The 127,005-nt window shown below is 43.6% G+C and overlaps 3 protein-coding genes across 8 annotated transcripts; 2 read left to right on the forward strand and 1 right to left on the reverse strand.

The window, feature by feature from the left end:
- The first annotated feature begins 11,375 nt into the window (after positions 1-11,375).
- Positions 11,376-15,570, forward strand: LOC111961962 (ADP-ribosylation factor-related protein 1). 3 transcript variants are annotated; one of them, XM_023984683.2, is made up of 8 exons: positions 11,376-11,476; positions 11,912-12,004; positions 12,134-12,221; positions 12,338-12,420; positions 12,556-12,637; positions 13,307-13,377; positions 14,244-14,344; positions 14,500-15,570. In XM_023984683.2, the coding sequence occupies exons 2-8, from the start codon at positions 11,912-11,914 to the stop codon at positions 14,585-14,587; spliced, it is 606 nt and encodes a 201-aa protein (XP_023840451.1). In that variant the 5' UTR covers positions 11,376-11,476; the 3' UTR covers positions 14,588-15,570. The 3 variants fall into 3 exon arrangements, with proteins under 3 accessions (XP_023840451.1, XP_023840443.1, XP_023840458.1); XM_023984690.2 differs by having other exon boundaries at positions 11,400-11,476; positions 11,954-12,004; XM_023984675.2 differs by having other exon boundaries at positions 11,380-12,004.
- Positions 15,571-47,992: 32,422 nt separating this feature from the next.
- On the reverse strand, positions 47,993-74,038 carry LOC111961978 (stathmin-3). Its single transcript, XM_023984702.2, has 5 exons — positions 73,840-74,038; positions 50,677-50,772; positions 49,249-49,424; positions 48,884-49,075; positions 47,993-48,213 (listed from the first exon to the last, which is right to left on the reverse strand). Exons 1-5 carry the CDS (start codon positions 73,856-73,858, stop codon positions 48,154-48,156), a joined length of 543 nt encoding a protein of 180 aa, XP_023840470.1. The 5' UTR covers positions 73,859-74,038; the 3' UTR covers positions 47,993-48,153.
- Positions 74,039-80,316: 6,278 nt separating this feature from the next.
- On the forward strand, positions 80,317-121,162 carry LOC111961988 (3'-5' exoribonuclease HELZ2-like). Of its 4 annotated transcripts, none has more exons than XM_023984723.2 (20): positions 80,343-80,443; positions 85,764-86,819; positions 87,053-87,236; positions 87,502-87,609; positions 95,485-95,999; positions 99,188-99,823; positions 108,486-109,284; positions 109,442-109,517; positions 109,812-113,316; positions 113,645-113,730; positions 113,831-113,971; positions 114,071-114,226; positions 114,358-114,502; positions 114,690-114,821; positions 114,931-115,123; positions 116,490-116,633; positions 118,452-118,661; positions 118,810-118,966; positions 119,108-119,275; positions 119,378-121,162. In XM_023984723.2, the coding sequence occupies exons 2-20, from the start codon at positions 85,816-85,818 to the stop codon at positions 119,506-119,508; spliced, it is 8,490 nt and encodes a 2,829-aa protein (XP_023840491.1). In that variant the 5' UTR covers positions 80,343-80,443; positions 85,764-85,815; the 3' UTR covers positions 119,509-121,162. The 4 variants fall into 4 exon arrangements, with proteins under 4 accessions (XP_070296541.1, XP_023840481.1, XP_023840491.1 ...); XM_070440397.1 differs by having other exon boundaries at positions 114,931-115,102; XM_070440440.1 differs by lacking the exons at positions 85,764-86,819; positions 87,053-87,236 and having other exon boundaries at positions 80,317-80,443.
- The last annotated feature ends 5,843 nt before the right edge of the window (positions 121,163-127,005 follow it).

Genomic DNA, 127,005 nt, shown 5'->3' on the forward strand with positions numbered 1-127,005 from the left:
TGACAGTGTCAGTGATTTATTTAGAATTCAAGGCACACTTAACCAACATGGCTACCACAGCATTCTGCAGCAATATGCCATCCCACCTGCCTTGCACTTGGACTATCATTTGTTTTTCAACAGGACAATGACCCAACACACCTCCAGGTTGTGTAAGGGCTATTTGACCAAGAAGGAAAGTGATGGAGTTCTGCATCAGATGACCTGGCCTCCACAACCACCCGACCTAAACCCAATTGTAATAGTTTGGGATGAGTTGGACCACAGAGTGAAGGAAAAGTAGCCAACAAGTGCTCAACATATGTGGGAACTCCTTCAAGACTGTTGGAAAAGTATTCCAGGTGAAGCTGGTTGAGAGAATACCAAGAGTGTACAAAGCTGTCATCAAGGCAAAGGGTGGCTATTTTGAAGAATCTCAAATATAAAATATATTTTGATTTGTTTAACACTTTTTTGACTGTACCACAAGTGCCCCTCTGTAAGACACCCCCCTTAGCCTTGTAGATTTGCTCATTTATAAGTTAAGATTTGTCTGTATCCAATGTCAGAGTCACTCCTACGCCCCTGCTGCCGACTGACTAATAGAATGTAACCCATGTAATTTCAGAGCTGAATCACAATGGGGCACTGAACACTCATTGAAATCACTGTTGACATATTTTGATATGTTTTCTTCACAGGCCTAGGTTTATTTTAATCCAATAGGTCTCAACCTTAAAATGTCAAAGCCTACTCAACCATATTTTGTATGCACTAAGTTTCATTACCATCACAAAATAAATAGTGCTTTCATAAAATAATGTTCAGTGTGGTGCGCTCTGATACAATATAGGATCTTCCGTCTCAGAATGTCATTTTGTCAGCCTCTACAGTTATGTGCTTTTATGGAGGTAAAAACAGCAATGTTGGGCTTGAGGGGCTGTTGGTGTGTGATATCAGGAGTGGGAGAGCATGCATGAGAGAGCTACATCTGTGCCCTCAAGGGTTTGATCTAACAGCCTGTGTTCTCACACTCTGGCCCCTCTCCACAAACAGCCCCTCTAAGAGAATCTGAAAGATACTTGGGGCCAGATTCACAAAACACTACTCACGAAAAAACCTAAGAAGTTTCTTAAGGAAAAAAATAAGAAGTTCATAAGATAGTTCGTAAGTGCAATTCCTCAAAATGTTCTTAGGAATTCATAATATTCTTACGAACTTCGTAAATATCTACTTATGTGGCGCTGACATTAATGACGTGCTTGAAACCAACAAATAAGCCTATGTGACAGGGATGATAGGATTTGGCTCACTATAATAAAGTGTTGATATTTCATTTTATTACATTTATTTATCTGCTTTGTCTCGAAAATATATTTTTTAGATGGGTCGCGAAGCCTTTATACACAAAAACAAATGTTATTTTTCACACATTATAGCCATCAGACTAGCTATATCAAAAACAACAATGGATAACCAACGAAAGCGGAATAAAGATTTCAGCAAACAAGAGCTTCAAGTGATGTTGGAGGAAATAGCAACCAGTAAAAGGTTGCTGTTGCGGAGACTCGATAACTGCGGGGTCACTGCAGCGACCAAAAAGAGAAGATGGGCGAGAGTGGCGGAGTCTGCCTCTGCCATCTGGGGTATGGCAAGGGACAGTGACACCGTAAAAAAAAAGTGGTCTGACATCAAGTCGGCTGCTAAGAAGAAGGGGGATGAGAGAAGCAATGAGTTGAAGAAGACGGACACAGGGGGATCAACCATTCATTTGGACCAGCTGGAGGAGAAGGTGGTTGAGGGACTGCGCGACTGGTAAGTTAGGTAGCTAGCTACCGCGTAACGACATAAGCCAACATAGCTAACGGCGTTAACGTTAGCTAAGTTAGCCAAGTTATTCTTTGCAAATTGACGAGCTGATGCTAGCTATTTAACACTTCTAGAATATTGTAATATATTGTTAAGTACATTTCCAAGAACAAATACTAAAACATTATGTTCAAGATTCACTTTTTTCTAAGGAAAAAAACGTAAGAACATTTTCCAATAAATGTATTGAGGAATAGCAACTTTTCTTAACTTTCTTCATAAGTCTGTAGTTAAGGAAAAATGGCGGTTAAGAAGACATTTCTTCTTAAGAAGGTTTTGTGAATCTGGGCCCAGGTCCTCGCTGGCTGGCTCTCTGTGCCCCTCACTGCACAGACACACACATATGCTGTAGGCACTGCACAAACACAAACAAACGGTACGCACACACACACACACACACACACACACACACACACACACACACACACACACACACACACACACACACACACACACACACACACACACACACACACACACACACACACACACACACACACACACACACACACACACACACACACATACACACTCCCCTTTTTCCAAGTAACACACACGCACACACATACACAGACAAATGTCAAGTTTTGACACACACACACAATTAGATATACAGTGCCTTCGGAAAGTATTCATACCCTTTGACTTTTTCCAAATTTTGTTACATTACTAACACGACTCAGGATAAGACCCAGATGCAGACACAGGAGGCAGACAGTTCGAATCTCAGATGTGTATTACAAAACAGGGGGCAGGCAAACGGCAGGTCAAGGGCAGGCAGAAGTCAGTAATCCAAGGCAGCGTCAATCAGGGACAGAACGGCAAGCAGGCTCAGTGTCAGGGCAGGCAGAATGGTCAGAACCGGGAAGACTGGAAACAGGAGAAAAAGGGCTGTGAGACAGAGGTTTAATCCTAGACACATGAAAAGTGGGATGTATACGGAGGGTGCGGGGCAACAGAAGATGAACAGTAGAGGGGCTAAGAATCTTAGAGATGGGGAAAGAGACGATAAAACGGGGTTAAAGTTGATGGGACTCCACCTGGAGGGGCTGATCCCTAAGTGGACAACCATACCCTCTGCATGAGACTATAGCGGGGAGCAGGGTCTGGTGCCGGTCCGCCTGTCACCAATACCTGGAGGTAGTCTTGAGAAAAGCAGACCGGGCTCTCTTCCAGGTACGGCGACAGCAGCAGACAAATATCTGGGCCGAGGGTATGCTGATCTCTTCCTATGGTTCAGGCAAGAGTGGGGGCTGATATCCCATGAAACACTCGATAGACCAGTGGCCGAGCAGGGAAGGGTGTTGCGGGCGTATTCCATCCACACTAGTTGCTGGCTCCAGGTGTTGGGGTTGGCGGAGACGAGGCAACGAAGATCCGTCTCCAGCTCCTGATTGGCTCACTCTGACTGGCTGTTAGACTGGGGGTGAAAACTGGAGGACAGGCTGGCCGACGACCCAATGAAGGTGCAGAACGCATTCCAGAACTGGGACGAGAACTGAGGACCGCGATCGGAGACCATGTCCACCGGGAGTCCATGGACCCGAAAGACATACTGCACCATGAGCTGGGCCGTCTCCTTGGCTGAGGGTAACTTGGGAAGGGGAATGAAATGGGTGGCTTTGGAAAACCTATCCACCACCGTAAGGATAGTGATGTTGCCATCTGATAGAGAGAGACCAGTGACGAAGTCCAGGGATATATTGGACCAGGGGCGGTGAGGAACAGGGAGTGGTTGAAGGAGGCCAGCCGGAGCTTGCCGCGGAGTCTTCTTCTGAGCACACAGTGCAGGCAGCGACATACGCAGAGACGTCATGAACCATGGTGGGCCACCAAAAACGTTGTTGTACAAAGGCTAGGGTCTGGAGGAATGAGCCCATTCCAGGACCGGGCGGGGAATGGGCGGAGTCCGGGACAAACATCCGGCTGGGAATGCTGCGCCTATAGCAGCAGGGCTATGGAAGCGTGAGAGCGTGTCAGGCTTCACATTCTTGGAGCCCGGGCGGTAAAAGATGGTAAAGTTGAACCAAGTGAATAGCAGGGCCCGTCGAGCTTGCCTAGAGTTGAGGCGCTTGGCAGTGCGGAGATATTCCAGAATCTTATGATCAATCCACACTAAGAATGGATGTTCCGCCCCCTCTAACCAGTGCCTCCACTCCTCCAACTCCATCTTCACCGTGAGTTGTTCTTGATTTCTCACGTCATAATTCCTCTCAGTGGTGTTAAGACGATGGGAAAGGAAAAGGAAAGGAAAGCACAGGGATGCAGCTTTTGGTCCTGGGCAGAACGCTGGGACAGGACAGAACCCACTCTGACGTCTGAGGCATTGACTTCCACCACGAACTGAAGGGATGGATTAAGATGGGAGCTGTAGTGAAAAGATGCTTGAGTTCCAAGAACGCCCGGTCAGCAGCTGGAGACCACTTGAACGGGACCTCGGGAGAGGTGAGTGCTGAAAGGGGTGCTGTAACCCTGGATGAAACGGCAGTATAGATTAGCAAAGCCCAGGAAGCGTTGCAGCTGCACTCTGGATGTGGGTTGAGGCCAATCCACCACCTCTCTCACCTTGCCAGGATCCATCTGCATATTTCCTACAGCAATAATGTATCCTGGAAAGGAGATGCTGGAGCCATGGAATTTGCATTTCTCAGCTTTAACAAATGGCTGGCTCTCCAGAAGACGCTGGAGGACCTGTCAGATGTGAAGGACATGTTCTTGAGCTGAGTGGGAAAATACGAGGATGTCATCGAGGTAGACCAACACGAACCGGTTCAACATGTCACAGAAAACATTGTTAAACAAAAAAAGAACCCTGAGCCGGCAGGGGAGGCAGATGGATGGATACACCCTGCGGCCAGGAAGTCCTCAATGTACCGTTCCATTGCCTTGGTCTCCGGACCCAAAGGGAAATAAAGCGATGTGGCACAGGCTTTGTTGAAAACCTCCCGGAGGTCCTGGTACTCTGCGGGAACGGCGGAGAGGTCCAAGGCTTTTCCCAAGCCCACAGGAAGATGTCCCAGGCAGGCTGCGCCGACTTCAGACAATGATCATGGCAGAACGGGCTCCAACCCTTGATAGAACCAACAGTCCAGTCGATAAAGGGATTGTGCCTCTGGAGCGATGAAAACCCCCAAACCACAGATACCAGAGGAGATTCGATGAGCAGAAATTACATAGACTCACTGTGGTTACCTGACACTCGCAGGTTGATAGGAACTGTATTGTGGGTGACTCTACCAATAGAGTGCCCATCCAGCACTCTGACGTCCATGGGAATGAAGAGGGGTTGAGCAGGGGTTTCCAACTCTGACACCAGGGTAGTGTCCATAAAACTCTTGTCGGTCCCAAAGTCAATGAGTGCCCGGAGAGATTTTGACCAGTCACCCCACAGCAGAATGGCATGGAGAACGGTACGAGTAATGGCCCACCAGCGTACTCGTACCTACTGATGAGCCTGGTCTTTTAATGGACAGGTAGAAATGTAATGACCAGTAGTTCCACAATACAGGCAGCTATTGGTGTTCAGTCTGTGTAAACGTTCAGCAGGAGACAATCTAGCTCTGCCAAGTTGCATGGGCTCCGGAGGAGGAGAGTCGCCAGACCTCTGTGATTCCAGGAGGAACTCGGGTAACCTCGTATTCTCTCGGTAATGTAGACGCCGGGAACTTCCAGGATTCCTCGGAGGCAAGGTGGGATCCTTGGACGAGCGAGTGTGACTGGGAACAGACCTCTTCTCCCTCCTACGTTCCCGTAGCCGCCCACCGGTCTGTATGGTCAAGGCAATGAGAGAGTCGAGATCCATAGGCAGATCCTGGGCTGTGAGTTCGTCTTTAACCTCCTCCGATAATCCATGAAGGAACGTGTCAAACAGGGATTCTGGGTTCCAGGCACTCTCAGTGGCCAACGTGCGGAAATCGACTGCATAGTCTGCCACACTACAGGAGTCTTGACATAGTAGGAGTAGCTTCCAAACAGCCTCTCCCCCCCCCGGAAAATGGAGAATTAACACCTTTTTATACCTCCGCCATGAACTCATCCAGACTGAAGCACATGGTGGATTGTTGCTCCCTCACTGCCGTAGCCCATGCGAGAGCCCTCCTGGACATCAGCGTTATAATGTACGCTATCTTCGAGCAGTCGGAGGGAAAAGAAGAGGCCTGCAGCTCGAAGATGAGGGAGCACTGGGAGAGAAACGTCCGACAGGTTCCTGAATCTCTAGAGTAGCGCTCCGGAGGGGGTTCTCGGGAAGCCGGGGTGGGCTGGGGAGACGCTCTGCTGACCTCAGCGGGGTTACTGAGAGGCTGGGAGGTTACTGTTGTGTCTGGCTGCCTAATAGACAATCCGCAGAAATGCTTCAGCAATGAATTGAAAGCGCAGTCATGGCTTTCCGCCAAGGTCTGGAATCCTTCCATAAGATTTTGAAGTAACTCTTTGGGTTTTCCAATGGTGGCTCCTTGGGAGGAGACGGCGTTGCGGAGCTGGTCCGAGTCTGCTGGATCAGTCATGGCCAGTTCGTACAAACATGACTCAGGATCAAGATGCAGACACAGGAGGCAGACAGTTCGAACCTCAGATGTTTATTACAAAACGGGGCAGGCAAACGGTAGGTCAAGGGCAGGCAGAGGTCAGCAATCTAAGGCAGCATCAATCACGGTCAGAACGGCAGGCAGGCTTGAGGTCAGGGTAGGCAGAATGGTCAGGACCGGGAAGACTACAACTATGTGTTGTGTTACATGAACAATCATTCTTAGAATGACTATACTTTAAGAAGAAAGAAATCAATGCCGGTGATGTTTGGTGAGGACCTGCCTTTCCACAGGCCTACAAGCCCTCAGTCCAGCCTTTCCCAGCCTATTGCGGACAGTCTGAGCACTGATGGAGGGATTGTGCGTTCCTGGCAGTTGTTGTTGCCATCCTGTACCTGTCCCGCAGGTGTGATGTTCGGATGTACCGATCCTGTGCAGGTGTCGTTACACACGGTCTGCCACTGCAAGGACGATCAGCTGTACATCCTGACTCCCTGTATCCTGACTCCCTGCGTCTCACAGTACGGACATAGCAATTTATTGCCCAGGCCACATCTGAAGTCCTCATGCCTCCTTGCAGCATGCCTAAGGCATGTTCACGCAGATGAGCAGGGACCCTGGGCATCTTTCTTTTGGTTTTTTAGTCAGTAGAAAGGCCTCTTTAGTGTCCTAAGTTTTCATAACTGTGACCTTAATTGCCTACCGTCTGTAAGCTGTTAGTGTCTTAACGGTGTTTAAACCCTTTACAATGAAGATCTGTGAAGTTATTTGGATTTCTACTAATTATCTTTGAAAGACAGTGTCCTGAAAAAGGGACGTTTCTTTTTTTTCTGAGTTTACATGTCGACTATTATTCAATTCTTCACAATATTTTTTTTCTGAACAAAATGCTCAAGCTTTCAGAGCAGCATACAGGTGAGTATATTACATGTTGTTTTCTAGTCCAAACCCAAACTGTGTCATCAAGGTGAAGAATCCCGGCGGCAATGGGAGGACACACTCTCGAGCTGTATTGTCACAAAATGGAGGGTTAGTCAGTCTTCCTCTTCTCTGAGAAAAACAAAAACTCCTTTCCTTATTCTCAAGCGCACTCTGTGATGTTTTCACCTATTGCTGTGAACAAAACTGTAGTATGCCACTGTTTTTGCTGATGGAAAGACTTGGTATACTATAATACTGCAAATGCATGACTCCTATCAGGACAATACAGAACATGCCTTAACAGTGACATCATTTCTTGTTAATGTACAGTATAGATGGACTGAACAATATAATTTGTGCAATGTATATTCAAATGAACAGTTTTGACCAGGGAAATACATTTGTTGAACACATGATCAAATTCTATAAATTGTATATAAAATGTTCCATCTAATTAAAAAAAGTATTATATTGTATGAAAAAATATATATATATTAAAAGGGATGCATTCTCAATAGATAATGGCAAGCATACAATACAGTACAATGTACCAACCCATTTGAAGTGATCGTGTAAGTGCCTTAGGGTTGAGTGTCCTGGGTTGAAAGAGGACAGGGACTGGCAGCATTTGTCTTGTGTTTTAGTGAAAGGCAGTCCCCTCTATAGTGTACAGAGATAGAGAGAAAGAGAGAGTGAGATAATCTGACAGCGTGGTGACACAAAGTGACAATGGATGGCAGTCATTGTCACTTTGTGCTAAAGAGGAGTTTGAATTCCAAAGGAATGTAGTCCGAATAAAATCAACATACAAAGGGAGATGACACTCATGAAGAGTGGAAAGAGAAAATGTATCAATAACAATAACTTGGATGTATCATGAAAATAAATGGCACAGAAGGTGAACATGTAAATATTTGAAGACGAGTGGATGGAAGCAAATCTGAGTAAAAAGAGAAGTTCACATAATCGAGAAAATGTCTTCGGTAAAGTGTTATCATCATGTCGGAATTTTAATGTCTCTGCTTGCACTTAAAGGAAAGTCAGTTTTAAACAAATGTGTTGTTGATATCTTTATGATAACTGTGATGCACACAGACATTGTAGAAAGTACTACATTTGAATAAATGTGGATTCCACTTTGTCTTGTGTTTAGTATACTGGTGATTTACTGTATAACAATTTAAGAAATTATACTACTGCTTATGGTTATTAGTGAGACAGACTCAGAAGGTTAAGTGGCTCTCATTACCTTTTCTCAGGTTTTTACAAATAAATTATTTCAAGCCTTGATCAAGTTGAAAATGTAACTGTCTTTTCATCATTCACTGATGATTTAGCTCAAAATTGATGAGCTGTCATCGCCACTAATAATGTTTTTAAAGTGAGGATTGCAATTAAGTTCATTGTTGAAAACCATATGGCAGGCTTAGTAAAAACAGAAACAAATTTTAGATTTTACTTCTCAACAGCAATGTTATACATTCGGAAAGTATTCAGACCCCTTCACTTTCTCCACATTTTGCTACGTTACAGCCTTATTCTAAAATGGATTAAATATATTTTTTCCCTCATCAATCTGCACATAATACCCCATAAAGTCAGCAAAATGCAAAAACAGGTTTTTAGAAAACTGAAATATCACATTTACATAAGTATTCAGACCCTTTACTCAGTACTTTGTTGAAGCAGCTTTGGCAGCGGTTACAGCCTTGTGTCTTCTTGGGTATGACGCTACAAGCTTGGCCCACCTGTATTTGGGGAGTTTCTCCCATTCTTCTCTGCAAATCCTCTCAAGCTCTGTCAGGTTGGATGGGGAGCGTCGCTGCACAGCTATTTGCAGGTCTCTCCAGAGATGTTTGATCGGGTTCAAGTCAAGGCTCTGGCTGGGCCACTCAAGGACATTCAATGACTTGTCCCGAAGCCACTCCTGCGTTTTCTTGGCTATGTGCTTAGGGTCGTTGTCCTGTTGGAAGATAAACCTTCGCCCCAGTCTGAGGTCCTGAGCGCTCAGGAGCTGTACTTTGCTCCGTTCATCTTTCCCTCGATCCTGACTAGTCTCCCAGTCCCTGCTGCTGATAAACAACCCCACCGCATTTTATTTTTATTTTTACCTTTATTTAAATATGCAAGTCAGTTAAGAACAAATTCTTATTTACAATGATGGCCTAGGAACAGTGGGTTAACTGCCTTGTTCAGGGGCAGAACAACAGATTTTTACCTTGTCAGCTCGGGATTTGATCTATCAACCTTTCGGTTACTGGCCCAATGCTCTAAATGAATGAAAACAAATGATACTGACAGGATGTGACAAAACACTCATATCTGGGGAGAAAGGAAAAAAAATATTTAATCCATTTTAGAATAAAGCTGTAACATAAAAAAAGTGTGGAACATGTGTCTAAATACTTTCCTAATGCACTGTATGATCTAGTTAGTTAGCTAGCTATAGCCAGTCAGTGAATTCCCAATCAATGTGATTAGACTGCCATTCACACAGCTAATACTAGCTAGGTAACTAGCTAACATTATTTTTGATGACACATGTATATGAATGATAGCTAACTAGTAAGCTAGCTAATAAACTTTGCAGAAATCAGAGGAAGCTGGTGGGAGGAGCTATAGTAGGACGAGCTCAGTGTAATGGCTGGAATGGATTCAATTGAACTGAGTGTTTGGTACCATTCCATTGATTCCTATCCAGCCATTACAATGAGCTTGTCCTCCTATAGCTCCCCCCACCATTCTCTTCTGGCAGAAATATTGTTGCCCAAGAAGTAAACTAGTTAGCTAGCTAGAAAGCAAGCTAGCTAGACAGCCATTGGTGCTGCTAAGTACATCATAAAATAATCTGCATATTTTGGTCAGAGTCGAATTTGTATCCAGCTGGATTAAATGTAAAATAGAGTTCGGATTGTGTTCTCAACAGTACAATATTGAGCATGTGAGCTTTGAACCTTTTCAGTTATTGTCAGGTTGATAATGACTGTCCTTACCAACAGTATGTCCTTACAAGAAAGCAATTTGCATTACATTTTCTTCTCTCTCTCTCTCTCTCTGTCTCTCTTCTTGTCTCTCTCTCTCTCTCTCTCTCTCTCTCCTCTCTCTCTCTCTCTCTCTCTCTCTCTCTCTCTCTCTCTCTCTCTCTCTCTCTCTCTCTCTCTCTCTCTCTCTCTCTCTCTCTCTCTCTCTCTCTCTCTCTCTCTCTCATGTACACACACACACAAAGAGAGAGAGAGAGAGAGTGTGTGTGTGTTGTGTGGTGTGTGGTGTGTGTTGTGTTGTGTGGTGCGTGGCGTGCGTGCGTGCGTGCAGTGCGTGAGAGAGAGAGAGAGAGAGAGAGAGATGAAGAGAGAGAGAGAGAGAGAGAGAGAGAGAGAGAGAGAGAGAGAGAGAGAGAGAGAGAGAGAGAGAGAGAGAGAAATGTAAATACAATTTTGAAGCAAATAATAAATCAAATGCTGCAGCTATGGAGGTGAACATGCGCCTGAATTTTTGGAGTGCCCTGTTAGGGTGAAGGAGAATGAAGTGGCAAGGGTAAGATGTGTCCAGCGTCTCCTATCTGGAGGCGGTGATAAAATTTGAAGTAACGAGAGGCGGGGAAGAAGCAATGGTAGTTGAGCCACCACGACGACAAGGTTTCTCATCAACCGATAGATAGTGAAGTGCTGCATGTTATAAAAGTGGACTTTGTATTATTCATTTCAATGGTCATAAACTGTACAACACAAGCGGAAAAGAAGTCTAAGAAAATTGGAATCATTGTGAATGCCGCTGAACGTTTTGGGGGTTTTTGTGATTTCACAGCCGAGACAGTGCAATAAATTCTGTCGGTGAATGTAGCCCCATCACAGGCCCATGAGCCTGTGTAGGGAAGTATTTTGGAGTGGACTGTGATTGAAGTATGATGTTTTATTTGATTTATTTAAACAATTTATAGTTAACGTGTTTTATTTTGTATGAAGTCGTTTTACGCCTTTCCCGGAATGTTTTTTTGTTTCTTGTTCAATGCCCCGTCCAGCTGCCGGCGGTAATGGACCATTAACATTGCATGCCAACCGCCGTTAAACCCCATCGAAGAAGAAGTACCACAATGCATCGCTTTACCAGCTACTTCCTAAATACGGATGGCCACCGTGTTTACACCAAAATTAGTTGAGATAAAATAAGATCCATCTGTCAAGGTAGATGACATTTTGTCGACATAGCTAATCCTTTTTAGCTTGATTTCCTTATGCAGTTTGTAAGTTGTCCGCTCGCAAATCTCGTTTTACACGCAGCAGCACTAACTTGAGCTAGACAGTTAACTAACGTTGGCTAGCATTAGCAAGCTACTGCACTGTAGCTAGCCAGGAATGTGTGCCTTGATTGGCGCATTATATTTCACTTTAGTATTTGGTGGCAGTAAGTCAGCTAGCTAGTATCGATTACGGACAGGTAATGTTAGCTTGCTTGCCTCAAACCACAGGCAAATAGCTAGTCATAACAACAGCTAGCTAACTTGACTTGCTAACGTGGCTAGCCACACAGCTGAATCTTTCCACAATGTGAGTTGTCTATTGCCTTGCGCATCATCAGCAAGTGTTTATTTTTTGTATTTATTTTTTGACAATTCGAAGATGTACACCTTATTATCTGGTCTGTACAAATACGTGTTCCAGAAGGACGAATACTGCATCTTGATCCTAGGACTTGACAATGCAGGAAAAACGGTAAGTCTGTTTCATAGCAGTTCTCTCTCGTTGGAAGAGCACGCTGAGCACCGCGCATTGTCCTTGTTTGTCTCTGTTGGATGAACTGCTGCTGCTTGTTTGATTTAGTCATGTATGTTCTACACACAGACCTTTTTGGAACAGACCAAGACCAAGTTCAGTAAGAACTACAAGGGAATGAATTTGTCCAAGATCACCACTACAGTTGGACTTAACAGTACGTATAGCCAACCAGTAAGACTGAGCTTGTTGTGTTGCATTAAATTGTAGCACATTGGTTTTCAAGAGTCCATGCCATTCTAATATGTTCTTCTGACTACTTCCTTCACGCAGTCGGCACAATCGATGTGGGCAAAGCTCGTCTAATGTTCTGGGACCTTGGTGGTCAAGAGGAGCTTCAGTCGCTATGGGACAAAGTGAGCAGCACCGATATCAAATTACACACACACACACCATATCTAGCTAGATGTCATGTCTGTTTTTGTCACTCAAGTACAATGATTTGAGGTTGACTACTGAAACATGGCTTTGTTTGCTTTGTGAATCCGCAGTACTACGCCGAGTCCCACGGTGTGATCTATGTTATAGACTCCACCGATGAGGAGCGACTAGCAGAATCAAAAGAGGCATTTGGTGAGTTCCTCACTAGCTTGCCTGAAGCATTTAGAGAAGAATGCCAAACGTCAAGAGGGCACATAGAGTGACATTTGTCATGGGCTACAGTCTGATTCACTAACTGAATGTACACTCCACATTATGGATGTAAAATGAATGGACTGGTGTGAGAAATATGGTTGGAACTCCCTAGCCCCTGCTTGCACCAATATAACGACTTTAAAGGGATAGTTAATTCAATCTTTTAGTATTTTATTCACTGCTAATACAATCAGAGAGAGAGGGTGAGTTTCACAATTGGATAATCACAAAAAACAAACATCACCATAGCTACTGGGAGTGAACTTCGAGAGAAGCGGGAATGGGGTGGGGGTGGCTATGAGCTAGTGGCTGGGGCGCCGTCGGCGGTGTAGTAGCCGATGAGGGGTGCCTGACAGGGGCAGCCAATGACCAAAATGCCGCCGTAGCCGGCTGCCAAATCTTGCCTAATCCTGCCCAATGCAATGCAACGACCCTAATTGTGCATGTCAGCAGTCTAGTTTTCAAGATCGAGCAGTACAAAGCAAAAACTGTGATGTTGTGTTTTAGCGTCTCATGAGAGGGAGTCAGCAAATCCACTCTTCCTAACAGAAGGGTCAAGTATTGAACCATAGCTTGGACTGACGGTTCCATTTTCTTTTTTTCCAGAGAAAATGATCAGCAGTGAGGTTTTGGAAGGTGTGCCTCTCCTGGTGCTCGCCAACAAGCAGGATGTGGAGGTAGGCCTATATAATCCAGTCTGGGGTTGTTTTGAAAAGAAGTCTAAACTAACCATGCCTTGTATAAACTAAAATATGACAAGGCTTGTTGCCAGCAGAAGTTGTTTGGCCTATAATATGATCACAACAAAGTAGTCCTCCATCCCTCATGCATACTTTTCATAGATGACTCGGTGTTATAATATGTTATACCATACCCGTACTATACACTGAGTGTACAAAACATGAAGAACACCTGCTCTTTCCATGACAGACTGACCAGGTGAAAGCTGTGATCCCTTATTGATGTCATTTCAATCCACTTCAATCAGAATAGATGAAATGGGAGGAAACAGATTAAAGAATGATTTTTAAGCCTTGAGACGTGGATTGTGTATGTGCCATTCAGAGGGTGAATGGGCAATACAAAAAATGTAAGTGTCTTTGAACGGAGGATGGTATTAGGTGCCAGGCGCAGCGGTTTGTGTCAAGAACTGCATCGCTGCTGGGTTTTTCACGCTCTACAGTTTCCCGTGAGTTTCAAGAATGGTCCACCACCCAAAGGACATCCAGCCAACTTGACACAACTTTGGGAAACATTGGAGTTAACATGGGCCAGCATCCCAACTTGTGGATAACCCGACAAATTGAGTCTGTTCTGAGAGCAAAAGGTGGGGGGGTGCAACTCAATATTAGGAAGATGTACCTAATGTTTGGTATACTCAGTGTTCAAGCTCACCTTAATGCGGCGTTATTGTACTCTTGAAATAAATGTGATTGACAATTTCCACCACATACAGCTATCCCTTGCTAGGTCAATTCTGTCTCTTTGAAAATCTCTAAGATCGTATCCATTTAGGCATATTTCTTTGTGTTTTTTTCGGTAGAACTGTATGTCTGTGCCGGACATCAAAACCGCTTTTAGCGACTGCGCTCCAAAGATCGGTAAACGAGATTGCCTGGTGCAGCCTTGCACAGCCCTAACAGGGTAAGAACAGAGTTTTCTATTCCACTTTACTCTCTGTTGTACATCTGGTCTGAGAGAACTCTTTGTGTGTGTGTACAGGCACGCACAAATGTACTATTTGTCATCTTTGCTTTAAGAAAAGCAGTACTCTTTGCTCATAATGAATTCCCTCTCAGGCAGGGGGTTAACGAAGGCATCGAGTGGATGGTGAAGTGCGTCATCAGAAACATTCACCGGCCACCGAGACTGAAGGACATCACATAGAGCAAGCCATGACTTCCCCACTAGGGCTCCCGAAACCGGGTCCTATTCAGTAGGCACCAAATGGTAGAAAACGTACTGAAACAAGAAGGGACTACTTACACTGCCAGTCCAATAAGAACCATTTTCAGTTGAAATATGCTTTAAAACATTTTCCTACGTTCTGCCCTGTTGAATACGACCCAGGCGCCCGTTTTGCTACAGTGTGACTTTCAGAAACCGAGATGGATTCTATCCATGCCCTGCCAATGAACTTCTCTCTCATCCTATTTGAGTGGGTGCTTTTGAACTCAAGTCTATTTTTCAGATACAGCTTAGCATCAGGGGGAAACAATTGGGAAACTATTGATTATTGTATATTATTTGGATATGTACTCTGATTTGGGTGAAATGCTTTTTGAGGGGTTCTGATCTAAGTATAACAGTGTCAAGTCGATAAAGTTTTTATCTAGCTCAAGTACCTCCATTTCCCTTCGGTAGTATAATCCGTAATCATAAAGCGTCTCAGAGTCGGGTGCTGATCTAGTATCAACTTTTCCTTTTAGATCATAATGAATCAAATTGATATGGATTGTTTTACTCTGAATACGGGGCCCTGTGTTTTCATCCCAATGCTTGAGGGTTTTTTTTAAGTCAGAGGATGAACCTTGACACAACCTTGAGTTGTTATTTATATTATGCAAAGATGCTACATGTAATGGAATTGTACAGAGTGTCAACGATATATAAATGACTTCCCTTTCAATGACAGGACCTGTTTTAAATACTAGTTTTATAGTTTGAAATTGCGTGTGTGTGTGGTGTATGTGTATAGTCGAGTCCCTAATGGAACACTATTCCCTATTTAGGGAATATGTGTGTCCCCAACGGCATCCTATCTCTTTTTACTCTGTCTAACCTGGTGATATATGCAAAGTATCTCCAATGATCAGGCTGAAAGCCTATTTGAATGACATTATGAAGATGTAATAAACAGTTGACACTTTTGTTTGACTTGTTCTTAGATGTTAGTGTGGTGAAGAAATGTAAAGAATGTCAGCTGCTTTTAAGCACATCCAAAATCCGATTCCTTTATTCATATTTTTGTTTTTACAAAACTGTAGGAAGGTAGAGTGGGATACACATGAAGAGAGGAAAACGGACATGAAAGGAGGATATTCAAACCCTCGGCACCAGGGTGGAGTATGGTAATTACGTTATCTGTGGTTTGTTTTTTCACAAAAAAATGTACTCACCTGAATGTAATACCCACCGGAAAATGTAATAAGTTACATTATCGGGAAAGAGTTATTACATTCCGTTCATTACGCTATCCGTCAATGTATTACATTAACCAGTTTGATTATATTATAAAAGTTATTACATTATGGCAAGTTATGGTATGCAGTGTTATTACATTATCTGTTCCAGGGTGTAAATCTGATTTGGCCACCAATCTCTTATTACAGACCTTACACAAATGCATGCATTTCTAAACATTGGACTGAGCAAAGGGGTGGTGGTCTCCCATCGCTTCCTAACATAGTGGCGAGAAAAAGTATACGAATCCTTTGGAATTACCTGGATTTCTGCATAAAATTGTCATACAATTTGATCGGATCTTCATCTAAGTCACAATAATAGACAAACAGTGTGCTAAAACTAAACACAAATGTTATGTTTTTCTTGTCTACATTGAATACATCATTTAAACATTCACAGTGTAGGTTGGAAAAAGTATGTGAACCCCTAGGCTAATGACTTCTCCAAAAGCTAATTGGAGTCCAATCAATGAGATGAGATTGGAAGTCAGAGTCCTGACCTCAACCCGATTGAGATGCTGTGGCATGACCTCAAGAGAGTGGTTCACACCAGACATCCCAAGGATATTGCTGAACTGAAACAGTTTTGTAAAGAGGTGGTCCAAAATTCTTCCTGACCATTGTGCAGGTCTGATCCGCAACTACAGAAAACATTTGGTTGAGGTTGTTGCTCCCAAAAGGAGGGTCAACCAGTTATTAAATCCAAGGGTTCACATACTTTTCCCACCCTGCACTGTGAATGTTTACACAGTGTGTTCAAAAAAGACATGAAAGTGTATAATTGTGTGTTATTAGTTTAAACATACTGTGTTCTTCTATTGTTGTGTAGATGAAGATCAGATCAAATGTTATGACAAATTTATGCAGAAATCCAGGTAATTCCAAAGAGTTCTCATACTTTTTCTTGCCACTGTGGATTTCACTTCACATGCTTGATTACCACAAAGTCCCTGAATCCCTTCTGTTTGACTTTGCAAATCAATATTTCACACGTATCCACCCATGCAACGATGACACCAACACACGTAAGGCATGTTATGGAACCTACAGTATAAAATGACCAAACCATTGTGGTGTGTATCACATCTAGTATGCTACACGTCAGTCACAGTGGTGTGTGGACATTTCAGGAAGTGCTGCTGCAGTATTTGTGCTGTGGATCAACAACCACTAGATCGTTACCTAGCAACAACGACACCACACTTCCTTTGTCAGTTTTTGCAGAAATTAAACCTAGAACATAGGTTTCACAAAAGGTGAAAATAGAACATAGATTTCTTAGAACATGAACTGTTGAGATACTGTCCACCACACCTGGGGGTTGGCTTTGCAGATAAATCTTGTTTCCTTTACCAGGAAGGAATGTAATCAATGTGAGGTCATTCTTTGCTCACATGCAAAACTGGCACAGTAATAAAACCATAAAGTCAGCAAAACGTATAATAAATATATATATTTTTTAAGTATTTGTAGTTGAAGCACCTTTGGGAAAATGTAATGCATTTCAACAGAATTCTCACTATTCTATAGTTACTGCTTTAAGGTCTTTTCTCATTTTCAAACCGTCATACCATTTCTTTACCATACTGGGGTTTACAGTATTACCGGAAGTGTACACAAGGGGCGCTATTTCAACAGCAAATTGACGCACAAAACAATTTAGGCAACAGGGATCTTGATCCAGGAGGGGATTGAATGTCTCTGCTGTAACCAAGAAGCTTGATCTTGACATCAGCCACTTAGCTAGCAAGTTAACAAACCAAATGCATAGCTGGAGTCCTCAGTTGGATATCATTTATTTGACACATTTTAGATTTCTTATAGTTATATGTAACTTATAGTTAAAAGCAGTGGCGTAGATCCCTGCGAGGTGGATTTGACCGAATAAAATAAAAAAGTTTTTCAAATGTATTTGTATACCTTAATTGATGACCAATAGGCTAAAATAGTCATATTTACTTAATAGTTACTTGGAAATAACTTTGACTGGCAAGTAAGAGCATGTCACTAAGGGATGACACAATACAGATAAGCCACAGGTGTGTCAGAAGGGTTAAAACATGCTTTGACAGGAAATGCCACGTCAGTGCATCTGATGATTTGATCAAATGACTTCTATAGATATAAAACTTTAGGACAGGAAAGGGTTGAAAATGTACATCATTTTAAAGCCATCTCTTTTACAATCAGCTAATTATTACAGTATATTGTGTGTGTAGACTTATTCATGCTGTGTGTAGACGTATTCATGCTATGTATGCTTACCCACTGGGCACAGACGTCAATTCAATGTTTATTCCACATTGGTTCAACTTCATTTTATTGAAATGACGTGGAAACAACGTTGATTCAACCAGTGTGGGTCCATGCGGGTAATGCTCTTACTGGGATTGATAGTTGTATTGAATTGAAGACACAACCTGTTTCAATTAATCAGAACCAGGGGCGTCATGCATGTATTATTTTAGAGGGGGCACAAAGGATACATTTTCTTAAACATCTGAAACTGTTTTTTTCCTGCAATCTAGAGCCATAATCATTTAGCCTATTTCTATGTATAAATACATAAATATAATTCTGCATAGGTCATTTTAATGACCGTGTCATTCTGACTGTTGTAAATCACACATCTCAATATAATGCACAAACATGCTTAGAATATTACATCCTAATTACAACACAGTACATGGGATAATAACACGCATCATCAATACAGGCACAGATCATGGCATCATAATTAATACACAAATGTCATGATATTATATGGTGCCAGATAACATTTAAACCAAGTATTTTTCTGCATATCTAAGCATACCTCTTGAGCTGTCTGTATCCTCCTGACTGGTGGTTCTTTTTTTAAAGAAACAAAATAGGCTTCTCTGCATCGCTGCTAAAATCGGGGTAATATATTGAAAGGAATGTGAGTCTTATTCAGTGCATTTAGTAATTGCTTGCTTTTCTAAAGTCTAGCAACCTTTCCAACAGGCATGCCGGCTAAGATAGTTAGACAAGTTACTTTAACTTGATTGATAGCCTGAAATGGCTTGGTTGCTAGTTATGAGGTTGGGAACCTATCTAGCTGGGAACCTATCTACCTACCTATCCAGTATCTAGCTTTATAAAACTGCTAGGTGGCTAGTATGACAAGGAAACAAAACATTTTCATTTGATTCGTTCATCAAGAAGGAATCAATAGGCTACATAGCTTGATCAAAACTAATGTACAAACATACCTCCTGCAAGTCCTGCCCATCACCGGATCTCCTACTCCACTCACTATACTGACTATACTGTCTGCATGCACTGGAGTATCTAGCATCCTTCCTAGCATATCTTTGCTCCATTGTGCACTTTGAACTGAACCACTTACTAGGGAGAATGGGGGGAGGGGGGTCTCTTTGCCTGGTCCAGTCAGTGTGACCCCTCCGCAAAATACTGTTGAGAGATATTTTAACTTAAGTTTAGTCATTAATTTAACATCTGGAAGAAAAACATCTGAGGGGGCACGTTCCCTTGTGCCTCCTATGGGTATGACATCTTTGATCAGAACCCCACATTAATGTATGTCAAATAAATATCTAGTCAAATGAATATTAAGAACCATATAGATGTCATGCTCCGTTTTCTCTCAAGGATTCTGTCTGTGGCAGACTTACACTGACTGGCATTAATAAAGTACAAGTAATGCAGGAAGTGATGTTGAGAAACCAGTAGAGGGCATCCTCCCTCTAGCCCAAGTACTATAGATCCCAATTCACCCATCTCGGGATGATGAGCGCTGACGTCATACATCAAACTGTAGCAGGACTAACCCTCAGAGTACTGGCCAAGGTCTAATCACACTAATAATAACGTGGCCCCTAGTCTACAATACATACAATCATAATCATTCCCCTAGCAAATTATGTGTATTTATTTAACTGGTTATATGTGGCGGCAGGTAGCCTAGTGGTTAGAGCGTTGGACTAGTAACCGTAAGGTTGCAAGATTAAATCCCTGAGCTGACAAGGTAAACATCTGTCGTTCTGCCACTGAACATCGGCAGTTAACCCACTGTTCCTAGGCCATCGTTGAAAATAAGAATTTGTTCTTAACTGACTTGCCTAGTTAAATAAAAAATATATAGAAGTGTTCTTACTCAGACGACTATATATTATTCTTTCAGTACTTTGACATGAATGGATATTATCGTCGCACCGGTCAGCACTACTATTGTTGGGATTGATTGAAGCTCAATGTTAAATTCAAATCTCCCTACCATCATATCTAAGCCAATATGATACCAATCTCGATTATAGTGCGCAAATCAACTTCATTGGAGGTATACAACACACTCCCTGATGATCCGTCCAGCCATTGCTGAGAAACACATAGCAGATTTTTGAACAGGGTTGTTACCAATTTAGTTTTCCGAGTATTTTCAGCGCCTACCTTGCTCAAATTCTAGACGTTGGATTAAAACAAGACTATAGCGTCCATAAAGTGACCATTGGACTTTAAACATTTAGGATTGACTAAGTTTGTAGGTGCAACAGTTTTTATTAAATGTATAATTTATTGCTCTCACATGCACGTTTCCGTCCAATAAGAACCAGTTCTATCGAACTGGTTTGAGCAACTCCTCTCTTGGGGAATGCTGCTTTTTGGTTAGCTTTTCAACTGTATCAAAAATAAATTAGATTGGAAGAATAGGCTGATTGAGCAGCAGTAAGGGCTCTTCGATATTGCACGGTACTGTCAAACCAAGCTAAATCAAATTTTATTGGTCACATACACATGGTTAGCAGACGTTAATGTGAGTATAGCGAAAAGCTTATGCTTCTAGTTCCAACAGTGCGGTAATATCTAACAAGTAACCTAACAATTCCCCCAAAAGTACCTAATACACACAAACCTAAAGGGGTGAATGAGAATGCGTACATATAAGTATATGGATGAGCGATGGCCGAGCGGCATAGGCAAGGTGCAGTAGATGGTATAAAATACAGTATATACATGTGATATGAGTAATGTAAGATATGTAAACAATATTAAAGTGGCAATATTTAAATTGCCGTTGTTTAAAGTGACTAGTGATCCATTTATTGAAGTGTCCAGTGATTGGGTCTCAATGTAGGCAGCAGCCTCTCTGAGTTAGTGATTGCTGTTTAGCAGTCTGATGGCTTTGAGATAGAAGCTGTTTTTCAGTCTCTCGGTCCCAGCTTTGATGCACCTGTACTGAACTCGCCTTCTGGATGATAGTGGTGTGAACAGACAGTGGCTCGGGTGGTTAATTGTCCTTGATGATCTTTTTGGCCTTCCTGTGACATCAGGTGCTGTAGGTGTCATGGAGGGCAGGTAGTTTGCCCCTGGTGACGTGTTTTGCAGACCGCACCACCCTCTGGAGAGCCTTGCGGTTAAGGGCGGTGCAGTTGCCAAACCAGGCTGTGATACAGCCAGACAGGATGCTCTCAATTGTGCACCTGTAAAAGTTTGTCAGGGTTTTAGGTGACAAGCCAAATTTCTTCAGCCTCCTGAGGTTGCAAGATAGAAACAAACTTAGCCATTATGGGTCATATCTTTTGAACAGTAAGGGCTAGAATCAAGCCGTATTCTCTGAGCAAAAGAGGGAAACTGGGCATCGTTGGCTACAGAACCTGTCTATGAAATGCAGTGAGGAAATTGGGAGGGTTGACTGAGACTACAAAGACAGACAACTTTTCTATACTCAAGTGAGATAAAAACATGGCTAGATTGTTGTTTTACTATTAAACTCAATGCTACTATTGTTTTTCATTTCGTAAAGCAGCTTGTGTTTCTTAACCAGGCAAAGGGTCGCCAACGAAAAGGCTGATGGTGACTGGTTAGCTACGGGGAAGCAAGAGTCGCTTGCGCGATGCGTAGCCAGTGTGGCTGTCTGCCCACACTCATCGCTTGCTCCCCCGCAGCTCACCAGCTGATGTAGGCTGTGTGTGGCGCGTCCTTCCTGAATGAGGGATGGGCCTTCCCCAAAGAGAGTCAGATGAAAGCCTTGGCTCAAGCAAACAAATGTCAGTTGTGTTTTCTTTGTACGCACAGAAACGGTCATGTAAATTGATTTAATCAAAATCATTCAATGGGTTGCTCCTGTCTATAACCACACTTCTGTCTGGCCTTGGTGGTGTTCTTGGTCATCATTGAAATAGTCCAGGTAATCCATTTTCCTCCATTGCTAAGGTTAACCTGGGGGCCAACATTCATTAATCTGAAGCTAAACCTGCCTCTGGCCAGGTTTAATTTAAGTCTTCAGTTAGATCTAGATTAACTCGAATCGTTCTTCTGGAAATCAGACTTTTAAATTCTAGACTAGGGCAAGTCTGAGACTATTTTAAGCCATGTCTAAAAAATGCAATTTCAGGCAGTCCGGTTTAAAAGTGAAATTGAGTCTAGGATTAGGCTTAATCTGTGTCCAAGAAACTGCCCCTATACAAAAAATAGGAGTGGATTAATTGATGATTGATTGACAGTATGTTTGAGGCGGCAGAGCCCACGGTGGATTAGCACCTCCGTTTTTATTTTGCTCAAGGATTAATCCAGGCAAAAATGACATTGTCTGTCAATTATAGATGGCTTCCAGTTTTGGTTACAATACAATCCAATTTTCATGACATGTAAAAGTGTAGTTCAACTTCTATTGAATGCGCCACCCTATGCAACTCCCGGTCACCTTCTAATGACTCTTGGACTCTTGTGTAGCTTGTGAGCGTCATAGAGTAAGACATGTTCGTGTTTGTGAGTGTCAGCTTTTCATAGATGGCTTGAGCTGCAAACTATTAAAAACTATTTGGACTCAGTAAAAAAAGACCCGGCCCCGAGCATGTCATGCCAAATAATGTCCACTTGACAAAAAGTGTCTCCCCTATTAGCGTCTGTTGCCATAACAACGGTGTGATGAGATAATGCCTCAAATTTTGGATATCATTACAGCCAAACTGATGTTCTTTTCATCCTGGGTAAGTAAATTAAGCTGATTTCAGCGACAATTTCACTGCTTAAATTAGTTTTGTTTAGTTAAAAGAGGAAAACATTACTTTGAACTACTTTTGGGCACTTTGTTAAAATTTCAACAACATGAAATCCAGGTCTTAAACATTGCTACTGTCACGACTTCCACCGAAGTCGTTTCCTCTCCTTGTTCGGGCGGTGTTCGGAGGTCGGCGTCACCGGTCTTCTAGCCATCGTCGATCCACTTTTCATTTTCCACTTGTTTTCCTACACACCTGGTTTCCATTTCCCTCATTAGGTGTTGTGTATTTAACCCTCTGTTCACCCCATGTCCTTGTGTGGAATTGTTTGTTTGTAAGTGCTTGTGCACTATGTTACTGGTGCGCGTCGGGTTTTGTACCCATGTAGGTTATTTTTTTATTGCCGTTTGTTTTGAAATTAAACTTCTCTGGCTATTACCTATTTCTGCTCTCCTGCGTCTGACTTCACTGCCACCAGTTCCGCAACCCTTACAGCTACTTTTTGGAAATAGCAAAGAAAATGTCTAATCTGCACGACACATTAAAGTTACTTACCTTACAGATCACAAAGTCGGCTCATTTCCATTCCTCCGTTTGATTCATACACAAGCTTGTCTTGCTGGCATGTTTTTATGTTGAGCTTCCCTCACCTGATCTTGTCTACATTGAAATAATATGTTTTCACAAGTCTTCTATTATGATTTTTTTGTTGTATCTTGCATATCTTATTAGTACAACCTTGTGGTTGAATATATACTGAGTTTATTAGGTACACCCATCGAGTAGCGAGTTGGACTCCCCTTTTCCTCCAGAACAGCCTGAATTGGTATCAAGGGACCTAACGTATGCCAAGAAAACATTCCCCACACCATTACACCACCTCCACCAGCCTGTACTGTTGACACCAGGCAGGATGGGGCCATGGACTCCTGCTGCTCATTCCAAATCACGACACTGCCATCAGCATGACGCGACAGGAACTGGGATTTGTCGGACCAGGCAATGTTTTTCCACTCCTCAATTGTCCAGTGTTGATGATCGCGTGCCCACTAGAGCCTACTTGTTTTTAGCTGATAGGAGTGGAACCCGGTGTAGTCATCTGCTGCAGTAGCCCATTCATGATAACGAACGAACGAGTTGTGCCTTCCGAGATGCCGTTCTGCACACCACTGTTGTACTGCGCCGTTATTTGCCTGTTTGTGGGCCACCTGTTACAGTAGCTTGCTTGTTTCTTGCCATTCTCCTTTGACCTCTCATCAATGAGCTGTTTTTGCCCAGAGGACTGCCACTGACTAAATGTTTTTTGTTTGTCGCACCATTCTCGGTAAACCCTTGACACTGTTGTACATGAAAAGCCCAGGAGGCCGTCCGTTTCTGAGATACTGGAACCGGTGCACCTGGCTGCCGCTTAGGTCACTCGTTTTGCCCATTCTAACGTTCAATAGGACAGTAACTGGATTACTGTCTGCCTGATTTATATAGCAAGCCACGTGACTCACTGTCTGTAGGAGCGAACTATTTTCGTGAGCGGATGGTGTAACTAATAAACTGGCCACGGAGTGTATATGTGCCTATTGGAGGTCCTAGGATACAACAATAACAATGGACACCTTGTGAAACAGCTGTGATAACCAACCTGGCAATATTTAAGATTTAAATACTGAATATAAACTGTGATCTTTTTGTGCTACAGGTGTGTCATTCATTTATTTTCACAGATTATTTTTTTTACACTCACATGGCAATCATAGACTCAAATACTCAATTATGGTGTGTGGAATAGAGAGGAGTAGGGTGCTGTGTGGGTGGGTGGGTGGTGCTGTGTGAGTGGGCGGGTGGGAGGTTCTGCCTGTCACTTGTTCTCAACAGGCAGCCAGTCTTGGTAGGAGGACTTGAAGAAGGAGACTGCGAAGTCCAGGCACTGCTGCTCTCTTCGTTCTGAGTGTTTGCAGTGCTAGTGTTTTTAGTGCATCTGTGTATCTCGCATACAGTATTATGTGCCCAGTATGATAAAGCAAGCAAGCGTTCTTAGCAGATAATGCCAATAAGAGTAGCTGTAGATTATACACTGCTCAAAAAAATAAAGGGAACACTAAAATAACACATCCTAGATCTGAATGAATGAAATATTCTTATTAAATACTTTTTTCGTTACATAGTTGAATGTGCTGACAACAAAATTACACAAAAATTATCAATGGAAATCAAATGTATCAACCCATGGAGGTCTGGATTTGGAGTCACACTCAAAATTAAAGTGGAAAACCACACTACAGGCTGATCCAACTTTGATGTAATGTCCTTAAAACAAGTCAAAATGAGGCTCAGTAGTGTGTGTGGCCTCCACGTGCCCTACAACGCTTGGGCATGCTCCTGATGAGGTGGCGGATGGTCTCCTCCCAGACCTGGACTAAAGCATCCGCCAACTCCTGGACAGTCTGTGGTGCAACGTGGCGTTGGTGGATGGAGCGAGACATGATGTCCCAGATGTGCTCAATTGGATTCAGGTCTGGGGAATGGGCGGGCCAGTCCGTAGCATCAATGCCTTCCTCTTGCAGGAACTGCTGACACACTCCAGCCACATGAGGTCTAGCATTGTCTTGCATTAGGAGAAACCCAGGGCCAACCGCACCAGCATATGGTCTCACAAGGGGTCTGAGGATCTCATCTCGGTACCTAATGGCAGTCAGGCTACCTCTGGCGAGCACATGGAGGGCTGTGCGGCCCCCCAAAGAAATGCCACCCCACACCGTGACTGACCCACCGCCAAACCGGTCATGCTGGAGGATGTTGCAGGCAGCAGAACGTTCTCCACGGCGTCTCCAGACTCTGTCACGTCTGTCACATGTGCTCAGTGTGAACCTGCTTTCATCTGTGAAGAGCACAGGGCGCCAGTGGCGAATTTGCCAATCTTGGTGTTCTCTGGCAAATGCCAAACGTCCTGCACGGTGTTGGGCTGTAAGCACAACCCCCACCTGTGGACGTCGGGCCCTCATACCACCCTCATGGAGTCTGTTTCTGACCATTTGAGCAGACACATGCACATTTGTGGCCTGCTGGTCATTTTGCAGGGCTCTGGCAGTGCTCCTCCTTGCACAAAGGCGGAGGTAGCGGTCCTGCTGCTGGGTTGTTGCCCTCCTACAGCCTCCTCCACGTCTCCTGATGTACTGGCCTGTCTCCTGGTAGCGCCTCCATGCTCTGGACACTACGCTGACAGACACAGCAAACCTTCTTGCCACAGCTCGCATTGATGTACCATCCTGGATGAGCTGCACTACCTGAGCCACTTGTGTGGGTTGTAGACTCCGTCACATGCTACCACTAGGTGAAAGCACCGCCAGCATTCAAAAGTGACCAAAACATCAGCCAGGAAGCATAGGAACTGAGAAGTGGTCTGTGGTCACCACCTGCAGAATCACTCCTTTATTGGGGGTGTCTTGCTAATTGCCTATAATTTCCACCTGTTGTCTATTCCATTTGCACAACAGCATGTGAAATTTATTGTCAATCAGTGTTGCTTCCTAAGTGGACAGTTTGATTTCACCAGAAGTGTGATTGACTTGGAGTTACATTGTGTTGTTTAAGTGTTCCCTTTATTTTTTTGAGCAGTGTATAATGAAAAGTTGGAGGGTGGTTGGTAATGGAGGACATCAGGTGGATCCGCATCTGGGTGTTAGGCTGAACCCCTAGCTCCTGGAGAACAGGAGCAGAGTTAAAAGGGAAGAGACAGAGACGCAAACACACAGGTTACAGGTAGATCAAGTATGTTGATTACAGTTATTGATTGATTTAATTTAAACAAAATCTTTAATTAGCCATGCAATCATTTTAATGGCATAGAAAAAAAAGAAAGGATACCTGTCTGTAATTTTTTTTACGTAAGAGGGGTTGATGAGGGCAGTAAGGAATGGGAGGAGGTTTCCAGAGATGGAGAAGTGAGTAGGGGATGGGATGAGTGGGCAGATTGTTGGGCAAACAAACGTCACTAGATGCAGAATTTTGTCTTGAGGGAGAGGAGAGAAAGAGTTAAAGAATGAGGACAGGGAAGAGGCAGAATCAAGAAACAGGAGGTGCTGCGGCTTTCTGTCACTTGTACTTGACAGGCAGCCAGTCTCGGAAGGGGGGCTTGAAATTTGGTCAATCAAGCTGGTCATCATCTTGTCTCCTCGCCTCAGTCTCGGAAAATGGCAGAACCCCTGGAGATCAAAAGCAGAGTAAAGGGAAGGAGGCAGGGGTGGTGGGATGAAAAAGCAAACACAAAAGGTTACTTAATGGGCTCTGGCACAAAATATGAATGACTAGGGGGAAGGGGTTAATTAATTAAGGACCAGTAAGAAACTTGGCAAATGAACAGAACATTCAATTGAACATTTAACTTGCAATAAATATATTAACTATGCAAATGTACAGCCAATTTGAGCAAGTTTCTAATATTTACCAGCAAGCAGACTCATTCAACTCACAGAAAAAATATGCAAATGAAAAATATACAAATATTTACATGCTTGTAAACATTGCAAGACAGTTAGTTACATGTACTATATACTTACCAACCAACTTACCAACTTTCCCACGGTCTGCAAGAAAACACATCTTTAGAAAAATTCAAAACATTACTCAAATTATTTACAATAACATACAATTTACAACAAGCTGTAATGTAGTAAAATACCTATCGTCCTGAGGTGGGGAGCCAGCCAAGTAGTGACATCAAGGGTAGCGAAAACAACATCAAACATAACAGATGATGGGCAAGATGGCCTCCCACTGCTGCATGCTGCACCTGCAAAAGAGTATGATGAATGGTAAAATTGTCTAACAAGGAGCGTGAAGGAAGGATGGCCCCACTGAAGGCCCTCTACCCGGCCACAGAGAGCAGCTGGCCTTACCTGCCCCTGAACGATAAAGAAGAGGTAACATTAGGTGAGAAGCCTGACCGCGGAGACGGGGGTGAGAAGGTGATGAAACGTACTTCATGAGCTGTAACCAAAAAACTACTGGTATTTTGAAAGTTTGAGGTGAGGGAGAAAGCGTGGTGGAACAAGTATTAGCATTGTTAAGTAACGTTATCTTGTTAGCTGGATCGAATTCTTCGTTAGCTAGCCAGAGAAATGTTGAGCAACATTAGCCAACTTATCTGATCAAATAATTGAGTTCCTGCTGCTAAAATGTGCTTGCTAATAAAGTCAGACAGCTAGCTAACGTTACAATATCAGATGAGCTAACATTAGTAACCTAACCAATTCGCTATAGTATTAACTGGTATACGACTCCTTGCCGTTCAAGTTATAACACGTTAGTTGCTTACTGGACCATGGCAATCTGTGTGAAATATTAACTAGCTAACGAACTAACTACTATCTGTGAACTAAATGTTTCCCTCTACAGTATATGGTTAATTTTCAGAATGAGAGAATTAGGTGTAAATGAGGCGTTGCTTGTTAAACAAGTGGATTCACGGATCAAGTGTAGCTGGAGCTGGGCCTGGCTTAAGCTGGATGCCACTATAGAGGGGAAAGGAACACCACACACTTTCCCTCTTTCTCACTTTTGCTGGCACATTGTAGAACAGATGTCCACAGGCAGAAAGTGTACAATGTAATAATGTGCAGTGTAGCCCAAAGATATTGCTTTTGTTGTGTTGAACTTGACAGTAACACACGTGTGTGTGTGTGTGTGTGTGTGTGTGTGTGTGTGTGTGTGTGTGTGTGTGTGTGTGTGTGTGTGTGTGTGTGTGTGTGTGTGTGTGTGTGTGTGTGTGTGTGTGTGTGTGTGTGTGTGTGTGTGTGTGTGTGTGTGAGAGTGAGGGGGATTATAATTTTTTTACTCAGTAAAACGTTATTTTTGTAGCCTTGTGCGCTTGATCGATGTCTATAGTGGCCACTATAATAGAGCAAAAATAGAATGCCTGTATGTTTCATTCTATTTCTACTTTAAGATGTTTTTTTCCAAAGTGCAATATTTGTGTGTGGTCACAAGCGTTCTATTATAAAGGCTGTCATGGCTAACCTCAATATTAGTGTATTGTTTTTTAATTTCAAGACTTGAGTGTCATTTGCAGTAAAGTCTAGGCAACAAATAACATTGGATTGTTTTCTTTAATTTTTTTTGCTGTGAGTTAGGTTCACATTAACCATTTTTTATTTTACACACAGACTGATCATGTAGATCATATTATTTGTTGTTTAATTAGTTTTAAACCAGCATTTCCCCCTTGCAGGGATTTTTTGCATGTTTCAGTGCAAGAAAAGAAAGTGTCACATTTTTGGGCCCTCACCGGTTTGCATCCCTGATAGTGGAGTCTTTTGTTTAGACATGTAGCTAGCTAGCTAAACAATGAACCAATCTCAACTCATAACGTTACTACCCTGCATGAATCTACAGGTAGCTAAAGCTAACCAACTAGGTTCAATGTTCACTAGCTAGCTAACATTAGGCTATAACTAGCAATGCAAATGGCTCTGAGATACAAATAATATTACTATACAGATCATACACATAACGTTAGCTAGCGAGCCAGCTAACGCTAGCTAGCTAACAGTACGCTTCAACTTGCAATGAAAATGACTGACAAAACTTGAAATGTATTATATCTGAAAATGTAGCTAGCTAGACTCTCTTAACCGTATACATGGATGAACGCTTCTCCCTCTCTGTCACGGATGCCATGGTTGCCCTTAGTTTGAAGATATAACTCGGGGAGACATGTGTTTTATACAACAGCCTTCAGTGTGTTCTCTTCGACTCCCTCCACATATTTACAATCAAACCCCTACATTTTCTCCATCTCATTAGCTATTATACTCTGCTTCCACCGGGCATTCCACTGATTTCACAACTCGGTCCTCCAGAAAGTGAAGAACATTAGCAAAACTTTTGCAGTTCTTTGTGATATCTTTCAAAAAAGCTGCGTTAGAAAGGATTACCTACACATACTGAGCAGCTAAGTGTGCTACATGGCATACCAATCCAAACTCATCCCTCGGCATGTCCAGCCATCCATTATGTCAGCCAATCATGGCCAGCGGGAAGGTTAAAGTCTGTTTCCGTGGCTAAACCAACTATGCTCATAATTTAACAATTTTATTCGTATTTACAGGTGGCATACAAGTTTGTTAGTAAGGCACGTGAAAGTTCACATGTTCCAGAAGCCATCTCTGCCCCCAAAAAAATGTAAGTTCAAGTTCCTCTCCTGTGAAGTAGTGACTCGTGCAGTGGTGATTTTAGCATGTAAATCTTGGTGGGGCAAAAAAATAACAAATGAATGCCAGCAAAGCCAGTACACAACACAACACTAAACAATACGTTAATTGCACTATAACAGTGACAAACGGTGCCCACAAACTGTTAGGGCCTACATAAAGCTGTCCCAATAGCAGTCCCAACATCTTACCACTGCTACACCTGGCTATCAGCGGAGCCTTGTCTGGCAGCGAAACAGTTCATTCAGCCTCATTTACTGCCTTTTAAAAAAACATAGCTGATATGGCTGACTTACTTAAACAAATGTGGTTTCTAATGACAATTGAGATATACAAACTATGGCATACGGGGACAAGTGCATAAGAGGCAATCCGAAATTTCGATTAAGACATTAATGAGCGAGCTAGGACGGGCACTTTTTAAATGTACAGCGACAGAATTCAGAACATGGGCCATTCTTACAGTGTTCGCCCTGTACACCAAGTCAGAACCGTAAGATAAATAAAGGGGGAATATAAGCAGACAATGAAAGGTATTATATTATTCAATGACTACATTTCTCTAAAACAGGTTTTAGGCTACAGTAAATGTTCACCACCAAGTTAGAACAGTAGGCGAAATTAAGATGGGTAAATATACCAAATTATTAGGGTGAGACACGTGGGCTACTAACATCTTACTACACGACATACACTTAGTATTACTTTCTTAGCTACAGTATACATACAGCTGAAGTCAGAAGTGTACATACACCTTAGCCAAATACATTTAAACACAGTTTTTCACAATTCCTGACATTGAATCCTAGTAAAAATTCTCTGTCTTAGGTCAGTTGGGATCAGCACTTTATTTTAAGAATGTGAAATAATAGTAGAGATTATGATTTATTTCAGCTTTTATTTCTTTCAGCACATTCCCAGTGGGTCAGAAGTTTACATACACTCAATTAGTATTTGGTAGCATTGCCTTTAAATTGTTTAACTTGGGTCAAATGTTTTTGGTAGCCTTCCACAAGCTCCCCACAATAAGTGGGGTGAATTTTGTCCCATTCCTCCTGACAGAGCTGGTGTAACTGAGTCAGGTTTGTAGGCCTCCTTTCTCGCACACACTTTTTCAGTTCTGCCCTCCAAATTTTCTATAGGATTGAGGTCAGGGCTTTGTGATGGCACTACCCTAAGTACACCACTATTGTTTGCGTCCTTAACCTGTGGGGCTGGAGGGGCAGAGATATATGGAAAAACTCGGGAAATAATGGCGCACATTTTCAAACGGCCTTTTAATCAATTTCTGATCTACTACATATGCATATGGTTAATAGTATTGGATAGAAAAGAGTCTCAAGTTTCTAAAAACGTTTAATTTTTTCTCTGAGTGGAACACAAGTCCTTTGGCAGCACTTTCCCCGACCAGGAAGTAAAATGCAAGAGTTTTATGCTCGCTTCAACACTCTGCCTATACATGGTCATGCCACTTATGACCCGGACACACCTTGTACGCCTTCCTCTGGGTGTCAAGAGTACGTCAGAGGAGAAATCATGCGTTTATCTTTTTTGACGTGAAATAAGACCTATTTCTTTGACATGACCGTCAATTTCAGGAAGTCAGAAGCGTGCGACTTGGGAGAGATCATGTTTTTGTTTTGCTGCCGTTTCGGATGTGAACTATCTCCAGCTCGGATTTGATTTGATAAATGAGACCATGTCATCGTAATGTATGTTTTTTCAATATAGTTTAATCAGATTATTTGAATTTTTTCTATAGTTTTGCCGTGTACCGTAATGTTTCTTTTGTTTACGTTGGAGAGTTCCGTGCCACTCGACGAGTACCCATGCTAAATGAAGATGGAAAGTTGCCATTTGAAGGGATTGAACGACTCTTTTGGACTAAGGACAACTTGATCAACATTCTGATGAAAGATCAGCCAAAGTAAGACCAAATTATAATGTTATTTCATATCTGTCGTGCATGTCAACTGGTCGCGCGCGCCCAAGTGTGTCTGTCTGGCGTGGCTATGCTAATTTAGCGCTACATTTAGTTTTCGATGTAAAACATTTAATAAATCGGAAATATTGTCTGGAATCACAAGAATCCTGTTTTTCAATTGCTGCACAGTATGTATTTCTCAGAAATGTTTTATGAGGAGTAATTAGGTATTTGATGTTGGTGTCTGTAAATGTTATGGCTGCTTTCTGATTGCAGCTGAAATGTAAATTATGATTTATACCATAAATATACACATTTTTCAAAAAAAAAAAATGCTATACAATAAATATGTTATCAGACTGTGATCTTATGAAGTTGTTTCTTGGTTAGTGGCTATATATATCTTCATTTGGTCGAATTAGTGATAGCTAGTGACGGAGTAAAACCTGATGCAGTTAGAAAAGTGCTCTCTTTTGCTGACGTGGTTAGCTAATAGATTTACATATTTTGTCTTCCCTGTAAAACATTTTACAAATCGAACATGGTGGTTAGATTCACAAGATGTCTGCCTTTCATATGCTGTATTGGGACTTGTTAATGTGTAAAAGTTAAATATTAAAAAAAAAGGTTTTTTTGAATTTGCCGCTCTGCCTTTTCAGTGGAATGTGGGAGGAGTGGCGCTAGCGGCACTCCCAGCCCCAACAGGTTTAAGATATTTTGACACAACTTTGGAAGTATGCATGGGGTCATTGTCCATTTGGAAGACCCATTTGCGACCAAGCTTTAACTTCCTGACTGATGTCTTGAGATGTTGCTTCAATATATCCACATAATTTTCCTCCCTCGTGATGCCATCTATTTTGTGACGTGCACCAGTCCCTCCTGCAGCAAAGCACCCCCACAACATGAGGCTGCCACCCCCGTGCTTCACGGTTGGGATGGTGCTCTTTGGCTTACAAGCCTCCCTTTTTTAACTCCAAACATAATGATGGTCATTATGGCCAAACAGTTCTATTTTTGTTTCATCAGACAAGAGGATATTTCTCCCAAAATTACGATCTTTGTCCCCATGTGCAGTTGCAAACCGTAGTCTGACTTTTTTATGGCGATTATGGAGCAGTGGCTTCTTCCTTGCTGAGCGGCCTTTCAGGTTATGTCGATATAGGACTCGTTTTACTGTGGATATAGATACCTTTGTACCTGTTTCCTCCAACATCTTCACAAGGTCCTTTGCTGTTGTTCTGGGATTGTTTTTCACTTTTTGCACAAAAGTATGTTCCTCTCTAGGAGACAGACCGTGTCTCCTTCCTGAGCGGTATGACGGCTGCGTGGTCCCATGGTGTTTATACTTGCATACTATTGTTTGAACAGATGAACGTGGTACCTTCAGGCATTTGGAAATTGCTCCCTAGGATGAACCAGACCTGTGGAGGTCTACAATTTTTTTTCTGAGGTCTTGGCTGATTTCTTTTGATTTTCCCATGATGTCAAGCAAAGAGGCACTGCGTTTGAAGGTAGGCCTTGAAATACATCCGCAGGTACACCTCCAATTGACTCAAATGATGACAATTAGCCTAACAGAAGCTTCTAAAGCCATGACATAATTTTCTGGAATTTTCCAAGCTGTTTAAAGGCACAGTCAACTTAGTGTTTGTAAACTTCTGACCCACTGGAATTGTGATACAGGGAATTATAAGTAAAATAATCTGTAAACAATTGTTTGAAAAATTACTTGTGGGATGCACAAAGTAGATGTCCTAACCGACTTAGCAAAACTATAGTTTGTTAACAAGAAATTTGTGGAGTGGTCGAAAGACGAGTTTTAATGACTCCAACCTAAGTGTATGTAAACTTCCGACTTCAACTGTATCTCCCTGGCATATTACATAATTTATGCAGTAGTATACAATACATTTTTGGACCCACCTTTTTGTGCTGTGCTCACTTGAACAGGAAGGTGATGTGGTGGTTCTTCGTGGGCAAATTGTGTCAATGTCTGGCATTGTCTGGATTTATGGTGCTTTCAAAACAACTGGGAACTCTGATAAAAACAAGGTCGAATCACAATGACGTCATTGATCTTCAGGTCGTAGCTCTAGAAAGAGGCCGGATATACAATTCCGATTTGGATGACTGTTCAAAACTTATTTTCCCAGTCGGAGCTTGTTTATTCAAGTTTTTGCAGTGCCGAGTTAATAGTTGTTTTGAGAGCGGCACAAATCATGCTTCATTGACAGCATGGCCAACATTGAATGTTTATCATTTTAAACTTGGAAAAGAGCCCCTTAATCCCAGATTTGGGACGACACAGCCCACATTATCAATTTCCAACTTGTTGTGTAATGTCCAATGGCCGATGAGCACCGATACGTTTTCTCTATAATTTCTCTTCATATGACAAGGATTAAAAAGGATGTGCCAGTAGATTGTGTGCTTGATTCATGATGATGACTGCTAGCTAAGATTTTGGAAGTATGATGTTGACATGATCAGTTCAATCTAAGCTACTGTACATATAACGTGATTTGGCGTCATTTTATCTGTGGCCAATGACCTTGAGCCTTCTTGGATCGGCACTTCTAATGTAACTCTATGGCAGAACACAAGGGGCTAGAATTTTCGAGGTCTAACCTTAGACTTGGCGGTGACGTAGTGTAACCATGACTGACAGAACACTGAGTCAATCACGGCGCAACGCTCTGTATTTTCTGCTGGTTTGCCCCACCACCACAGAAAGCACTGGGCTAGGCTGAAACACCTGCATTTTTGATCTGCCTTACTCAAGAAAACAAAAAAGAGACCATGTCCGTGTATGCGGCTTTATTAACTCTTGACACTACAGGGGGTGCTGTTTCAACTTGGACATTTATCGTTCCCAAATTAAACTGCCTCGTACTCAATTCTTGCTCGTACAATATGCATATTATTATTACTATTGGATAGAAAACAATCTCTAGTTTCTAAAACCGTTTGAATTATGTCTGTGGGTGAAACAGAACTCTTTCTGCAGCGAAATCCATGACAGGAACTGCGAAGGTCTGAAAACGAGGCTCTGTTCTCAGATCAGTTTAAAGCTCGGTAGGTATCCTATGGGTACATGAACTGCACCCGCCTTCCCTTGGATATCAGTAACCAATGAGAAGTGGAATGGAGTGTCTACGTAGTCTCAGAGCTTATAAAAGCCAAGGAACGAAGTGCGCTCTCTTTTCGTCGTTCGTCATTGCGCAAAGCAAGACCTCAAGATGGCATTTTGAACGCTCAGTTATCGCCCTTAGCTATATCCGTCTGTAATTTAATTCGATATAGGTGTTAGAAACATCATAACGAAGTTATTTAAACCGAGTTATATCAGTTATATCATGCTATTTTCTGAATTTCCTTAGTATTGCGTTTTGGGATTTGGGAATGTTGTGGCCACATAGCTATTGTTAGCTGCTAATTCCGAAGTTGAAGACGACGTTTTACAACCAAGCACGATTCTTTTGGACAAAGGACACCTTGCCCAAGATTCGATGGAAGCTCGTCCAAAAGTAAGAACTATTTATGATGTTATTCCGTATTTATGTGTAAAAATGTAAAAGCATTTGTCCGCCGTTATTGCGGCACTAGTCTGGCTGTAACGCACACTGTATGTAAGTAACGTTAATTTTAAAAATCTAACTCAGCGGTTGCATTAATAACTAATGCATCTTTCATTTGCTGTCCAACCTGTATTTTTTAGTCAATCTAATCGATAAATAATCGTAAACTAGGTGCCTTTCCAAGATGGCGCCGGCCAGAATGCATGACCTGTTGCAACTGATCACATTGTATAACACGATTTGTGCTGCTAAAATATGCACATTTTCGAACAAAACCTATATGCATTGTGTAATATGATGTTACAGGACTGTCATCTGACGAAGTATATCAAGGTTAGTCCACAATTATATATCTTTTGCTTGTATTGTTACGATCGCTAACTGTGCTGCTGGTAAATTGCTTGTGTTCTGGCTATTGTGCTAAGCTAATATAATGCTATATTGTGTTTTCGCTGTAAAACACTTAAAAAATCTGACATTTGGCTGGATTCACAAGATGTTGGGCTTTCATTTGCTGTACGCTGTCTATTTTTCAGAAATGTTTTAAGATGAGTAATTAGGTATTTGACGTTGGTCTCTGTAATTATTCTGGCAGCTTCGGCACTATTTCAGATTGCAGCTGCAATGTAGAACTGTGATTTATACCTGAAATATGCACATTTTTCTAAAAAAACATATGCTATACAATAAATATGTTATCAGACTGTCATCTTATGAAGTTGTTTCTTGGTTAGTGGCTATTTATATCTTTATTTGGTCGAATTAGTGATGGCTACTGATGGAGTAAAAAACTGGTGGAGTAAAAAAAGTGGTGTCTTTTGCTAACGTGGTTAGCTAATAGATTTACATATTGTGTCTTCCCTGTAAAACATTTTAAAAATCAGAAATGATGGCTGGATTCACAAAATGTGTATCTTTCATCTGGTGTATTGGACTTGTGATTTAATGATATTTAGATGCTAGTATTTACTTGTGACGCTATGCTAGGCTATGCTAGTCAGCTTTTTTACTGTGGGGGGTGCTCCCGGATCCGGGTTTGGGAGGAATTAGAGGTTAACTGAATGATATATCTTTTTTTCTTTTTACATTGTTTGCAAACTGATGTGTGACACGTATTAATGCCAAAATATCATTGAGGTTTTCAAAAAAAATTGGGTCTCAAAGCAGGTGGGGCTCACCTGCCCTGAATCCGCGTCCAGTGGTGACCCGTCAACATACACATAGTTTCCTGAAACGAGTCGATTTAGAGCTGCTGACAGATGCAGGCTTGTATCAGGCGTGCAGGGCCGTGTGCAAACGGTGATTGCACAAAACACATAAGTGTCAATCAACAGTGGGCTTTTCCACAATATGAATGTCTTTAAATCTTCAAGGTCCTTGATCTCTTGAGAACCACACCCACCGATCAAATAGACATGTTTTTCCCCTTGCGAATTCAACATTACTTTGCAATCTTTTTTTTTTTTTGAAATTTAGGGAATTGTTGTCTGTATGCCTCGGGGACCCACTCGTAATTCCGAAGGATAGCAAAGTACACTTTCTGAGCTTTTCCCATAAGAACACTTTGGAGGAGCAGTGACCAGGTATCGCACAGCCATTTTAGGAATGTTGCAATCCGCTCCAACAGAGTAAAATCTTCGCTCGCCTCCTTTTCATTGAAAGGCGGTAGAAGCTGGCTGTTCTAACCAATATTGAATTCTGTTGAGGGTGCAGGATGGCCTGACTGGTTTTGGAGCGCTTCCAAATCTCTTAATCAAAAGGCATGCTCATGTTTTTGTTCTTGTTTCGCTCTTTTTGTCTTTCCCTGTGCTCTAACTCTAATTTCTCTCCAACTCTGCCTTTAGTTCTAACTACCTCAGTTGCACATCTAAGGGAGCAACCCTTTCATCAGTCTCTCTCATTGGGAGGATTTCCACCTCCACCTATGCAGCAGCGAGCAACTCTTTGACTACTGCTTTTGACTGGGCAGTGGTTACATTGATGTCAAAATGCATGGTAATGACGATCAGATTTGCCGTAATACATTTATCTAGCATCTCCCAAGTAGTGTTTTCCACAAATGCTATTATCTTAGTACATTGTTTGTGTTTTTGCAACTTTTGCAAAAAGTGTATTTTGAATACTAAAATACAGTATCTGGGCACAGTAGCGCTTCAGAGTAGGTGATTAGAGCGACTACCATACTCAGGGGTGCAACTTTAGGTTTAGAAGTGGGGGGGGCACATAATTATTTATTTATTTTAAATTTGGAGGGGGGGATAGATCAGTATTAATTCAGATAGATTGAGGCTTTCAGCAATGTGATTGTCTGCATAATTTCCAATCGCCACATATTATTATTTTCACCTAACCCCCCCCCTCCGCCCTATTTGGAGTAGACTAATTGATAACAACATTGAGGATTCTACTTCCAGCTTATACATACTATATCAATTTTACAGACACAGAATATTTTACAATAGTTAACTTCTGTTTGTTTTTAGTCCCATCCTTCAGCTCCACTCAACCGCCCCCATCTATCTCTGAACACCACCTAGTTGATTTCTATTTGTCAGATATTTTTCAACTGTGCTGTGATGTCTCACAAAAGTTCTGAACATTTCTATTTTAATAGATCTTGTAAATTATTTTGTTTTTTTTTGTTGCTGAGAATGTTATAATATTATTGATCTATTGACTATTACTTTTTTAAATCACCCAGCAGTGCTATTTGCAGAGGGGGACATAACTTGGCCGGGGGTATGGGGTTAAGAGTTTAAATGATAAATAACCTGAACTAGATCCATGATAATTCAATATTGTGTTGCACCTTTAACCAATAGCCTAACAAATTAACCACTCTTACAAATAAAGTACAAAGACAACTTTTGATTGTCTTTAATACAGCCTATATATCAAATTTCAGCAGGACTGCCCAGACAACCCGAGCCGCCTACACACCCGACCCCCACCAGTCTAGTCAGTAACTCAACACAACTTCCTTCCCATCTTTTTTTATTGTCTCAAGGGAAAGGTTTGGAAAACAGAAGTTGAATGACACATGCACATACACATTAACTCACAGAAACAGTACACCCTCCATATAATTCACATCATAGGCCTAATAGTACTGCAGTGCTCTTTTTACTTGCGATTGACTAAATCTCTCCTGATGTTTTCAATACAGACTCCTTTTGTCACACAGTATTCCATATAAGGCATCCAGACAACAATATATCATGCAAAGCAGACAACTGACAGTAAGAAGGTCCATGACTGAGTCTTTGAATGAAGAGACTGAGATAAAACTGTCCAGTTTGAGTGTTTGTTGCAGCTCGTTCCAGTCACTAGCTGCAGCGAACTGAAAAGACGAGCAACCCAGGGATGTGTGTGCTTTGGGGACCTTTAACAGAATGTGACTGGTGTATGTGGAGGATGAGGGCTGCAGTAGATATCTCAGATAGAGGGGAGTGAGGCCTAAGAGGGTTTTATAAATAAGCATGCAACTGGTATACCGAGATGACCAGCTTACAGAGGAGTAGAGTGCAGTGATGTGTCCTATAAGGAGCATTGGTGGCAAATTTGATGACCGAATGGTAAAGAACATCTAGCCGCTCAAGAGCACCCTTACCTGCCGATCTATAAATTATGTCTCTGTAATCTAGCATGGGTAGGATGGTCATTTGAATCAGGGTTAGTTTGGCAGATGGGGTGAAATAGGAGCGATTACAATAGAGGAAACCAAGTCTAGATTTAACTTTAGCCTGAAGCTTTGATTTGTGCTGAGAGAAGGAGAGTGTACCGTCTAGCCATACTCCTAAGTACTTGTATGAGGTGACTACCTCAAGCTCTGTGGGGAAAGGGACATTCTTCTTACCAAACCACCATATGACCTTTGTTTTGAAGGTGTTCAGAACAAGGTTAAGGGCAGATAAAGCTTGTTGGACACTAAGAAAGATTTGTTGTAGAGCATTTAACACAAAATCCAGGGAGGGGCCAACTGAGTATAAGACTATCATCTGCATATAAATGGATGACAGAGTTTCCTACTACCTGAGCTATGTTGTTGATGTAAATTGAGAAGAGCATGAGGCCTAGGATTGAGCCTTGGGGTACTTCCTTGGTGACAGGCAGTGGCTGAGACAGCAAATTCTGACTTTATACACTGCACTCTTTGAGAGAGGTAGTTAGCAAACCAGGCCAAAGACACCCCAGAGACACCAATACTCCTTAGCCGTCCCACAAGAATGGAATGTTCTACCATATCAAAAACTTTGGCCAAGTCCATAAAAGAGCTTAAAAGAGCAATGGTGACATCATTGAGGACCTTTAAGGTTGCAGTGACACATCCATAACCTGAGCGGAAACCAGATTGCATACCAGAGAGAATACTATAGACATGAAGAAAGCCAGTCAGTTGATTACTGACGGGTTAAACATGTTGGAGATAGGCTAGGCGATGATAGGGGCAGCAACCTTAAAGAAGAAAGGGTCTAAACCATCTGACCCAGATGGCTTCTTGGGGTCAAGTTTCAGGAGCTCCTTTAGCACCTCGGACTCAGTGACAGTCTGCAGGGAGAAACTTTGTAGCGGGGCAGGGGAAAAAGAGGGAGAAGCATCGGGGGTAGCCGCATTAGAAGGGGTGGGAGATGAGGAAATGTTAGACGAGCAAGGAGGCATGGAGTCTATTTGGAGTCAAATAGGAATCCTGACTTAATGAAGTGGTAATTAAAGATCTCAGCCATGTGCTTCTTGTCAGTAACAACCACATCATCAACATTAAGGGACATGGGCAGCTGTGAGGAGGAGGGTTTATTCTCCAGCCCTTTAACTGTTTTCCATAATTCTTGGGGTTAGCCCCACAGAGAGAGAACTGCTCATTAAAGTAACTAACGTTGGCCTTCCGTATAGCCTCAGTGCACTTATTTCTCATTTGCCTGAATGAGAACCAGTCAGCCTGAGCATGCGTGTGCCGAGCCTGTCGCCAATGAGATTCTTGAGGTGGAGTAACTCTGCAAGATCACGGTCAAACCAGGACCTGAACCTGTTTTTAATTCTCATTTTCTTTATGGGGGCGTGTTTGTTAACAATACCACTGAAAATATCAAAAAAGAAGGTTCAAGCGTCTTCGACAGAGGGGATAAAGCTGATTCTATACCATTTTACAGAGGTCAGTTCATGAAGGAAGGCTTGCTCATTAAAGTTTTTTAGCAAGCGTCTATGACAAATCAGGACAGGTCGTTTCACTGAGCAGCCAATACGAACACAGGCTGTAAAACAGTGATCACCAAGATCATTACAAAAAACACCAGACTGGTACCTATCAGGATTATTTGTGAGGATAACATCGAGGAGAGTAGCCTTTTCTGGGTGTTTGGAGTCATACCTTGTTGGATTGGTAATACTCTGAGAAAGATTTAGGGAGTCCCATTGCTTTAGGACTTGTTCAGGTGGTTTAAGCATTTCCCAGTTTAGGTCACCTAGCTGGACAAATTCAGAATTAGTGTAAGGGGCCAGGAGAGCGCTTAGCGCAGGTAGGGTACAGGCCGGTGCAGATGGAGGAGGATAGCACCCAGCAACAGAGCTATTTGAAAGTTTAACACTTAAAACCAGCAAATCAAATTGTTTGGGGACAGACTTGGTGGAGATAACCAAGCACTGAAGGTGATCCTTGGTAAAGATTGCCACTGCCCACCTTTGGAAGATCTGTCTTGCCGAAAAAGGTTATAACCATAAAGGGTAACGTCAGTATTCTAAACATTCTTCCTTAATCACGTCTCAGTAATGAGCAACACATCTGGATTGGAGTTGTGAACCCACACTTTCAGTTGATCCATTTTAGGTAATAAGCTTCCAGTGTTAACTTCTCTAGGGTAGGGGGCAGCAATCGGAATTTTGGATGAAAAGCATGCCCAAATTAAACTGCCTGCTTCTCGGGCCCAGAAGATATGATATGGATATAACTGGTAGATCTGGATAGAAACCACTCTAAAGTTATCAAAACTGTTAAAATAGTGTCTGTGAGTATAACAGAACTGATTTTGCAGGCGAAAAACTGAGAAAAATCCATTCGGGAAGTAGTTTTTTTGTTGGTTTTGTAGTTTTCTATTCAATGCCATTACAGTATCCATTGACTTAGGACTCAAATTGCAGTTCCTATGCCTTCCACTTGATGTCAACAGTCTTTAGAAATTGTTTCAGGCTTGCATTCTGAAAAATGAGGAAGTAAGAGCAGTCTGAATGAGTGGACCCTAAAGTGTCACAGAGCTTTTTCATGCGCGTTACCGAGAGAGTGCCTTTCTTGTTTACCTTTAATATTGACAATGTTATTGTCCGGTTGAAATATTATCGATTATTTAGGCTAAAAACAACCTGAGGATTGAATATAAACATCGTTTGACATGTTTTTATGAACTTTACGGATACAATATGATTTTTTTTGTCTGCCTGTTTTGACTGCGTTTGAGCCTGTGGATTACTGAAGAAAACACTCGAACAAAACTGAGGTTTTTGGATATAAAGGGACTTTATCGAACAAAAGGAACATTTATTGAGTAAATAAATGAATGCTGAGTGCAACCATATGAAGATCATCAAAGGTAAGGGATTAATTTTATCTCTATTTCTGACTTGTGTAACTCTTCTACTTGAAGAATTACTGTTTGTAATGATTTGTCTGCTGGGCTATGTTCTCAAATAATCGTAAGGTATGCTTTCGCCGTAAATCATTTTTTAAATCTGACACCGTGGTTGGATTCACAAGAAGTTAATCTTTAAACCTATGTAAAAAAATAAAAAATAAAAAAATGTTTTCTGAATTTTTATAATGAGTATTTCTGTATTTGAATTTGGCACCCAGCAGTTTCACTGGCTGTACTCCCTGTTCACCCACGACTGCATGGCCAGGCATGACTCCAACACCATCATTAAGTTTGGAGACGACACAACAGTGGTAGGCCTGATCACGGACAACGACGAGACAGCCTATAGGGAGGAAGTCAGAGACCTGACTGGGTTACTGTCTGTTTCTGATTCTATATTTGAATTTGGCACCCAGCAGTTTCACTGGCTGTTGAAGAGGTGGGACGCTACGTCTCACGTACCCAAGATAGGTTAACGTGCAGAAAACCCAGGTTTTTATGAGAGCAGAAATCAGTGAAGCAGATTTCAGAGCACAAGTCAGAATTGGGGCTAGCAACAGTAGATGGGCCAAGGTGTACATGCACATTTCCAGATATAATCAACAGTAATACAATCAGGGCACGGCAGAGGACAGGGAGAGCTCTGCAGTGCTGATATATGACATCTGAATGGGCATCAGATTTAACATTTAACATTTAAGTCATTTAGCAGACGCTCTTATCCAGAGCGACTTACAAATTGGAAAGTTCATACATATTCATCCTGGTCCCCCCGTGGGGAATGAACCCACAACCCTGGCGTTGCAAGCGCCATGCTCTACCAACTGAGCCACACGGGACCAGATGGCAACAAGATCAGATTGGACAGAAATTATATCAGGTAACATGAATACAAAGCCGGCGAGAGGTGGTTAGAATGGGATGGGAGGCCAAAAGTCTGTGTAACCAATAGAGTTAGAGTGGAAGGGGGGGTGGGGGTGGGGGTACCTGTACCAGACAGGGGGAGACAACCAGGGCAGACGGTGAACAGATCACCAGGTGTTTACATTTTCTTTGTTTACAAATGTTGGAGTGAAACAAGCTTATATTTGGGGTTCTGATGGGGTACAACCGTTGAACTAAGCTCATGAGGCCTTTATAAGTTAGATTCTTCAAGAATCAATGGTTACATATCATTGATTTATAAGTGCAAAAATGGATGTAGCAACTGCTGATTGCCCGTTTAAGGTATACTACAAGTTGTTTGTCTACTGATCTTGAGCATGAGGCAAAGACTTGCAATCACAAAACGTGTCAATACAAACAACTGCTGTTAGTAATCATAGCCATCTCATATCGCTATCTGACAAATAAGAGGCTAGAGCTGACCTGGCTATGGTAGTTACTCAATAGCGTAGCTTATTCATTCACCGCAGTCGAGAGGGGATGAAACATTAGCTAATATTACATGTCAGTTACAATACTAGCTCAGCACAGCGAATAAACACTAGTATGTTTTTTTTTCTCCTGTTAAGTTAAGCAGCAGTTACCTTGCCAGCTACATCAGTCAAGTAAAGAGCAGCCAGTTTCTGTTACTTTCACAACTCGGTGAAAGAGCACAACGCGTACACTGAACTATGCTCAACTCGCCCATGCTGGTCGAGCCAGTCTTCCAGAAGCTTTGTCTTCACACAGCCTGTCAGCCTGCCCTGTAATGTCCTCATTGTCCTAAATCCAGTTGGATACACACTCCAAACAGCCTACTTGACCGCTCAGAGGCACCCACATGGTCCTAAAGCACACCATCCCCAGTGAAAGTTGCACCCCTCATGGGAAACAATATCCCAGACAAGCCCCCACTTTGTTACGCTCCCCAACAAGAAACCAAAATGTTTGTGCTCAAACAGAAGGGGGAACTAACAAAGAGGCACTAACAACCAAAACAAAAAAGGTGGGGTTTCTTTTAATATGGAATAAAAAAGTAAGTGGTGCAAACTAAAGGGGAAAAGATAAACGGCTATGTTTTTCACAAACTCAATTTGGTACCACTAAACAGCAGTCAAGCTCTTCCAACATCTCTCATGCCCACAGGAGCAATGGGCCAGCTGCCCTTAAATATCACCTGTGCCAGCACAGGTGAAACTAACGACTGACTAACGATGCGATAGGTGCAACACATCCTGACTCATGAGGAATATTCCAATCATGGCAAGCCACACCCAAACAGAACCAACCTCGAAATTGAAAATGAAATCGAGCAAGACCCCAAAGCCTATAACAAGTTGACCTGATCGTAATGCCCGTGGTAAATTTGGTTTCACTTTGGATATCCCTTTGGGATTAGTTAGGGACCATCTACAAATTCCACAATGTACATGGGACAATATGTTAAAATTCCAATAGCTCCAAATTTAAATGACTTAACCTCAAACCAGCTATAAATTGTAGAAATTCAATTACAAATTAAAAACATTTTAATGAGAAAAATAAAAAGTGTGCAACATGAAAATGTTGTCTCTTTTACATTGTGTAATTTATTGACGGTTCCTCACTAGCCCCGGAGATAGGCTATCCAAAGTCAAACCAATTTTGCAAAGTTGAAGCTAATTGGCAAAACAATTTGGCTAACTCTTTCCACCTGCAAACACATGCGAGAAATCCACATCAAGCCACACCCCGAAACCAACTCATGTTTGAATGCCGCTAGTGTTTTTTTTTATGAACAAAATCTAAAACGAGGCCAAATCAGGAAGTACTGTCACCCTTTAAGGTTAGAGCAGGGGTTTTGGTTAGTGTTAGGGTTTAGGGTAGGGACGTACCAAGGATCCCGGATATTACTAGTTGTTGTAGGATCATGAGCTCTGGGTTTCCCACTTGAAAGTACCAGAATCAACCAATAGGAAGCGCTACACAAATAACTTACGTTCATTTTAACTCTGAGGTTCCGAGTCTCCAATACTGCCCTAATGTTATGACAGCCAAGTTTATCTTCAGAATATGCAAATGATAGTAATAGTCCGTCGGATAGCAGAACAGGTGTTTCTATGTCAAACAGTTTTGTTATATTTCAGTCTTCTGTGATGTATAAAAAGTGTAATATTGGGATGCAAACTGAAAATGGAATACATTTCAACTCTATATCTGACATGGTACAGGTGTCTTATTTTTTTAAGCCTATAACTATGTGTGTGTGAGGTACTTTGTTTCAAAGTAGATTTGTTTTTCTTCTTGGCTTCTTGGCCGGTAGCGGGTGTGAATCGGACCGAAAGCCAGCTGGTGCAGGCGGGAGCAGGATGAAGAAACCGATCTGTGCAGATCTCTACTGTGCGCCATGACAGTGAAGCCTGTAACGTTAGAGCTGTTTATTACTGTGTCTGTGTGAAAAGCATGGAATTAGCTAGGGAAACTGACAGATCAATAACATTATATTGACATAGTTAGTAATACAACTCACACTGCACTGAAAAAACATCAGAATATCAATCTTCAATCATACTCTCTGTTCATCATATATGCATAGTCACTTTAACCATATCTACATGTACATACTACCTCAATCAGCCTGACTAACCGGTGTCTGTACGTAGCCTCACTACTTTTATAGCCTCGCTACTGTATATAGCCTGTCTTTTTACTGTTGTTTTATTTCTTTACCTACCTATTGTTCACCTAATACCTTTTTTAAACTATTGGTTAGAGCCTGTAAGTAAGCATTTCACTGTAAGGTCTACATGTTGTATTCAGCGCACGCGACAAATAAACTTTGATTTGATTCCGTGACTCCAAATTGACTTCGATATGATGGTTATTATATAAATATTTGCGCATAAAGGAGTTTTCGCCACCATTTCGCACATCATAAATGTTATTGAAACAAAAAGATACCACCTTGTCTAGTGTATTTTATTTTGTCGACATTTGGACATTACCGACAAATGTCATGTTTCCATCAGGCCTGTCATGACATTCATTATCCGAGATGGACTTTACTAGCATAAAAAGGCTGGATGGAAACTTGGTTTTTGTAAAAAATGTAATGTGTTAATTAATAAGAGTCACAAATGTAAATGACAAAATAAGGTATCACCAACTTTATTATAGTTCATCAGACTTTATATTCCAGCAACAACAGCCAGTTAACCTTTTATTAAAGGTGAGATATTGTTGAGTTATGCACACAGAGTCGCTGTATGCAATGAATCTAAGTTAAATGAATAGCCAACAGTGTTTGTGTATGTACTGTGTAAGCATGGTGGCCTGGTGGACTCATCTTAGACAAAGATAATAAAAACAGAAGTTGGCACGATGTCAAGGTTACTTAATACATGGCGACAACCAACCAAGTCAAGCACCAGCATGAAAGGACTGTGTCCTAGCAGAACCCCACTGAAGCTGAGCAGGATTATCCCAAACAACACTACTATAGGGAAACCAGGCACGAGGTTCCTACAAATGTAGGATCTAAAATTGAGCCAGTTTGCTACAGCAGGAAAATGATCCTGCAGCAACAGTAACTGTGAAGTATTATGTGGATTATAATGAATGGACATTTTTGTAGGGTTTGATACATTTTTCATTAGAGTAAATCAAGTCTTAAGTGGTAATTACAAACTTTAGAAGCCTTTTTAAACCTTAAATGCAATACAAGTTTGCATTTCCTGCTATGCAGGAACAGTCCTGCAACAGGATGACCAAATTAAGATACGGCATATGTAGGCCTATACGCTGCTAGAAGGGTAAGTGTATCTGGCAATACATTCAGTGCTGTGTCAGCATTTGATGCTCAAATAAACACTTTGCATATAATTTGCATTAAAACAATTCTGTCACATTGACTCTGTATCTCACTGCAAACAAACTACGGCACTCTGTAGTGGAGTCATCTTGTTACTAAATGTAGTCCCCTAAAGTGACAACAGTGAGTGAGTGACTCTCAGAAATAAACAGACTGTGTGGGAGATTTCAGTAGCTAGGAAATTAAACCTAAAAGAGACCGGAACCCACTCTTAAAGCAGTTTAAGTGTATGTATCGTAACCTTATTCATTTACTGACCTATACGGCAAAGTGAATACTGAACTTTATTGAACTGAAGCCTAAATGCGACTGTGCTCCATTTTATACAGTCACTTGATTGACGTTGCATGCTTGATTGAAGATGGCTGCACAAACTGACAATGGGTGTGACTATATATGATGAATGACCAGGTTATAGTGTTTGCCTATAGAGTGTGCTGAATATTGTATATTATCAGATACCTCTTTTACACATGGTCCAAGCAAGGGCAACACTTGAATCAATTAAGCTTGGCTCTGMTCCCCTGTTATACAGTACCTTATGCAATAGATGGAGGGATTGTGTAAAGACCTCAAGCTCATTTTTTCAAGAGAAAGACATTTTGGCAATATGTGTAACAGGTGCAGCATAATCATGACTTCCTATGAGAATTCAACGTAACTATTGAGCTATGTTTATGGATCAATTAGGGAAATTCCTCATTATGATCTAACAGTAGCTTCTTCTTACACACACAGAAGGCCCGACTTACTAAGCATTTGCACAAGTGCAACATTTTACTGGTTATTTTTCCAAACAGAACCAAACACATGACTTAAAACAAAATGTAAGAGAAGGAGTAGGTTTCCTAAGATAAAGAAGAAATGTTTCAATTGTTTTCATTTTGTTCCCTTGTATGAACTCACAGGTGCAGTCTTAAGAAAAGTGCAAATGTTTAGTAAATCTGACCCTTGACCTTGGGCCTTACTTCAGCTCTACCCATGCTCAATATCAATATTATTTTCAAAAAATAAATTGAGAGATGAGAAACAATCTGTGTAAATTGTTGTTGAATTATTAGCTTGTGAAACCAGTGTATATTGAACAATGCAAGAGACTTTCAGACATCGAGATTTAAAAAAAGTAGCATTTCTTCCAACCAAAACCAGACGAGAATCTCTTGACAAAACTGTAGAAAATATCTTCAACCAGAGAGGTCAGCTTGGAGTTCCTTGTTTCTACGGACCTCATCGGCATGGATTTCCTATGATAGAACAAAATGAAAGTTAGAAAAAAAATTGCAATACGATACCACAGTATAAGTTCATTTAGATATTCCCACTGTTCCCTGTATGTTGTAGCCTATTACACATACATTGACTTTGCTTTGTGTTATGATTAGCGGAGACAGTTTCTCTCTGCTTGTCATGTTATTCGATTGAGAGATAGCCTAGATATATGAGCACAGATAGATAGAACCATAACCTCGTAGAATTGTTCTTAAGAAGGACAAGACATGGTCCAAGACCTTCCTCTATTCTTCATGTTTCAACCTCAACTGCCATCCAACAAGAGTGAARAAATCTGATTGTATCTGCACTTAGCAATGCTAAATTGTTGGCTTGCCAATGATGTTACAGAATGGAATCTAGTCACAGCCTGGCATTCAGGCTAATAAATTCATGCTATTGCATTTCATCCTGTTGTCACACAGGCTAGGTCATCCTCACTCTTCCAGTAGGTATTCACAATGCATATGTCTACGGCCTTGGTCCTCCTTGTTTTAACCATTACAGTAGCCCCCTAAAACCAAAGAGCACCTCCAACCCTGCCTTTGATACTCTACTCGCTACTCGGTACCCACATAACGCTCCACGTCTTTCATTTCTCTAGACTAGGCCATAGCTTCGAATGACAGTCAGTGGGCGATTTACCTTCTCACGGAGCCGCTGCTTTAGCGCATTCAGGTGGGCCTCGCGGTTCTCTTTGTTGACCTCCATCTTGTAGTTGAGTTTCTCCTCTGCCATCTTGCTGAAGTTGTTGTTCTCCTCCAGGGCCTTGAGGAGCACCTCTCGCTCATGCTCCCGCTTCTCAGCCAGCTGCTTCAGGAGCAGGGCTTCCTGAGACTGCAGAGAGAGAAGAGTGAGCGAGATGGTAAAGAGGGAGAAACAGAGAGAGGGGAGTGTGGAAGAGGGATAGATGATGAGAAAGATTGGGGAGAGTGAGAGGAAGCATGATTAGAATTGAGAGGTGAAAAAGATATTGCAGAGACCCATTCTCTGTCATGCTCTCTGTTTACCTTCCTCCTCTCCTCCGCAGCCTCTAGCCTCTTCTGGAGCTCCTCCAGGGAGAGGTCCTTCTTGGGGGGAGAGATCAGGGGCTGGGGCCTGTCAGGAGAGAGGTCAGCAGGGGCCTTCAGGATGACCTCGAAGGCCTGGCCGGATGCCCGCTTGTTTAGGGACTTCACCTCCATGTCTGTGGAGGACAACAGGTATTAGGGTAGTAAGGCTGTGCAGACAGACAGACAGACAGACAGACAGACAGACAGACAGACAGAGAGGGGTAGATTGGACTGACAGAGAGGGGTAGGATGGATAGACAGACAGAAAGTGTGGCGGAAGAATCAGAATTAGTTAGGTAACATAGATAATTAAGATGTCTTATCTGCATAATATGCTTATATGATTGAACGGTTGATTTTTTGTTATTAGAATGTAACCCTTCGGACTCTGGTGTTGGCAGTTGCACTTCCTCCCTCAGCTGGGGCTCAGTCACCTGGGGCCCAGAGAGGGGAGAAGTCAGACTTGTCTATCACATGTCTCTGGTGCTATGCAGAATACCAGAAAGAGAAGAGGACAGGAGGGAACATTGTCTTCATATGCGAATGTGTCTTTACCTATTTTAAACCATGTGAAGGAATGGCGTGATTGATGGGGAACCAATTACTTGTCTCCACAATGTCTGTGCCCAGTCACTCCCTCCTTTGGCCTTGGGGGAGATAAGGTCTGAGACAAGATGTGTGAGGTAGTGTCTGGAACCATTGTATGTCATCTCTGATGTTGCACCTATCCTGGGATAGTGTATGACCTAGAGGCTCACTCCCCTCAGTGAGCTTGTCCAGGCGTATGGTCAAGAAGGGGTTTTACTTGAGATGGAGTTGACAATTGATTTATGCCATAGAATGAGTTGGTGTTTCAGTGTTATGAAGTACCAGGGACGAGATCAGAGCCTCGTCTTAGGGGCCAAACTCTGAACAATAGGAACAGTCTTCATAGCAAATGCTATCTGGCTGCGGGATACTCCTTTCTCATATATCAACTTTCACCTGGTGACCCATTCCATGCATCTGTTGTTTGTTATGTAGACTGAGAGGGCGTATCTTTGCTATAAAATATATTTGTATTCTTCGTATGTCAGAGCTACTCGACACAACGCTTGGGAGTGTTGAGCTGACCAGCCTCATTATTATAGAAGCAATTACTCCATGCTTTCCTTTTGACCTTGTCTCTCCTCATTATTGATTAGAATTTCTACAACAAAAGACAGACAAACAGAAAGATTGATAGACAGACAGAAAGGGGGATGTTGGACAGACAGAGAGAGAGAGACAGAGAGAGAGACAAAGAGCAAAGATGGGTGGATGGACAAACCATAGAATTACATTCTGAGTATAATTATATGATCTCTATGGGACACAGGCAAACGCATAGAGCTCTTCATCACTAACCTCCATATTGGTAGAGGCTGTTGGGATGTGGTTGTGAGTGGAAGCAGGAGCAGATCAGAGACAGCATGGACATCTCTTTGATCTTGTCCGAGTAGGCTGGAAAAGAGGGAGAGGAGAAGACAGAGTGAGAAAAGATATCCACAGTTATCCTTGAATCCACTTTTAAATTGGCATCTGGCATTTATTGTGAATGATGCAGTCATTTTGTATTCGCTAAACAGAGCTGATATCATTATCTGATTAGATAATGTATGCACGAAAGGTCTAATGCGAAAAGGTTGAATTCAGGTTGTATTGTATATTGCTCATAACAAATGACTGTATGACAGGATGTATGGCATGAATATTTTGGGAGGTTTAATCCCGTCGCCAGTAACATTGGGAGAATGATCAATTATTCATATGTAGACTTTTATCTCTGGTTTTCACTTCACCCACTCACTAGGACTGTGCAGTGTGTGTGTATGTGGTGGGTTACATGTCCATACTGTAGCTTATCCACGGGGACTGTACAGTGTGTGTGGCAGATAAGTGTGTGTCCGAGAGTGTGTTTGTGTTTGTGTATGTGTTAGGGTTCATGACCGGATTAAGCGCAGGGGCTTACCGGGGGTGAAGCCCCTGGGCCCAGGCCCATGGGGGGCCCAAGAGGCAGGAAAAAAATAAAAAAATACACTTTTTTTTATATACAGTATATATTAATATAAATACATTTATATTATTCTTCAATGTAGAAAATAGTAAAAAGTTTGGACACACCTACTCATTCAAGGGTTTTTCTTTATTTTGACTATTTTCTACATTGAAGAATAATAGTGAAGACATCAAAACTATGAAATAACACATATGGAATCATGTAGTAACCAAAAAAGTTTCAAACAAATGTGTTGTGACAAGGTAGGGGTGGTATACAGAAGACAGCCCTAATTGGTAAAAGACCAAGTCCATATTATAGCAAGAACAGTTCAGATAAACAAAGAGAAACGACAGTCCATCATTACTTTAAGACAGAAAATTCTTTCTTCAAGTGCAGTTGCAAAAACCATCAAGCACTTTGATGAATCTGGCTCTCATGAGGAACGTCAAAGGAAAGGAAGACCCAGAGTTACCTCTGCTGCAGAGGATAAGTTCTAGAGTTAAATCCTATCCTACCGATCCTCGACTTTGGCGATGTCATTTACAAAATAGCTTCCAATACTCCAATACAGAAAACTGGATGCAGTCTATCACAGTGCCATCCGTTTTGTCACCAAAGCCCCTTATACCACTGCGACCTGTATGCTCTAGTCGGCTGGCCCTCGCTACATATTCGTCGCCAGACCCACTGGCTCCAGGTCATCTATAAGTCTATGCTAGGTAAAGCTCYGCCTTATCTCAGCTCACTGGTCTCGATAACAACACGTGGTCACTGGTCATCCCCAAAGCCAACACCTCCTTTGGCCGCCTTTCCTTCCAGTTCTCTGCTGCTAATGACTGGAACGATTTGCAAAAATCGCTGAAGCTGGAGACTTATATTTCCCTCATTAACTTTAAACATCAGCTATCTGAGCAGCTAACCGATCGCTGCAGCTGTACATAGCCCACCCACCTACCTCATCCCCATATTGTTTTTTATCTACATTTCTGCTCTTTTGCACACCAGTATTTCTACTTGCATATCACCATCTGCTCATCTATCACTCCAGTGTTAATTTGCTAAATTGTAGTTACCTCGCTACTATGGCCTATTTATTGCCTTACCTCCTCACGCCATTTGCACACACTGTATATAGACTTTCTTTTTTTCTATTGTGTTATTGACTGTACGCTTGTTTATTCCATGTGTAACTCTGTGTTGTTGTTTGTGTCGCACTGCTTTGCTTTATCTTGGCCAGGTCGCAGTTTTAAATGAGAACTTGTTCTCAAATAGCTTACCTGGTTAAATAAAGGTGAAATAAAAATTTAAAAAAATAATTAAATGAACCTCAGATTTCAGCCCAAATAAATGCTTCACAGATTTCAAGTAACAGACTCATCTCAACATCAACTGTTCAGAGGACACTGCTGTGAATCAGGCCTTCATGGTCGAATTGAGGCAAGAAACCACTACTAAAGGACACCAAAAAGAAGAAGAGACTTGCTTGGGCCAAGAACCACGAGCAATGGACATTAGACTGGTGGTAATCTGTCCTTTAGTCTGATGAGTCCAAATTTGAGATTTCTGGTTCCAAACGCCATGTCTTTGTGAGACGCAGAGTAGGTGAACGGGTGATCTCCGCATGTGTGGTTACCACCGTGAAGCATGGAGGAACATCAGTGCCTGACCTCACTATTGCTCTTGAGGTTGAATGGAAGCAAATCCAGCAATTCTCCAACATCTAGTCATAGCAGCAAAGGGGTGACCAACTCCATATTAATGCCCATGATTTTGGAATGAGATGTTTGACGAGCAGGTGTCCACATACTTTTGGTCATGTAGTGTAGCAGTAGCGGAGATTCAGCACCATGGATTGTGCCGCGGTTCATCAAATTCCGGCAAATCTAACTAGTCAAGCCCGTGCACTCACTTGTGTTATTGTAACATCATGGAACAATGTTGCAAATGTCTATTTCCAAGAGCGCATTTGTGGACACAAGGTATCAGCCGTTTTGTTAACAGTGATTAGCTGCAGTTTGTATTATACGCCTGTGCCAGTGTCACGATGCTAGTTTGGAGATCTGTGAATGTGAGATGGAGATTTCCTTCAGTAAACTGCGTCGATTTGTCGCGTGTAGCCTACACATGATAGTCAGCAATGCAATTTATAGAAGTCATGCAAGTAAGTGATGTTTTGTATTGGAGACTTTAAGTTGAGTAGGCTAAATATAGTAGGGTTAGCGTTGTGATGACTGGTCTAATRTATGAATGAAGCCAGAGAGTTGATATGTCCGGCTCATGCAGCAATTCCCACGTCCATATTTTTATTTTTGCATTAGTGTGGCATAAACATTTTATATTATTGGTCCACAGGATCCRTCATTATTATTCTCAGGAAACAGGAAGGAGCATGGCTGATTTCAAGGTTTTACTGCTAACCTACAAAGCATTACATGGGCTTGCTCCTACCTATCTTTCCGATTTGGTCCTGCTGTACATACCTACACGTACGCTACGGTCACAAGATGCCAGGCCTCCTAATTTCCCTTAATTCTAAGCAAACAAGCTTGGAGGCAGGGTTTCTCCTAGTAGACTCGCATGTTTATGAATTGGTCGCTACCCAGTGAGAGCGCAGACTCGGTCTCAAACTTTGAAGTTTTTACGAAGACTCATCTCTCATAGTAGGTATAGATTGAGTGTTAGTCTGGCCCAGAAGTGTGAAGGTGAACGGAGAAGAGCTCTGGAGCAACGAACCCGCCTTGCTGTCCATGCCTGGCCGGTTCTCTCCTCTCACATGGATTCTCTGCCTCTAACCCTATTACAGGGCTGAGTCACTGGCTTATTGGTGCTCTTCCATGCCGTCCCTAGAGGGGTGCGTCACTTGAGTGGGTTGAGTCAATGACGTGGTCTCCTGTCTGGCTTGGCCCCCCCTTGGGTTGTGCCGTGGCGGAGATCTTTGTGGGCTATACTCGCCTTGTCTCAGGATGGTAAGTTGGTGGTTGAAGATATCCTTCTAGTGGTGTGGGGTCTGTGCTTTGGCAAAGTAGGTGGGGTTATATCCTGCCTGTTTGGCCCTGTCCGGGGGTATCATCAGATGGGCCACAGTGTCTCCTGACCCCTCCTGTCTCAGCCTCCAGTATTATGCTGCAGTAGTTTATGTGTCGGGGGGCTAGGGTCAGTCTGTTATATCTGGGATTTCTCCTGTCTTATCCGGTGTCCTGTGTGAATTTAAGTATGCTTCTCTAATTCTCTCTTTCTTTCTTTCTCTCTCTCGGAGGACCTGAGCCCTAGGACCATGCCTCAGGACTACCTGGCATGAAGACTCCTTGCTGTCCCCAGTCCACCTGGCCGTGCTGCTGCTCCAGTTTCAACTGTTCTGCCTGCGGCTATGGAACCCTGACCTGTTCCACCGGACATCTACCTGTCCCAGACCTCTGTTTCCAACGTCTTAGAGACAGCAGGAGCGTAGAGATACTCTCAATGATCGGCTATGAAAAGCCAACTGACATTTACTCTTGAGGTGCTGACTTGTTGCACCCTCGACACTACTCTGATTATTATTATTTGACCATGCTGGTCATTTATGAACATTTGAACATCTTGCCATTTCTGTTATAATCTCCACCCGGCACAGCCAGAAGAGGACTGGCCACCCCTCATAGCCTGGTTCCTCTCTAGGTTTCTTCCTAGGTTTTGGCCTTTCAAGGGAGTTTTTCTTAGCCACCGTGCTTTTACACCTGCATTGCTTGCTGTTTGGGGTTTTAGGCTGGGTTTCTGTACAGCACTTTGAGATATCAGCTGATGTAAGAAGGGCTATATAAATAAATTTGATTTGGTCGGAAAGTCTCGGAATACCGGTCACCGGTATTGAACCCTAGCTGACGGTGAGTGACAATGGAACTGGTTAATACTGAAAAAAAGATTTTTCAACTAAGCCAACAATGAACATAGTGGAAGTTGTGCCTGTTCCCGTTTTAGCTAACTGCCTTTTGTTTTTATGCCAAATCATGTTTGGGCAGCAATGAAGGAGTTGTCTGAGGCAGAAACATGCACACAGGCTAGAAGTTGGATGACACTAAAGTTACAATTGCAGGCGGCAAACTTCCTTCCTATTGACTCCTCACTGTGCTCTGGCTCATGTAATATTTACGTAGCGTCAGTGATAATGATTCGACACGTCACAGAGCACTTTCAGGTTCGGTTGGATTGTGCACTGTGAACCAAGACTTGTGAGGAGACGGCTCACGAAAACTTTTTGCGGCAGGGCCAGCACGCAACACACATGCCAGTAGCAAGGATGGCCTCAACACGACTGAACTTGGCTGAGTTCATCATAGTTCATTCCTCTCTGTAGCAGCAACTTTCAGTGTCACAAGATCTTTGTCAACAGGGGTTTGAACTCCTTCCTARAAACGACGCTCTGTATCTGTGTAAAATAAAGAGAGATCTTCACTGACGTGTAACGAGGGTCCGTGTGCTGAAACGCCTATGTCGATATTCTATTWAAAAAAATCTGCCGTTTCCAGCTACAATAGTCATTTACAACAGTAACAATGTCCACACTGCATTTCTGATCAATTTGATGTTATTTTAATGGACAAAAAATKTGCTTTTCTTTCAAAAACAAGGACATTTCTAAGTGAACCCAAACTTTTGAACAGTAGTGTATATACTTGATTTAGTTCTGTAGTGATTTTTATGAAATTTTATGAAACAGTTAAGGCTCCATGGATTGATGTGGAATTTAAAAACTGTATGGTTGAAAGAGATACGGGGGGGGGAGTGTCACAAAAAGATGAAGAAACTGTATTATGAAGCCAGTATCTTTAAGGCTCCATGGATTGATGTGGAATTTAAAAACTGTATGGTTGAAAGAGATACGGGGGGCGTGTCACAAAAAGAAGAAGAAACTGTATTATGAAGTCAGTATCGATGATATAAAGAATGATGGGRAAAAAACTTTGGAGTACTTTAAATGAAATGATGGACCGAAAGACAAATTCAACTCCATCTTTCATCGAATCAGATGGCTTATTCATCACAAAACCATTTGATGTTGCTAATTATTTTAATGATTACTTAATCAGCAAAGTGGGCAAACTTAGGCAGGAAATAAAATCAAATCAAATGCGTCACATGCACCGAATACAACAGTGTAACGGTTCTCCTCCTCCTCTTCATCCGAAGAGGAGGAGCATGGATTGAACCAAGACGCAGCGTTGTATTTAGACATGATATTTATTCAAACAGACGAAAACGAACTTCACTGGAAAACTAACAAAATAACAAAACGAATGTAGACAAACCTGGACTACGAACTTACATGTAACACGAAGAACGCACGAACAGGAAAAATGACTACATAAAACGACGAACGAACGAAATGAACAAACAAACCGAAACAGTCCCGTATGGTGCAACATAGACAGACACTAACACAGGAGACAACCACCCACGACAAACAATATGAAAACACCTACCTAAATATGATTCTCAATCAGAGGAGATGAAAACCACCTGCCTCTAATTGAGAACCATATCAGGTACCCAAAACCAACATAGAAACAGAAAACATAGACTGCCCACCCAAACTCACGTCCTGACCAGCTAACACATACAAAAACTAACAGAAAACATGTCAGGAACGTGACAAACAGATGTAGACCTTACAGTGAAATGCTTACTTCAAGCCCTTAACCAACAATGCAGTTGTAAGAAAATACCAAAAAAAGTAAGAAATAAAAGTAACAAATATTTAAAGAGCAGCAGTAAAATAACAATAGYGAGGCTATATATACAGGGGGTTCCGCTTAGTCAATGTGTGGGGGTACCGGTTAGTCAAAGCGATTGAGGTAATATGTACATGTAGGTAGAGTTATTAAAGTGACTATGCATAGATAATAACAGAGAGTAGCAGCAGCGTAGAAGAGGGAGGGAGCAATGCAAATAGTCTGGGTAGCCATTTGATTAGATGTTCAGGAGTCTTATGGCTTGGGGATAAAAGCTGTTTAGAAGATTCTTGGACCTAGACTTGGCGCTCCGGTACCGCTTGCCATGCGGTAGCAGAGAGAACAGTCTATGACTAGGGTGGCTGGAGTCTTTGACCATTTTTAGGGCCTTCCTCTGACACAGCCTGGTATAGAGGTCCTGGATGGCAGGAAGCTTGGCCCTGGTGATGTACTGGGTTGTACGCACCGGGGCCTCTGTAGTGCCTTGTGGTCGGAGCCCGAGCAGATGCCATACCAGGCAGTGATGCAACCCGTCAGGATGCTCTCGATGGTGCAGCTGTAAAACATTTTGAGGATCTGAGGACCCATGCCAAATCTCTTCAGTCTCCTGAGGGGGAATTGGTTTTGTCATGCCCTCTTCACGACTGTCTTGGTGTGCTTGGACCATGTTAGTTTGTTGGTGATGTGGACGACAAGGAACTTGAAGCTCTCAACCTGCTCCACTTCAGCCCTGTCGATTAGAATTGGGGCGTGCTCAGTCCTCCTTTTCCTGTAGTCCACAATCATCTCCTTTGTCTTGATCACGTTAAGGGAGCGGTTGTTGTCCTTGCACCACATGGTCAGGTCTCTGACCTCCTGTTACGCGGGGCGGTGCAGGTGAACCCAAATGCAGACTCAGACGAGGAGACAAGGATAGCTAACCAATGTATTTATTGAAAAGCGGGAGAGGAGATGGGACTGCACGTCCAGGGGAATCTCGGGCAGGTAGTATGGAATCCGGACTAAGGCTGAGGCTGGGGGCAAGAMGATTAGGAACYGGGTAAGCAGGTCTGGAGCGGGATCCAATGAAGTAGTGTGTTAGGATTTGGGTACACTGATCCAAGATCTGTGACTACTGGAAATATCTACCCACCGCATGTTCATAAATTCTCCCAGACACCCAAGTTAATTTAATAGATACCGGTGTAATCAGACACTCGCAAACACCGGCACTGTTTCCCTGGCGACACAGTTTGTGGGTCAGACTGAGTGCAGACCCAACCCTCCCCTTCTCTCCACCCACTGCAGCAGGGCTACTCAATTGAGCAGCTCAGGGATGGAAGGTTAGTTCATTTGTGTGTGTGTGTGTGTGTGTGTTTGCATATGAGTGAGCACTATGTAAAATAATGGCCTGTGGGACGATTTTAGACAAAAGATTATACATTTAGATGTTGGCATGATGTCAAAGCGCCAACCAACTTAGTCAAGCACCACAATGAAGGGATTGTGTCCTAGCGTGCACGCTCTATGTGTAGTGAAATTAATGGCCTACAGTGTTTGTGTGTGTCTGTGGGTGTCAGTGAGTGTGCGTGCATGTGTTGCATGGAGTGAGAGAGACAGAGAGAGGGTGGGAGGGTAGCTTGTGTGTGTCTGTGTGAGTCGACTGCTCCTAAAAACAGATACAATCACTGTGTGTTGCCATGGTGATATCGCTTCTCTGCTTGGCAGAGAATAGGTCTTCTATCAGCTAGAGCCAGGGAGCCATGTCTGAAACAGCAGTCATAACCAGAATAACCAGAACACCCTAAGGCTATGTTCTACAGTGGAAAGAAAAAGTATGTGAACCCTTTGCAATTACCTGGATTTCTGCATAAATTAGTCAGAAATTTTGATCTGATCTTCATCTTAATCACAACAATAGATGAACACAGTGTGCTTAAACTAATAACACACAAAATATTGTATTTTTCTTGTCTAAATTGAATATATCACTTAAACATTCCCAGTGTAGGTTGGAAAAAGTATGTGAACCCCAAGGCTAATGCCTTTTTCCAAAAGCTAATTGGAGTCAGGGGTCAGCTAACCTGGAGTCCAGTCAATGAGACATGTTAGGTTCTTATTTTACAGAGTAAATAACTCACAGACACTAGAGAAGYTTAACCAAGTTGAATTCTTCCCAAAGGGTCGTAACAGCTGCAATTCAGACAAAGAAAAGGGCTTCCCCCGTGGTGGTAAGTCTCCTCCTTATATCTAAACATTGCATCCTTCTTGCTAAGCAGGGAACTAAGTGATATGAGCCTTCAACGGTTTCTCCCCTTATCAGTACTGTCACATGTCTTTAATATTGTAACGACCCGGTATTGTGTTCTGTGTTTGTGGGTGTGTTATGGTTCTCATGGCTACTAGCAGGGGTTAAATATGTCAGGACAGATGGAAAGGTTGGGGGGGTATGATGGGTAATCCCACGGGATTTGGAAATGCATAAATAGGGATTACTGTATCATCTTTCTTTCTTTTCTGTTCGGGGCCTTGATCTGTTCCTATGAGAGTGACCCTTAACTCGACAGGGTAACATTGTGTATGTTCGGCATTTAGGGGCGTGGGCTGTGGCCGGAACAATAGCCCAGTTTAGGAATAAACCTGTGTTCTGACCTGCACACCTAGAGTCCGTCTCTTTTCCCTTTATGACCGCAGCCCGGTCATACATTGGTGTCAGAAGTGCTTTCGAACTACGGATAGAGACAGGCGGTTAGCTGTTCAGTATAGGCCGGGTTGGCTTTAGCGTGACTCGCATCTACGGTCATGATGCTTGGGGCGAGGCGGAAAATTAAGGAAGAGTCGGACAAAGTGTCCGTTGTGGGCTCGGGGGTACCCGGTCGGGAGGGTCAGGCGGCGACTGCCGTAGGAAAGCTGGAGAGCCACCTGGCGGGAGTTAAATTGTCAGTCAGCAGATGGCAGAACTGGCGGGTTTTCCTTCACACCGCTCGAGAGCAGACGTCACGGCGACGGCGACGTCACCGGGGTGCGGAAATGGCTGGGCCTGCTTATGTAAACAGAGATGGCAGCGACCTATTGCCATTAGCCCCGGTAGCGGCTAAACTACCAAAGTTCAATGGACAAGGTAAATGTTTTTTTTTCACTCAATTTGAGTTGTTGGCTAGAGCTGGGAGGTGGTCGACGAGACGAAAGCGTTACAGCTTGCCCTGAGCCTGGCAGAGGAGGCGTCGGAATGCCTGCTAACGCTAGCCCCGGACGAGAGGGGCGACTACGGTGCGCTAGTGGAGGCATTGGGGGGCCGTTTCGGCAGCGACGCAAGCACCAACATGCTGCGGATTGAACTGTGTAACAAAAAGAGACTTCAGGGGGATCATTAAAGGCGTTGGCAAGTGGTATTCTGAGCCTGACCAGGCGGGCTTATGCAACTATGCCGATTGGGGTGCAAGACGAGCTGGCACGGGACAGTTTTATTAGAGCGCTCTCTTCCACCGAACTGGGTAAGCATGTTCAGATGGCGGACCCACCATCTCTGCGGGCTGCAGTGGAGATAGCCAGAAGAGGGAGCTGATCTGGGGTGAGGGATTGAGAGTGGAAGTCGCCAGTCAACCGAGGTGAGAGCAGCGGTGGCTGGGGTGCCAGGGGTCACAAAACCAGAGTGGGTTGACGAGTTCGGCGGGCTAGTCAAGACTGCTTCGCTTGTCATGGAGAGGGCTCCAGGCAACGTCGCAGTGTCAGCTCAACTCCTATTGTCTGCTGGGGTTGTGGCCAACCTGGCCACATTCAGCGGGAGTGTGGCAATTCCCCGTCACCAGGGAAACGACAACGGGTTCTCGCGCAGGGGGCAGCGCGGGCCTACCCCCCCCCGAACCCACTGTAAGCAAAGGAGGTACCAGCAGCGCAGACAAGAGGGTGGGGACCTGCTCCCCCAGGGTGTAGCTGCCGCCGTGTTTCCTAGTCCGGTAGTTGTGGTGGGACGTACCACCTTTGGGGACTTCTGCAATGTCATCGTCAAGGTAAAGGGGGTGGAATGTTTGGCCCTGGTCGACACGGGCTCTACAGTAACCCTGGTGAGACCAGACATACTACCTGTTGGGGTCGGGTGGAGCCGACCCTTGTCCGCTACGGACTGTCACGGGGAGCTAGCCCCCATGTTAGGGAAGTGTCAGCTATCTGTGACGTGGGGGGGAGAACTGTGGGGTGTCCGGTGTGGGTAGCAGCGGTGCAGGACCCTGTATACTGGGAATGGACTTTTTGAAACACGGTGGGGCTCAGTTGGACTTAGCGTCGGGCACTTTGAGGCTGTCGGGGGGCCCACAGTGGGAATGCGCCTTCGGAGGGCCAGCAGGGGCAGGGCTGTCCCTCCTCTTCCTCCAAGCTTGCAGAAACTCCACCGGTCATCCCGGCTGCTCCCTTGGTCGTTGTGCCATCCCAGCAGCTGTCTCCGGCGGCGACGGCCTTCACCCCCATCATGGTGCAAGCACAGGCAGCCCAGTAGCCCAAAACACACTGGCTCCTTCACCCCATCAGCCCGACGGGGGGAAGAGAAGCTAACGACGCCGTCGAGGCTGTGTGGCTGAAGAATGTCAGGGTCTGGATGAGGGACAACAGAGACAGTTAAAGCAGCTGCTGTTGGACTTTTAAAGATAGCTTCGCTTGGGGGAAGATGAGGTAGGACAAACGCACTAGTTCAGCACGAAATAGACACTGGGGACGCCCGCACCCATTAAAATTCGGCCCCGTCGTATTCCCCTTGCCAGGAGGGAAGCAGCAGACACAGCTATTGTTGACATGTTGCGGGCTGATTTCATTGAGCCATCAGATAGCCCATGGTCCGCGCCGGTCGTCATGGTGCCTAAGAAAGGGGGTAAACTTAGGTTTGTGTTGACTACAAGGGGCCTAAATTCTTGTCACCACTAAAGACTCTTATCCCCTACCGAGGATTGATGAGTCGCTAGACCACGTGAGAGGTCCCGTCGTGTTCTCCTCCCTTGATCTGCGCAGTGGCTACTGGCAGGTGCCCTCTCGCCAGGGGCACGTGAAAAAACGGCCTTCTCCACAGATAGGGGCCATTGGCAGTTCAAGGTGCTGTGCTTCGGGCTCTGTAATGCTCCTGCCACCTTTGAGAGGCTCATGGACAGAGTGCTGGCGGGGGTTCCGAGAGACGAGTGTGTTGTGTACCTAGACGACATATTGGTGCACGGCACATCGTTTGAGGGGGCACTGGGGCAATTAGGCGAGTGTTGGAGAGGATCTCGGGGGCAGGGCTAAAATTACATCCGGGAAAGTGCCATTTCATGCAAAGGGAGGTGGCGTTCCTGGGGCATCAGCTGGGTGGTGAGGGCATCAGCACGATGCCAGACAAAGTAGAGGCTGTGAGGGGGTGGCCAGTTCCAGGGGGAAAAAAGAGGTTAAGAGCTTCCTGGGGCTGGCATCTTACTATCGTAGGTTTGTGAAGGGGTTTGCGGGGGTAGCGGCTCCTTTGAACCACCTTCTCAAGGAGGATACTGTTTTTCAGTGGACCGAGAGCACCAGCGGGCGTTTGAGGCCCTCAAACGTGCCCTGATGGAGGCCCCTGTCCTGGCCTCACCAGACCCGAACCGTCCGTTCATCCTGGACACCGACGCAAGCATGAGGGTTTGGGGGCTGTGCTGGCTCAGCGTGGGCCTGATGGGGAAACACGTAGTAGCTTATTACAGCAGAACTTTTGATAAGGCTGAAAACGCTACTGCGTGACAAGGAGAGAGCTTTTGGCTGTCGTGGCAGCAGTACGCCATTTCAAGTACTACCTGGGGGGCCTGCCGTTTGTGGTCCGGACGGATCACTCCGCCCTGCAGTGGCTTCTCTCCTTCAAGGAGCCAGAGGGTCAGATTGCCCGCTGGCTGGAGGAGCTGCAACCCTACGACTTCCAGGTGGAGCACAGAGCCGGCCTTGCGCACAGCAATGCAGACGCCTTGTCCCGCTGCCCGTGTGCTGAGGATGGCTGTGGGTACTGCGCCAAACGGGTGGAGCGAGAGAGAGAACTGTGCAGGGAGGAGGGAGTCACCGCCACGGTGAGTCAGCTGAGTGTGACAGAGTGCCGGGAGCTTGAGGCTGTGGACGTTGGGGAGTGGAGGCGTCGCCAGGAGGAGGACGCCAGAGCTGCGTCCTGTGCTGCGGTGGGTGGAAGAGAGAAGACGACCGCCGTGGGGGGAAGTAGCCCCTCTATCACCAGTCACCAAAGGACTGTGGGCTAATCACAGTCTCTAGAGTGGCTGAGGGAGTGCCCAGAGGGGGTGGAAAACGCCGCGACTGGAGAAATTACGTGGCAGGTAGTGGTGCCCAAAAGGCTGCAGGGGAGCGTGTTACAGCAGCTTCAATGGGGGAGTAGGCGCAGGGCATTTTGGGTTCTCCAAAACGTTAAAGGGTGCATAAAGGTTTCTATTGGGCCAGGCAACAGGAGGATGTTGAGGACTTTTGTAGGCAGTGCGACGAGTGTGCTGCTAAAAAAGGACCTCCAGGTCAGTCACACGCCTCCTACAACAATTCCCAGTAGGGGAGCCCATGGAGAGACTGGGGGTAGACATAGTAGGGCCGTTTCCAACCACAGACAGCGGTAACAGGTGGATTCTAACCGCTATGGACTCTTCACCAAGTGGCCGGAGGCTTACGCTCTCCCAGACCAGGATGCGGTGACAGTAGCTGATGCGTTGGTGGGGGGAATAATCAGTCGTTTTGGGGTGCCACAGTCTATTCACAGCGACCAGTGGAGAAACTTCGAGTCACGGGTGTTCTCAGAGTTGTGTAGACGGTTAGGCGCGGAGAAGACGCGCACTACTCCGCTTCACCCCCAGAGTGATGGGCTGGTGGAAAAGATTTAACAGAACATTAGCACAGCAGCTGGCCATCGTTACCTCAAAACACCAAAGAGATTGGGACACCCACTTACCGTTTATTCTTATGGCGTGTAGGTCGGCTGTTCAAGAATCGACTGCGTGCTCCCCAGCACTACTAATGTTAGGTCGTGAGTTGCGCACCCAGCCGAACTGACGTTTGGCCACCCTCCTGATAATGACGACGGGGTTTTGCCTGGCCCGAACTATGTGTGTCGTCTGCAGAACCGGTTAGAAGCGGCTCACACCTTCGCAAGAGAGCAACTCGAGAACGCAGGGGTGCGCCAAAAGCGCCACTACGACTCGCGCGCTAGGGGGAGGCACTTTGGAGCGGGAGAATGTGTGTGGCTTCACAACCCACGCGCAAGAAGGGGCGGTGCCAAAGCTGGACAGTGCATGGGTGGGGCCGTGTCTGGTGATAGAGAGGTGGGGGAGGTGACGTACCGGGTGGAGGTCCCCCCCAGGAGCAGGAAGGTGGTGGTCCACCGGGATCGATTGGCACCTCCAGAGGGAGGAAAACGGTAGGGAATGGAGAGTGAGGGCTCTGATGTGAGCCCACGGGAACAGTCTAACGAGGAGACTCTAGCGCAACCTGAGCCTGGGGAGGGGCTGCTTCTTCGGAGGCGCTGGAAATGACATTGGGGCAGAGGAGTGTTCTGGGGGTTCACCGCTGAGAGTCACGGGGAGGCCCAAGAGACTGATGCGACCTCCGGTCTTTTAAGGATTTTGTTGTGTAACCCCTAGGGGCTAGGGTTTAGAAAGGGGGGGCTATGTAACGACCCGGTATTGTGTTCTGTGTTTGTGGGTGTGTTATGGTTCTCATGGCTACTAGCAGGGGTTAAATATGTCAGGACAGATGGAAAGGTTGGGGGGGTATGATGGGTAATCCCGCGGGATTTGGAATGCATAAATAGGGATTACTGTATCATCTTTCTTTCTTTTCTGTTCGGGGCCTTGATCTGTTCCTATGAGAGTGACCCTTAACTCGACAGGGTAACATTGTGTATGTTCGGCATTTAGCGGCGTGGGCTGTGGCCGGACACATAGCCCAGTTTAGGAATAAACCTGTGTTCTGACCTGCACACCTAGAGTCCGTCTCTTTTCCCTTTATGACCCAGCCGGTCATTACAATATCTCAATGTTCCAAGTTTCCCCCGAATGCAACAGACAAGATTGGAGATCTTGGTTAGAGCTGCCTTGCCCTATAAAAAAACACACACAAATTTGAGTTTACTATTCACAAGAAGCATTGCCTGATGTGAACCATGCCTCGTAACGAAAAAGATCTCAGAAGACCTAAGATTAAGAAATATTGACTTGCTTTAAGCTGGAAAGGGTTACAAAAGTATCTCTAAAAGTCTTGATGTTCATCAGTCCACACAGTAAGACAAATTGTCTATAAATGGAGAAAGTTCAGCACTGTTGCTACTCTCCCTAGGAGTGGCCGTCCTGCAAAGATGACTGCAAGTGCACAGTGCAGAATGCTCAATGAGGTTAAGAAGAATCCTAGAGTGTCAGCTAAAGACTTACATAAATCTCTAGAACATGCTAACATCTCTGTTGACGAGTCCACGATATGTTAAACACTAAACAAGAATGGTGTTCATGGGAGGACACCACGGAAGAAGCCACTGTTGTTCAAAAAAAACATTGCTGCACGTCTGAAGTTTGCTAAAGAGCACCTGGATGCTCCACAGCGCTTCTGGCAAAATATTCTGTGGACAGATTCAACTAAAGTTGAGTTGTTTGGAAGGAACACACAATACTATGTGTGATTTAAAAAATGCACAGCACACCAACATCAACATCTCTTCCCAACTGTAAAGTATGGTGGAGGGAGCATCATGGTTTGGGGCTGCTTTGCTGCCTCAGGGTTTGGACAGCTTGCTATCATTGACGGAAACATGAATTCCCAAGTTTATCAAGACATTTTGCAGGAGATTGTAAGGCTATCTGTCTGCCAATTGAAGCTCAGCAGAAGTTGGGGGATGCAACAGGACAACGACCCAAAAAACAAAAGTAAATCAACAACAGAATGGTTTCAACAGAAGAAAATGCGCCTTCTGGTGTGGCCCTGTCAGAGTCCTGACCTCAACCTGATTTAAAATGCTGTGGCATGACCTCGAGAGAGGTTCACACCAGACATCCTAAGAATATTGTTGAACTGAAACAGTTTTGTAAAGATTAATCAAATCAAAGTGTATTTGTCACGAATACAACAGGTGTAGACCTTAGAGTGAAATGCTTACTTACAGGCTCTAACCAACAGTGCAAAAAAAGGTATTAGGTGAGCAATAGGTAAGTAAAGAAATAAAAACAACAGTARAAAGACAGTGAAAAATAACAGTAGYGAKGCTATAACAGTAGTGAGGCTTTWTAAAGGCACCGGTTAGTCGGGCTGATTGAGGTAGTATGTACATGTAGATATGTTTATAGTGACTGCATATATGATAAACAGAGAGTAGCAGTAGCATAAAAGAGGGGTTGGCGGGTGGTGGGTGGCGGGAAACAATGCAGATAGCCCGGTTAGCCAATGTGCGGGGGCACTGGTTGGTCGGGCCAATTTAGGTAGTATGTACATGAATGTATAGGTAAAGTRACTATGCATATATGATAAACAGAGAGTAGCAGCAGCGTAAAAGAGGGGTTTGGGGGGGCACACAATGCAAATAGTCCGGGTAGCCATTTGATTACCTGTTCAGGAGTCTTATGGCTTGGGGGTAAAAACTGTTGAGAAGCCTTTTTGTCCTAGACTTGGCACTCCGGTACCGCTTGAAATGCGGTAGTATAGAGAACAGTCTATGACTGGGGTGGCTGGGGTCTTTGACAATTTTTAGGGCCTTCCTCTGACACCGCCTGGTGTAGAGGTCCTGACATTTAATCCGAGTAAAAATTACCTGGTCTTTAGGTCAGTTAGGATCACCACTTTATTTTAAGAATGTGAAATGTCAGAATAATAGTAGAGAGAGATGATTTATTTCAGCTTTTATTTCTTTCATCACATTCCCAGTGTGTCAGAAGTTTACATACACTCAATTAGTATTTGGTAGTATTGCCTTTAAATTGGTTAACTTGGGTCAAATGTTTGGGGGTAGCCTTTACAAAGCTTCCCACAATAAGTGGGGGAATTTTGTCCCATTCGTCTTGACAGACCTGGTATAACTGAGTCAGGTTTGTAGGCCTCCTTGCTCGCACACGCCTTTTCAGTTCTGCCAACACATTTTCTATAGGATTGAGTCAGGGCTTTGTGATGGCCACTCCAATACCTTGACTTTGTTGTCCTTAAACCATTTATGCCACAACTTTTGAAGTAGCTTGGGTCATTGTCCATTTTGGAAGACCCATTTGCGAAACAAGCTTTAAACTCCTGACTGATGTTTGAGATGTTGCTTCAATAATACAGTATCCACATAATTCTCCCTCATGATGCCATCTATTTTGTGAAGTGCACCAGTCCTCCTGCAGCAAAGCACCCCCACAACATGATGCTGCCACCCCGTGCTTCACGGTTGGGATGGTGTTCTTCGGCTTGCAATCCTTCCCTTTTTCCCAAACATAACCATGGTCAATTATGGCCAAACAGTTCTGTTTTTTGTTTCACATCAGACAGAGGACATTTCTCTACAAAAGTAAAATCTTTGTCCTCATGTGCAGTTGCAAACCGTAGTCTGGCTTTTTATGGCGGTTTTGGAGCAGTGGCTTCTCTCCTTGCTGAGACCGCCTTCAGGTTAGTTTATATAGGACTAGTTTACTGTGGATATAGATACTTTTGTACCTGTTCCTCCAGCATTTCACAAGGTCCTTTGCTGTTGTTCTGGGATTGATGCACTTTTCACACCAAAGTACGTTCATCTCTAGGAGACAGAAACTTCTAAAGCCAGTGACAAATTTTTGGAATATTTTCCAAGCTGTTTAAAGTCACAGTCAAGTTAATGTATGTAAACTTCTGACCCACTGGAATTGTGAACAGTTAATTATAAGTGAAATAATCTGTCTGTAAACAATTGTTTGGAAAAAAATTACTTGTGTCATGCACAAGTTATAATTCCTATCCGACTTCCCAAAACTGCAGTTTGTTAACAAGAAATTTTTGGATGGTTTAAAAAACTAGTTTTAATGACTCCAACCTGAGTGTATGTAAACTTCTGACTTCAATTGTATATATACAAGGCGGTTCCGGTTAGTCAATGTGTGGGGGCAACGGTATTAATCAAGGTAATTAAGGTAATATGTACATGTAGTAGAATAATATAAGTACCTATGCATAGATAATAACAGAGAGTAGCAGCAGCGTAGAAGAGGAAGGGGGGCAATGCAAATAGTCTGGGTAGCCATTTGATTAGATGTTCTGGAGTCTTATGACTTGGGGTAAAAGCTGTTTAGAAGSCTCTTGGACCTAKACTTGAAGCTCCGGCACCTCTTGCCGTGTGGTAGCAGAGAGAACAGTCTATGACTAGTGTGGCTGGAGTCTTTYTAGGGCCTTTGACAATGGCTGTTATAGAGGTCCTGGATGGCAGGAAGCTTGGCCCCGGTGATGTACTGGGCTGTACGCACCACCCTCTGTAGTGCCTTGCGTTCGGAGCCCGAGCAGTTGCCATACCAGGCAGTGATGCTACCAGTCAGGATGCTCTCGATGGTGCAGCTGTAGAACCTTTTGAGGATCTGAGGACCCATGCCAAATCTCTTCAGTCTCCTGAGGGGGAATTGGTTTTGCCCTCTTCACGACTGTCTTGGTGTGCTTGGACCATGTTAGTTTGTTGGTGATGTGGACGACAAGGAACTTGAAGCTCGCAACCTGCTCCACTACAGCCCTGTCGATGAGAATTGGGGCGTGCTCAGTCCTCCTTTTCCTGTAGTCCAGAATCATCTCCTTTGTCTTGATCACATTGAGGGAGAGGTTGTTGTCCTTGCACCACACGGTCAGGTCTCTGACCTCCTGTTACGCGGGSCAGTGCAGGTGAACCCAAATGCAGACTCAGACGAGGACACAAGAATAGGTAACCAATGTATTTATTGAAAGGCGGAAGAGGAGATGGGGTGCAGTCCAGGGGAATCTCGGGCGGGTGGTATGGAATCCGGACTTAGGCTGAGGCTGGGGTTAAGGAGATTAGGAACCGGGTAAGCAGGTCTGGAGCGGAATCCAATTAAGCAGTAGAGCGGGGATCCAGGGCAGAGAAGCAGGACTGAGGAGACGAGGTTCTGGAGACAGGTACCAGAGTTAGAGCAGACGGGACTGTAGTAGAGAGAAAAAGCAGCGTGAGGCTTGTGAAAACAGGCACAACAGGATAACTAAATCTTTGCAGGAACAAACAGCTAGAAATGCAGACTGACTGAGTAGAGGCTGCGATCTGGTAGCGTGGAAGTGGCAGGACTGAGTATTTGTAGAGTTCTTGATTATGGAACAGGTTGCAGCTGGTGGGAATCTGCTCTGCTTACAACACACCTGTCTCCACTCACACAATCACATATACACACAGGGAGAGAAGGAGAGAAAGAGAGCACTGGGGGGGTGGTGGCAGGTTAGGGTGGTCCAGGATGAGAAGTGGAGGGCGTGGCAGGAGCAGATGTAACACCTCCTCCCTATAGGCTGTCCCCTCGTTGTTGGTGAACCTCCTCCCTATAGGCTGTCTCGTCGTTGTTGGTGATCAGGCCTGGCACTGTTGTGTCATCTGCAAACKTAATAATGGTGTTGGAGTCGTGCCTGGCCGTGCAGTCATGAGTGAACAGGGAGTACAGGAGCGGACTGAGTACGCACCCCTGAGGGGCCCCCATGTTGAGGATCAGTGTGGCGGATGTGTTGTTACCTACCATTACCGCCTTGGGGTGCCCTGTATGGAGTCAAGGATCCAGTTGCAGAAGGAGGTGTTTAGTCCCAGGGTCCTTAGCTTAGTGATGAGCTTTGAGGGCACTGTRTTGAACGCTGAGTTGTAGTCAATGATTAGCATTCTCACATAGGTGTTCCTTTTTTCCAGGTGTGAAAGGGCAGTGTGGAGTGCAATAGAGATTGCATCATCTGTGGATCTGTTAGTGCGGTATGCAAATTGGAGTGGGTCTAGGGTTTCAGGGATAATGGTGTTGATGTGAGCCATGACCAGCCTTTCAAAGCACTTCATGGCTACAGACATGAGTGCTACGGGTCAGTAGTCATTTAGGCAGGTTACCTTAGTGTTCTTGGGCACAGGGACTATGGTGGTCTGCTTGAAACATGTTGGTATTACAGACTCAGACAGGGAGAGGTTAAAAATGTCAGTGAAGACACTTCCTAGTTGGTCAGCGAGTGCTCGGAGTACTCKTCCTGGTAATCAGTCCTGTTGTTTAAAGGTCTTACTCACATCAGCTGAGGAGAGCGTGATCACACAGTCGTSCGGAACAGCTGATGCTCTCATGCATGTTTCAGTATTACTTGCCTCGAAGCGAGCATAGAAGTTATTTAGCTTGTCTGGTAGGCTCATGTCACTAGGCAGCTCTCGGCTGTGCTTCCCTTTGTAGTCTGTAATAGTTTGCAAGCCCTGCCACATCCGACGAGCGTCGTAGCCGGTGTAGTAGGATTCGATCTTAGTCCTGTATTGATGCTTTGCCTGTTTGATGGTTCGTCAGAGGGCATAGCGGTATTTCTTATAAGCTTCCGGATTAGAGTCCCGTTCCTTGAAATTGGCAGCTCTACCCTTTAGCTCAGTGCGGATGTTGCCTATAATCCATGGCTTCTGGTTGGGGTATGTATGTACAGTCACTGTGGGGACGACTTCATCGATGCACTTATTGATGAAGCCAATGACTGATGTGGTAAACTCCTCAATGCCATCGGAAGAATCCCGGAACATATTCCAGTCTGTGCTAGCAAAACAATCCTGTAGTTTAGCATCTGCTTCATCTGCTTCATCTGACCACTTTTTTATTGACCGAGTCACTGGTGCTTCCTGCTTTAATTTTTGCTTGTAAGTAGGATAGAATTATGGTCAGATTTGCCAAATGGAGGGCGAGGGAGAGCTTTTTATGCGTCTCTGTGTGTGGAGTAAAGGTGGTCCAGAGTTTTTTCTCTCTGGTTGCACATTTAACATGCTGATAGAAATTTGGGTAGACGGATTTAAGCTTCCCTGCATTAAAGTCCCCGGCCACTAGGAGCGCCGCCTCTGGGTAAGCGGTTTCCTGTCTGCTTATGGTGTAATACAGCTCATTGAGTGCGGTCTTAGTGCCAGCATCAGTCTGTGGTGGTATGTAGACAGCTACGAAAAATACAGATGAAACCTCTCTAGGTAGATAGTGTGGTCTACAGCTTATCATGAGTTCCTCTACCTCAGGCTTGCAAAACCTTGAGACTTCCTTAGATATCGTGCACCAGCTGTTGCTTACAAATATACATAGACCTTCAYGCCTTGTCTTACCAGAAGCTGCTGTTCTATCCTGCCGATAGAGTGTATAACCCGCCAGCTGTATGTTATTCATGTCGTCATTCAGCCACGACTCGGTGAAACAYAAGATATTACATGATACTATGCCAACAAATGCCAACAATGACCAGTGAGCCATTGTACTCATGCATAAAAACAAATAAGGAAAGAAAAGCATTGTAGGTTTGAAATTTGTAAGGAAAAATTATTGTTATCGATCAATAATGACAAACCTCCTGGCAATGACAACTTAGATGGAAAGCTACTAAGGATGGTAGCTGATTCTACAGCCACTCCTATCTGCATATCGTTAACCTGAGCCTAGAGGAATGTCTTTCTCCTCAGGCCTGGAGGGAAGCCAAAGTCATTCCGCTACCCAAGAGTGGTAACGCTGTCACGTTCCTGACCTGTTTTCCTTGTTTTTGTATTTGTTTAGTATGGTCAGGGCGTGAGCTGGGGTGGGCATTCTATGTTATGTGTTTCTATGTTTAGGTTCACTGTCTATTAGCCTGATATGGTTCTCAATCAGGGACAGGTGTTTTACGTTTCCTCTGATTGAGAACCATATTAAGGTAGGTTGTTCACACTGTTTGTTTGTGGGTGATTGTTCCTGTGTCTGTGTATGTCGCACCACACGGGACTGTTTCGTTTTCGTTCATGTATGTGTTCGTTCCTGTTAGTGCGTTATGTTCTCTAGTTCAGGTTTGTTCACATCGTTTATTGTATTGTAGTTATCAAGTGTTCTTCGTGTTCGTCTTGTTTAAAATAAATCTATCATGTATTCATCACCCGCTGCATGTTGGTCCGATCCTTGCTCCTCCTCGTCTGAGGAGGAGAACGACTTAGACGAACGTTACAAACGCGGCCTTTACTGGTTCTAACAGTAGAGCTTTTAGCTTGCTGCCAGCTCTTAGCRAACCGTTGGAAAAAAATGTGTTTGACCAAATACAATGCTATTTCTCTGTAAACAAATTAACAATAGATGTTCAACATTCTTGTRGAGAAGGGCGCTCAACATGTACTGCACTGACACAAATGACTGATGCTTGGTTGAAAGAAGAGTGTGTGAGCTGTAATGTTAGATTTCAGTGCAGCCTTTGATATTATTGACCATAGCATGTTGTTGAGAACTTATGTGTTATGGCTTTTGAACCTTTGCCATATTGTGGATTCAGAGCTATCTATCTAATAGAACTGAGAGGATTTTCTTTAATGGAAGCTTCTCTAATGTCAAACATGTTAAGTGTGGTGTACCGCACTTAAAAAKACATTTACCATGGGGTTAGATAAAAGATCACTGATGTGAACGCCATATAGGGGGGGGGGGGTTTAAGATTGGATTAGCTCATCCCTACTGAAGATCAGCTCTTCAAAGAGATCTACAGTTCACTTCCACGAACGAAAGAATTGACTGACAGGATCATCTCATGTATGCTACTGATTCTTTACACATTATTTTGACACTGCAGTAACTGTAGAGTTGGTTGCAGCGCTTCGCTTTTGATATGACACAACAGGCTGATAATCTACAGCGCCATAACATGTTGAATACTTATCCCATGCTGCATATATATACTCCGACAGTGATACCTACGCTAAGAACAGTTAGTCTTTGATTGAAACGTGGTGAAATGAGTATTGATGTTCATCACAAACTACCTGCCTTTTTAGCTGGTTGCGTGGCTGATGATGCTGACAGATACTATGATGATCTCTGAACTGTTCTAGAATCAAAGAAGCAGGCCTAAAGGGTGGAGCTGTTATACTGTGCTGTATCAGGTTTTATTGATTCATATTGTGATACATTCTATATAATATAGTGTATCAAATACTGTAATGTATCATAGGTTTGTCAGAGGTTTAAACCCTTGGTGATTAATATAGAATAAACTGTATGGGACCTATAGCTTCCCGCATTGCAATCCCAATGTGCCCAAGCCCTTTTATATTGCTTCAGATCTGCATCATCAAGCGGCCATTTTATCAGCAGTCACACCTTGGTTGTGCCACAAAATGCACCCTATTCTCTATATCGTGCACTTCTTGCGACTAGAGCCCTATGGGCCCTGGTCAAAGATAGGTCATTATATAGGGAATAATGTGCCATTTAAGATCGCAGCTTTTGGCACGACTGAGGAAAATCCCTGAGATCTCCAATCAGCAATGGAAATGATCTGATCCCATGAAATAATCCAGTTCTTTAGGAACATGATACACAGCATGGTTGGTCATTTTAGACGGACATAAAAAATGCAACCCTCAGTTTGTACATATGACCTTTATAAGCATTCAAATGAAACAAATGCGATTCCTAGATCCTCTTCCATTCATAAATGGACAAATTCGATGTGGCCAGACATTAGGTCAAATAAATGATTCTCTCAGAGATCTATTTACATGTAAAATAAACCACCTATATGAGCAATACATCTCAGTTCATACCAAAATACTCCCAACCCAGCAACGCATCTTCAATAACATCTAGATATTCTGTCTAAAATCATACAACAGAAGGATTTAATCTGATAAATACATGTCCACCCCCATTTTATAACAGATAGTTGGTAACAAAATGTTGGATGTCTTACCTGATACGGTGCTGGCCATGGTTGCTGGAGGTGGAGGCGAGAGTAGGATGCTGCCGGATGGAGGAGAGGCAAGGATGTGAGAGAGGAGGAGGAGAGAGATGGCTCTGTGTGTATATCTGTCTCCAAGTGGTGCAATGCACAAGCCTCTCTGCGGTGTTGCGTGGACAATGACCAGCCGGCTCGACTCGATAGGGGCTGCTGCAACCTGCCAGAGACAAGGAGAGGGGGAGGGGTGGAGGGGAGAGAGAGGCCTATGCACACACACACTCACATCTCTCTCTTTCACATACACATACACACAGGCAGGCACGCATACTACAGTACCTCTCGCTAAAGCACTAAATAGGTAGCTTTAATATGTTTTATTCTTAAAATGTAACATTATATAGAACATCTTAGGATCTGATGTGCATCCTCAAAAGAGGATATGCGAGGGAGGGATGGAACACACCCACACTTCCCTGCTAGACGAATGTGGTTGTCCCCAGGGGTTGGAACCGGTTCAGGTAACAGAACCAAAAATCTAAAAAAGTTTTGTTCCATTATGTAATACAGTGAAGTTATTATGCTAGTAATAGCCTAAACACGTCATAATGCTCAGCGCTGCAAACCAAGCCTCCTCCATGAGCACCCCTTTCTCTGGCTCTCTCACCACCTGTGAAATTATAATCGCTTCTCACACCAGCACTTATCTGTCCATCAAACATGTAAACAACTAGCTTACCTGTGCAATAGCAGGCTGCTCTATCCATATCAATTGGTGGAGCTAATTTATTAGCTAAATGTAAAATCCATGTTGATTTCACAAGATAAAAATGTATGAAAGGAACTATATGAACCGTTACTATTTTGGGGGTTGAGTAAATAAATAGGAGTTTGGATAATAACGATTTTGGTTCCAACCCCTGGTTGTCTCTGCCTTCAATTGTTCAATTTCTACATCTACAGTTCCCTGCCACCTTTAATGTAACACCTGTGTTATTTAATTGTTGATTTCATTTTCTGTCCAGCCTTCCAATTTATTTTCCATCTAAAAGCGACTTTTTCAAATTTAGTCCAACCTTGCTCCACTCCCTGATCAAGCAGCATACCACCCTGCATCTTACTGCTGGCTTGCTTCTGAAGCCAAGCCGGGTTGGTCCTGGATGGGAGACCAGATGCTGCTGGAAGTGGTTTTGGAGGGCCAGTAGGAGGCACCCTGTCCTCTGGTCTAAAAAATAAATAAATAAAAATATCCCAATGCCCCAAGGCAGTGATTGGGGACATTGCCTTGTGTAGGATGCTGTCTTTTGGATGGGATGTTAAACGGGTGTCCTGACTCTCTGTGGTTCCTAAAGATCCCAGGGCATTTATTGTAAGAGTAGGGGTGTTAACCCCAGTGTCCTGGCTAAATTCCCAATCTGGCCCTCATACCATCCCGGTCACCTAATCATCCCCAGCTTACAATTGGCTCATTCATCCCCCCTCCTCTCCCATGTATCTATACCACAGGTCGTTGCTGTAAATGAGAAGGTGTTCTCAGTCAACTTACCTGGTAAAATAAGCGTAAAATAAATATGGAATACTGGGTGAGCAGACTTCTATTCCGGACTAGCAATAATACACATTATTATCAACTCATTTGGTTTGATGAGTTGATTCAGGTGTGTTAGTGCAGGGCTGGAACAGAAGCCTGAACACCCGCATTCCTCCAGGAGCAGGATTGGCGTGCTACAGTTGTAATACATGTGTAGAGTACCCACACAACCCATGGCATACAGTGCATTTGCAAAGTATTCAGAGCCCTTCACATTTTGTTACGTTACAGCCTTATTCTAAAACGTATTACATTACATTTTTTCCTCACACAATACCCCACGATGACAAAGTGATTTTTTTTTTGCAAATGTATGAAAAACAAAACTGAAATACCAAATTTACATAACTATTCAGACCCTTTGCTATGAGACTCGAAATTGAGGTGCATCCTGTCTCCGTTGATCATCCTTGAGATGTTTCTACATATTGAATGGAGTTCACCTGTGGTAAATTCTATTGATTGGACATGATTTGGAAAGGCACACACCTGTCTATATAAAGGTCCCAAAGTTGATAGTGCACGTCAGAGAAAAAACCAAGCCAAGAGGTTGAAGGAATTGTCCGTAGAGCTCCGCGACAGCATTGTGTAGAGAAACAGATTTGCGGAAGGGTACCAAAACAGTTATACAGCATTGAAGGTCCCCAAGAACGCAGTGGCCTCCATCATTCTTTAGTGGAAGAAGTTTGGAACCACCACGTATTTTCCTAGAGCTGGCCGCCCGGCCAAACTGAGCAATCGGGGGAGAAGGGCCTTGGTCAGGGAGGTGACCAAGAACCCGATGGTCACTCGGACAGAGCTCCAGAGTTCCTCTGTGGAGATTGGAGAACTTTCCAGAATTACAACCATCTCTGCAGCACTCCACCAATCAGGCCTTTATGGTAGAGTGGCCAGACGGAAGCCACTCCTCAGTAAAAGGCACATGACAGCCCACTTGGAGTTTGCCAAAAGGCACCTAAAGGACTCCCAGAACATGAGAAACAAGATTCTCTGATCTGATGAAACCAAGATTGAACTCTTTGGCCTGAATACCAAGCATCACTTCTGGAGGAAACCTGGCACCATCCCTACGGTGAAGTATGGTGGTGACAGCATCATGTGGGGGGAGGTTTTTCAGGAGCAGGGACTGGGAGACTAGTCAGGGTCGAGGGAAAGATGAATGGAGCAAAGTACAGAGAGATCYTTGATGCAAACCTGCTCCAAAGTGCTCAGGACCTCAGACTGGGTGAAGGTTCACAATCCAACAAGACAACCTAAAAATAACTGTGCAGCAACGTTCCCCATCCAACCTGACAGACCTTGAGAGGATCTGCAGAGAATAATGGGAGAAACTCACCAAATACAGGTGGGCCAAGCTTGTAGCGTCATACCCAAGAAGACTCAAGGCTGTAATTGCTACCAAAGGTTCTTCAACAAAGTACTGAGTAAAGGGGCTGAATACTTATGTAAATGTGATATTTCAGTTTTATTTGATAAATTAGCAAACATTTCTAAAAAACAGTTTTTGCCCTGTCATTATGGGGTATTTTGTGTAGATGGATGAGGGAAAGAAATAAATTTTTGAATTAAAATGTTTCTTTTTTAAATTGTAAAATAACAAAATGTGTGAAAAGTCAAGGGGTCTGAATACTTTACGAATGCACTGCATAAGGATGTGCCAGCAGTCTCTTGGGACCTCTTCATCTGCAGTGTTGTGGAATATTCTAATCAGGTGAGAGAGACTGTAATTTCTTCAAACAATCATCTTTATTTAATATCAATTAATTATTGCAATAATGATGCTGGTCAACCCAACAGTCTTGACGAGTAACCTAACCTTTACAGAAATGCTGTTCTTTATATAGCTGACACTAAGAATGCTTTGTTATKGCTGGTTCCACCCCTCCCATGCAGACCAGGGGGCATCATAAGCCACTCTGGGTTCATCCGGTCATTATCTGCTCTTGGTTGTTGTCTTAACCCCACTTTAGCTTAGTTTCCCAGATGTCAGGATAATTTAGAGACAATGAAGGATTGTTCTAAACTCTTCCAGGCTTCCAGCTCAGCACCCACTGCAGCAACTTGCCCAAGCAAACCCTGACTATTCTACCGATCCTTTACTTCGGTGATGTCATTTACAAAATAGCCTCCAACACTCCATTCAGCAAACTGGATGTAGTCTATCACATTGCCATCCTTTTTGTCACCAAAGCCCCATATACTACCCACCACTGCGACCTGTATGCTCTCGTTGGCTGGCCCTCACTACATATTCGTCGCCAAACCCACTGGCCCCAGGACATCTATAAGTCTTTGCTAGGTAAAGCTCCGCCTTATCTTAGCTCACTGGTCACAATAGCAACACCCACCCGTAGCACGCGCTCCAGCAGGTATATTTCACTGGTCATCCCCAAAGCCAACTCCTCCTTTGGCCGCCTTTCCTTCCAGTTCTCTGCTGCCAATGACTGGAACGAATTGCAAAAATCACTGAAGCTGGAGTCTTGTATCTCCCTCTCTAACAGCTGTCAGAGCAGCTTACCGATCACTGTACCTGTACACAGCCAATCTGTAAATAGCACACCTCATCCCCATATTGTTATTTATCCTCTTGCTCTTTTGCACGCCAGTATCTCTACTTGCACATAATCATCTGCACATCTATCACTCCAGTGTTGGTGCTAAATTGTAATTATTTCGCCTCTATGGCCTATTTATTGCCTTACCTCCCTACTCTTCTACATTTGCACACACTGTATATAGATTTTTCAATTGTGTTATCGACTGCACGTTTGTTTATGTGTAACTCTGCGTTGTTGTTCTTGTCGCAATGCTTTGCTTTATCTTGGCCAGATCGCAGTTGTAAATGAGAACTTGTTCTCAACTGGCCTATCTGGTTAAATAAAGGTGAAAAAAAATAAAATCTCTATCTCGGTTACACCCACCACATCTTGTCTATGGAATGCAGTCTTTAACTGATTTGTCAGCTCAAGCCATCGCTAGTGACCATACGCCCAGATTAGCTGCAGGGAACTAGAGTGGATGCCATAAAAACACAGCATTAGCAGAACAGAAATGATTTCCTATTCCTTAAGTATTAATTGATAACTAGTCATATCAAACAAATCAGGTAAATACATCCCTTTTTTCTCTCACAGCAGACAGGCTTTTGCAGCTCTCCATGTATGAGGACAGACATCACAAAGAAACAGGCTTCATTATATTACAATTAGACAACCCTGACTATTATCTCTCTGTCTGCCTTCATAGTTTTACTCTCCAGGGACTAGAACTGGAGAATCTTTTCATAATTTCCTCCCACAACCTGCTCTATCTAACTAGTAATTATCTACACTACATGACCAAAAGTATGTGGACACCTGTTTGTCAAACACCTCATTCCAAAATCATGGGCATTAATATGGAGCTGGTCCCTCCTTATCTGCTATAACAGCCTTTACTCTTCCGTACTCTGTTTCTTTTATCTGTACGACTCGTATGAACTTCTCATTTCACTACTGCTAATTTACTGGGTAATAGACACACTTCTAATAATGCTTCTACTTCTTTTGATTGGTGTTCCTGTCACCGTTAGCATGGCCTGTTGTGACCACAATGTACCACCCCAAATGCATAACGAGAGTCTGTGTATATGGTCACACTCTCCCCTTCTGACAACCTACAAGCCTCTGCTAAAGCATATAACTCTGGCCCCTGGGCTGACACAGAGGCTGGCAGCAAGCCAGCCTTCACTACTTCCCCGTCGTCACACGCAGAATATTCCGTCACCCTCTTCCCTTTTGTGGTCATGTAACTAGAGCAGTTTGTGTACAATACTTGCCAGTTTCCAATTCTGTCTCTTGCTAAACAGGCAGCAGCTTTGGAGTAATTTGATCTGGGTTACATACATGCCGATTCTCCCTCCCCGGGCAATGGCATCAACGACGCAGGATTCAAACTTTCCCCATTTAACGTTAACTCCCATTTTGTCATCTCGTACTAGTAACACGTTGTGCTTTCGTGCTGTTAACTATGGTTGGCTACAGCGTGTGGAACATACAGATCTACTGTACTTTTTGACCCACTGTGATCGGAGCAGTGTTACACAAAACCATTTCTATCACCTGTACTGCCCTCAGAAACAGCAGGATTCCTCTCTCCGCCTTTTGCAACCCATGTTGCTCTTTTTCCTCTTTAAGAGAGGGATATAATGATGTGACCCGTTTCACTTTGTAGCCTGGGGCGAACGGTGGAGGAGTGGCATATACTACTCCACAGGTACTTTAACACAGTGGAAGCGTAACCATGAGTTGTTTTATTTGCTTTTGTCTATCCTCAAGCACTCCCTCTAATTCCTGGTTTCACGTTTCACTCTTTGCTAATGCATTAGCCAATTTCTGCTTCTGTTCATCTAAGCACGCCCTTCGGATATGCCTAGTTTTTYTTTATTATGGTGAGGATACCTGCGTGTTGTGGTCTGTACCGTTCTTTGATTTCAGTGTTCCAGCTAGCTGATTTTTCACTTAGCTATAGTATGTACATTTGGCTAGCTAGCTAGCAGCTCATTAGCCTACACACAGTGACCTGCTGTAGCTAGCTAATAATACATTGTTTTTTATACGTTTTTTAAACAATTGTTATTATTGACAATGAAAAAGGTGGGAATCTTGTTCTCTTGCCATATAATTGCTACATGTATTATCAATATAGCATTAAAAACACTTTTCTAGATTGCATTTAGACAAACAAAAAAAGAATTGGGATTCGAATATTGGGTCGCGACTGAGACAACCTGGTTCAATTTGGGTCCCCAAGGTAAAACCAGTTGAGAACCACTGCTTTTAGACTGGAGTAACTCCATGATGCCGACGCCCAGAATGACAGAAACAAAACTTAACTCGACAGCAAATGAAATGATCCTCCAGCGATGGGAGGGATTATTGTCTCAAATATCCACAATGAGATACAACTGAAGAAAAAACTGGACTTTTAATTGAATGGGTAATGTCTGTGGTGTACCGCCTGTTAAAAACTCCTCCTGAAACTATTGTGGTAAGTTCAGATTTTCAAAATGAGTTAATTTACAATGTGTAGCCTACACATGAACGTGTTGATATAATATAACTGTGAAAGGGAAGTGTCAGAGGCACCTGCTACTTCCTCCTAGCTCAAACCAGTAATTACTTGATGGTGCATTTTGTTGTAATGACAACAAATTGACTAATTGTTTCCTGGTGAAAAGTCAGCCAAGAAAGTAGATTAAACAGGCAAAGAAAACGTTTTAATCTTAAATTTCATAACAGTATGTAACAGGCATTTCTGTTACAGAAGCACATTATTGGTCTGTTGTTGGGACTTAGAGTGAAATGTGATGGGAAAGTAATTTAACTATTTAACACTGTCTTTTTTTGGTAACAATTTACTTTGATTATATATCCAAAACACATTCATTACATATCTATAAGCATTTCATGAATGTGTTCTAATAGTTCCAAAATGCATTATTAAAGGTTAATGAAATATATCCATAGCATTGTGCATTCATATAATGCTATGCAAGAGGTCTTTAGGTATCTTAACAGATGCATCATTATAATGAAGGCATAGTGTCACCAATATACCGAGGTAAAATAAGTTTTGTACTAGATATTCGGGAGGTAAAATTATGTTTATATTGGATGTTCAGTGGATATTCGGTTTTCTCTAATCAATAACTATTGAAACAAACACGCCATAACTATGACCAAGCATGCCATAACTATGAAGATGGTGTATACTGAATTGGGGGTGGATGGAGAGTAATCCACACCATCTAATAAGTAGATGATCCTGATGAAGGCTGTAGCCTTAACAGGTCGGTGTTTTTTAAATTATTGCCATGTATAAGCCCTAAAACAAGGTTTTTGAAATGTTCCACTACATGAGAATGCCTTGATTACTTCTGGAAGGTTGTTTGCACAAAGGCATTGTTTACTATCCAGCATCAACTTCTTTTTGTTCAATAGTATTTCGTCACACGATCAAAGAGTACCATATGGATTAACCATAAACCAAAGAACCGCTCCTCTCCTGTGGCTCTCTCTTGCTCTATATATATGTATTTTTGACTTTCAATCTTCAATAGTTCTTACACAAAGCCATGAATATGAAAATTCTATGTTCTGAATCAGAGGAGGATGGAGAAAAAAAATCACAGCTTTATTTATTTGTTGGACTTTATCCCCAAAATGTTCCGTCTTTCAATCTTCAAAAAACTCTTACACAAAGCGTGCCATGACTATGAATAAGTAATATAATATGTATATCCAGATATTATTGAAGATGCGTTGATGAGTGGGGGGTATTTTGGTATGAACTGAGATGTATTGCACATATAGGTGGTTTATTTTTTTATAAAACAATTTTACATGTACAATAGTTTTACCTAATGTCTGGCCACATCAAATTTGACCATTTATAAATGGATGAGGATCTAGGTATCGCATTTGTTTAATTTTGAATGCTTATAAAAGGTCATATGTAGAAACTGAGTGTTGCATTTTTTATGTCCATCTAAAATGACCAACCATGCTGTGTATCATGTTCCTAAAGAACTGGATTACTTCAGGGGATCAGATGGTTTCCATTGCTGATTGGAGATCTCAGGGATTTGCCTCAGTCATGCCAAGAGCTGGGTCTCAATTGACACCTTATTCCTTATATAATGCATTGCGTTGGACCAGGGCCCATAGGGCTCTAATTGCAAGAAGTGCACGATATAGGGAATAGGGTGCATTTTGTGAGACAGCCAAGGTGTGACTGATGATCAAATGGCCGCTTGATGATGCAGATCTGAAGCAATATTTAAGGAAGCTCACATTGAGCTTGCAATGCGGGAAGCTGTAGTTCCCATATAGTTTATTCTATAGGAATCACTGGGGGAGTAAACCTCTGACAAAACTATGATACAATATATATATATATTTATATATATATAGTACCAGTCAAAAGTCTGGACACACCTACTCATACAAGGGTTTTCTTTATTTGTACTATTTTCTACATTGTAGAATAATAGTGAAGACATGAAAATTATGAAATAACACATATGGAATCATGTAATAACCAAAAAAGTATTAAACAAATCAATATTTATTTTAGATTTTAGATTCTTCAAAGTAGCCACCCTTTGCCTTGATGAAAGCTTTGCACACTCTTGGCATTCTCCCAACCAGCTTTACCTGGAATGCTTTTCTAACATTCTTGAAGCAGTTCCCACATATGCTGAGCTCTTGTTGGCTGCTTTTCCTTCACTATGTGGTCCAACTCATCCCAAACCATCTCAAAATGGGTAGAGGTCGGGTGATTGTGGAGGCCAGGTCATCTGATGCAGCACTCCATCACTCTTCTTCTTGGTCAAATAGCCCTTACACAGCCTGGAGGTGTGTTGGGTCATTGTCCTGTTGAAAAACAAATGATAGTCCTACTAAGCGCAAACCAGATGGGATGCCGTATCGCTGCAGAATAATGTGGTAGCCATGCTGGTTAAGTGTGCCTTGAATTCTAAATAAATCACTGACAGTGTCACCAGCAAAGAACCCCCACAACATCATACCTCCTCCTCCATGCTTCTCGGTGGGAACCACACATGGGGAGATAATCTGTTAACCTACTCTGCGTCTCACAAAGACACGGCGGTTGGAACCAAAAATCTCAAATTTGGACTCATCAGACCAAAGGACAGATTTCCACCAGTCTAATGTCCATTGCTCGTGGTTCTTGGCCCAAGCAAGTCTCTTCTTCTCATTGGTGTTCTTTAGTAGTGGTTTCTTTGCAGCAATTCGACCATGAAGGCCTGATTCACACAGTCTCCTCTGAACAGTTGATGTTGAGATGTGTCTGTTACTTGAACTCTGTGAAGCATTTATTTGGGCTGCAATTTCTGAGGTTGGTAACTCTAATGAACATATCCTCTGCAGCAGAGGTAACTCTGAGTCTTCCATTCCAGTCCTCATGAGAGCCAGTTTCATCATAGAGCTTGATGGTTTTTGCAACTGCACTTGAAGAATCTTTCGAAGTTCTTGAAATTTTCCGGATTGACTGACCTTTGTTTTAGAGTAATGATGGACTGTCATTTCTCTTTGCTTATTTGAGCTGTTCTTGCCATAATATGGACTCCTCAACTGGCAGCGTCATTAAAACACCAGTCTCAACGTCAACAGTGAAGAGGCGACTCCGAGATGCTGGCCTTCTAGGCAGAGTTCCTCTTTCCAGTGTTTGGGACATAAAGATATCTAACAAAACGACACTACATGTTATAGCTGGGACCCTTTGGATGACATATCAGAGGTAGATTTTGAAAAAGAAAGTGAATATTTAATCGCTATTTGTGAAATTATGAAATCTGTGCCAGTGGAAAAATATTTTAATGTGGGGAGCCGTCCTCTAACAATCGCATGGCATGTGTTCTCTGTAATAGCTACTGTAAATCGGACAGTGCAGTTAGATTAACAAGAATTTAAGCTTTCAACCGATATAAGACACTTGTATGTACCTAAATGTTTAATATCCATAATTTTTATGATTATTTATTTGAATTGTGCGCCCTCCAGTTTCAACCAAAGTTGTCCCGCTAGTGGGACGCCTAGCCATAATTAACTGTAACTGCTTTTGGGGTTGTCATGGCACACTTTGTGTAAAGACTATTGAAGATTTAAAGTTGGAAGAGCATTTTTTTAATTGAAATGTTAACAACAAAATAAGTCATGGATTTTTCTCTACCCTCCCCTGATTTAGAATATATAATTTCCATAGACATGATACACTTTGTATAAGAGCTATTGAAAATTGAAAGCCCCCCAAAACAAAAAACTAAATTTAAACAACAAAAAAGCATTGCATTTTTCTCCAACCACCCCTGCAACCACCCCTGAGTCAGAATATACCATCTTCATAGTCATGGCTTGCTTTACTTGGTTCAATAGCTATTGACGAGAGAAAACCTAATATCCAATATAAAACCAATTTTACCTCGGTCACCATTATGGCTGTTCTCAAAAGTGTACTTCTGCCGTACCAGTGTTAGGGCTCTATTCAATCCATATCGCGGAAGTTCAGCTTTACACCATGATTGAAATTTCAAGGCAATGTTCCCACTTTAGTGGAGACTGCATTCACGGTAAACACTGCATATGTCGCCTCAATCTGACATTACCTTTACATTTCTATTGCGGAATCTGGAACCCTTCCATTTTACAGATTGAGTAGAGCCCCTAGTGAATATGCCAATATAGCCCACACCACATTTGTATAACGTGTAATTCATTAAAATGTGTAATGAATGCGTTATGGGATATGCAGTGCGTTTGGAAGGTATTCAGACACACAATACCCCATAATGACAAAGTGAAAACAAGTTTTAGATGGGAGAACCTTCCAGAAGGACAACCATCTCTGCAGCACCCCACCTATCAGGCCTTTATGAGAGTGGCCAGACGGAAGCCACTGCTCAGTAAAAGGCACGAACGCCTGCTTGGAGTTTGCCAAAAAGGCACCCAAAGGACTCCCAGACCATGAGAAACAAGATTCTCTGGTCTGATGACATCAAGATTGAACTATTTTGCCTGACTGCCAAGCGTCACATCTGGAGGAAACCTGGAAGACTGGAAGACTAGTCAGGATCGAGAGAAAGATGAACGGAGGAAAGTACAGAGAGATCCTTGATGAAAACCTGCTCCAGAGCACTCAGGACCTCAGACTGGGGTGAAGGTTCACCTTCCAACAGGACAATGACCCTAAGCACACAGCCAAGACAACGCAGGAGTGGCTTCGGGACAAGTCTCTGAATGTCCTTTAGTGGCCCAGCCAGAGCCCGGACTTGAACCCGACCTAACATCTCTGGAAAGACCTGAAAATAGCTGTGTCGCGACGGTCCCCTTCYAACCTGAACCAAATCCAACCCAATTGCAGGTGTGCCAAGCTTGTAACGTCATACCCAAGAAGACTTGAGGCTGTAATYGCTGCCAAAGGTGCTTCAACAGAGTACTGAGTAAAGGGTCAGAATTTAAATGTTTAATACATTTGCAAAAATGGGGTATTGGTGTAGATTAATAAGTGATTTWWWWWWAAATCCATTTTAGAATAAGGCTGTAATGTAGCAAAATGTGGAAAAAGTCAAGGGGTCTGAATACTTTCAGAATGCACTGTATAGTCAATGTAAATTGTTACCCTTTTTTCTTTAATTCATGACATCAATGTGTTATGTTTTAAATCCTAAAACCATCTTGCTCCAGTCCAGTGTTGGCTATAATGGTAAATGTACATGTGCAGCACATATTTACATTTTTATTTACAGATTTTACATTTTTAACAATGGTATTTTCATCTCCTCTAGACTCAAGTCAAAGAAGGACACATTTTATGCATAGTTCTATGAAGATTCAACAATGCCAGCCAAAGGGACAAATAGGTCCAAACTGGCTGTGCTCTTAGTGGCATATAACTTTAAAGTTGTGTGTTCTGCATGCTCTGTCAAAGAGAACGAAATCACATACAGCCTTAAAGCAGTCGACCACCAATGCAGCAGAGAACTTCTATTAGCTAAAGGCAAAGGTACTAGCAAATGGAGGCCTGTTTCCTGCCGCCCTAAATTTACAAACCCCAGCCAGTATAAGGTGTGTTGGTTCTTTGTGGAGGGGTKTGGGTGTTCAAAGCACAGGAACCGCTGCACCTTCGCAAGGAGCCTTGAGGAGGCTGCCATGTGGAACTTTTTAAAGCACCAGAAGATAGATCACAGCACGTTAATTAGACTGATAACTCAGTCAGAGAGAATCGCTGTCCAACAGCAAAACCCAGCCGAAAAAATTCTCACTGAGTTCTCAGGGGAATTTCAAGAGCTCTGTCAAGACTGCTTCTGTGGCACTCCAACAAAAATTACAGGTAAACGGTGGAACAACACTTGCTCAGCGGATACAGCACATGTCTGGAGCCCAGTCTTGGTTCATCACCTGGCAGAAAGTCAGGGGAAGGAAGTCTACAATCAGATCAGGCCTCTGCCTCCAGTCTTCCCTTTCCAGTACTGCAACTATTTCATGCAAGGTATGCCCTGTTGGCACGGGCCCAGCCCGTGCCAGTTATTGCACAGCGAGGTGGAATTGGCTGTCTGGCGAGCAGAGGCACGTGGGGAGTGGAGACGCCAGGAACTCCTGCAGCTCTCCCAGGAAAGGCAACGGCAGAGGCAACAGTCGTCTCAAGACGTAGTGCCCGCCCCTAACCTGCAGGCGGCGATCTACTGTAAGGCTTGCTTCATAGCCCTCTCCTCTCAGGAGAGCTTTTTCAAACATTGTGCCTCCTCGGGGCACTCCCAGATGATTTCTGGGGACACAACCACGGAGTGGAAACATCGTCCCCCACCTAACAGCCGCAAAGCAGAGTTTTGGTTTTGCGACAGGTAAACATGTTTTTGTAAACAATGAGAGACACCTATGTCTGCGAACAATGCAAAGCCTAAACGTGTGTAAAAATGTAAACAGCCCTTACTGTCTATAAGTAATCAATAAGACATATTCTTAAAAAAAACATGGGGTATACATTTCATTTGTTTAATTACCAAAAAGCAGCAAGACATCTTACAGATTGTGCCTCTAGCATCTCATTATAGTTTGCACTGCCATTTCGTCTTAGGCCTGACACATGTGAATATGGCACCAACTGCGTGAAAGCTCACTCTGTGGAGGAGCTTGAAGAGTGGCTAATGCGAGCCGAAGAGGACAAGGTGATGAAGCGCAACATAAAGGCTCAAGGCCTCATGTCCTACAGGGAACATCTCTTAGAGGAGTACAGACAGAGCAGCAATGAAGTGCAAATTGTAAGTCATCATAGTTCAGATGAGGAGCACATTCAATCAATAGATTCAATCAAACCTGCATTTGAGTAAACCAAGTTAGGCTAATAATTAATGCTTATTGTGTGAAAAAGAACAAAGCAGTAGTGTCATTAAAAAAAAACATTTTGCAGGAACTACTGCACATAATTATTTTAGCAGTGCAGTACATACAGTATTATCCAACTTGGTTAACTATAACATTTTAATTATCCTCAAGCAACAAACTAACTATGACTTCATTTTACAGATTTCAGAACAAGTTGATGACGTGAGTGTCACTTTTGATGAGGATTTGCGTGTGGAGTGTGTGGAGACTGATGCCAAATTAAAGTGGAACTTCCAGATCAAAACAGAGGTAACAGCTAGCTATAAGTAGTGTACKCTATGTTGCTAAATAACACATTGGTTTACTTTCCCTGTAAGCAGTGTCATAACACTGCTGTGACGATCTGAAGGATCAGGTTACAGTGGGTCCGCTCTACAGTGTGCTCTCTCTCTCAGAGGGGGGAGCAAGGAAGTCTGCTGTTATGACAGTCATAAAATACGCTGCCTCTATGCTCTGTAGTGTTCGAGATTGGAATGTAAATTGTGGAACACAGAGAGACAATTGGACAATCAAAAGTTTGAATAATTAAACAATATTTCTATTTTTGAGAATGTGGGAATGGTCCATGGGTATTTAAAGAACAATCCTGTCAAAGTTGTTTCATTTGGGGCGGCAGGTAGCCTAGTGGTTAGAGCGTTGGGCCAGTAACCAAAAGGTTGCTAKATTGAATCCCCARGCTGACAAGGTCATCTGTCATTCTGCCCCTGAACAAGGCAGTTAACCCACTGTTCCTAGGCTGTCATTGTAAATAAGAATTTCTTCTTAACGGACTTGCCTAGTTAAATACAAAATGGGGTGACCTTATGAAAGACAGGAGACCCACATTACTGTATCTCTGGTTGTGTACTGTCACGCTCGTCGTTATGAATAGACCAAGGCGCAGCGTGAGTAGAGTTCCACATATTTTTWATAAACAGAAAATCAGCAAAACAAAACAAACAAGCACAAAAAACGAAACGTGACGCTACTGTTGTGCACTCAGGCAACTAAATGTAGACAAGATCCCACAAACACAAATGAGGAAATGGCTACCTAAATATGATCCCCAATCAGAGACAACGATAAACAGCTGCCTCTGATTGGGAACCATATCAGGCCACCATAGACATACAAATTCACCTAGMTGACCCACCCAAGTCACTATCACGCCCCAACCAACACAGAGAATAAACAGCTTACTATGGTCAGGGCGTGACATGTACACCTTCAAATTATGGGGTTTACTGATGATTGTGTAAAATATATGATTACATATGAAATTATTTGTGAAAAGATACAGAATAAGAGCAAATCCTAGACGTAGAATTACTAGTCTGCAGTTGGAAATTACGTAAATCTAGTATGAGAATACCGACAACTGCGGAGGCATCTATTCTATGCAATGACCATCTGTACGCCTGATGTATCCACTATCCACTATACAGAGCCACTGAGAATGTGACAACTACGAAAGACATTGTGACTTCTGGGGAAGTTAACCAGAGACTCTCTGATGAACTGACTCTCCAGGAGACGGACCGGCGATTCCAACAGAGAAGACAACAACGGCATACGGGCGTAAACATATACATTGCAATTATTTTAGAATGAGGGCCGTTCATGTGCAAAGGATTAGCATTTCAATTAATATAATTAGCAACTGTGTGTAATGAATCYATTTGGTCTTTCCCGCTTTTTATCCGTCCTCACCCCTTTCCATTGTTTACCAAGCCGTCATACCGGTTTAGCCCACTAGGGACTTATCAATGCATTGTGTTAGTAACCAATAATTATATTGTTGATGTATTTCTGTAATTAATTAAGATTAAGATAATTTGTATATCGCTGGATCTTCTCCAGCTCCTGGTTGGCCCGCTTCGTTTGCCCATTCAACTGTGGGTGGAATCCTGAGGAGAGACTCACCGGGAGCAGAAGGCTTTGCAATATCTTGCAATGAACTGAGGCCCACGATTCGAGACAATGTCCTGGGGAAGTTTGTGTGGTCAAAAGACATGGGTAATCATGAGGTCTCCATCGCTGAGGGCAACTTGGGTAAGGCAATGAAATGGGCTGCCTTGGAGAACCGATCAACGACCAGCAGGATAGTGGTAAGCCCTTGGGATGTTGGTAACCCTGTGATAAAGTCTACAGACAGTGTCCGATTAACCCCTGGATGCCCAGTTAACCCCTGGATGCCCAGTTAATAATTAATTAACGGGCTGATCGCGGAACGTAAAGTGTGTTAGTTGGTCCCCTGCCGGGGTCAGGTTCTCGGGTCTGGGCTTGTCGGACCGTGGTCTCAATACTCCATATCACAGGAGCCACAATGCTGGAGCTGGGGATGATGGGCTCTGAGTCCCTCTCCTTGTTAAAGACATCGTGTTGGCGGGACAGGGCGTTTGATTTCTGATTCTTGGATCCTGGGCTATAGGTTAGTGTGAAATTTAACCTGTTTAAAAACAGAGCCCACCTAGCCTGGTGAGCTTTCAAACTTTTGGCTTCTTGAATGGAGACCAAGTTCTTATGGTGCATCCAGATCACGAAAGGATGAGGTACCCCCTCCAACCAGTGTCTCCACCCATCAAGGGCCCACTTAACTGCCAAGAGCTCCTGGTTGCCTACACTGTAGTTGCGATTATCTGGCAAGAACTACTTGGAGAGAAAGGCGCATGGGTGCCGTTTCTTGTCCTCCTTATTCTGCTGTGAAAGGACCGCCCCCGCTCTGGTGTCCAAGGCATTCATCTCTACCACAAAGGGACAAGTAGGATCAGGATGAACAAGGATGGGTCCAGAGATGAAACGTCCCTTGAACTCCGTGAATGCCCTGTCTGCCTCGGGAGTCCAGCAAAAACAGGTCTGGGACTTGCGGGTTAGGAACGTGAAAGGCGCTACCACTGCACCAAAGTTGCGTATAAAACACCTGTAAAAATAGGCAAACCTGAGGAACCGCTGGATCTGCTTGAGTGAGGTGGGGCCAGTCGGCAACCGCCTCAACCTTTATGGGGTCCATKTGGATGCCTGCGGTAGAGATAATGTGACCCAGGAAGGAAACYTTTGATACGTGGAACTCACACTTCTCTCTCTTGACATATAGTTGGCTCTGCAGGGGGTGTCTCAGGACTTGGCAGACGTGCAGAATGTGTTCCGGAATGGTTTTGGAGAAGATCAGGATGTCGTCGAGGTTAACAAAGATAAACCGATTCAACATATATTTGTGATCTGGGGATGTAGAGGGGAGAATGAAACCTGCCTCCAGCAACTCCCGGATGTAATAGTCCATGCCTGCTGCTTCAGGGGCCGAGAGGGAGTACAGACGGCCCCGGSGAGGTGTGGAGCTGGGTAGGAGTTCTATGGCACAGCCATATGGACGATGGGGTGGCGGCTTGCCTCTCCGAGGTCAAAGTATTCGGGAGGGAGAGCGGAAAAGTCTTTGGTATTCAGTGGATGCAGGAGGACACGGCAAGGCTCTTGGTAGGGGTCTTAGACATTAAGTCTGGCAGTCCTTACACCAGTCTAGTAGGTGTCCTGTGGACCAGGAGAATAGTGGGTTATGTAGCACTAGTCAGGGGTACACTAGGATAAGGGGGTTCTCGGGAGCAGCGATCAAGTCTCTGAGTAGTTCACCTCAACCTGCAGTAGAATGGGCTTGGTCTGATATTCCACCTGACCGGAGCCAATTCCACCTGACCAGAGCCACYTAACCGGAGCCAATCTGCAGAGGGATGGGACAATTCACGCAGGGGATTTGTAATTCTTTGGCGAAGTCCTGATCAATTCAATTATATGCGGCCACGGAGTCCACAAAGGCTTGAATCTGGTGCTGACAGTTGTCCCAGTGGAGGGTTACGGGTAGTGACAGACAGTGACTGGGTAGCCGGGAGGTAACTGCACAGCTCGTCTGGGTCTCCCCTTGTCCTGGCGAGCCCTGGCATTTCCGTCAGTTCTGGGCATGTAGCACGGAGATGGCCGAGACCTCCGCAGTCCCAGATTTATGGGCTCCTCAATGCTGKGTTCGGGGRGCTTGGGGTGCTCAGGAAACCGGGATACTGGGATGGTGTCAACAACAAAAAACGTTCTCGAAGGCGGTTGTCCATCCTAATTGCCAGCGTTATCAGGGACTCGAGGTCCTCACCCAGTTCCAGAGAGGCCAGTTCATCCTTGATGGAGTTAGAGAAACCCTGGTGGAAAGCGGTTTTGTCTCATTCGGATTCGCATTTATCGTCAAAGGATTGAGCGTTACACCGAGGCCTGTACTCTGGAGCGGGATCGATTTGGAGGTGGAGGGACCATCATGGTCTGGGGCAGTGTGTCACAGCATCATCGGACTGAGCTTGTTGTCATTGCAGGCAATCTCAACGCTGTGCGTTACATGGAATACATCCTCTTCCTTCATGTGGTACCCCCCATGTGGTACCCTCATCCTGACATGACCCTCCAGCATGACAATGCCACCAGCCATACTGATCGTTCTGTGCGTGATTTCCTGCAAGACAGGAATGTCAGTGTTCTGCCATGGCCAGCAAAGAGCCAAGATCTCAATCCCATTGAGCACGTCTGGGACCTGTTGGATCGGAGGGTGAGGGCTATGACTATTCCCCCCAGAAATGTCTGGGAACTTGCAGGTGCCTTGGTGGAAGAGTGGGGTAACATCTCACAGCAAGAACTGGCAAATCTGGTGCAGTCCATGAGGAGGAGATGCACTGCAGTACTTAATGCAGCTGGTGGCCACACCAGATACTGATTGTTACTTTTGATTTTGACCTTCTCCCCCTTTGTTCAGGGACACATTATTCAATTATGTTCGTCACATGTCTGTGGAACTTGTTCAGTTTATGCCTCAGTTGTTGAATCTTGTTATGTTCATACAAATAATTACACGTTTAGTTTGCTGAAAATAAACGCAGTTGACAGTGAGAGGACKTTTMTTTTTTTGCTGAGTTTACAAATAGGCCTACAAATAGGCCTAACCTTCTGGTAGATGGAATTTGCTAAACAAATGGCCAGTGGAGTGATGCAAATAATAATGATATTATACCTATGCCTACCTGGAAGAATAATATCATGATTATTTGCATCGCTCCRCTGGCCATTTGTTTAGCAAATTCCGTCTCATGTGCAACAAACACCGCTAGCCAAACAACTGTACTAGGTGCCTGTGCACATCAATTAAAGGGTAACTACCCYMAAAAAAATCCACATTTCTTAGATTTTTCCTAGACCTCAAAAGTGGTCTCCTGATGCGGTTTAAGCATTCTTATGGACTTCGAACATCCAATTTTGTTGTTTTTCTATCACAAAAGTGTGACTTTAGGAGCATATTGGAAAATTGGAAAAATCTGAAACCTGTGCATATCTGAGTTGACAGACTCATTTATCTGTTTCAACAGTAGGCCTATTATTAGCCTACTTTCACAGTAAAGCTTGACCTGACTGTGAAAGACCAATATGGGATTTATCCTTTTAGGTCATTAAGAGTGTATGTCCCGGTTTCTCACATATTTATTTTCACACAGGGCGCCTTTCCTTCGGTGGGACGGGCCGTTTGGTAAATTTTGGGCAAAATWTGAGTATTCCCACTTCTCCAGGCACTATTACACCACTCCATGTGGTTGGTTGAGTGAGAAAGACACAGAGGAGAAACAATCAGTAAAAAAAGCACATACCCTTCAAAATAGCCTTTTCAGTTAGGTGTCAGCCAGAGTAGTGATTGGTTACACTGCCTACTMTACCAATTTCTCTGTATAATATAAACCATCACTTTCAGAGATCCCGCTCTGGAACTTTGACACGTAGAGTATTATATGTTTAAAGGTACAATATGTAAGAATCTTTCATTCAACTCATCGGTCCTTGTCACGGGTGGGCTAATGCAGCATAAAGACCACATCGGGTTCCACTCCTATCAGATAAAAACAAGAAGAAGCTGAAAAACATTGCCCGGTCCAACGAATCCCGGTTCCTGTTGCGTCAAACAGAGTCATGATTTGTCGCAAGCAGCAAGAGTCCAGGGCCCCATCCTAACTGGTGCCAATGGTACAGGCGGGTGGCGTAGTGGTGTGGGGAATGTTTTCCTTGGCACATGTTAGGTCCCTTGATACCAATTGAGCAATGTTTCCATGCCCCAAAGAATTCAGGATGTTCTGCACGCTCCTTCAAAACTTGAGACATCTGTGGCATTGTGTTGTGTGCCACAACTGCACATTTTAGAGTGGCCTTTTATTGTCCCCCAGCACAAGGTGCACCTGTGTAATGATCATGCAGTTTAATCAGCTTCTTGATATGCCACACCTGTTAGGTGGATAGATTATCTTGGCAAAGGACAAATGCTCACTAACAGGGATGTTTTTTGTGTGTATGAAAGATTTCTGGGATCTTGGTCACCTGGGGGCGGCCCGTCAGGAAGTCCAGGATCCAGTTGCAGAGGGAGGTGTATAGTCACAGGGTCTATGTGATGAGCTTTGTGGGTACTATGGTGTTGAACACTGAACTGTAGTCAATGRACAGCATTCTCACATAGGTGTTCCTTTTGTCCAGGTGGGAAATGGCAGTGAGAACACAGATACAGCTCAAGATCAAATTCTATTGTAGAAATACGTTTGTCACTGCTATCAATTCTGCTTCATGAGAGTCCTAACATTTACCTCTGTGACCATCTGATGGCAGAGTCAGGATTTGGTGTAGGCAGCATGAGTCCATGGCCCCATCCTGCCTGGTGTCAATGGTACAGGCTGGTAATGCTGGTCTAATGGCGGGGGAATGTTTCCTGGCCCCTTGATACCAATTKAGCAATGTTTCCATGCCCCGAAGAAGTCAAGCTGTTATGGAGGCAAAAGGGGGTTTGACTCGGTACTAGATGGGTGTACCTAATAAACTGCAACAATCTTTCCTCAACAGGACCATTCTAGGGATAAAATGTTGTGAAATCCCCAAAATCATGGTATTTCTTTGTCCTGGTTTCATGAGGAATGCCTCAAATACACTGTTAACACACTGCTTGCTCATGTTTGTGAATACACTCTGCTCTTACAGTTTCTTCCCAATGTGTGGTTCTTCTCAATCTGTGTACTGTTGCAAGTCTAAGCTTCAAGGCCAGTTGTTACCCACAACTGTTTCCACTTTTTTAGTCCTTTGTTGCTATCTGCTTGGTCTCCGAGAAACAGAGTAGGCCTATATTCCCTCCACTAAACTTTGAAGGTCCCACCTCTGATTTGAAGTGGACTCATTCTTCTATCTGTTTTATCAAATGGCTGAAKTGATAATGCTATTTTTATTTATRAAGCACATTTCTTGYACGAAACAAAAAATKTATTGTATTTCCCCAAGCAAGGGTTATTTATATTTATTTACATTTATGTTAGGTAGTGCTCCTCCACTGTTAAAATGGAACCGACAGCCTTTTAGTAACACAACATTTTATCAAAATCTGTTAATATACACGCCCAGGATGAATATGACACTTTTTTTTACATTTTCTGACAAGCGAGCACTTAGATATGGTCATTTTCACAGATTGTTTGGGAATGACGTAGAATGAGGCATTTGTGAAAATTCTATTCCCAGCMTTTTGTCTGTTTTTGTCCAAAATATTGAGTCATTGAAACTGAAAAAGTGCATCCCGAATGGGTGGAGGCAGCAAACAATGTACCAGGCCAGCTGTGATTTACAACCTGACAGCAAACATTTTTGGAATACAAAAKAAAAATATTGGTGAATTATATTAATCATGCATTGAACTGCATCCATCTATTCTGCCAACAATACCTTATTGTAGGTCATTGAATTTTGAGTCAAATAGAACCTATTTGTAAGACCTCTTATGAAGTTGGTTTTGTAGCATTAACTGGGAATTGATRTGATTGTCTTTTATCATATCTGCAAAGTAGTTAAAACGCTGTCGTTCCACTTTAAGCGATCTACTGTAATGTTGCGTCATGCCTCTAATAATAATGAGGTCCCACTGGGCACAGACGTCAATGAAAAATCAGAGATTTCATTGACATTACATGGAAACAACGTTGATTCAACCAGTGTGTGCCCAGTGGGGTGGCTCCAGCTCAGTTTACATTTTGCTGTTTGTGATGTCTCCACTTTCATTGTTTATTTAATGTCATTGGTCACGTGTGCATTTTGCCTGTGTCTTCACAGAGACTACTTGCACATGTAGCATTACTGAAACAGGAACCTGGAGCCTCTTTCTCCCTGGATGAAAACAGTCCTGAGCCCTGCACTTACTCTACTGGTGAACAGTTATGTAACTCAGACATGACCTATGACATCACTGTGTCCTTCAAATCCAACAACCCGGGTCTTTATGAACAGTGGTTGGTGTTTGACTTCGACATGAGGCCAGTCCTCCTACAGAAACTCAAAGTTAAAGTCAGACAGCAGCCATCCCCTAACCTCGAGGAGCCACCTGAGGATTTTGGGCGCCCATCCCAGAATCTGGAACACTGGCATCGGGGGAACAGGGTCATCGTCCCATGCATGGACAAGACAGAAGAACAGGAAGAACTTCTGAAGGAGTACAAGGCCCCTCAGATTAGCTTGCAGTATAAACCACTTGATGACAGCAACACGGCCATGAATCCCCAGAACTACAAAAAGATAATGCACAGCTTCCTGTACACAGAGGAGCAGGCAGAAGATCAGGTAGTTTCAAGGTAATAACATCAGTCACTTTTTCATGGCTTTGTTTCCTTACTAATCATCTCCAATACTATTATAAATACACATAAAAAACAACCTCTAAAGTCCGGTTCACATCTAACAGCAGAGACAAGGCTAGATGGTTTAATGCAGTTTTCAAACAAAGTTTGTTTGATCTGAAGCTCCAGTTAGTAAGCCTAAGGTGCTCAGATTTCTCTCAAGCAGGGTTTCCGTTAGGAACATGTGGTGCTGGACATTTGCCCGCCAACATTTTAATTGACCAGACATTTGAGAAATTTACCAGACCCATGCATTGGGTTTACCAGACCCATGTAACCTGATTAGGGTGTCCACCCACGGTGCTCAGAATGACAGAAATCACATTTAGAATATGTTCATTTATATTAACAGAGTCGAGGATAGAACGATGTGCGGCTCTTCTTACCGAATTCTGATGTGCACATTTACTTTTTCTCAGCCAACAAGATGAGTAACGCACAGCAAAATCACTAGCCTGTGTCAATCTACTATAGTAGAAACGTTTAGGCTACCTATTCTTTTGGTCAGCTTGTCAAGAAAGAAATGGACTATTCCAAACAGACTTGGACTGTCCCACAAATTCATACAACCAATAGGCCTAGGCTACAAAAAAACAACAACTTTAAAACCAATGAGTGATGCAACAGATCCGAACATTTAGCTTAAAAGGTTGATAAACTATTATTTCTTCACATTATAAGCGCAGCAATGCACAATACACTAATGCAATTATGGGGAGAATAGTTGTCAGAAGGGCTCTGCACACAATCTGTTAGAAATGTTGACAGACTAAATCTAATAGGCTACTTTGAAGTAAGGTGAGACATGCCTCATAATATGTACATTGAACAAAAATATAAACAAAATGCAACAATTTCAAAGATTTTACTGAGTTACAGTTCATAWAGGGAAATAAGTCGATTGAAATAAATGAATTAAGCCCCAATCTATGGATTTCACATGATTGGGAATACAGATGTGCATCTGTTGCTCACAGATACCTTAAAAAAAAGTAGGGGTGTGGATCAGAAAACCAGTCAGTATCTGGTGTGACCGACCATCATTTATTTAACCATGTAAGTTAACTGAGAACACATTGTAATTTACAGAAACGACCTGGGGAATAGCTACAAGGGGATGAATGAGCCAATTGTAAGCTGGGGATGATTAGGTGACCGTATGAGGGCATGATTGAGAATTTAGCCAGGACACCAGGGTGTTAACACCCCTACGATAAGTGCCATGGGATCTTCAGTGACCACAGATAGTCAGGGAACCCATTTAACGTCCCAGCCGAAAGACAGCACCCTACACAGAGCAACGTCCCCAGTCATTTCCCTGGGGTATTGGGATATTATTTTGGGGGGAACAGAGGAAAGGGTGCCTCCTACTGGCCCTCCAACACCACTTCCAACAGCATCGGAGTATGCAGGCCATAAAATAACTGGGACATTTTCAGCTACCAGGAACTGTGTACAGATCCTTGCAACATGGGTTGCTGCATTATCATGCTGAAACATGATGTGATAGCGGCAGATGAATGGCATGACAATGGGCCTCAGGATCTCAAATTACCATCGATAAAATGCAATTGTGTTCATTGTCCGTAGTTTATGCCTGACAATACCATACCAATACCCCACCGCCACCATTCGGCACTCTGTTTACAATGTTGACATCAGCAAACCGATCTGCCCGGTACAGTTGAAACCGGGATTCATCCATGAAGAGCACACTTCTGCAACATGCCAGTGGCCATCAAAGATGAGCATTTCCCCACTGAAGTTGGTTACGACACTGAACTGCAGTCAGGTCAAGACCCTGGTGAGGACAACCAGCACGCAGATGAGCTTCCGGAGATGGTTTCTGACAGTTTTAACATTCAATTCTCTGGCAGCCGCTCTGGTGGACATTCCTGCAGTCAGCATACCAATTGCATATCCCTTAAAACTTGAGAAATCTGTTGCATTGTATTGTGTAACAAAACGGCACATTTTAGAGTATTGTCCACAGCACAAGGTGCACCTGTGTAATGATCATGCTGTTTAATCAGCTTCTTGATGCCACACCCGTCAGGTGGATGGATTATCTTGGCAAAAGAGACATGCTCACTAACAGGAGCATTAAACAAATTTGTGCACAACATTTGAGAGAAATAAGTGCATATGGAACATTTCTAGGATCTTTCATGGGATCAGCTCTTTACATGTTGCGTTTATATTTTTGTTCAATATATTACAACGTTCAGGATCCAAACAATAAAGTAGGATATATGTTTTCAAAATGCATACTGCCTCCAGCTCATTGCAAACTAGTATGTGACGTGCTGATGAAGCATGCCTTCCATTGTCGTTTGATGCCGCATTCAAAACAACTGGGAATTCGTAAATCTCGACTTCCGACTTCAGTGCATTTAAGGCAACTGGGGAAAAAACTATCTCCGACTGGGAAAAATCTATTTGAACGGTCTTCCAACTCGGGAATTCTGGCCTCTTTCTAGTGCTCCGACCTGAAGATCACTGACGTTATGATTTGACCTCGTATTTTTCCGAGTTCCCAGTGTCAAGCACCATACAAAGCTGCAGTAGCAGCTCTTGCACTATCTGGCAGATTTTCCACTCAAAGGCTCTGCATCTGTATGCAGTGCGCGTTTGATAAGTAAGATCCAAAATGAACATAGGCTACTGTACACACATGGCAAATACATTTTTCCATGTAATTATGCTACTTAACCTATAGACCGATAAGCATGACCAGTCAAATGTATTTCCATCGACTGGTATTTCCATCACTGAATAGGCTAAAAAGCATGACTTCGCAATGTCATTTTGTATTCTCCTTCTCCTAATTTTATTTATCGGCTTTTACATTTAAAAAAAATCRAATTCTGGTTATTACCAGCTAACGGAAACCCTGCTCTCAACTCAGAGTATGCCTTGTCTCTGGTGAGCAAGTGACTACTTGTGTTACATGATACTCGCTTGCTACAAAAAGTACCACATTTGTTTCAAAGTTTTATCATGTCATTGTACAGTGTCAATGTTACTGTGGAAACGGTCTCAACCACGCATCTTGTCTTTTTGATCTGTCTAGTTTTATCTCATCTCTCCTAATGTTAGATGTGAACATGGCTTAAATCTCTTCATTGCCTTTCGGGTTTTAGACTCAATGTTCGAGGGACCATCACCTTGTCTGTGACCCTAGACGACCCTCAGTTCGGAATGAAGATGGCTCCTCTAGGGGAACTATTCTGTGCCGTCTCAGTCCCTTATACTCTAACCCCAGACAGCCCAGAGGGTTGGGTGCTTAGGCGAAGCGTCCGGTCAGCTCTCATAGCACCAGTATCTTCAGATAATCAAAGTCATAAGGTCTACGAAGCCATCATCCTCCGAGACGCCACAAGTGAGAACAAAATGCACTTGCAGCTGTCTAAAAGATGCTGCTCTGATCTGAAGCTCCAAAGAAATGAAACATACGAAATGGAGGTCCAGTTCCACCTGAATCGTCTGAAGTTCTGTGAGATGCACAAAGCCATAGATTTCCTTCCAGACACAGAGAGAGTGTTGCCAGACTTCAGGAACTGCATTGTCCCTGTTAATGAAATGGAATATCCCAAACTCAATGCAAAGCAGCATGCAGCCATTGATTTCATCGTAGGCGACTCAGATGGAAGAGGTGTGGCACCACTCCTCATTTATGGACCGTTTGGAACTGGGAAAACCTTCACGCTTGCTACAGCAGCCAAAGAGCTGGTACGGCAGCCACACACCAGAGTACTGATCTGCACCCTCACCAACAGGTAATGACTCCAGTGTTCTATATAGATTCACTTACATTGAGTTTAACTTTCTAGTACTTTACTACAGTGCATTTGGAAAGTATTCAGACCCCTTTACGTTTTCCACATTTTGTTACGTTACAGCCTTATTCTAAAATGGATTAAATAGTTTCCCCCATCAATCTACGCACAATTCCCCATAATGACAAAGCAAAATTTATATWTTTTTCATATTTATAAAAAAAATTCAAGAATGAAATATCACAACGACATAAGTATTCAGACCCTTACTCAGTACTTTGTTGAAGCATCTTTGGCAGCGATTACAGCCTCAAGTATTCTTTGGTATGACGCTACAAGCTTGGCACACCTGTATTTGTTGAGTTTCTCCCATTCTTCTCTGCAGATCCTCTGAAGCTCTGTCAGGTTGGATGGGGAGTGTTGCTTCACAGCTTTTGTTAGGTCTCTCCAGAGATGTTCGATCGGGTTCAAGTCCGGGCTCTGGCTGGGCCACTCAAGGACATTCATAGATTGGTCCCGAAGCCACTCCTGCGTTGTCTTGGCAGTGTGCTTAGGGTCATTGTCCTGTTGGAAGGTGAACCTTCCTCCCAGTCTGAGGTCCTGAGCGCTCTGGTGCAGGTTTTCATCAAGGATCCCTATGTACTTTGCTCCATTCATCTTTCCCTCGATCCTGACTAGTCTCAGTCCCTGCCACTGAAAAACATACCCACAGCATGATGCTGCCACGACCATGGTGCCTGGATGGTGCCTGGTTTCCTCCAGACGTGACATTCAGACTAAATAGTTGGCATTCAGGCCAAAGAGTTCAATTTTGGTTTCATCAGACCAGAGAATCTTGCTTCTCATGGTCTGAGAGTCCTTTAGGTGCCTTTTGGCAAACTCCAAACGGGCTGTCATGTGCCTTTTACTGAGGAGTGGCTTCCGTCTGGCCACTCTACCATAAAGGCCTGACTGGGGGAGTGCTGCACAGATGGTTGTCCTTCTGGAACGTTCTCCCATCTCCACAGAGGAACTCTGGAACTCTGTCAGAGTGACCATCAGACTCTTGGCCATCTCACTGACCAAGGCCCTTCTCCCCTGATTGCTCAGTGTGGACAGGCAGCCAGCTCTAGGAAGAGTCTTGATGGTTACAATCTTCTTCCATGGAGAATGATGGAGGGCACTGAGTTCTTGGGGACCTTCAATGCTGCAGATAGTTTTTGGTGCCCTTCCCCAGATCTGTGCCGTAACACAATCCTGTCTCGGAGCTCTACGGACCTTTGACCTCATGGCTTGGTATTTACTCTGACATGCACTGTCAACTGTGGGACCTTATATACAGTACCAGTCAAATGTTTGGACACACCTACTCATTCAAGGGTTTTTCTTTATTTTTACTATTTTCTACATTGTAAAATAATAGTGAAGACATCAAACCTATGAAATAACACATAGAATCATGTAGTAACCATGAAAGTGTAAAACATATCAACATATATTTTAGAAAAAGTAGCCACTCTTTGCCTTGATGACAGCTTTGCACACTCTTGGCATTCTCTCTACCAGCTTCACCTGAAGTGCTTTTCCAACAGTCTTGAAGCACTTGTTGGCTGCTTTTCCTTCACTCTTCGGTCCAACTCATCCCAAACCATCTCAATTGGGTTGAAGTCGAGTGATTCTGGAGGCCAGGTCATCTGATGCAGCACTCTATCACTCTCCTTCTTGGTCAAATATCCCTTAAACAGCCTGGAGGTGTGTTGGGTCATTGTCCTGTTGAAAAACAAATGATAGTCCCACTTAGCGCAAACCAGATGAGATGGCGTATCACTGCCGAATGCTGTGGTAGCCATGCTGGTTAAGTGTGCCTTGAATAATAAATAAATCACTGACAGTGTCACCAGCAAAGCACCCCCACACCATCACACCTCCTCCTCCATGCTTCACGGGGGAACCACATATGCAGAGATCATCCGTTCACCTACAAAGGACAGATTTCCACCATTGCTCGTGTTTCTTGACCCAAGCATGTCTCTTCTTCTTATTGGTGTCTTTTAGTAGTGGTTTCTTTGCAGCAATTTGACCATGAAGGCCTGATTTACTCAGTATCCTCTGAACAGCTGATGTTGAGATGTGTCTGTTACTTGAATTCTGAAGCATTTATTTGGGCTGCAATTTCTGAGGCTGGTAGCTCTAATGAACGTATCCTCTGCAGCAGAGGTAAGTCTGGGTCTTCCTTTCCTGTGGTGGTCCTCAAGAAAGCCAGGTGCATCACAGCGCTTGATGGTTTTTGCATTTGCACTTCATGTCTTAAAGTAATGATGGACTGTCATTTCTCTTTGCTTATTTGAGCTGTTCTTGTCATAATATGGACTTGGTGTAACGACCTGGGTGTCGGGGGGTGTGAAGTCAGACGCAGGAACAGCAGAGCTTCAATACGTTGATTCTTTAATGCCCAACTGGCAAACAAAATGTCCAACACGGACTTACTGGGTGTCATAAACAACTGTCCAAAAACACGGGAGACAAACCCAGTCCACAATACATAAACCACTCCCGAAATCCAAAGCTACAAATGAACAATCCCGCACAAAGAAGCGTACGGGCTGGCTGACTAATAAAGCCACACTAATTCCCAATTACCTAAACACAGGTGATACAAATTAACACATAAGGAGGGGGAGGAAAAAGAGTCAGTGGCAGCTAGTAGGCCGGTGACGACGACCGCCGAGCGCACCCGAACGGGAAGGAGAGCCTGCCTCGGTTGAAGTCGTGACAGTACCCCCCTCTGACGCGCGGCTCCCGCAGCGTGCCGACACCGGCCTCGAGGTCGACCCGAGGACGAGGCGCAGGGCGATCCGGATGGAGGCGATGGAAATCCCTTAACATAGATGGATCCAAAATGTCCTCCACCGGTACCAGCACCTCTCCCCGGACCGTACCCCTCCCAGTCCACGAGGTACGGCAGGCCCCTCACCGGCGTCTCGAGTCCAGAATGGCCCGTATCGTGTACGCTGGGGACCCCTCGATGTCCAGAGGGGGAGGAGGGACCTCCGGCACCTCACCGTCCTGCAGGGGACCAGCTACCACCGGCCTGAGGAGAGACACATGAAACGAGGGGTTAATACGATAATAGGAAGGGAGTTTTAATCGATAACACACCTCGTTTATCTCTCCAGGACTTTGAAGGGCCCTACACACTGCGGCTCCAGCTTCCGGCAGGGCAAGCGGAGGGTAGGTTTCGGGTCGAGAGCCAGACCCTTTCCCCGGTACAAAACGGGGGCCTCACTGCGGTGGCGGTCAGCGCTCCTCTTCTGCCTTCTAGTAGCTTGTTGGAGGGACTCTGGACGGCCCTCCAGGTTCCTTGGAGCGCTGTCCCACTCCTCCACCGCAGGAGCCTCGGTCTGGCTCGGATGCCATGGTGCAGGACCGGCTGGTACCCCACACACACTGAAAGGGGACACATTAGTAGAGGAGTGGCGTAGTGAGTTCTGGGCCATCTCGGCCCAGGGAATGTATCTCGCCCACTCCCTGGCCGGTCCTGGCAATACGACCGCAGAAACCTACCCACCTCCTGGTTCACTCTCTCCACCTGCCCATTACTCTCGGGGTGATAACCGGAAGTCAGGCTGACCGTGACCCCAGACGCTCCATGAACGCCTCCATACTCGGGACGTGAACTGGGGGCCCCGATCAGAAACGATGTCCTCCGGCACCCGTAGTGCCGGAAGACGTGGGTGAATAAGGCCTCCGCAGTCTGTAGGGCAGTAGGGATACCGGGCAACGGGAGGAGACGGCAGGACTTAGAAAACCGATCCACAATTACCAGAACCGTAGTGTTTCCCTGAGAGGGGGAAGATCGGCAGGAAGTCACGGACAGATGAGACCATGGCCGTTGTGGAACGGGAGGGGTTGCAATTCCTCTAGGAAGGTGCCTAGGAGCCTTACTCTGAGCGCATACCGAACAGGAGGAGACAATAACCCTAACGTCCCGAGCTAAGGTAGGCCACCAATACCTCCCCGAAGGCTCCCCACTGTCCTCGTCACCCCGGGTGACCCGAGGAGGGTAGGACATGAGCCCACCGATCAGTCGGTCCCGAACACCAAGCGGTACGTACTAACGGCCGCCGGACACTGAGGAGGCGCGGGTTCCGCCCGTAGCGCCCGCTCGATGTCCGAGTCCCACTCCCATACCACTGGCGCTATCAGCCTCGAGGCGGGGATGATGGGAGTGGGTTCGGTGGTCCTATCCTCCGTGTCGTAAAGGCGGACAGTGCGTCTGCCTTTACGTTTTGGGAGCCGGGTCTATAGGACAACGTGAACCGAAACCGGGTGAAAAACATGGCCCACCTTGCCTGACGTGGGTTCAGTCTCCGAGCTGCCCGAATATACTCCAGATTCTGGTGGTCGGTCCAGATGAGAAAGGGTGCTTAGCCCCCTCAAGCCAGTGTCTCCACACCTTCAGAGCCCTGACCACCGCTAACAACTCCCGATCCCCCACATCATAGTTACGCTCCGCGCACTGAGCTTACTAGAGAAGAAAGCGCAGGGGCGGAGTTTTGGTGGCGTACCCGAGCGCTGTGATAGCACGGCACCCACCCAGCCTCGGACGCGTCCACCTCCACTATGAATGCTAAAAGGGATCCGGATGCGCAACACGGGAGCATCCGTGAAGAGCCTTCAACCTGTTGAAAGCTCCGTCGGCCGCCGCTGACCACCGCAACCGCACCAGGCCCCCTTAGCAGTGTAGGGAATGGGTGCCGCTACCGGCCAAAACCCCGGATAAATCCGGTAGTAGTTGCCAAAACCCAAAAACCGCTGCACCTCTTTACCGTGGTCGGAGTCGGCCAATTACGCACGCCTTTATGCGGTCACTCTCCACCACCACCCGAGGTGGAAATGCGATAACCCAGGAAGGAGACGGCTTGTTTGGGACACAACACTTCTCAGCCTTGACGTATAAGTCATGCTCCAGCAGTCTGCCAAGCACCTTGCGTACCAGAGATACATGCGCGGCGTGAGTAGTTGAGTAGATCAGAATGTCATCGATATACACAACTACCCTGCACGTGCAGGGCCTGAGAATGTCGTCTACAAAGGATTGGAAAACGGCTGGAGCATTCTTTAACCCATACGGCATGACGCAGTACTCATAGTGGCCCGATGTAGTACTAAATGCGTTTTCCACTCGTCTCCTTTCGAATACGCCAAGACTGTACGCGCTCCTGAGGTCCAGTTTTGTAAGAACTGCGCTCCGTGAATGATTCCACCGCCGAAGCGATGAGAGGTAGTGGGTAACTAAACCCACTGTGATGGCATTTAGACCTCTATAATCAATACACGGACGCAAACCTCCCTCCTTTTTCTTCACAAAAGAAACTCGAGGAGACGGGTGAGATGGAGGGCCGAATGTACCCCTGTCCAGAGACTCCGCGACTATGTCTCCAATAGCCAACGTCCTCTCTTGGGACAAAGGGTACACGTGACTCTTGGGAAGCGCAGCGTTAACCTGGAGATCTATCGCACAATCCCTACCCGGTCGATGTGGTGGTAATTTCGTCGCTTTCTTTTTACAGAAAGCGATTGCCAAATCGGCATACTCGGGGGGAATGCGCACCGTGGAACCCTGGTCTGGACTCTCCACCGACGTGGCACCAATGGAAACTCCCAGACACCTTCCAGAACACTCCTCTGACCACCCCTGGAGAACCCCCTGTCTCCACGAAATATTGGGATTGTGCCGGGCCAACCAGGGAATACTCAGCACCACTGGAAACGCAGGCGAATCAATAATATAGAGACTGATACGTTCCCTATGATTCCCCTGCGTCACCATGTCCAGGGGAACCTCCCTGACCACCCCTGACCCTAATGGCCGGCTATCTAGGGAGTGCACGGGAAAGGGAGAATCTATCGGCACAAGCGGAACGCCCAACTTACGGGCGAGTCCGCGATCCATAAAGTTCCCAGCTGCCCCTGAATCGACTAGTGCCCTATGCTGGGAAGAGGGGAAAAAATAAAGGAAAAAAATTGAGACAAACATGTGACCAACAGGGGGTTCTGAGTGAGTTTGGTGCTGACTCACCTGGGGTGATCGAGAAGCGTTCCGCCTGACATCTCGACTCCCAGACAGACCCCCCCAGCACCGATCGGCCGTGTGTCCTCTCCGACCACAGCTGGTGCAGGGGGGGCCTCCTCCTCCGGTACCCCTAGGCGCGGCCCCTCCCAACTCCATCGGGATGGGAGCCGGGGCGCTGGGTGGTGGAACGCACAGGACCCTCTCCGAACGCCCGCGGGCAGCCAGCAGATTATCCAGTCGGATGGACATGTCAATAAGCTCATCCAGAGAAAGAGCGATGTCCCGACACGCTAGCTCCCTGCGGACGTCCTCCCGGAGACTACACTGGTAGTGGTCAATAAGGGCCCTGTCGTTCCACCCTGATCCCGCGGCCAAGGTCCGGAACTCCAGCGCGAAATCCTGTGCGCTCCTCTTCTCCTGCCTGAGATGAAATAGTCTCTCACCCGCCGCTCGGCCCTCTGGGGGGTGGTCAAACACGGCACGAAAACGACGGGTAAACTCCGGATAGTGCTCCTTTGCAGAGTCCGGGCCATTCCAGACTGCGTTGGCCCACTCCAGAGCACGACCCGTTAGGCAGGAGACGAGGACACTCACTCTCTCCGCTCCCGAGGGAGTGGGGCGAACAGTGGCCAGGTATAGCTCCAGTTGGAGTAAGAACCCCTGACAACCTGCCGCCGCTCCATTATAATCCCTCGGGAGCGTAAGACGGAGCGCGCTGGAGCCGGGGGATGGAGAGTCCTGGGGGGGGGAGCCGAAGGTGGAGAGAGGAGCCCACTCCTCTCCCATCGCTCCATTCTCTCCATCATTTGGTCCATGGCTGATCCGATCCGATGGAGGACGGTGGTGTGGTGGAGAACCCGTTCCTCCATCGATGGGAGAGGGTTGGCTGCTGCTCCTGCTGACTCCATTCTAGTGGTGCGGGATTCTGTAACGACCTGGGTGTCGGGGGGTGTGAAGTCAGACGCAGGAACAGCAGAGCTTCAATACGTTGATTCTTTAATGCACAACTGGCAAACAAAATGTCCAACACGGACTTACTGGGTGTCATAAACAACTGTCCAAAAACACGAGAGACAAACCCAGTCCACAATACATAAACCACTCCCGAAATCCAAAGCTACAAATGAACAATCCCGCACAAAGAAGCGTACGGGCTGGCTGACTAATAAAGCCACACTAATTCCCAATTACCTAAACACAGGTGATACAAATTAACACATAAGGAGGGGGAGGAAAAAGAGTCAGTGGCAGCTAGTAGGCCGGTGACGACGACCGCCGAGCGCCACCCGAACGGGAAGGAGAGCCTGCCTCGGTTGAAGTCGTGACACTTGGTCTTTTACTACAAATGAACTTTAACAAGAAGAAATTCCACAAATTAACTTTCAACAAGGCACACCTGTTCATTTAAATGCATTCCAGGTAACTACCTCATGAAGCTGGTTGAGAGAATGCCAAGAGTGTGCAAAGCTGTCATCAAGGCAAAGGGTGGCAACTTTGATGAATCTCAAATATAAAATACATTTTGATTTGTTTAACACTTGTTTGCTTACTACATGATTATATATGTGTTATTTCATAGTTTTGATGTCTTCTCTATTATACTACAATGACGAAAATTGAAAAATAAAGAATAACCCTGGAATGAGTAGGTCGGTCGAACGTTTGACTTGTACTGTAGATAGGTGTGTGCCTTTCCAAATCATGTCCACTCAATTGAATTTACCACGGGTGGTAAAGCTCAATTTCGAGTCTCATAGCAAAGGGTCTGAATACTTATGTAAATAAAGTATCTGTTTTTTGTTGTATTTAAAAAATGTGCAGAAAATTGTTAAAACCTGTTTTTCGCTTTGTCATTATGGGTATTGTGTGTTGATTGATGATGGAAAAATAATTTTAGAATATTGGCTGTAACGCAACAAAATGTGGAAAAAGGGAAGGGGTCTGAATACTTTCCGAACGCGCTGTATATGTTCAGTCTTACATAATGCATTTAGTTGACATGCAGTCAATTCAGGAAGTTATTTTAATATAAAATTCAAATAAAAAAACATTTGAAATAAATAGCTAAGTTGATTGAGAAGTCATTGAAAATAGATGCATTTTGAATTATTGTTCAAGTTTACTTCTTCAGTTTGAATTGACCCCAGCCCTGAGTTGACAGGCACGCATTGTTACATAATAGTGCTTAAAACTGTTAATAACATGTGAGATTTTTGTAAACATTAGATGTACAACAAAATACATTTATTTGACCTCTGTGTAATGATTAATTAAGATAGCTCAGTTAGGTCATAGGGCTCTCATGAGTTTGCTCATCAATCATTTGAATTGTGTAAGCCTCATATGGGTTTGACAGTTATAAATGAACATTTATAAGTATTATGCCATGTATTAATCCCAATGTTAATACACAGATTTGAATCCAAATGTTAACACACACACACACACACTTATAGTTGCAATGTACCTGCTTTTTAATTACTGGTGCAACATACATTTAATGAAAAAGTAGGGAGACCAGTTTTCCATTCTGGTTTAAAGGACAGTCACATTTTAGTGGAACTGTTAAATGGTAAGCATAGTTAACCCCTCTCTTTCTCTGGTCAGCTCTGCAGATTTGTATATCAAAGACCACTTCCATCCATACGTCAACTCTGGACACCCTGAGATGAAGCCACTGAGAATAAAAGCAAATAAACAAGGGGTTCCAGTGAGTTCCACGGATGAGATCACACAGAAGTACTGCCTTCTATCCAAAGATGGTCAGTTTTTTCTACCTCCTACCAAATCTGCTTTGGATCACCACAGAATAGTCATAACAACTACTGCAATGGCAAGACACTTCAATGACCTAAAGCTTTCCGATGGCTACTTCACCCACATCCTGATTGACGAAGCCTCCCAGATGCTCGAATGTCAAGCCCTAATGCCCCTTGGTCTGGCAGGGCCAGCAACTCGGGTGGTTCTAGCCGGAGATCATATGCAGATGGGACCAAAACTATTTTCAATGGACGATGACCAACACTCCAATCACTCTTTGCTGAACCGTCTGTTCCACTTCTATCAAGGCTGTGAGAGTCGTACAGCTTTGAAAAGCAGAATATTTTTTTACGAGAACTATCGCACCACAAAAGAGATAGTAGAATTTGTGTCCACTCATTTCTACGTTGGCAGGTCGGATGTCATCAAGGCTGTTGGTAATGTTCCAGCTCATCCGAACAGCCACCCCCTGAGGTTTCACCATGTCAGAGGAGAATCCCACTTGGACACCGCATCCATGTCATGGTTTAATCTTGACGAGGTTGAATGCGTGGTTGAAATAGTGCAAAATCTGCTCAGAGATTGGCCACTCGCATGGGGGACTCATGATCAAAGCTCAATCTGTGTTCTCTCGGAACGATGCCAGGTGAAACAGTTGTTCCTCATTTAAACTTGTCAATTACCATGTACAGTTTAAGAATTCTAATGCATTTCTTGAGAGAATGAGGAAAAACCTCTCCCAAGTCAATGTTGTGTTATGTCCTTAACTTTTTTGGTTGACATTATTTATGTATTTTTCATAGGTTTCAATGATCAGGAAAGAGCTTCGGAAAAGATTCCTTGGCCGAGTGACTGTGGAGAATATATCCAATGTTCAAGGTATTTATCATGAAAACAACTCAAAGATTTGGGCTGGAATTTATTCCAATTGTGCTTTGTGGACAATGCGGCTTTTAAAGGCAATGTTCCTGCATTCGAGGAGACGTCATTCACAGTAGCTGCATATGTCGACCCAATCAGAAATTAACGCATGATTTGTTAATATAATACATTTTTGTAATATTTTTGTTGACTTAATTTATTTTATGTTATTTTGATCTTTGTGTTGAAACCTTTCTATTCATCAAAATAATGGGTTGTTAACCATATAACCCTTTCATTATTTCTTGACAGGCAAACAGTTCAGAGCAATAGTAATGACAGCCGTTCTAACCCGTGACAGCCTTCACCCTCCTGACTCATATTGTGTGGAGTTTTTCAACGATGCTCGCATGCTGAACACAGCCATGACTAGGGCTCAATCCCAGGTTGTTGTGGTTGGAGATGCTGCTGCGCTTTGCTACTTTGGGAAGTGCTCAAGAATCTGGAGAAGCTACATTCACCATTGTATTAGCAAGGGAAGTGCTGAACCGAAACACCTTACCAATGACTTCATTGATGGCGATATCAAGGAAATCTCAAGATTCCAAAGGACAGAATACCTGGATGAGAGCAGCACTCAGTCCGTTATGTTCGATACAGAGAACGACATGGATGCTATTCTCCAAGAACTACAAGAGGAGCAAAACAGGGCACACTCCAATTCATCTTATGGAGACAGTTCAGAATGTGAACATGTACTGGAACGAAAGAGACCATACGATAGTGCCAAAGTGGAAAGAGATGCCTTGTTGCAGTTGTTGAGAGAGCAGCCCAATGTGTACAAGCGAGGTGAATTGGTCATGGAGAAACATAATGCAGGCTATATCATTCCATTTGACAACCCAACTAACCACATTATCATCAAAGGTAGAGGTAACCTCGGCAAGTCCTTCTGTGGTGATGAAGTGGTGGCCGAAGTAGTTCCTTGTGAGGGTATTCCACAAGGAAAAGTGTTAGGCACCATCAAGGCAGCTGAATCCCGTCGTGTGTTTGCTTGTACCCTTGGAGTTGAAGATGACCAGAAACCCAAAACGAAGTCTGAATATCAATTCCTCAGAAAAATTATGGTACCCCTCAACACAAACACCACCAAAATGTGTACCTTGGTCAGCAAGAAGAGTCGCAATTCAATTCCAATATGGAAGCACGATGATGGAGAATGGGAGATTGTCAGATATCAACACCTTGATGAAGAAATCAAACACAGTCATGTATTTATGGTGGAAGTGTTTTGCTGGAAAACGAAAACAGAAAACAAAGGAAACTATGCCTATCCGTTAGGGAAAGTGATAGATATTATTTCCATAGGATCATCTTTGGAGGAGGGCTTAAGGATTTTGGATGCAGAATTTAAAGTTCAACCGTTGCCTTCCAGCCATGTTTTAGCTGAACCATGTTCCTGGGAAGACACCCAAAATGGTAACAGAAAGGACCTCCGAAAGTTGATTACTTTCACTGTTGACCCAAAGAAATCCCAAGACTTGGATGATGCAATCAGTGTCATTGACATGGAAAGCCATTATGAGGTTGGAGTCCACATAGCAGATGTGGCAAGTTTTGTGAATCTTGGCAGTTCGTTGGATGATGCTGCACAAAAACATGTTGCAACATTTTACAGCCCTAGAAAAGAACCAGTTTACATGTTCCCAAAACAATTTAGCATCAACCACTTGAGTCTCCGGCCTGGTCAAGATCGAAAGGTAGTTTCGTTAATGGTAAAAGTGGACAAGGCAACACACAAAATCACTGAAAAGAAATTCCAGCTTTCGCAAATCAAGTCCGATAGAAAGTTGTCTTATGAAGAGGCAGAGGACATCCTCAGTAAGCAGTCAGGAGAAGAGGCCAAGTTTGATACTATAGAAGACTGTGTTTCTGTGGCATATCGTTTTGCCAAAGTCCAAAGGAAGGCCAGGCTTGGCAAGGATTGGAGCTATAAACAATTGGACGATCACCAGAAGCCAGGGAAGAGGAGATCCAGTCAGATGATTGAGGAGCTTAGTATACTGTTCAACTATTCTGTGTCTGAATTTTTGATCAATGCAAATGAAACCATGTACTGCACTCCACTCCGATGTCAAGTAAGACCTGACCCTGAAATGTTAGAAGACTTGAAAGAGCAATACAAAGACATCATACCACTGTCCTCACACCTGAGGCACAACCTTGACCATGACAATAAACTTGACCAGAAGGCCATGGAGAGCAAAAGCTTCTACGTGCTAACATCAATATGGAATGAGATCCTGTCAGCTGCCAAGAAAGAGGAAGTTGACACTGACACAATGATTGATCTGATTGGTACAGATGACATCTACCCCCAGCTCCTTCCAGTGATATATGAGTTTAGGAAGTGTCTTAACGAAGCCTATGTCATCCGTTCCAATTCATCCCAGGAAAAAGTTGGGCACTATTCCTTGCAACTTGAGTCCTATACACACGCATCCTCGCCCATTCGTCGCTACATGGATATTGTCCTGCAAAGGCTTTTGCATTCGGTCCTAAGCGGCACTCCGGTCCAATATTCTCCACAAGAGATTGACATTCTGTGTCAGAAGACTGAAGACATCTACAAGAAGGTCAATGAGTATGAAAAGAAGGCTGCGATGATATCTTTTGCCATCAACATGAAGAAACAAAATTCTCTGAAGCTAGCATTTGTTGTTGGTGTAGAAGTAGGAGACAGTTTCAAGCTGTCATTTCCGTTCGACAGGCACTCTTTGCCAGAGTGTTTGCCCGTTATGTACAGAGATTTGCAACTGGAGGATCAACCACTGTACGATTCAAATGAGAACCAAATGACTCTGACATGGAGAAGACGAGTGTACTCAATTGACACTGCCAAAGTTCACCAAGAGCTAAAAAAGGTGCAAAATTCAACTGCCTGCATCAAGCTCCCACAAAAGACTTGGCAAGCCATTGTTAATGCAATGGACCATGAACAATGGAACAAAGCAAGGTCTCTCATAGTAGATGCCACAACAAAGCAAACAGAAAATGTAAAGAGTCTCTCAAAACATGCCAAGATGGATTTGCTTGAAGCTGGGAATGACTCTCATAGAACTGCACATGGACAAGCTGAAAAAATTGAAATGGAGCACTATGTTGATCTTACCCTACATTTGAAGCCAGGAGACACGCTTCAAGTCCAAATGACATCTGAAAGAAAAACAGGTTATTGGACACCCATTGTTCAGTTGGTGTGCATCAAACCAATATTTGAGGTGTGTGTAGACCATGCCCACAGTCCTATCACATGCTTTTCCAAACGTGCAGACTATCCATCCAAGAGTGAATATAGCAACACAAGAGAGTATGTGAAGATCTGGCGACCACTTTGTGAGATGGAGTCTGCAGACAATGCTGTGGATGAAAGTGACAGCATAATAATTGAGGACCTGAAGCTGAACTTGAAGCAAGTGAAAAACACACTGATAGGAAGTTTTGACCTTCCACTCAAATACATTAAAGAATGGGCCATTGAATGCAACCTTAGCAAGTGCTTTCTGTGCATCCGAAAAAGGGGATTGAAACTGACTTCCACCCCTGACCAATCAGAGGAAGTAGTCGACCCTAAGAATTACACATGGGTGGCACATGGTGTTACAACCAACTTTGAAGAACCAAAAAACAACCAAAATCAAGCCAGAAAAGTGCACTTCTACATCAACCACTTGCCAATGGATACCATTCCAGAGTGTGTCTACCAGAGAAAGACAACATACACGGTTGAGATAATCCCAAAGCTTCTGACAGACGTGCAAGTATTAAATTAGTATGCAAAAAAAGAGATTGAACAAATGTATTACCGTAACACTTTATTTTACAATTCCAGTTCTTATTTAAGTCTCATTTAAGTCTTCAAAATGGTGCTTCAAATGTAATTACCATTTTTAGTAAATACCTGGTAATTGCTGCAGTCAAATATAAAGTACTACTCACATTTTAAAATAAGATTTTTTTTAAGTACACTCTTTAAAATAAGATAATGTAAAAGTACTATCCCATATTTTTATTGGATGGACATAATGTTCCCATAATTAATTCAGTATATATAATTAATGGTTGTTGACATTTCTACTGTCTAGACGTAAAGAAATGGCTGTGAACAACATTGTGTCTGCAAATGAGCTTGTTCAGAAAATAGCCCTAGGACAACACATTCCAAAAGGAGGTAAAGTAACCCCATTTTACATCTGTGGGAATTTACAACAACCTTGTTTTTAAGCTATATGCTTGAAAGTGTTGTTTTGTGGTCTTGCTTGGGATTGTAGCTTCGCAATCTKTTGTACCACCACGGTACCAACTCATGAGGGAAAAGGCAACAGAGGGTCTCCCAGAGCTGAATAAGAGTCAAATTGATGCAGTGGAGAAAGCTCTGAATAACAACTTCACAATCGTACAAGGGCCACCTGGTAAGTTAAGAAATACAGTACTACTACCAGAATACCTGAAGCTGTTATATTGCCCATTGCTATGTTTACTGGAATAAAAAATACACACCTGTTTCATAGGGACTGGAAAGACTGTTTTAGGAGTTTACATTGTGTACTGGTTSCTTGTGCTGAACTCCAAAAACCCCAGGATATTTGAAAATCCGAATGACAAGGACAAGAAAGAAGTTATTCTCTGCTGTGGTCCTTCCAATAAGTCTGTCGATGTGKTTGCTGGCAAGTTACTTCATACTTGAATTGAAATGGTCTCTACAAAATAATGTATAATACAACCACAGCTTAAACATGATCCAAGTTCTGCAGGGAACGTTCTAGGTCACATTCTATTCATTCTGAACATTCTGTAGAGTGCCTGGTGAAGTTTGGAGACAAGTTGAAGCCCCTCAGGGTGTACAGCCGACAACTGGAGATGGCGGAGTACCCTTACCCRGGGAGTGTCCTTCAGCTCTCTCCCAGGTCACTTCGCCATGAGCRGTCCAAGGCAGAACTCCGGTATAAAATATACACACATCACTCTGCAGTAGTGGCCACTTTTTCAGGGAATCTCTGTCTTTGATAATCTGATCGTACGGCTGGCTTYATCATGTCTGACCAGTGTCTCAGCATGTTTTTGTCAAATGGTTCACATTACACAAACTCCCCATATCACAGTATTTGACCATGTCTGTACCATTTTTAGAGATATTACCTTGCATCATCGCATACGGGAAGAACAAAATCCACATTCCACGGCAATAAAAGAGTTTGACCACAGAATAAAGCTAGCAATAGAATCAAAGGGAGAGGAGTTGACAGAAGAAGAAGTTGAGGAGTAAGTATAGAATTTTGCTGTAATGCAATTTTTTGAAGAAAAAAAATATAAACCTACATCTGACTGATGTACATATATAAGTGCGTCAATTTTTTGTTTTTTCTTCTAGCTACAAAAGTCTTCTGAATAAAGCTCGTGTGCATGAGCTGCAGAGGCACGATGTCATTCTGTGCACCTGTACAACAGCCTCTTCTCCTAACCTCACTAAAACMGTCAGTGCACGCCAGATTCTTATTGATGAATGTGCCATGGCAACAGAACCTCAGGCCCTCATCCCAWTGGTCAGCAACAAACCAGAAAAGGTGTTGAAATCCATGTATTCATTTACTTTTTGTTATAGAATGATATTTCCATGTATGAKGGTTTAAAATCCTTRAGACTCTATTGATGCACCCGTGTGTCAATCTAATAAMTATAACAAAAAAGTCCCCATCAAAATCTGTAAATTTAAGCTAGTGAATGTCACACCAGGAGACATCCCGAAAATCTGTAGCGTCTACGACCCCCACATGCCCCACGGGACTCTGAAGTTGGTAACACTGATGTGCCAACTTCTGTCTGTAGTGTCCRAACTGTTTTGGCTACAAATTAATATGACCCCACTGTGGAAAGGGGAGATTCTCCATTTTGCTTTACGACCCACACAAGTGTCACGGGACTCATCTGTAGGTAACAAATGGAAATGAATGGAAGTATGGAGGTAGTTTTGGGGCAACAAAAATWAGGGGTTAAATATRKGTCCAAAAAAACTACAATATTTCCTGAGCTTTCTTACATTGCCTAGATTTAGGACAGACACTTCAAAACCTTATTCCTTATGATAGATTTTTCTTCTTTCTTTTTTGACATTTTTKAATGTGTTATGCAATGCGYTTCTATGGCCTATWGTTAGAAAGTCGAAATTSTATATTTTATCAAATCATAAAACATTTAAGTRAAATGATGTACCTAAAGGGGTCCAAAAATTGAAAATGAAATAGCTAAATGATTCCATATGTTAGCTTAGTAGAACCCCCACCCCCCACCGGTTTAGACTTTGAGATTAAAATCATTTTTGTATGTTTGTGATGCTGCCTATTTATGTATTGAATAACCCTTTTTGCTTGCAGGKAGAACCCTTTTGGTTGCAGGTATAACCCTTTTGGGTTCCATKTGCAACCCTTTGTACAGAGGGTTCTACATGGAACCCAAAAGGGTCCTACTTGGAACCAAAACGGGTTCTCCTATGGGGACAGCCGAAGAACCCTTTTTTGGAACCTTTTTTTCTAAAAGTGTAGTGTTATGAAATTACATTTTAAGAATGTGTTAGTGTGAGCATTTCTGTAAAAATAATGTAGATTTTTTTGCATGGAGTCTAACCATTGAGTTTGGGCATATAAAGACTGCATTGATACAGAATMTGTTCAACTAAGCCTTAACAGCAACCCTGTTTTCTCACCTGCATCCCAAGCAGAGGAGGCTGGTGGGAGGAGCTATAGTATGATGGGGTCATTGTAATGKCTGGAATGGATCAGATGGAACGGTATCAAACACATGAAATATGGAAACCACATGTTTGACTGTGTTACATTTATTCMATTSCAGCCATCCTATATGTTTAATAAAGGTCATCACCAYATTTGCAAGTGATGAAGATTGATGGCGAAATAACCTCTTTTCACTTCCTAGATTGTGTTGCTCGGTGACCACAAACAGCTACGTCCCATCGTTAAGAATGAACTTCTGAGGAAGTTGGGRATGTCAAAGTCTCTGTTTSAGCGTTACTTTGAGTGCCGGTCCCAGACAGTGATGCTGGATACCCAGTACAGAATGGTAAGAGGTCCGGAAATGTTTGGGCTATGAATTTATCACATCATATAATCTAATTTGACAAATGTTTATAAAACWGTGCCTTTGACTGCACACATATGTTTTAAGATGCATATTGATTAATATCAGCATGYGCTGACCAACTGGCAAGTGTCTTCACTGACATTTTCAACCTGTCCCTGACTGAGTCTGTAATACCAACATGTTTCAAGCAGACCACCATAGTCCCTGTGCCCAAGAACACTAAGATAACCTGCCTAAATGACTACCAACCCGTAGCTCTCACGTCTGTAGCCGTGAAGTGCTTTGAACGACTGGTCATTTGAACGACTGGTCACAAACACCATTATCCCAGAAACACTAGACCCACTCCAATTTGCATACCGCCCCAACAGATCCACAGATGATGCAATCTCTATTGCACTCCACACTGCCCTTTCCCGCCTGGACAAAAGGAACACCTACGTGAGAATGCTATTTGTTGACTACAGCTCAACGTTCAACACCATAGTGCCCTCAAAGCTCAACAATAATCTAAGGACCCTGGGACTAAACACCTCCCTCTGCAACTGGATCCTGGACTTCCTGATGGGCCRCCMCAGGGTGGTAGGAGTAGGTAACAACACATCCGCCAYGCTGATCCTCAACACAGGGGCCCCTCAGGGGTGYGTGCTCAGTCCCCTCCTGTACTCCCTGTTCACCCATGACTGCATGGCCAGGCACGACTCCAACACCATCATTAAGTTTGCCAATGACACAACGGTGGTAGGCCTAACCACCGACAACGAYGAGACAGCCTATAGGGAGGAGGTCAGAGACCTGGCCGYGTGGTGACAGRATAACAACCTCTCCCWCAAYGTGATCAAGACAAAGGAGATGATTATGGACTACAGGAAAAGGAGGACCGAGCAYGCCCCCATTCTSATCGACGGGGCTGTAGTGGAGCAGGTTGAGAGCTTCAAGTTCTTGGTGTCYACATCACCAACAAACTATCATGGTCCAAACACACCAAGATCTTCATGAAGCAGGCACGACAAAGCCTATTCCCCCWYAGGAGACTGAAAAGAATTGGCATGGGTCCTCAGATCCTCAAAAGTTCWACAGCTGCACCATCGATAGYATCCTGACTGGTTGAATCACTGCCTGGTATGGCAACTGCTCGGCCTCCAACCGCAAGGYACTACAGAGGGTMGTGCGTATGGCCCAGTACATCACTGGGSCCAAGCTTCCTTCCATCCAGGACCTCTATACCAGGCGGTATCAGAGGAAGGCCCTAAAAATTGTCAGACTCCAGTCACCCTAGTCATAGACTATTCTCTCTGCTACCGCACGGAAAAGGCGGTACCGGAGCGCAAGTCTAGGTCAAAAAGGCTTCTTAACAGCTTCTACTCCCAAGCCATAAGACTCCTGACAGTAATCAAATGGCTACCAGACTATTTACATTGCCCCCCCCCCACCCCCCCCCCCTCATTTACGCTGCTGCCACTCTCTGTTTATTATCTATGCATTGTCACTTTAACTCTACCTACATATTACCTCAATTACCTCACTAACCTGTGCCCCCGCACATTGACTCTGTCGGTACCCCTGTATATAGCCTCGCTACTGTTATTTAATTATATTTTTTAAAATGTACTTATCTATTTTTTACTTAACACTTAATTTTCTTAAACTGCATTGTTGGTTAAGGGCTTGTAATTAAGCTTTTCACTGTCAGGTCTACACCTGTTGTATTCAGCACATGTGACAAATACAATTTGATTTTGATTTGATATCCAATGACAAAGTACATAGTATTCTCCATTGTTTCTCTTTTTGTAGCATGAAGATATATGCAAGTTCCCATCGGAGGAATATTATGGAGGAAAACTGAAGACTGAAGTGAATCMCTCAAGCAGTGTCCTTCAGGCTGGCAGCCAACAGACGCACATTGTTTTCGGGAACGTCATTGGAGAGGAGGTCAGCCTGGTTGTGAGCACARAARAGGGAASTGAAAACTCCAAAGCGAATAGGGYGGAGAGAGATGYAGTGGTAAGGAACCCTTTTTGTTTTGTCTTAACACATAACTCACACTTCAACACATACRGCTCAAATCTTGCCATTCTACTTGTAGAGTCAGGTGAGTCACTTTCCTAAAAGGAAGTTATACGATTCATGGTTGTCTTTTTGTTCATCACAGATCCGGCTCGCCAAAGTACTGATAAAAGATTCCAAAATAAAACAACAGAATATTGCAATTCTATCACCCTACAACGCCCAGGTGTCTGAACTTAAGAAAGAACTTCATGAACACAAAATGGACGAAATCACTGTCACCACCATCACAAAAAGTCAAGGTGACAATTTTCTCTTTCATACTATTCCCTCTGTTTTATCTTGGTTGTGATGCTATGGTTGTCCCCCATTGTCATTTTGTCAACTTTAATCTGATTAGGTTAGCCATTGCTATAACAATCGATGCTTCGTCTCCAATGCAGGATGTGAATGGAGCTACGTCATTCTGTCCACTGTGCGCTCATTACCCAGCAAGGAGATCGAGATCCAGCCGGACAGGGCCTGGAGGTCTAAACATGTGGGCTTTGTTGGCGACCCCAACCAGATCAACGTGGGCATCACCAGGGCCAAAGAGGGACTGTGCATTATCGGTGAGCAAGACTTTTCATCCAGGGCTTAGTGTTAAGATCATTAGAGTAAGCCTAATCTAAACTAGTGTCATTTTAAAATGTATTTTCTTCCTTTCTTAAAAGGTAACCAAGAGTTGTTGAGCCGCAGTGGCGCTTGGAGACAGCTCCTCAAACATTATAGAGCAAGGAACTTTGTCACAGAAGCTGACAAGATCTCTGTGCGCAAAGCATCCTGTAAGCACAGTCTACATTGAAAGACATGGTCTCGGCACCAGATCAGTGCACTATGAATAGTCAAATTAAAAGTCGTTTTCAGAGACAAATGTATTATGTGCTTTTAATTTCTATATTGCAATGTTGAATCAAATYAGTTATAATCTGTACTCACTGTCATTTTTAAGTGACCTTTAAATTATCTGTCAATTGTATTAGAGTGTATATTTTTTWCTGCTAACTATACTGTTTGTTAATATATACACTGTATACATACAGTTGAAGTCAGAAGTTTACATACACCTTAGCCAAATACATTTAAACYYAGCTTTTCACAATTTCTGAAATGTAATCCTAGTAAAAATTCCCTGTCTTAGGTTAGTTAGGATCACCACTTTATTTTAAGAATGTGAAATGTCAGAATAATAGTAGAGAGAATGATTTATTTCAGCTTTTATTTCTTTCATCACATTCCCAGTGGGTCAGAAGCTTACATACACTCAATTAGTATTTAGTAGCATTGCCTTTAAATTGGTTGGGTCAACTTGGGTCAAATGTTCCAGGTAGCCTTCCACAAGCTTCCCACAATAAGTTGGGTGAATTTTGGCCCATTCCTCCTGACAGAGCTGGTGTAACTGAGTCAGGTTTGTAGGCCTTCTTGCTCGCAGACGCTTTTTCAGTTCTGCCAAAACATTTTCTATGGGATTGAGGTCAGAGCCTGATGATGGCCACTCCAATACCTTGACTTTGTTGTCCTTAAGCCATTTTGCCACAATATTTGGAAGTATTCTTGGGGTCATTGTCCATTTGGAAGACCCATTTGCGATCAAGCTTTAACTTCCTGACTGATGTCTTGAGATGTTGCTTCWATATATCCACATAAATTTCCATCCTCATGACTGCCATCTATTTTGTGAAGTGCACCAGTCCCTCCTGCAGCAAAGCACCCCACAACGTGATGCTGCCACCCCCGTGCATCATTGTTGGGATGGTGTTCTTCGGCTTTCAAGCCTCCCCTTTTTCCTCCAAACATAACAATGGTCATTATGGCCAAACATTTCTATTTTTGTTTCATCAGACCAGAGGACATTTCTCCAAAAAGTACAATCTTTGTCCCCATGTGCAGTTTGTCCCCAACCGTAGTCTGGCTTCTTTATGGCGATTTTGGAGCAGTGGCTTCTTCCTTGCTGAGCGGCCTTTCAGGTTATGTCGATATAGGACTCGTTGGATATATATACTATATATACTATATATATATACTGTGGATATACTGTATATACTTTTGTATCTGTTTCCTCAAGCATTTTCACAAGGTCCTTTGCCGTTGTTCTGGGATTGATTTGCACTTTTTGCACCAAAGTATGTTCATCTCTAGGAGACAGAACGCATCGCCTTCCTGAGCGGTATGACTGCTGCGTGGTCCCATGGTGTTTATACTTGCATACTATTGTTTGAACAGATGAACGTGGTACCTTCAGGCATTTGGAAATTGCTCCCTAGGATGAACCAGACCTGTGGAGGTCTCCAATTTTTTTTCTGATGTCTTGGCTGATTTCTTTTGATTTTCCCATGATGTCAAGCAAAGAGGCACTGAGTTTGAAGGTAGGCCTTGAAATACATCCACAGGTACACCTCCAATTGACTCAAATCATGTCAATTAGGCTATCAGAAGCTTCTAAAGCCATGACATAATTTTCTGGGGAGTTGTTCCGGCAAGGGCTGTACCGAAGGCTTCCCAGGAGTTGCCAAGCTTAAAGGCCAGTCAACTTCATGTATGTAAACTTCTGGACCACACTGGAAATTGTGATACAGTGAAATAGGAAGTGAATATAATCTGTCTGTAAACAATTGTTGGAAAAATTACTTGTGTCATGACAAAGTAGATGTCTAACGCGGAGCTTTTGCCAAAACTGTAGTTTGTTAACAAGAAATTTGTGGAGTGGTTGAAAAACGAGGTTTTATAATTGACTCCAACTCTAAGTGTATGTAAATCTTCCGACTTCAATCGGTACTTATGTACATGTTATATTTACATGTTTTATTTGTAATAAATCTTTGCCAAAAGAATTCTAACAACAGACTGTTCTGATTTGCAGCTTCATTTATTAGTTATCGTGGTGTATGTGTGTTAGATTGATGAGGGGAAAAACACTATTTTAGTCGATTTTAGAATAAGGCTGTAACACAGAATAAGGCTAGAAAATGTGGAAAAAGTCAAGGAGTCTGAATATTTCCCGAATGCACTGTATTATTGTGGGAAGTAAAAGCCTTGGGGTAGCGAGTTGATACAATTTCAAAGTATGGAAGGTTAAAAACAACCTCCAAACTTAGGAAGACGTATGTCCTCCAGACCGGGTGAGCGCAGTGGGTCTAAGCAGCACTGCAATCATCGCGCAGTGTCTGTGCTGCGCGCACCAGAGTCTGGGTTCGCGCCAGCGCCTCTGTCCGGCCAAGCCGGGGCCGGCAGGGACACGGGAGTATCCGTGGGGCGACGCACCTCACTTGGCTTAGCCGGTAGTCCGGTAGTTAGGAGGGTTTTGGCCGAGGTAGGGATATCCTCTGTAGTTCTCATACGCGCTCACACGACTCCTGATTGGCGAGCCGGGGGTCGTGGAGGGGAGCCCGGTGCCGGCCAAGGGCCGCTAGACCGGGGGCGCGGGTGCTACGGTGTTCTCCGACAACATTGGTGCGGCTGGCTTCCGGGTTGGAGGGCGCGCTGTGTTAAGAAGCAGTGCGGCTTGCGTTGTGGGTTGTTACTTCGGAGGGAACGCATCGACTTTCCGACCTCTCTCTCTCCGAGCCCGTACGGGAAGTTGTGAGCGATGAGACAAGATAAGTAATTACTAGCGATTTGATACCAACGAAAAAAATTTGGGGAGAAAAGGGGAGTAAAATTTAAAAAAATAAAAATACAAAATAAAAAAATAGAAAAAAAAATAATAAAACAATAAAACTTAGGCAAAGATGTCAAATGTTATTTTTTATTCTATGAATTTTATTTTCCCATATCAAATCTTATGACCGAGTATACTTTTTTAAAGAATGTCTTTAAATTGGTATTACCGAAAATAAATAGAAAAACTTTGGCACCATGCCATTCTAAAGAGGTTTATGCTACCTGTAGGATTTATGGGAAGATTATTCAATTTAATTAGATCTGCTTTCATATTGTTGAGTAATGGAATAAAGTTATCTTTATATATATTTGTTGTTCGTTGTCACTTAAGCATCATAAGTATTTCATATTTTTTGTGGTCCACGTAAAGGATTGCTGTCTCCTGCCAAAGAATGAATTGCCCTTATTAGTCCCTGAAAGAAAACAGATAAAAAAATATGATTTGCATAATTTTTCATTAGCTGGCTAGCCAGAACACCAATTCAGGATTTTTAAAATCTGTGCGGGTCTTCATAATGGACACATTCCTGAACTAACTAGTTAGTTTAACTTTAGTTGTTTGTCTGAACAGCTGACGAGATCACGTGTTAGCTATTGCTAGTGTCCAACGTTAGCTAGTTAGTTGGCTGATGTCGAAAGCACACATTCAGCATTGCATGCCGCAATGCAGAGCTGCCAACTCACACATTGGCCGCGAGACACATGCATTTGACCCTAATCTCACGGCACACCTCTTATATCACACACATTGAAAAGTACTGCTTTTATTTTTCTAATTGGTCCATTGTATAGTCAGCGTGTTAACTTTTCAAATGTACTCCAAATTGTTTTGAAATCGGAGCATCTGCGCCTGCAATTTAACATCACGAGCGGAAACTCATATCATTTTCCTGTCTTGCCACAGCACTGAACCAYGGCACACTGAATCATATGATTGGTCTAATTATGTCAGGGATCAAGGGGATTGGATGCATGTKTTAAAGAGACGGTGAGTGGCTGAATGGAGAGAGAGAACCTTTCTCTGCTCAGTGTATAAAAAKAGCAGCATGGTAGAACTGTTTTACGTGTCAACAAAATTCGATTACTCCCGTCCCTGTTGTAGAATGCAGCCTTTTGACACCATCATCTGTTACCAAAATGGCATAGCAGTCAGACTTCCTTTGTCCTCGTCTTGTCGTGTCCCGTATATATATATTTACACCTTTCTTCGCATATCTTTTATATATTTTCTTTTCCAAAAACTCAACTTCAAAACACTTTCCTGCAACCCGTATTACCAATTTTTTTTTTCAAGTATTATTTACCTCAATACTGAAAATCCACAATAGAGGCTAGGCAGAAGCTAATCCAGAAGCTAACCAGAAGCTAACCAGAAGCTAGCCAGAAGCTAACCAGAAGCTAGCCAGAAGCTAACCAGAAGCTACCCAGAAGCTAGCCAGTTTACTGGCTAACGTTAGTATTTCAGCTAACCATGGTTTGTGGTCTTCAGCTATTCCTTTAGCTCGAAAATCCATCGCCACTTTTGTACAACGCGACTCAGACCAGAACATACCGGACCTATTTTTCTCCATATCCCCGGATTTCAACCGCAAGCTCTGGACATTTACTCCTGGATTTTGCAGCTAGATAGCTGCTTCCYGTGTGACTATTGGCTTACGTTGATCCCAGAGCAAACATCAATTATTCCGGAGCTAGCCAGCTGAAGAGTTCCATCAGCCACTCCTGGGCTACAATCACCTATCCGGACCCGTTTTACTGCCAATGCGGACCCCCACCGGGCCTTCACGGCTGGACTACCGACGTTATCTGCCTGAGGKAGTTATMCAACTGGCACSTCCTTCGCGACGTTACCTGAACGCCCATCTGCGGCCCGCTAATCGTTAGCTGTCTTATCGGCTGCTATCTGAATATGTCTATCGGACACTATAACTATATCTATTTTGCCAATTGGATTGATCCCCTCTACCACACGGAACCCCACTAATCTACCGACGGAAACGCACGAGTTGGCTAAAAACAGACCTCCATCCAATGCTAGCTTGCTACCGATGGCCCAGCTAGCTGTCTGAATCGCCGTGAYCMCAACCAACCTCTACTCACTGGACCCTTATAATCACTCRACTAAGCATGCCTCTCCTTAATGTCAATATGCCTTGTCCATTGCTGTTCTGGTTAGTGTTTATTGGTTTATTTCACTGTAGAGCCTCTAGCCCTGMTCACTATACCTTATCCAACCTTTCAGTTCCACCACCCACACATGCGATGACATCACCTGGTTTCAATGATGTTTCTAGAGACAATATCTCTCTCATCRTCACTCAATACCTAGGTTTACCTCCACTGTATTCACATCCTACCATACCTTTGTCTGTACATTATTCCTTGAAGCTATTTTATCGCCCCCAGAAACKTCCTTTTACTCTCTGTTCTAGACRTTCTAGACGACCAATTCTCATAGCTTTTAGCYGTACCCTTATCCTACTCCTCCTCTGTTCCTCTGGTGATGTAGAGGTGAATCCAGGCCCTGCAGTGCCKAGCTCCACTCCTATTCCCCAGGCGCTCTCTTTTGATGACTTCTGTAACCGTAATAGCCTTGGTTTCATGCATGTTAACATTAGAAGCCTCCTCCCTAAGTTTGTTTTATTCACTGCTTTAGCACACTCTGCCAACCCGAATGTTCTAGCCGTGTCTGAATCCTGGCTTAGGAAGACCACCAAAAATTCGGACATTTTCATCCCGAACTACAACATTTTCAGACAAGATAGAACGGACAAAGGGGGCGATGTTGCAATCTACTGCAACGATAGCCTGCAGAGTTCTGTCCTACTATCCAGGTCTGTACCCAAACAATTTGAACTTCTACTTTTAAAAATCCACCTGTCTAAAAACAAGTCTCTCACCGTTGCCGCCTGCTATAGACCACCCTCTGCCCCCAGCTGTGCTCTGGACACCATATGTGAACTGATTGCCCCCCATCTATCTTCAGAGCTCGTGCTGCTAGGCGACCTAAACTGGAACATGCTTAACAMCCCAGCCATCCTACAATCTAAGCTTGATGCCCTCAATCTAACACAAAGTATCAATAACCTACCAAGTACACCCCAATTCCGTAAACCTGGTACCTCATAGATATCATCCATAAACAATTGCCCTCCAAATTACACCCTCTGTCATGTTTTTCAACCAAGATCTCACGCCGATCAACTGCGCATTGCCTGCATCCGAAGGCAGCGGTCAACACGACCTCCGACTCATCACTGTCAAACAGCTCCCTGAAACACTTCAGCGAGCAGGCCTTCCTAATGCCTGGCCAGGTATCCTGGATAGACTATTGATCTCTATCCCTCAGTAGAGATGCCTGTTATTTTTTTAATGCTTCCTCACAGTCTTAAAATAGCATGCCCCATTCAAGAAATGTAGAACCAGGAGACATATATAGTCCCTTGTTCTCTCAGACCTGTCTGCCACTTAAACCAACAACCAACAACAACTATGGCGTCTGCATAAGCAGTCTCGAACAGCCCCCTGATATGGCAACTTTTCAGGAGAGCTAAGACACCAATTATACACAGGCAGTTCAGAAAACCAGCTAGCTTTTTCAAAGCGAAATTAGTGCCTGCAACAACAAACTCAAAAAAGTTTCTGGGAGCACTGTAAAGTCCAGGGAATAGAGAAATCTCCCCAGCTGCCACGACTGAAGAAGGAAACACTGTACCACCATAATCCACTATAAATTTAGAACATTTCAATAAAGCATGTTTTCTACGGCTGGCGTTCGTGGTTTGTGTTTTCGGGTTTTGTTTCATGATACACCACCCCAGCACACCAATCACAAGTAAACTATCCAGCTATGTCTTGTACCTCACCTCATACACATAATGAGTTCAACACTTATTTTTCTTCACACATGGTTAACAACACACATACCTTGATCATAATTAAGGAATATGCTCTATCTTCGGATGCCCAGTAGCTTTTGCTATCTTCCTTCTGCTCGTATCCCATGAAACCAGTATGAAAGTTTGGCCAGGAGATGACAGACTGGCTTTGTATTTCTGCTTTCTTCTGCTTTCTCTTTTCTTGCCAGCATACATCTCCTGATAGGAAATGAGTGTGCTTCTCTCTCTCTTTGCCTCTTTTTCCGCCTCTCTATCTTTCGCTCTCTCTCTCTTTTTCTCTCTTTCTACTTTTCAGACTGGGGGACCTCCTCTGCCTCAGATTTACAATTGCGCTCCAGCAAAGAGGTCAGCAGAGCCAGTGTTAATACGACGTCGCTTTGAAAAAGCATCAACATCTACAGCACTCTAGAGACAAAAAGCCTTAATATCGTCTATGTCTTGTAATATTCTCAGACGAGAAATTAAACATAACCTTGCTATACATTATTTTAATTAACACATGTAGGTTTTTGGTTACTGTGTTTGCAAGCCAATGCAAGGTATCCCTTTACAAATGAAGCATTTTTTCACAATTGACATTTGTGTCAAATGAACACGTCTTAGTACTGAACTCTGAAATGCAGTGTTTTTGTGTGCTTTTGTTACAGATGGCGCCGACAGATATGGCAGATCTGCTTCTATGCTCCTAAGGGTGGAAATAGATTGTGTGCGTGTTCAGTTTGGTAGTTTTGCACAATACATAC

The sequence above is a fragment of the Salvelinus sp. IW2-2015 genome, linkage group LG1 (genome assembly GCF_002910315.2).
Source record: "Salvelinus sp. IW2-2015 linkage group LG1, ASM291031v2, whole genome shotgun sequence".
In the NCBI taxonomy this organism is placed as follows: Eukaryota; Metazoa; Chordata; class Actinopteri; order Salmoniformes; family Salmonidae; genus Salvelinus; species Salvelinus sp. IW2-2015.

Excerpts from the sequence above, each read along its gene's own strand:
- LOC111961962 (XM_023984683.2), top strand. The coding sequence starts at position 11,912 with ATGTACACCTTATTATCTGGTCTGTACAAATACGTGTTCCAGAAGGAC. Across the intron at positions 12,222-12,337 it reads CACTACAGTTGGACTTAACA|TCGGCACAATCGATGTGGGC; the intron begins GTACGTATAGCC and ends TCCTTCACGCAG. Across the intron at positions 12,638-13,306 it reads AGAATCAAAAGAGGCATTTG|AGAAAATGATCAGCAGTGAG; the intron begins GTGAGTTCCTCA and ends CTTTTTTTCCAG.
- LOC111961978 (XM_023984702.2), bottom strand. Across the intron at positions 49,076-49,248 it reads CTGCGGAGGAGAGGAGGAAG|TCTCAGGAAGCCCTGCTCCT; the intron begins GTAAACAGAGAG and ends CTCTCTCTGCAG. Across the intron at positions 48,214-48,883 it reads AGCAGCGGCTCCGTGAGAAG|GAAATCCATGCCGATGAGGT; the intron begins GTAAATCGCCCA and ends GTTCTATCATAG.